Source organism: Pollachius pollachius (genome assembly GCF_949987615.1).
Source record: "Pollachius pollachius genome assembly, chromosome: 6".
NCBI classification, from domain to species: domain Eukaryota; kingdom Metazoa; phylum Chordata; class Actinopteri; order Gadiformes; family Gadidae; genus Pollachius; species Pollachius pollachius.
In genome coordinates this window covers 10,648,909-10,785,093 of record NC_136939.1, presented here as the reverse complement: position 1 = coordinate 10,785,093, position 136,185 = coordinate 10,648,909, and the positions used below count along the sequence as shown (strand labels likewise).

At 43.1% G+C, this 136,185-nt stretch overlaps 3 protein-coding genes across 4 annotated transcripts in view; 1 reads left to right on the top strand and 2 right to left on the bottom strand.

The window, feature by feature from the left end:
* Positions 1–4,109, bottom strand: part of fez1 (fasciculation and elongation protein zeta 1 (zygin I)) — a gene marked incomplete at its 3' end in the record, with an annotated part of 13,639 nt that extends 9,530 nt beyond the window's left edge. Inside the window, exons 1-2 of one of the 2 annotated variants that reach the window (XM_079738752.1) lie at positions 3,861–4,109; positions 22–475 (exon numbers count right to left, since the gene is read on the bottom strand). In XM_079738752.1, coding sequence (XP_079594878.1) covers positions 22–380 — 359 coding nt within the window. In that variant the 5' untranslated portion in view covers positions 381–475; positions 3,861–4,109. Of the gene's footprint in view, positions 1–17; positions 476–3,860 lie in introns of those variants that run through there. The other variant, XM_079738753.1, reaches the window with a different exon arrangement.
* Positions 4,110–14,664: 10,555 nt separating this feature from the next.
* igsf9bb (immunoglobulin superfamily, member 9Bb) lies at positions 14,665–89,691 on the bottom strand (the record flags this gene model as incomplete). The annotated part of the gene is made up of 21 exons (XM_079737539.1): positions 14,665–14,879; positions 15,220–15,347; positions 18,901–20,544; positions 23,481–23,567; positions 26,213–26,258; positions 27,151–27,315; positions 28,989–29,073; positions 30,567–30,793; positions 31,548–31,723; positions 35,366–35,477; positions 36,840–36,990; positions 37,725–37,841; positions 37,982–38,122; positions 38,598–38,740; positions 42,816–42,961; positions 45,222–45,363; positions 51,271–51,388; positions 54,779–54,930; positions 61,892–62,038; positions 69,650–69,844; positions 89,628–89,691. The coding sequence occupies 21 exons, from the start codon at positions 89,689–89,691 to the stop codon at positions 14,665–14,667; spliced, it is 4,401 nt and encodes a 1,466-aa protein (XP_079593665.1).
* Positions 89,692–121,230: 31,539 nt separating this feature from the next.
* The window catches only part of jam3b (junctional adhesion molecule 3b), a 32,009-nt gene continuing 17,054 nt past the window's right edge, over positions 121,231–136,185 (top strand). Inside the window, exon 1 of the mRNA XM_079737569.1 lies at positions 121,231–121,359. Coding sequence (XP_079593695.1) covers positions 121,311–121,359 — 49 coding nt within the window. The 5' untranslated portion in view covers positions 121,231–121,310. The remainder of the gene's footprint in view (positions 121,360–136,185) is intronic.

Below are 136,185 nucleotides of genomic sequence, written 5' to 3'. Positions count from 1 at the left end.
ACCCCCTGAGGCGCGACTCACTCTTCGTCCTGCAGCCGCTCCTCGTCTTCCTGCGTGTGTGCCTGGCTGCGTATGGGCGCCAGGCACTCGGTCTTGGTGTTGTAGTTGTGGAAGCACACGTTGAGCTTCTCGTCAAACTCGTTGACCAGGTCCTCCATGGACTTGAAGCTCATCATCTCCGAGAAGTTCTCCAGCTCCGAGAAGTCCTCGCGGGCGATCGGCACCAGCGGGGGCGCCACGAAGACGCTGCAGGTGGAGGAGTCGTAGGAGGAGTCGTGGTCGTGGTCGTGGTCGTGGTCGTGGTCGTCCCCCGGGTCCTCCCTGCGGCACGGCCGCAGGTCCTCGAACTCCTCGTCCAGGCACACGAGAGGGGCTTCCATGGTGACCCCGGAGGTGGTGGTGCTAGTGGTGGTTGGTTGCTGGTGGGTGGGTAGGTGGTGGCGGTGGTGGTGGGACCGCTTGAAACGGGGACGCCCTGTGAAGAAGACAAAGATAAGAGTGTTGGTGGGGTTTTCATTTACAGGCAACATGATGGATCGATGTTCTTAATCGATCGTTCGATTTCAACGTTCGACGGTCGCTGGTAGAGTTGCACAGAGAGAGAGTGGGTAGAAAGCAGAGCAATATTTTGAATATAAACCACCAAATAAAATGCTTAATTCACGCTGCTGTGGTATATCTATGATAATGAGGTTTGTGCACATGGGATTGGCAGGCAAGTTAGAGTTCCCGAAACAATCAGGGTAGAGATAGCTCACGGATGGCTAGGGCATCACCTATTTACCTACAGCATCTTGACCTGTCAATTAAAAGTAGATAAAATCTTGGGTTGCTGCAGTATTTTTTCCCACTTCTTATTTATATGACACACATTTACATTTCATGTTTAACATATGGATCCTTTTTATTGATTTTACCCTACTGTACTACTGCTGTAACAGCCACATTCTGGGATGACTAAAGCACATGTTGTTTTTTCTTATCATTCTTGTCTTTGCTAGAAGAAGGAAATATGTCTGATTCGATCCAAGGGCATCCATCCATTCATTCCCTCATCTCTCCTCTGTCTATCTCTCCTCATCTCATGGCTTGAACGACATCCCTCCACAACGGGTCTGACCTTTCCTCTCATGCCATGGCTGGATACCTCGTAGTGGGAGGGGGGGGGAGACATGGCACCACCAAGTCTAGACAAAGAGGCGAGGGAGATGATGCTAGGTGCACCAGAAGGGTACCTCTGTCCCCCGGGAGTCACAGAAGTGGAGTTGGGGCTAACTGGTATAAAAAAATAAAAAAAGATAAACCCAGTTAATTACACTGACCTGCTGGGGATTCACTAATGAGCCTACTGGGATTCTAGGAAATGAAAGGTAGCCCTGAACATGAGGCTGAAAACAAAAGAGAGGCAAAAGTGTTGGCTGTCATTCCACTGCAAGCAGCTGGGGACTAAGAATTGAAGGGACGGTGCATTTGAAATAAATTTAATTGGATTGCAATGCACTAGAATGGAGTTGGCTTGCACTGCTTTTGGAATAACATTTAATGGCTCAATCAGGAATTTTATGGCTAAAGCTTGCGAAATACAACATTGAAGGATGTCACAGACAAATGTGGCTGACTCATCTTTGCACTCTATTAAATAAATGTTTATTTGTTATCTCTATCCTTATTTGGTTAGCCTACAAGAAATAAACAACATAATATTGTATGCAATATAGTTTATATTTCATTGCCGAAAATATAGATATGTAAATCATGTAATGTAGTTTATAGATAGTGATAGTTTATTGACTCAGTTGATAATATTGATATCAACATATAAAGGATACATGCAAATTTATATTTATTTTTTATATACAAATACAGGTATGATTGAAAAAAGAACCGTCTACTTTGTCAGGACGATCCTGGTTCCGCCGTTAAAGTTTATTTGGAGGAGGTTTGATGCTGTGTTATGTTCCCCTGACGATGTGTTCTTACAGTAGCAGTCCTGGTTCTCCTGCTTAATGCTTGGCTGGCCAGCAGCCTGATGTAGTGGGCAAACAGGGGCAGTCCATTTGACAGAGAACCCTGCTCCGTCTCACCACTCAGCAAAGCGTAGTCCTTTTTCAACGCCGGATGTTATTATCTAGCATCTCTATCTTCTCTTCCCTCTCTCGCCCCCTTTCTCTGTCTGTTTGCCCACCACCATCCTCATCTCTCTCATCTATGCATTAAACAATCTCCTCTAGATCCTTTCTCTAATCCACTGTTTACTGTTATTGTGACGGCAGAGTCCTGAGATGTGTATCTCTACCATCACATCTCATCCCAACATTTCAAATTGACTTGACTCGTGACTGTTGTCCTGAGAATGACGTCACGGCTCCTATATAATTCCTGAAGGCTAGCCAAGCGATTCCCTGTTCCTTCTGTGACGCTTCTGAATTATGTGACGCTGACTGACGAACGTGGATGTTGGAAGAAAACAAATCGGTGGCCATGTTTTTTCCCCCCCTTGTATCCACTCGAGTGATTTATGATGAGATGTAAATTAGCTGTTTGAGCTCACCTTGCCACGGGGCGCCACCTCACAGACGTGTGAAGCACACACCCTTTTAATTTGAACAAATTATCTTGAAGAATCACCCATCGTCATTTGGAGTATATCTGCTGCGGTTGGTTACACAGTCATGTGGGTGGATTTATGCACGCAGGGTAAAAATAAAAAACCTTTTGTCCAATCTAAAATCATACGGGCATGACTGAGAGGAGATCCCCATGGGTGGCGTGTGTGTGTGTGTGTGTGTGTGTGTGTGTGTGTGTGTGTGTGTAAAGAGGCCTGTCAGCCCTTTTCCATGGCGACCTTCACTGAGCCTAGAGCTTCACAGTGGGGGTCTCAGGGTGTCCCTCTGTTTGCCCACCAGAAGCCAGCCGGCCAGATCATAATATCAGGAACAAACATAGCTCCCCGATCAGAATAAGACTCAGGGACGGAGAGACACAAGTGGAAACAATGACCCCATTTTAACTCCTCCTCGTATTGGAACGATAAACGGTAAACTGATGAAAGCATATGATCATACCGCGGCATTAAACTACGCTAAGCAAGGCCGTGTCAAGTCCTCGCATTTCATTAGGACATAAGAAACAGGAAGATATATAATCTGATTCTTTGTTCCATTATTGTTATCATTATTTGACGCTGATGATGGTCCTGTGCTGGTGTACATGTTGGAGGCAGCGCTGCACTGCCTACTAGATGATCTCAAGCTCCTGTCCTCACCAGAGCAAATCAAAACAAAGCTGCTGACCTCAGCGGCACACAGCCAGTCAGGGATTCAATCGGGCTCTTTGAAACCCCCGATTCCATTTCCGGATCATCCATATTCATATTCCCCCGATCTAGGGCTGGATCTAAAAATGGATTCCCCCCCCCCCCCTCTGCACAGTGCACCACCAGCAGCACCATTATCACCCCACCTGCAAATCAATATGCACACAGCTGTGGCCGTGACGGAAATCAAGCTAATGCATCTCACTAGCTCATCAGCAAGATACAAATACATTAAACAGGAGAGAGAGAGAGAGAGAGAGAGAGAGAGAGAGTGAGAGAGAGAGAGAGAGAGAGAGAGGGGAGTGGGGGAGGGATGGAGAAGATGAGCACAAGGAGAGAAGGTGGAAACCATGGTAACGGAGCAGGGGATGGGACGAAAGGGGGTGGGAGGCAAAACATGGCTGGCCAAGGAGGATGCCAGGATGTGAATATGGACGGACGGACAGACGCACGGACGTACGGATGGAATCACACAGAGTAAGAGACGGATGGAACAGAGCCACAAGGCCATGGCTAGAGCTTGGGATGGGGGGATGGTTTGTACCTGTGGGTCGGGAGCCGTGCAGCCGTGATCCAAACGTGTTGTGTTGCCTTCCTCAGCGCAGTCGGATCTCCCTTGAAGCAGCCTCCACTGCCGAGTCCCTCTGGCGGCGCGCGGGCACACTCATTCCACACACAGCCCCGGCAACAGCGATCAAGGAGGGTCAGATGCGGCCGCCCGGACACAGAGAGAGAGAGCGATGCAGAGTGATGGAGAGAAGAGAGCCAGGAGCAGAGTGCGACGCGCCGTCCCTCTTCCTGCCGTGGTTAGTCCTCAGCCAGCCCTTCTCTATCCCCTCCGCTTGCAGTCCGTTGTGTTCCTGGCTTCAGTCTCCCTCCCCACCGAGCCTGCGCACTGTAGGGGCTGCTGCCGTCATCAACACTCCCCCCCACCATCCCGGTCCCCTCCTTTATCCTCCTCCTCCTCCACTCTTCCTTCCCCCCCCCCCCCCCCCCCACCTTCCCTGCTCACGCTTTCCCTCTGTGTGCGCACACCTCCGCCCTCATCTCTGTGTCGCTCTCGCTCGCTCTCCCTCCTAATCCCCCTCATTATTCATGAGGGGGCAAGATGGAGGGGTGAGGGGGGAAGGGAGAGCACACGAGAGAGAGAGAGAGAGAGAGAGAGAGAGAGAGAGAGAGAGAGAAAACAGCGGTGTCTAAAACAGGCGATTGCCATTGGTAAATGCAGGTTTGTACACCTCCAAATCACCACCAAGGGCATGCTAGTGCACCCATTCCATTCTATTCTGCCCTATTTTTGGTATTCGATCATCCCACATTGCCTTCCTTGCCTTTCCTCCAAAGCTGCTCTGTTTTGTACAGATTGGGATCCTGGGGGAGATCATCATCATAATCAGATATGTGGGAGGGTGTGTGGGAGGAGGGGAGAGTAAAAGAGACAGTGTACGAAAAAGGAAGGTAATTTGCTGCTCAGTGTAGTCTCTGTTAAGCACCCCCCCACACCCCCTTAATGCCCTTGCTCTAATCTGGACCTAGGGATCACCAGACGGCTCATTCAAAAGCCTCAAGCTTCCAGAATAGAAACACATGCTTTGGTGTTACGCTTCACGTTACCGTGGCAATACCCCGTGCCAATAACCCATGTTGTTTTAGGAGCCGTGAGGCAATGCATTGATTTGCGGTAGCAAGAGGCTAAATATAGGTCGATATATGTTAAAGGTATTCATAATGTTAACCAATATGAACCTGAAGGACGAACGTAGGAAGAATTGCTCCAACACTATTTTAACATCAGTAGTCCAATAGAGACTTTTGAACATAATGTCCTAAACATCAAATTTGCCATTTTCTGTTTTTGGGGCTTAGCGAATGCTCAGCTAAGGTCTGTATTGATTTGGATACAACAAAGAGAACTACAGACTTCTTCAAAGACCGAAATATATCAAAGATAAAATGAACAAAGACCTTGTGTCTGTAGGCTGAACAGCGTGTGTTTTACAAAGCTCTTCCTCATGTTGTCAGACTGGTAAAACAGACCTACACCATGGTGACTTTTGTTTCATTACTATTATTATTCAAAACTGCATGAGGAGACCTTTAATCACAATATTATTATACATTGTACTTTAATGTACTCCGAGACTGCTGTTGGGATTATCGTACGCTGAAGGGTACATGTTTACATACAAGACCCAAGTGGGAAATTGGTGCGATTTGAGTGTCTAGATTAGATGTATTATTCATGTGTCCAATCCGGCGTGGCCCTGCAAGGCTACTGACCAACCAGAAGCGGCCACATGCAGGCTGATAGGCTGTTTCTAAAGCAGCTGCCTGCACCCTTAAGACCACCGCCCAGCACACTACAAATAAATGAAGGAAAAAAGTGTTTCCAACAGTTGCCTACCGTTACTGGGGAGACGCCGGTTGCCATGGGATTGAATCCAGGGAAGGAAAATCTGTTGGCTACAAGGTTTAATTTAAATATTTGTATTATGTTTTTCATTACATTATTGATGTATCTAAAATAAATACTAATTGAACAATCTTACATGTTGAACACCTTAAAATACCATCATAGAAAACACCCAAAACGTATTTTAAAGGGAAGGCTTGGACAAGATACAGGTAGATTTAGCAAAGGATCACCTGCATTGTATTTGTTTTGGTGAACTCCATTTGTAGATTTCAGTTTATGGCAGTGGGCCAATGGCTGCTCTTTACTGATATCTAGTGGTGATTATGAATATAAACTTTGAATTTTCATTCAAATTCACACACACACACAGACACACACACACACACACACCACATCCTCCCCCCCACCCACACATGCACCCAAGCACCCAAGCACACACACACACACACACACACACACACACACACACACACACACAGAAGTACACTTCTAGTCTAAATTGTGTGTGTTTGCCTGGTATTTTAAGCAGGGTAGTATCAAATGTGTTAAGAACATCGTCCTGCTGTTTGCTTTATACTTTAATGAGGGCCCTACATCCCCCACCCGCTATTCAGTGCCCTGTTTTAATCGTGCCATAGCTCTGAACCCAGTTAACCTTCATTATACCGACAGCATAATTTTAAAACTAGATAAGAAGAAAAAAACTGCTGATACTTTGGCCAAACCACTTTCAACAAATGAATGCCTGTTTGGGAAGCAATGAGCAATTTGGCTTTGCAAAGAGATTAAAAAGGCAGTTAAAAAGTTCCCCTGATATGTCAGATGTTAACTGCCAATAATGGCCTCTCTGAGCAAATTCCATCGGCAAGGTCCCACTTTTTTTTACGATATGTTTTAATGCTAGAGCTTCAGAGGTGATTTGATGTTCCCAATCCCTGCGTTTTATCAGGAGGACGTTATACTACTAATGTTCAGCATAGACGGTTTGCTGACCAGTGTGGTCTTCTACAGAACAATACAATACCCTATTGCTATAACCCCTACGCAATTTATTGATTATCGTCATTCAAGTGCTCAGTCAATAAAGCAGAGGCATTAACTGTGGTCTCTTCAGGACAAAATCCATCCAAAATGTGTTATTGCCATATAACGAACCCTTTTAGAACAATATCAAATAACCCAGAATATTGAATAAGAAATTGGAGAGAACCTTTTAGAAAATTTAAACATTTTTAATAAATAAAATTTGATGTAATATACACCATTATGAATATACAACTACAACAAGCATACCAAGACATTGGAGATACAAAAGTCGACGGGTCTATTCAGTTGCTTTAAAAGCTTCAACTTTGAGGGGCCGTGATGGTGAATAGGAAATACAGTAGCCATACATTCTTGTTAGTGTTTGTGCCAACAAATATACATACATATAGATATATCAAAGAAAAAAGCTTCAATCAAAAGATGTGACTTCTCTTTAGAGGTGTGGAGTGGGGAAACCGAGGGGTACATAGTGTAGTGTGTGTGGGTGGGGGGGGCTCAGTCATTCTGAGGTAAGTTGTATGTGGCTAGATATCAATAACAAAAGTAAAACAATGTTTCTTGTTATCGTTCTTTTCTTGGAAAGTTTTGATGACACGTTGACTTTTTGAAGGTGTGTGTATGTGTGTGTGCGTGTGTGTTGGAGAGGGACAGGGTAATTCTGGAAGACTTAACATTTTATATTGTACACAAAACAGAAGCTTGCGAATTTATACTTGCACTGCTTCTAGTGTATTGAAAATAACCAAATAAATATACAGGCTTCTGGTATATATATGACGCCAATATGTATTACTGCCCATGGGAAAATGTGAGTTTCTTTTTTAAAAGAAACAAATGTCACTTGGCATGGGAATGCCAAGTGTCTATGGTCTTGACATGGCAAACTCAAGGGTGGAAAAGAGATTTTCGAGTTTGCTGTTAAGCAGATTCCAGTCCATACCCCAGACTCCATTGGTGCTGATTTATAAACATGTAGGAAGCATAGACAGTATGCATGTACCAATTAAAAGTAATCCTGAAATCCTTTAAAAATTTCCAACAGGCATGACAGATTCACTGCATGGGAAGATATGTGTTTTGACCCTGGCTCAGCACCAAACACATATCACCCATACACTGTAACATTTGACATAAAAATCACCTTTAAGGTGTTTTCCTCAAATTGCCCCGACACATGAAAGTTGACACTTTGAGTCTGATCTGTTTTATTCCCTGCAGCATGAACCGAGTGAAAACAGAATCAAGACAAAAAGTCGTCGCAAATGTTACATGGGTTGTATTGAAAAACAATCAAAACAATTGACAACAATTTTGCATCTCTTCAACAGAAACGTTGCCCTCCAAATCGTTTGTATTCAAAAAAAACATTGAGATAATCTGTCCGCCTTGTGTATTCATTCCTATAACTTCCAATCCTGGCTTCAAACAAGCATCCAACTTACAGTACAGGAAAGTGTAGCTACATTATTACTTGAAGCAAATAGCTCACGAGGGAAACCAGCACCACAGATGTAGAGTAAAATAGCACCAGTTGTCAGAATGTACAATGTAGTGGTGTCATAGTGCAGCTCTGGAGAAGAGGCCAGGATTCTCTCAGAGGCTGGTACCAACATCCCAGGTAACTTTGGCAGCTTTTTTTCTGTTCTTGTTGTAGCACATTCCCAAAAATATAATTTAAGCAAAAGGCGTGAGAACAAACATTATTTCATTGGCAACACAACCCCAACCACTGAGTCTTTTGAAATATTACTTCTACTTTCACCGAGTCTGCTGTCTGCCTATTGCTGCTGTGCGCATTACAAAGAAAGCAGCCAAACATTAAGAACAAAATTACATTTCTATAAGTCATGCCTGAAACTGAAGATTGATAGAGTTTGCTTCCCAGGATAAAGATGAAAGGGAAATGAACAAATACTACAGGGATGACAGGTGAAATGGTTCCTGAAAACGGATGATTTATGCAAATCATTCCAAAGAGAACAATGTCACGATCCACAGAATGACATTTTGGGGCAGTCTCTTGACTTGACTTTGACTTTAGTTTTAGACCGAAACGCATCAAACACGCTTTTTGTATATCTACTTGACTCAAGATTCAGAATTTGCTACAGTAGAAAGCAACACATGGATATAAAAATAAAATAAACATAGACTAATACATTCTTCAAAACAATTAATCTCTGCAAATATAGATACTATCAACCATTTTGGTTTTATAACATCATATATAGTTTCTATTTATTTTTTTCTTTCCTGTATCTATAATATTCAATTTTGAAAACTAGTTTTCTAGCATTTAGAAGTATTCCATCACTTACATGTAGACGTCTGTATATATATATTTGTGTATATATATACGAAGTATGTTATAATGAGTCTCTGAAGAAAGTCCTACGCTACTCAAATCTCACTCTTCTTCAGTAGTCTTTGTGTGCATTGTGTTTTCTCATACAAAAAATAATAATAATATACAAGTTCCAAGTTATGCCTATTTAGGATAATATTTACACCAAATGACAAACTTCAGAAATCAGCATCAAATCAGCATTAAAAAGCAATAATAATGTCAGGGTAAAATTTGAAAAACTATAATAATAAAGAATAATCTTGAGAGTATCCACATGCATTAGTATTTCATCTGGCATGAGGGCTAAAGGTAATTTTTTTTCATTTTTCATTTGAAATGCTGGTATCCAGTATTCATAAAAAAGAAAATGGATAATTTACTCATGAGTATCGAAACCAGTTGGAATTTTTTTCTTTTGTTTGTAGTTGCATTACCCTCTATGAAATAAATTCTCTTTTAATTCAGAACAAACTAAATGTTGGGCACACTTGATTCCCAAATAATATGCCAAGATACGCATACATTTACAAAGAAATAACATAATAATAATCATAATAATAAAATAATAATGATAAAAATAATAAAAATACAATGTTAATATATAATTTCAAAATGTATTCTATTCTGGATGTATCTGTTGCTTTGAAAATGTATGTAGTATTGTATAATGTTTCCTTTTATTGTTTTTATTGTTTTGCTGTGGTTGCATTATTGTTTTCGAGGATCAAAAATGTTTGGCAAATTTCTTTGACTTGGCTGAAGTGTGGTGCGTTTAAATTGACAAGCCTGCTGTACAATGTTCAGAGAATCGTTTCCTTATCTGGTGTGTACCACCAAAGACCTTTCGATGTTACTGAAGACAAATCTGTTCAATGTCTTTAAAATAAAATCGACATAATGTTAACAACATGGTGATCATTTTTCCCTAAGTGCAATGGTACAGTATATGAAGCACAACAAGCCACTGAGCAGCTGAAAAACCCATACTCAGCCTCACTTAAGCTCCACAGATGAGAATGATACAGTACCAAGATTTATTTTACAGCTTATACATTTCTGGCAATTAATTGTGGCTGATATTTTGTACACCACGTTGATAACTATTGCTAAGCAAAGTATAGAGTCCTAGCACTGATGGCTGGGTTGAAAAATATGTTCAATGCTGCACAAGTTTTTCAACTCATTCACTATGCAATTCCTAATTTTGTAGCACATCACAGCATGATAACTCATGCTTTATCTAGAATCTTAGAAATGTCATTATGAATCAAGATCCATATGTCTAGCATGAACCGCATATACACAAGCTAAGGTGCACTTTTAGAAAATGTAGCATCAAATGTTCATCAACTATGAAATAGTTCAGAAATAACAAGGACTAATTCTAATTGGACAATAACCTGACTATTTAAAAACAAAATCAACCACCACTGTTGTAACTTTAGAAGACAATGCATCTTGGAGATGGGTTACCATATTTGATGTGCTTTTTCAATCTCTGATTATGCAATTTTGTGTTATGGATATAATAATGGGTGTCTTTTCGGGGGGACATATTCCTTCATGTAATATCAGTACCCAAACTACAGTTACTTTGGTCGCTCAATTTGTAGTTCATTACATGTAAGAATGGATTACAAATGGAATAAAAATCCAACATACAACATTAAAGTGTATATGTTTGATATTGAAAAATAATATATAGATTCCATGTGACCTTCTTGATCTTGTTTATCTTTACATTTGAACATGGTCTATTTTTTCTTGGACTAGATAGCAGCTTTAAAAGATAACGTTTTGCATATTTTGTGCAAATGGTAACCTCTAAAATGACCCTCACAGTTTTGATAAAAATAGGGATATACGATATATATGTTATAAGGATGTATTTAACTGCATGCCTTTATTTAGAATTTTATGTGCATGAAATTCCTTACCAGACTGATGCCAATGTGTGCGTGTATATATATATATATATATATATATATATATATATATTTATAGCACTGAGTGGAGTGGATAAAATATAAACCATCCAGCTGTTCTTTTCGAGCTTACTTTTAGTCTTAACATGGACTAAACCCAATCATATTTTTTAATATTTTGTTTTAATTATTTTGAAATATTTAAAGTATCGATAAAAAAATTATAGTGAAAAAAAAAACATTTTGATGTGAGACAAGCCCAACATCTTAATTTGAAGAATATAGTTTTAACTGTTTTCAAACGCTTTTAAATAACCTTTACCAGACGCTACTAAAATAAAGGTGCAGCAGGTCAATGGTATAAATAATGAGACATGCTTTGCATGTAGTCTCAGCACAGCACCATCTCATATTTAGTTTCTTAGAAACAGCACCTTGGGGAGGGGGCGTTTGCATGGGGGCTTTTTTGGAAAATACAGTGCGCTTTATTCAAATACATTTTTATACTTTTAGGTTCGATTTAATATTAATGATCTAATATTTTTAGTTTCCTTTCGTTGCACAGCTAATAAGATGCACAATTGTAGTAGTCCATAGATGTATGGAGAATATTTACAATGTGATGTGGTAGTCTAAGGGTATGCCATAGGCTGGTGGATAAGCCCTTCTTTCTTGACAACCTCATTTTCCTTACTCGCAAGAATTTTTCGCGTTTAATCTCTGAAACAGCCCATGTTTGGGTAAAAAAAGGGGTGGTGGCTAATGGAAAAACAATATCTTAGGGGAGTTTAAAATCGGATAAATTTGCTATCACACAATGGTCTCATTAGCTTCTTCTTGTTAAGCATCCACATACTCTGACCACTGTCACCCTCATCTGATCTTTACCTTACTATTGTTTCATTGTTAGAAAAAAACCTTATGTTCTTTATGTCTGAATGATACAAGAACAGGCTGCTAACAACAAAAAACTAGAAACTGGGACTTCAAATCAAGTTCAATAACCTCCTATTTCATTCCAATATCTTGCCAAATACACATTTGAAATGTTTCATTTAACAACTAAAACATTAAGACTCGATCATTACAAATAATAAAATATCTCTTTCCTTGCCTTCATTGCCTTAATGCTGAGCAACTGTAATGCACTTTCCATTTGAATCGTAAGCAGTATTAGTAGCACCAAAAAGCTCCAGTATATTCAGAACTGGGCTTTCAGAATCCTGGCCAGTATACAAGAAATAACCATTCAATATTGTCTCTTCCAGGGTTACCAAGAAAGTTACATTACTTTTGGAGTATGTTTATTAACGATTTATTAATTTAGTTTAGGATTCTTTATTTCACTAACCACAATAGACCTCATTGCTCTTTATAAACACAACATTTTCCATCCTGAGCCACTGCCAGAATACCAATGAAGGCCAATAGTAATGTGGAGCTTTTCAAGCCGTTGAAATCCCTCATGTGAAACCCTATCCATTCATTAGCACCAGATGAGGAAATAAACAACTTAGGCTGGTCTGGTGTAAGCTGATTTGAGCAAATGTACAGTATAACGCTAGAGGTATCTAGTTTATAGCATGTATGTACGTTTGAGCAACGTTTGTTTCAGCTGCTTTCAAGTAGTCACATATCAGTTGTAATGAAGCATTTAAGAATAAGAGTCCCTTGAATTTCTGTGTTTTTGAATATGTATAACATTGAAACTAGTAAGTACAATGTAAACAAATTAAATTATAAAAAATATTTGAGGTTCATTTGGTTGGACAAGTGGATAAAAGTAATTCAAGAGATAAATAGATTTACCTCTAATGATCACCATTTAAATAACCTGACTATATGTACAGAAACTAAAAAGGCAGTTAGTCTGATAAACAAAAAAAATAATAATAATAATGATAACAATAAAGAATGGAATTAAAAGCAGCCAACCAACCAGGAAGTCCATTAAGGCCATTTGCAGCCATTGCTGGACAAATGATTTCCATTTATTATTTTTGTAAAAATACTATTTTAATATTTGGCACAAAATCCTATCCTCCAGTATCTGTATTTGCTGTTTGATTGAAAATGTGCATACTGCCCTAGAGTATTTATATAGGATTTGGGGCCCAACAGACCTATGAGACAATCAGAAAACATAAACAAAATGCTCCAGTGCAAAAACTCAAAGGGCAAAAAGAATAGTTACAAATGTGTTTTAATTTGCTCAGGGGTTAAGGTATAATTTAAGTGTATAAAATGTACTGTAATGTACAGTTTCATCAGCAGAAACTATAAATTCACTAACAAGGGAAATTGGAAGGCCAAACCTACTTGCATGCTAAAAGAAGTGGAAGCTGTGTTTTAATGGCTGAGTTATTATTTCTACATGGTCCATGAGGACTCAATGGACCCAGGTTAACGGTCCATGAATCAAGTGTAATAGAAAGAATGCTAGGTGTAGGCGAGGTTTTGTGAACAGTGCTCTGAGGTAACGTTGGTAACGCGCAAGAACACGTGAACACTTCCCCGGCAGATTGAGACTGTTCTGGCAGAATGGAGCAAGTGATACAGTGGTTTATGTCAAGTGTGAGTGTGCGCGCATGTATGTGTATGTAGGTGTGTGTGTGTATGTGCACGCGTGTGTGCATGCGTGCGTGCGATTGGCATGCGTGCGTGCATGTGTGTGTATGTGTGAGAGAGAAAGTGAGGTTTATTGAGAGATTCTGTAAACTGTGGTCCAACACAAGGGACATAAAAAACGAACTTTCAAATAATAAAACAGTTATAATGCAGTGTGATTTCCTTTTTTGAAACAAATACGCATTGTTAGACATAAGTTGATAATATTGAATAGTATCTGTTTTGAATAACAAAACATGTTTGCACTGGAGTAGACAATCAAATCTATGGCAGCTATAACATTTGTTATTACCTTCTTCGAATTTAAATATCTACTTTTGATGGGAATACCATTCGATTAAAGCATAGATATTTTATGCTATTGTGTTTTAAATTTCCCCAATTTTTCTTCAAATTATGTTTTTCTTTAGTTATCAAACCAGGATAAAAAACCTCAGATGTATTTGCAATAGACCACCATTGCTGCTATCAATAGCACAGTGGAAACTAAATAAGAGGTTCAAAGGACTGATTCAATTCAATTACTCATTCTTCTTTTCATATTGTGTTGTTTTATGAATTATAATGTCTCGCTTATACTGATTCCTTTTTTTTTTTTTATCATTTTGTCAACGATTTTTTTTTTTGCTGAGAACGTCACCATGCGTATCTCCATGACATCCCGGATCATGGCTGATACACTTTTCTACGGAACTATTCTTTCGCCCATTTGATGGGAAAAAGTGAACAATTACACAAAACCTTTTTTTTTTTTCCGAAGGCAGCGGAACCACATATCTAAATCCTAAAGTTCCGCCGCATTCCCGTTGTCTGCGGTAATTGCGATTCTATTTCCAAATCCGGGACACAACCTTCTTTTTTGGTTGTTGTCCTTGTAACAATTACTTTTGTGTTTTCGTTTGTTTCCCGCCCGCGTGTGATGTAGCTAGTTGTTGTTTCAGAGGCAGGACTGGCGCGTGTGCGTTGACCTTGACTGGAGGGCCGCTCAGAGGAGGGTGGCGTGGTCCAGGTCGATGCTGTCCATGCTGGCCAGGATGGCCCTCTGGTCCTCCTGCAGTGGGCGGCGGTACAGCAGGGCCGAGAAGCGGATGTACGGGTCGTGGCGGATGGGCCGTTTCTTCTTCTTGCGGAGGTAGAGAGCTTCTTCGGGCGGGGGTTCCTGAGAGGTGTAGGCCTGCTGGGTCTGAGAGGTGGAGACACCTGGTGGGGTTGGAAATGGGAAAACGTAAAGGTTCATTCATTGTGGATCGGCTTTGCTGTCAGAAGGGACACAAGGATGCATGTGTTACCGCCCTTCTTTCAACATCCCAATGCAAACGAATAAAGAAATGTATATATATATATATATTTATACTGTACTTGAGATTTATTTCATTTTTGTGTTATTCATCACTTGCATGCCAGTGCAAATAAATGTAGCCGATAAATGTATTGTTTCTAAAATTCTAAAATAACCGTTCAAACGATTGCAATATTAGGAATGGTCGTGTGATTATCATATATGACGACCTCCAGATCCAGTGGTGAAGGGGTAGCTCACCTGTTTTCCTTCTGGCCTTGGAGTTATTGTTGTTCATCATCATCTTCTTTGCCTTCTTAATACGTTGGTATTTCAGTGCGTCAATCCTCTCAGACCCCGGCTGGGCACTGGGGGCACCTCTGCGTCTTCTGGACCACAGAGAAGGAAGAGAGAGAGAGAGAGAGAGAGAGAGAGAGAGAGAGAGAGAGAGAGAGAGAGAGAGAGAGAGAGGAGAGGAGAGAAAAACACAACAGGTAACTCCATGCCTCATGTGTTCAGCGGCGCACTCGGCTTGCTACACCAGGGACGGACATCACACAAGTCATACTGATAAGAGCCAGACCCCGTCAACACAGCCCCTGCTGGTGCAAAGCTAAATGCATGGGCCCGAGTCCCCCCAGGGTGCAGCACCCCGGAAACGCAGACAGGCGTATATGTGGACAGATGAGGAGGAACAGGGTTACGTTTACTGTTTAAGACTCTGTTGTGGCTGGTCTCTGATAAGATGCCTGGATGCGTCAAGCTCACAAACTATCACCACAACAAACCCACACCTAGAGTTTGTCGAATCCAGACAGCTTGTCAAGCACTTTTAATGGCTGTTTGTTTATGAATGTAAAAACAAAGTCTTGTCTTATTGATCCTGTCGTTATTACTATCCCCCTCAAATCCCTCTGTGTGGATGGCGATCAATCCCAAATAGAACAATAAAATATTTAGGGAAATAACTTTTTACAAAAACTTTTTCGGGCTGTTGAAATAAACACAAAACTAAGAATTTGGTTTGCTGAATGAAAATCCCAAATGTTTTTTTTGTATTGTGCATCATTCAAATAAAGTCATTTTCCCACCATGCAATGCAAAAATTGCATTCCATGTGCATGTTTAACTGACCCTAGGGAAGGACCTCCTTATCCACTTAAATGAGATATGGTAAATAAACAAAATCCGCCCCCAATACACATTCTGAGGGCAGAGACCATAAAATATAAATAAATACTAATAAGAGAGGAGCCATCTTGGACGGACTGCAGGAAGAAAGCTTAGTAGTTAGTAGAGGGAGGGAAAGTCACAGCTGAGCAACAAAGCATTGTCAATATGTATATTCATAGACATGGAAACTGTCTACAATGGGCTTCACCATGCTGACAGGGGGAGAGATGGCGGGAGGAGGGAATGACTACTCGGGAACAGTCACATAATGAAAAATAAGCCAAAAAAAGCGAAGCACCAGGACAACAAATGTAACAAGAGGTTATCCATATAGAATTGATTGTCTTTTCTTTTCTTTTTTTTCTTTTGAAACGGAAGAGCAATATTTAGCAATGGCATGCATGGCAGTTTGCACATGGAACACGACTTTAAAGGGGAATACATCGGAAAAAAGCACTTCAAAGGGCAATTCACTCGCACGGGGGGGGGGGGGGGGGAGTTGTTTTACACCCCCTTGCTTGTCCTACACCTATAGCGTGCCCTTGGCGTGTCTTGCTCACCATGGTTCAAAGGAAGTGCGTCAGCACTTTTTGAAGGACACTTGCTCTGTGTGGCACAGTGAGAACTGTTCTGCAGTCCAAACTTAGAAGTGCAACTGTGCTGTGTTTTCACCGTAGTGCACTACGTTACCGCTGTGTAAAAGGACCGCCATGTGTCTGCCAGGAACCCCTTATGTATCTAGCTAAAATAGAACCCAAAGTATACTACATTGAAGGCTAGGTGACTCAGGTTGGCTGGCCTAATAATTGGATAGATATTTGATTACCAGGATTGTTGTTATGCACTGTTATACACTGTCATTTAGGTTTATCGTGGAATCAGCATGCTTGGTGTGTCTTTTATAGACCTGCCTCCCTATTTTAAGAGCTGTGCAGAGTGTTTCCAAGTCGACACAGAGCCTCTGGTGTATTCATAAAGCCAATGGTATACAAATATTTCACAAATTAAATACAGCAGATCAGTTTAAATATACAATGCTGTACAAAGACAGCCAGACAAACATACCCTGAATATTTAACACTTGTGCTACAGACAACATCCAAATGCAAAAACAGTACATCTGCTGACCTAGAACATGGGGTTAAGTATTATAGATTCATAGGATACTCCTCATTATTTGATTAACATAATGGCAATAGTTAATCATTGAAATTATATAATCAAATGTTGTGTGTCGATAGTTTGTTGATTGTAATGCTGTTGTGCTACAATTATATGTTTAAAGGGGTGAACCACATTGAATCCCTATGATAGGGCCATCTAAATTTCCAGACTGTACATCAGCATAGAAGGCAAACCACTCAACCATGAGATCGTGTCGGTGATTCGAACCTGACCTGTTCACTAAAAGATGGCATATGCATACATCGCTATGCATAGTTGACTGACGACTGCAGAACTCAAAATGCATTGCCACTTTGATAGGATAAATCATAAAATAATAATCAAAAATTTTAACAAACCAAAAAGGTTGACTGAGGAGGAAAAAAGCAACTCTAGAAAGGAAGACCCAGCGTCTTGTATTCCCCTTTAAAGGACGAGGTGATCAAAAAACGTCCCACCTGCTAACCCCCCCCTTTCAGACATGGATCCAACCCTTACCTATTGCGGTGTAGAGGACCTCGTCACAACAACGCTGCCCAGATAGCTGAGATCAATCAAAAACACAGCAGGTAAGACTCCAGGAGCCATCAAGAACCACCACACTGCCCATAATGCATAGTGATGGAGACATTTGCATTACATGAAATGCGGACAGGCCCCCGTGACACACTTTTGCCCAACAAGTCTCCCTTGTGGAAGTCAGACCCGGGATATCCTGAGGGTTACTAAAAGGAGGGGGGGAGGGGGTTGGGGGGGGGGGGGGGGGGGGGGGCAGAAGAGAAGGGTTAAGGGGAAAGGGGAGAAGGGTTGAGATAAGGTAGGGGAACAGGAAAGAGGATTGGCCACAGGGCCTGAAGAGTAGGGCTCCCCTTAAAGCATCCCTCTGAATGAAAGAGGCATCTGCAAAAGCTCAGAGCTAGACATAACACTTGTGTGTTTGTCTTGTTTTGGGCGGAGGGGGAATCAGTTTGAGATTCCTCCTGTTAGGCGAAAGCAGGGTAAAGCATGGCAGAGATGGAGAACAAAGGAGATCTCATGGTGATGTTTTTGCTTATCCCCAGGCATTTAGGGGCTTGTGTCAACCAAACCAGACAGTTCATTGAAGGGGTTTTGCCCTTAAAATACTTGCTTTAGCCCCAAAAGGTCTGTTATGTAATCTGTGAAGCGAATGCAAAGAACTTTGTTCGATCATTTCTTTGTTTTAGTCTTTTTCCTACATGATTGATAATGTTTACTTTGAGGTGATAGATTTGGAGCACTGCTTCACAGATTCAAAGGATACTTTGATACTTCTAACTAAATGTCTGAGATGAAAAGCAGCACAACTTTTTTTAAATTAAACTTAACCATTTATTGTTGCAAAATTATTACTAATTGATGGCTAGAAAAATGCTCGTCCTTCATCCTACAACATCGTTTTAAGAATATTTATATTATATGTACTATACACTCATCTATATAACCAAATTGCCACATTGAAATTTGGAAACAAAGAATCTTAAAAGCCTGTCAAACTTAAGCTTAAAAAACCCAACACGTCAAAGCATTATGGGATGGCACAGATGACTGGCATGGTATCCCTCCCTAGAAGCCTAGTAGACCTACCCTGAAGCTGACAACTGGGGTGGAGAGGGCTCAGATGGAAGTATCCCCTCCTCAGTCCTCCTCTGAGATGGCATCTGCCCAAACATGTTGCTGCTTTCCATGGGGGGTGAAGGGGACTGGGACGGGTAGCTGGTTGCAGAGGTGGCAAAGGCCATGTGGGAACGGAAGCTTGGACTTGCCCTCCTGCTAGCCTGGCCTTTGGCAGGTGAGGAGGAGGGAGAGGATCTCCTTGAGAAGCTGGCTGTGGAAGGAGGAAGGAGTGTGATCTCAGACATCTCCGGAGGTATGGGAGGTTGGACAATGCTGGGACGCGGTCGGGGACGCACTAAGATCTCCGGAGAGCCCTGATGAGAACTAAGAGGGCTCTGGGTCAGGGGAGAGAGTCGGGAGGGTTGGAGGACCACTTGATGTATTCCGGGATCCATTCTACGAACCTGCCTGGGGCTAAAACGAGGGGCGGTTTCAAACCACCGAGTGTCCAGGCTGCTGAATGTGCTGGGGACTATTCGTGCCATTTGTTCATTGTAAGGTAAAACTGGCACACCCATGCCGTGACTTGTATGCCTTAGCTGCCCTAGATGAGCCTCTTGCATAGTTATATGCCTGGCTGGGGAGCCACGAGGCCTGGCCTTACTTGGCGACTTCCCTAGGCGGCCCTTGGAAGCCTCAAGTGGCAGGACAGCGGGGTAGGTGGGCATCGGTAGAGGAGGGGGCTGGAAGGAGCTAAGGGGAAGGACATGAGGAGGAGGAGGCGGGGGTGGGTAGGGAGAGTCGTGGCGGTGGAGGTGGAAAGGGCGTGGTGGGGGGAAGATAAAGTGTGGTCCCTCTAGACTTGCGAACGTGAAGTCCACCCCCTGCCATATCTCCGGTGAACGGGACGAGGAGGCGAGTGTCAAGGGAAGGGGGAAACCGGAGACGGCGTACTGTTGGTAATCGCCGTCCCCCATGTCTTCGGGAATCATCGGGTGACCGAACGGACCTTCGGTGAGGTACGGAGGGGAGGACATGACAGAGCTGAGCGGGCTGGTCTCCGGCATGTAGAAAGGAGGAGGGGGGTCATGGTCTCTATGGCTGCCTAGGTATCCATAGAAAGCTCTGTGGTGGAGGGAGCTCCGGATTTGCCCTGTGGCCTGGAGTCGACTGCTCTCCATGATAGTCATACCTTCCAAGGGCCTCTGAAAGCGAGGGCTGTAGGCAGGAGGCCTCAGATAGGACTCCTGGCTGGAGATGGGGGATATCTGGTGAGGCCTAAGTGTAGCCATGACGGGTGGTAAAGGCCTGGGGTCATCGTTCTCTTCGTCCGACTGTCGGAACTCAGGGTAAAGGTCTGACTCCTCCACGAACGGGAAGCCCTCGATTCGTCTGGGCTTCACAGACATTTCGACATCCGAGGGGTCCATTACAAAGCGTCCATCCGGTCCTCGACTGATCAGTTCAATCGGTGTTGTGGCCTCGGCTTCGTGCTTGGGAATGCCGTACTTCTTGCTTATTATTGCTCTTTTGGTCTTCTTGTATAAAGATAGTTCCTCTTTCCTCCCGGGGCTTGGGGGAATCTTCTTGAGGTGCAAGTCAAGGCCATCGTCAGATGAGTCTGAGGGAGTCTCCTTGGAATGCATGCTCTCTGGACTCACCTTCCCTGATGACCTGTGGGAGAAAAGAGCACATAGAAGAGGCATTGAATCCTCTCATCTGAATCACCACCATCTGAAATTGTTTCCTCGACCATTTGATTTCATTCATTGCCAAATATGAATATGTTGAGAGAGGATTGCCAGAACTATTAACTTTAAAAAAACATGCATTGCATTGCATACACTAAGAATGAAATTTAAAGGCTGCCCAACAATCATCAATAGCTAAATAAATTATCAAACAACAGCAAACTTCGGGGATTCCTCAAAAAGGATGCCAAGCTAGGGGCCCTGATGCATATATCTGAGACAGAAATCTATCTCTGTAACTGATTGATCAGCAGAATGTCAACATACATTACTCAGTGCTGTATTGTAATGAACCTGGGCAATTTGTTTAACTTAATGCATGTATGTTTGTATGAATATAGTAGCTTGTATGAATGCATAGAGGGTTGATGCCAAATTGTTTAATATATTGTGCATTGTGTTGTATTGAAACGTGATTCACTGGGAGCTCTAAACAAATGAGAACACAGGAACAATAAGATGCATAGCTCATTAGTGTTATCCAGGAACTCTATGCTATTCACAGGATATAAATCTATGTTTCTGGATTCCTCCATTTGATTGTCATGCAACAAAGCACTTTCAAGGGAACTGATTTCTCAACACAGAGAATCAACTGTCAATTAGTGGTTTTATAGCTTGTATTTATTTGTTTTCTTCTATTATTTCTTCTTCATACATATTTCATAAGCCATATGTGGTATATTAAATCAGGCCACTGGCTGACTTGTCGTAGCAGAGAAATATGTTTTCAGTTGAGGGATAGATTGTGGAAGTCATTATATCCAAGGAAAAAGCACGAAACATGTCAGTTGGTGTGGAGTGTAGTTCATAGCAGCTGTTAGGGAATTTTGTGTTGGTGCTCGAGTCAAAAGTACATTATGAAGTTTGCTGCTAAAGTTTTAGTTCAAGGTACATTGGGTCCAGTAAGGTGATACTGTGAGGTTACTTGAGTACAATCAAAGGTATTTCTATAACACTACATCATAACTTACGTGTTTCTACTACAGTAAAACCAAAGGTAATTCTACTCTGTTTGGCCAGTGGCAGTGTTTTCATTGTCACCTATCAAATTAACTATTTAAAAAGGCCATTTACTCAAAGGCTAATTAACTTTAGTTCTTAAAATCCAATTAGGATGTCCCACTCAGTAACACTTAGGCTTTCAAAGCCTTGGATAGATTTAGGTAGCTTTACCTGGACAGGTAGCATACATATCAATCACTAGACGTGTGATTGATTCCCAACCATACAAGCATTTCCCCAAGAGACACTAATGAACATGAGCAGGAGAATAATAAGAGACATCCAATATACCGGACAGATGCCATTTCTAATCCTTTCAGTAAGACATTTCGGTTGTGAAGGAGAAAGAAACAAACACTTTGCCAGAAAAGAGGACATCGGAGGAGGATTCGTCACATTCATTTTATTTAGTTACAAAACACAACACTGAGCGTGATTTGCACTTTTAAGCTGAACCAGTAAGGCTACTGTTTTTCGTGCTGTTAAAAGGCAAGTCTGTGTTTCAAAAGTATCGGTGTATCGAATATAATTTCTGACTCTGTAAATGCACTACAGTGTAATGAAATTGCCATGGTGCAATGTTATTTACATAGAGTGTAGCCCATCACAAGAACACATCTCCTTTGCCAAACGGCAAAGGTGCTACACACTACAGAAATATTCAACAAATTCAGTTCAATAAATATAAATACTATTTTCCACATCATTTTTCATATAGTTTTGATATCAAACGAACGTATGGTATCAATACTGTGACAACACATATCATTTGATGTCATGTAATAACAGACATAATAAGTACATAATGATATTTCAAGTAGTCAAAGATTATGTGCTGGCTCTACTAACAATCCCTGAAAGATCAAGACTTTAACACCACAATCTCATGTCTGTACTAATGATTATTATATATATTGAATTCTTATTGTAAATACATATATATGTATATACAGTATATATAATATATAAATAATCTAAATTTCTGTTCTATTGATAATTCTTATGGTAAATACATATATATGTGTGGATATATTTCTATATATTTATAGATATATATCTATATGTAGCACACATAAACTTCACATTATTTCAAAATAATCTAATTAGGTTTAGCTATACAACAGATCTACCAAAACAGTAGCTCAAACAGTAACAATATCATCATTACACACAAACTCTATAAAATGTGTTATTAAAGAGATTTCCTTGTGCTTGCTACTCTATCATTAGCAGCTGTTGGCACTTGCTATATGCACACAAATGCACTTGGAGGCGTAGTATTTCAAGCATTTGACAGGCAAGGGGAAAATAGGATAGACATAGGGAAAAATCATTGAGGGCAAGAGTGAGGGAAGAGCATAGCACTGGTGTCAAATATAAGAGGCTGTTAAGAATCAAGTGGGATTAGGGAAACTCTTGATTTGCACTTAACTTAAAACCTTTCTTCCACTATTTAGCGAGATGTGCATATGAGTGGTGCCATGCTTGAACTACATTATTTAATTAAGCCAAAGAAGAAAATAAGATTTCCTTGAACAGTGTCGGTAATCCTCGTCATAATTCTATTTTCAAACGATATATATAATTAATTTTTGATGCACAACCAAATAAAAGCTTATTCTTAAACCTGGGTGGGGAGGATCCATCAACCATAGAAGTCTTCAGGTCGCACACGGAGCCCCCCAAGTGGTTTGCTTTGCTGACCAGAGGCATGCAACCATCAACAACAGGGATAACTAACTTGAGGATCCACATCCGGGAAAGGTGGACAGGGGTGTGTGTGTGTGTGTGGGGGGGGGGTAGTGTGAGAGAGAGGGAGAGGGAGGGAGATTGTGATATAGTGGGCGGACTCACTGAGGACTAGAAGATGGAGGCTTGTACCTCTGGGTGTCCAGCCCCTCCCAGTAGGGCTCAATGCCAGGAAGGGGGCTAAGAGGACTCCTGTAGGGGTAAGGGGGGAATAAGACAATAAGGGGAGAGAGAGGGAGGCAACAGAGGGAGAGAGAGCAAGAGAGAGAGAAAGAGAGAGAGAAACAGGACTCTAATGAGACATCTGCGTATTTAGAACAAACAAAGAGGAGAAAAAAGATCTTGCAACAATGGTTATGGGAATGAAGGGAGGAAGAAAAAAAGAAAGAAAGAAAGAAAGAAAGAAAGAAAGAAAGAAAGAAAGAAAGAAAGAAAGAAAGAAAGAAAGAAAGAATGTGGGCAGAAAGAGTACAAGACAGAATGCACATAAGATAAGCAACAAAAATTGCTCATGATGCATTCAGTGAGATTAGAGGAGAGAAGACTTCTCGGGATATCAATGAACAACATGTTGAAGGAAACATGTTGGAAGGAAACACACACACACAATCCACAATATGTTTAATGTAAAATGTCCCAATACCAAACTTTCCCAGACAGATGTTACAAAGTGCATATCTCTGTGAGAAAAATTAAAGGAATGGAACAAACAAATATGTAGGAAAAATATGTATTTGATAAAAGTCAACTTAAAATATATTACAACAAAAAAGAATACAAATAAAACCTTGTAACGTAAGGATAACAAGTTATTCCGGATTACGCTGAGAAGATACTTGTTAGTTTGGCAACCCTGTGACATATATATTACTGTGTATCATCTGCGTAACCAACAACTCAAATCGTATTTAACCTTATCAGACTATAAGAAGAGACATTAATTAGGCCTAAAACTGAACCTTGTGGAACGCCAAATAGAATTGTTGTTGGCGTTAGGTGCTGAACAACTTAAGTAAATCTTAGAAACAGTTGAATAATATAAGTCTTCAGTGTCAAATGTAATACTGAGATAAAGAATAATTAACTTGAGCATGGACCTCCAAATAAAGAATTGGCCTGGATTACTAAGAGCAGATTTTTTTATATATAGAGGAATGGAATGTTTATAAACAGCTTGTTTAAAGATAAATGGTAAATGACTCATGAGTAATAAGAATAATAAACTACGCAAGGATTGCCAACATAGTCAAAAACATATCTATTTAGGAAGTTTCTTTCAGCTATTGCAAAGGAATGGGTCCCATGAGAGAGTGTTGAAAAATGTTACAGCCAATGTTGTGACATGATTCCCAGTTACATTGTGTATCAAGACGAGTACCGAAATATGATACACCGCACATTGTAAACACAAACAGCTATGCTGCAAATACAAAGGCCCACAAACTTCAGCTTCAAAGTGCATGATCAGGCCTCATTCCTTTTGAAAATCAAGACACAATCCTGACCTTTCCACACACTTATTTTTGCTGGCGCGGCTAGCATATTGGCATTTCTTTCCGGTGTGGATAGCATTTTCCATCAAAGGCTAAAAAATGCTTAATATCAAACGATGCGTATCGTCCTGTTGCTCCAACTCATTTATGTAATTTTCTTTTTTGGTATCAGACTTGTTGACACTGGTGCTCCCCTCACAGTGAAGGTTGACCGCGTCCTTGTGCTTATCTTCAAAAGAGTGGATATATGTTCACTGAATCATCATAGGGCTTTTCTATTCCAGTCGCAGTCTTCTGGGTACTTTGACTCTGTGGCTGCTCCCACAAGCCCCCTCAGATGTCGGGCCAGGTGCCGAAGGGTTCGAGGGGTCCTCTCCCAAGATTCTGAGTTTTTTAGTTTAAGTAGTTTATTCATCCGTTCATTGGCTGTGTTGGTAGAAGTATTCTTTGCACTGCTGCATGATGTTGTTACCGCCGCTCCATTAAATGTCTTTCCATGCATGAAGTCGTTTCTTGTCTTGCAAACGGGGCCGCATGCGGTAGAGACGCGGGTTGAGTTGGCTGCTGGTAGCCTCAAGCGCTGTTGTTCTTTGTAGGGTGAAATGGAGCTTGATGACATGGAGACCTCGTGCCTACAGCTGGTTGTGAGATGTGCTTACACCTCAGGGACATCGGCATCATGCAAATTATCTTTTTGTCTTCTGACAGCGGTTCAAGCTCTCATGTTCTGATGCTTGTTTCCTTCTTGTTGAGATTCAGCTCTTGTTTTCCATTTAACTGATCCCGTTCTGAGTGAATATGTAGGCCAAAGGGAAACACTATGTTTCATAATAGTAGTGGTGGAATGGGTAGCAATGAGGGAATATCACCATGGCTATTCGGGAGGCTAAGTGGCAAGATAAGTTCCTTCCGTTAAAAAAAGGAAAGCCCAGTCATTGCATTTTAGTCTGTGCATTTAGCCCTTTAACGCACCAACTTTAATGCATGGACAAAAACATGATAAAAGTTGAGAAAACTAAAGCTTAAAGTTCAGTCTTCAGTATCATTCTCCCTATTGAATAGCATGGCACAACTCGTGTACACACCATCGACATGAGAACCGTATATAAGCATGTTCTGTCGGCGATGAGCGGTTATGTGTTTGTTCATACGGTAAAGGTTGCAACACGTGGGCATGGATTCAAAATGTTACAGCTTGGCAATCCACCTTCAGCAGGCCAACATATTCTGTGTCCGTGCGTATGAAAATAACACACAGCGATAATCTCAGTAATAATAATCAGCTTCTTCCTAAGAGGCCAATTTTAAAGCGTTGTAGAAAGAAATGTGTGGTGAGTTACTTACGCTGCCTCCACGCTCTTTCTGCAGTGTGTGATTGATAAAGGTGGGTCTGAAACAAAGAGAAAATATGATTGAAATGACACAAAGTCAACATCTTTTACTTTTACAAATGTTGTCAATGGAAGTAATGACCTCCTAAAAGGAGGTCATTAGGCACACAACATGATATTGTGTGCTTATATTGTTGTGAAACAAAGTGACAAGATACAAAGTGAAACATGTTTGAAGATATGTTTCAGTTAACTATCTGTTAACTGTATATTATATCAGTTGATAATAATTACAATATTGTCTATTTTAAACAGTCATCAGATCTATCAAAACATCCAAGTACTAAAGTGTCCAACATTGAGAAGATCAAAACAAAAAAGAGTCCTTCCCAGATTCCTTTAAAACCTGTGGGACTACATGTAGTGTAGTTATCTGTGGTCACCTTGGTCTTTAAAACTCAGGCATATACAGATAACTAACAAAAAACATAAATTCAAAAGCAGAATAACCTTGCCATACGTTGATGTTCAACGCAGGCAGTGTTGCAAAAATCCTCCAATGAAAATCTCCCGTTGGCCTTTCCTTTCCAAATCTAAACTGCATCTAAACTGCACACATACTCAGGTCTACACACTTATATACTGATGTGTACTTATGTGTACGTAGACCTGAGTATTCGTGCAGTTTAGATTCAGAAAGATTCAGAAAGAAAGGTCCTATATCTGCTCTATCCCTATCAACAGCCACCATTCAGTCATCGAGCAGACACACAGAGTCAGCACGTTCATATCTCACTCATTAAATAGTAGGAGGAGGTGAGCTGTCCTGCTCCAGGACGACGGCCTATAGGTCAGGGGTATGGGCAGGCAATAGGGGGGGGGGAATCGGCATGGGTGGGGGGCCCTCGGGATCAGACCGCGGCGGCGGCGCAACTGCACCGTCCCACTCACCTCGTTTCCTCTTGAGCTTGCGACGGCGCTGCTTGTTGACGAAGCAGGCGGCCAGGGTGCTGAAGAGGACGGCGGCGGCCAGGAAACAGATGGTGGCGACGATGCCCGCCACCACGGGCCGCGCCAGACCGCCCTCCTCCACCATCTCCGGAGGCGGGAAGAAATCTAGAGGCAAAGGGGTGGGGGGTCGGGGAGGGGGGGAGAGGTGGGAGGGATGAATTCCAAGGGCTAGACTGTGGTTGTGTTACAAAGTCTATGACTGTGAATGAATGCGGTGAATGTTTGTTTGAGAAGAAACCAGAAATGGTTTGAGAATCAGGACATCTGGGTGTGTGTCAAAGTCCATAGAGCTCTTGGAGTTGTTGGTTCATTGCTTATGATTGATATTGTTGCTGTTATGTTATGTTTGTGAATCTATTTGCGTGATTTTCAACCTCAATCTGAATGAGGATTTTTGTTTGTTATTTTCTTAACACACACAATAAGACAGGTCCGTGCCCAGTGTGGAGAGGGGATTAGCGGTTGGCTAAGTGTTTGCACAGTGAATGAAAATATTCATTTAATGAGCGTCAATGGCATGAAGATTAACTTGAATAAACACACAACGAGAGCTTATGTGCCCACGACTTACGATTTAGGTTAAGTTTCACTTTAGTTTAGAGTGGCAGATTGCTTCCAAGGCAGGTATTAAATTAGGCTGGTGACATTTAATGGCCGGATGTAGATTTAAAGAGGCTCAACTCATTTAAATTCATAGCAAACCCTTAAATAATCAAATTACTCTATAATCGAAGCCAACGCATTAATGCCCTTTGTTATTAATTTGTGTAACACCGTTATATGTGTGTCACAATATCCACATGACAATCCAGATTCCTGGGCTTAAGTTTTCAAATGCAAAAATTATTTCATTCTGTATATTAGTGTCTGCTCCAGCATACAGTGGTGACTGCTGTTACAGTTCTCCGCTCAAACCAGCAGAGGGTAGCAGAGCCCTCGCTGTGGGAACAAAGTTCTCTGAAACGGTCTGTTCTATAAATGTTACCAACAGCTTCTGTCGCCGCCGAAGAGATTTGTACTCGGTGACCTCTGCACAGCATCCGCATCACATGTTGAGCGGTTTAAAATTCACCCTCGCGGGGGCGTTTCAGCACTGCCATCGACATCTTCACCAACAAATGTCTCTCTCTCTCTCTCTCTGTCTCCCTCGCTCTCCCTCTCTCTCTCATTTTATTCCTTCTTTTTTTTCTTTTTTTTCAAACCTCAAACAAGTTCAACGGAATCCAAGAAAGGGGGGTAGCACAACGATGATGTCATGCTTTTCAGGACGCAGAAAGGAGGATGCGTGTGCTGCAAGGTAAAATCTAATAGTGCTGAAAAGGCAACGCATAAAATTGGACCTGCTGTGTGTGCAATATATTCTACAGCACTCCTCCATGAGTTAAGAAATGTTAAGGTAACCCTGTGGGTTAGAGGGGTAAGCATACCTTATACGTGTGTGTGTGTGTCTGTGTTTGTGCGTGCGCACAAATGTTTCTCTGAATGTCCTCGCATTTCTATCATTATTTATCCAGCAAACCACTGATTTTATCTATGTATATATGTATGAATTGCATGTCTTTTCAACAATTTTGGTATATAGTTTAAAATGTATCTAAAATAAATGTGCTTGTCATGAAAAGTGCTCCAAATTAAAAGTATCCTTATTCTTATTGAGGAGCCATTGCATACCCTAAACAGACACATTTAGCTCCTTTATAACTTGGGACTCGGCATGTAGGTGTATTCCATATGAAGTGCTTGTGGAGAGCTGGAGGAAGTTGACGCCACGCCCTCACCTGTGCTGGACACGCCCACTATGTTGCTGGGCTCGCTGACCAGGTCGTCCATGACGGCCATGATGCGGAACTCATACCAGGCTTCCTTGGATTGGGAGAGAGAGAATATGTTTGATTTCTGCTGTAAGCTAAGGAAACAGCACCAGTTCGCCTGGCTTGCTGATGTAGACAGGCACGTGTATGTTTGAGGTACATTTTAATATGCACTAGGATATACATCTATACATATCTGTATAGGAAACTGAAGAGTTGTGGTGGATTTAGTTAGGCAGAGAAGTAGGGAGAATGATGCTTAGCCAAAGTTTGTTCACAAAAACGTTGGGGCCACATTATCCCTACAGTGGAGAACTACAGGGAGCCACTCCAGTTTGGACCCCTGTACGTCCTGACGTGGAGGAAAGGTAGAAGGGTTCGAGGGCGGAGGGGAAGATAACCAATTATATACATTTAGAAAGGGACTGACAAACAATCAATTCCCTTTATGATCAAAATATCAATCCTGTCACAATATCAATCCATATCCTTGATAGAACCTAAAGTTCTTGATATTAGGATATTTTTCCATAGTAAACTGCTGCAAATTCTGTCAATATAATGACAATCCCTATTAATCCCCCCCCCCACACACACACACACACACACACACACACACACACACACACACACACACACACACACACACACACACACAATTTAGTGGAGACTGACAAATAGAAAGTCCCTCGTGGGCCAATTACCTCCATGGTTGCAGTAAAAAAAAATAATAATAACACCAGCAGCGAGGTGCAGGGTAGGTACAGTACAGAGAGCGAGAGAGAGAGAGAGAGAGAGAGAGAGAGAGAGAGAGAGAGAGAGACACACACACAGAGACAGAAAGAGGGTGAAAGAGATAGACAGAGAGAGAGAGAGAGAGAGAGACAGAGAGAGGGAGAGAGAGTGTGTGTAGGCGTGCAGGTGGAGTTGTGGAGCATGAATAGAGATGAAAGGCTGAACTGGGGGGGGTTGTGGTTTCTGTACTGCCGGAAGCTTTTCAAAGTGAAAAACAGTTGTGTCTTCCAGCCCCTTGGATGTGGTTGTCTGTGGTGCAGTTTGCATTAGCCTTTATAAATATGGATCGGTCACCTCACCACAATAACTACATGGGGTTTCTTTGACCACAAACAACAAATGTATTCAGTTTCCTTGAAGGTAAGGTTTGCTTTTCATTTGAAAAATAGTTAAAAACCAAAACGCAAATAACAATAGAAGTCATGTTTTGATCATAAATACCACGGCTTATTTAACCTTCTTCCACCCATACAAAAAAATATTGTGGTTTACATAAACGTGCAAATGAACACTCAACATCAACACTAGGTATGCTCAAATCCTCACGATGAGCAAACCTAAAGTAACGAAAAGTTTCATGTTCACATTTTCCAACCGTACACCTTTGTTGTTCATACTGGACAATCATTCATGAACCCACCCCCTCCCCTCTTTCCTTTCACTTTGCTCGATGAACGTGATGAAATGAAAAAGTATTCACGCATCAGAGGGTCGGCCTCTCCTACACCTCCCCACCCCGTCTTGTATTACCTGAATCAGGTCCCGAGCCAGCAGCTCCGTCTCGCTGGCGGGGATGCTGTCGTCCAATACGTCCCAGCGCTCGCCCAGCCGGAACTCCATGATGTAATGCTGGATCGGTGCGGTGTGATTGGCCGGCGGGATCCAAGTGAGCAGGACTCCCTGCTGCGTGCGATTGGCTGTGAGGCACCGTGGTTGGGTAAGCAGCACCAATGGCTCTGGGGTACTTATAGGAAATACTGGAAGAAGATTGAGGCTTGGGTTATGTTAGAAGGTTCACATGCATGGTGATTTAGAAAGATATCGGTTTATCCATTTATTTTAATTTATGCATTTTACTTCTGTTTCTTAAGACCTTTGACGAGGCCTTCTCTAATGGATGAGATTTTTTCCTTAAAGTGGCAATCTCCAACAAGTTTAGTCACTTTCTATTGCCAATAGAGGTAACACAATGGTGATTGAGCCTATGGCCCACTGATGAAAGTCCTTTCATTTGCATTGTATAAATGTTGGTGGAGACTTTCACGCAATGCATTCAAATCACAAGCGGCGCATAGAGTGACACGTTTTCCCATCACCCAGCACTAGTTGTTCAACCAGAGAGGGTGTGGCGGACGCCGATACACACTCCCTCCTCAACTCATGTGGTGTGTGCAGCGGCACACTGTTTCTGATCCCCATTGGTGCCACCAAAGAGAATGACACGGGGGATCTTAGAGATTGCCACTTTAAGTTTTCTACCCTGTTTAATTAATCCTTGTTGTAGTTTGTAGTCTCATAGGTTCAACCCAACATCTAGGAGGTTTGTGTGGCGCCGTGTCACATTGTTTTATACTCCTATTCCAGTAGGGCACTGGTGGCGTCCCGTTTCCAGATGCTTGCCCAATAGACAGCCCCTCCTGGTCTAATAATATCCATCAAGGCTGCTATTTCTTTATTTATTCATTTATACATTGGTGCCGTTTTGCCCTTGTCGCCCGGGTGTCTACCCACCTAGTGTGTTCACAGTGACGACCTCGCTGAAGGGGCCCGTCCCCAGCTTGTTCTGGGCCAGCACGCTGAACTGGTAGGCCGTCTCTGGCTCCAAGCCGGCCGCCAGCAGCCACGGCTGGCCCCCCGGCACCGGGACCGACAGCCAGTCGTGGGGTCCCAGCCGCTCCCTCTTCAGCCTGTGGGCAGGCGGGGGGGTTGAGGGGTAGGGGGGGGGAGGGAGGGGGGGCGTGGAAGTGAGCGGGGCCTTACTGAGATCGAGTGAGAGTGGAGCTGCGTGCTGTTGCCTGTCGATGTCTGGTGCTGATATAGGATGTGCCATGGCGGTACATAATATATAGAGTGCTAAAACGCCCCTCGCGCAGCGATACCGGCATAACAACGCTAAATATAACTGTGGTCGTTGTGGAGCTTGCTCATGCAAGTTGGACCCCCCGTCGGGGTATAACTTATCCAACTATCTGAGCATTGTATTGTGACACACAAGCCGGGAACAGACAGTGATGCATTCATTCAGAGCACAACGTCACAAGTACGTCACTCAAACACGCACATGTTAGTAAGCCCATGCTGCTCAGCCATACAACCTGCTGCCCTGCCCTGTAACCATGCCCTGTAACCATGCCCTGTAACCATGCCCTGTAACCATGCCCTGTAACCATGCCCTGTAACCATGTCCTGTAACCATGCCCTGTAACCATGCCCTGTAACCATGCCCTGTAACCATGTCCTGTAACCATGCCCTGTAACCATGTCCTGTAACCATGCCCTGTAACCATGCCCTGTAACCATGCCCTGTAACCATGCCCTGTAACCATGCCCTGTAACCATGTCCTGTAACCATGTCCTGTAACCATCTCCTGTAACCATGCCCTGTAACTATGCCCTGTAACCATCTCCTGTAACCATGCCCTGTAACCATGTCCTGTAACCATGTCCTGTAACCATGCCCTGTAACCATGCCCTGTAACCATCTCCTGTAACCATGCCCTGTAACCATGTTCTGTAACCATCTCCTGTAACCATTTCCTGTAACCATGTTCTGTAACCATCTCCTGTAACCATGTCCTGTAACCATGCCCTGTAACCATGTCCTGTAACCATGTCCTGTAACCATGTCCTGTAACCATGCCCTGTAACCATGCCATGTAACCATGTCCCGTAAACCTGTCCCGTAACCATGTCCTGGTCCCATCCTGTAACCATGCCCTGCCCTGTAAACAAGCCACGCCCTCTTACCAAATACAATGTTCACAGTGCCTATTTGTATAGCGCTCTTATGTGGTTTTCAGGAGGACCTGAACTGCAACAGCACTCCCTATGTGCACCTCATTGACTACATCCCTAAAAGTACCAAAGTACCATTCAGTTGGGCAAGTTGCACTACGAATAATGGAAAGAGAAATGCAAAAGAACATTCTTACAAGACATAGAAGGCCAATTTCTCAAAATAACTGATATAAAGGAAACTCAACTCTTTGCATGCGTGTTATCTGACAGATTCTTTCGACATGTAAGAGTCGTTGCAGTTTGCCGGTGTTGTGTTTCTGTGGATGTTTATGTGTACGTATGTTGTACGGGCATGTATTGTGTGTGCCATATACAGAGGCTTGGGGATTGACCCATATAACATGGCATAATAGCACTACAGGGCCACTCAGTTATCTGATAGCTGATACTCAATAACAGCCCTCTCCCTCTCCTGCAGGGGGTAAGTGTGTTGGTGTGTTGGTCCTGCACACAGGCGATTATCTCATTAAGCTGCCAACACACTGGACATTTCATAGTGTGTGTGTGTGTGTGTGTGTGTGTGTGTGTGTGTGTGTGTGTGTGTGTGTGTGTGTGTGTGTGTGTGTGTGTGCGTGCTACACTGTTGGTGACATAAGCCAAGGACACGAAGCGTTGTTATATTGGAGCGAATGAGCGGCCATATTTCAGTGTCCACAATGCAAGATGGAGTGCTGACTGCTAGAGAGGAGGGGGATGAATGGACACTCATGCCTATTACTCTTGCAGTGGAACGCAGACAACCTAATAGAAAGTTATTGATGTCTGACGGTGATGCCGACGACGGGACCACGAAGACGCGGTTTGAATGTTAAAAAAGGGTGGAAGGAACGGGAATATTTAACGTGCGCGTTTTGTTTAATAGTGCTCGCTAAAACATCGCTAAAACAGAATATGTTGAAACTTTTAAATCCAACCTTACGTGGAAGGCGTGAAAACGTTATTAATGATTGTCAGAGAGCGAAACCACCACCCTTGGGCGGGTGGTGTATCTGTATAATAAAAACGACAGCTGACAGAATCGCGTAAAGTTTTATTTCCTCCTCCGAAGCCGTTTCTCACTTCACACAAAACGTCAACGTTCCACCAGGTTCCCCTGAAATATTGAATGTCTGTATACAGCCTCTGCATCCAGCCCCTACACTATTCCCACCACACCATGTCCTGTTTTCCAACTGTGCGATGAAGTGATAGTCATTGAATGTATATGCATGAAAACAAAGAAATTACAAAGGAGAAGGCGGTGGAGTTGGAATGACTCATGCCGTTCTCAGAGGACGGAGGTTCAACGCCGGGACTCTATCTAGCGCTGTATGATAGCAAACACAGCTGTCAGCACAACCATAAAACACACGCCTGGAGATTTACACAAATGCAATATATATCTACTGTAGGCCAAACATACAGACACAGACCGTTTAAGTGTGGCGGGCAGGAAGACATTTATATTGTATGTTTATTCCTCCCACAATATTACTCTGATGTTCTTCCTCAGAGCCACATTTGGTCCACCCTCAGTGGGACTCTGATTTCAGAGCAATATCAATTTTTTTTGGTAATTATGCTTTAGTTCTAATATTGTTTTTTAAATAATTGAATAATAATCAATTATACAAACATTTGACATAAATTCTGTTTGATTTCAACGAAACTAATTTCACCCCATTTCCCTACCTTGAGGTAACCTTTCATTTTTTGCTGAATTTTGAAGTAAATCTAAGATAGTATGCATTGTGGACTTGCCATCAGCCAACGTACTCACAGATAACGACTAAGATTACAATCTTGACTGCCTCACAGAGCATTAACATTACAATGTGCACATGAAGTGTTGTAAAATATGACAAAAATGTCACGTTGTGATATACATATTAGCGCCCTTGGCACAAGGAGATATCTTGACACTGTTGCCAAAAGCTTACCTGCCATGATGCTATCATGACATGGCATCCTATCTGTTTGGAAAGGAACTTTGAATCTATGACTCTATCATAACCCTGCTTTACCATATCCATCCTCCTATATGGCCTGATTTCCCCCAGGTAATGCAGAGACAGAGCTGAAGCAGCAGCAGCAGCAGCAGCAGCAGCAGCACCAGCAGCACCAGCAGCAGTGGCAGGGCATGGATGCTTCCGGGTGGTGTTTAGAATGCAGGAGCTTCTTATATTTTAAAATGATCAGACTGTAAACAGGGAGATAAAAATACACTTTGCCGGGAGGTAAGTGGAAATATAGCAGGCGGTGTGTAGTTCCATCTCACTGCATTTCCCTCCCCTTCCAACCAACACTCAGAACACCACCCAGGGAAGAGGAATCATAAAACAACAGAGAAGGAGAACAGAAGCTTCTGGAAGGAATTCTGGGCACTATTTCAAAACAAGAAGGAAAGAGCAGCAGCAAAAGAAGAAGAAGAAGAAGAAGAAGAAGAAGAAGAAGAAGAAGAAGAAGAAGAAGAAGAAGAAGAAGAAGAAGAAGAGAGGAAGAAGGAAAGCGGGAAAGCAAAGCAAGCAGGGATGACTCACACATGTCCGTACCAGACTGAGAATGTCTGCGGGAAGCCTCCGTCATAGCCGGCCTCCCAGGACACGTTGGCCCAGGTGGAGGACGCTACCGCGTGGATGCTGACAGGGGCGTGTGGGCTTGTGCCTGCAAGGGATGATGGTAAATTTGGGGGGGGGGGGGGGGCAGGAAACAGGTTATTATCGCAGGGAGCCACCATAGCTGTGGACCCCCTGTGGAGTCATTTGTCGTGCACATGTTTTATTAATTCGTTGGTTGACTTGATGGTGCTTCAGGACACTCATTGGGAGCGAGATGGAGTCCCTTTAGCGCTCGAACATTAAGGGTATTGGTAATCATTCGTAGGTTCGACGTTTGTATTTTGAGATCACTTTTCAATCCGAGTGACAAAGTGACTCACACACAGAAACAGGAAAATAATGGGAAAGAATTAAACAACAACTAATAGCTGAGGGGACTCATAGCTCTCTCTTTAAAAGGGATCGCCTCCCACTGTGAAATTATATCCACAGGACAAACGCATAAACATACACGGAGCCAACCGAACTCACACACACACACACCCACACACCCCAAACACTGCACAGCATCTCGTCCCAAAACCTAAAGGAGACAGATTTCCTAGCTCGGCATGTCTCACTGGTTTTCGGCTCGTTGGCTTTTAAAATTCCCCTCACGCTCCTGTATAATCCACGTCAGTATAGCGAGGTAGACACCAGCACAGTATCCCCATGGGCCCCACCAATCCACTGCCTTCATCAGCCTGACAGTACAGTGTGGGTACGGTAGGGTAGGACTGCTTCGTAATGCTTCCGGTGGGCTTGACGCATGACACGATGCGGTTCTGCCTCGCCGACGCTGCGTCATGCACTAGCCAAACACTTACCAGCGGCCCGCTGGGTAGGAAGGACCAATTCCACCTCATCACAGAGCGCCTGCCAAACGTCAGGCGCGTGAGGACTTATCCCAGGAGGATTGAACGGCGGAGCGTTTTATACTGAGGTTGTCTGACATCGATTCAATCCTGTGTGTTGAGTGTGTAATGGGAAATGTTCCTTTGTAGCTATGATCTTTTCAATACACTCTTCAATGATTCCTCCATCCACGGCAACATTGTGTGTGTGTTTGTGTGTTTGTGTATATATTTGTGCATGTGTATATTTCTACATGTGGATGAGTGTGAATGTGTATGTGTGCATGAGTGTGTTCACATGTATGCTGAATGTATGTATGAATGTGTGTGTGTGTGTGTGTGTGTGTGTGTGTGTGTGTGGGTGTGTGTGTGTGTGTGTGTGTGTGGGTGTGTGTGTGTGTGTGTGTGTCTGAATGTGTGTGAATGTGTGTGTGTGTGTGTGTATGTGCATGAGTGTGTTCATATGTATGCTGAATGTATGTATGAATGTGTGTGTGTGTGTGTGTGTGTGTGTGTGTGTGTGTGTGTGTGCGTGCGTGCGTGCGTGTGCATGTGTTTGTGTGCTTGCGCTGTACCTATGACTAGGAGGTGGGTGCTGGCAGTGATGCTCGTAGCTACGTTGGTGGCAACACACTCCCACTCGCCGTGGTCTTCCTTGGTAAGCGACTTGAACTGGATGCTGCCCCGGGGCAGGACGTTGTGCTTGCTTCTGCTGGGCTTCCCTACCTGGGGAGGGATCACACCAACACAAGGACAATACATACCACAATCATGTGGAGGAAACATGTGGATGCGTCAATGTGAATGCAAATGGTAAATGGTCAATTCTAACCGGCGCGATGCTAACCAGTATAATCAAACTATTCTATCTAACACCGACAGCGATGTCAGCCATGCAAGGCGACAGCCAGCTATCAGGAGCAGTTAGGGTTAGGTGTCTCGCTCAGGGACACCTTGACACTCTAGGAGGAGCCGGGGTTCGAATGAGCGACTTTTCGTTTAGGAGCTCACGTCATGACAAATGTCATAGAGATAATCGTGAAAACATGACAATAAACACCTTCAAAAGTTCATGATCAGTAACAGTTAGAGCAAGAGATTGACAGTTGAGCTGTCATGGTTATATATTTTGGGAACAATGATATATGACACAATTGCTCTACAATTGTAAAAGTGAACCAGGCTCTATTTCTAATTAAAACAGTGTGCGTGTCGTTAACTCTGTGAAGCCGATAAAGCAAAACTAGTCTCATCGTTTGAACTCCAGCTCAATCCTCTGCATCCGAGTATTTAATTTAGCAAGGAAGCATTCACTGAATGATTCCAGTCCTACACATCTTCAACTTAACACGTCAAAGAGACCTCTGACCGATAACGCCAATCGATGCAACCCAAAAAACACCAATCAATCAATGCAGTGAGTGCAGGACAGTCTCTTAGTGGCTACCAGGACGCCTCACCTTCCTCCAGGTGATGTTGGGGAAGGGGTCCCCCTCCGCCTCGCAGGGGATCACCAGCTCTCTGCCCACTTCCTGCCTGTACTCCCCTCCAGGAACCACCGAGAACTTGGGAGGGTCCTGAGGACGAAATCAACCCAACCCCCCGCGCCGAAATGAGACAATAACGAATGTCAAAACGAAAGCTCCACGGAGAAGGCTGACAGGCTACCAACATGCTAACAAAGAGGTAAAGAGGACAACAGAGCACGAGGACGAACCTTTAGCACCAGGGGGGCGGGAGTGGACCATCCCATGGAGCCCAGGGCGTTGTAAGGCATGCAGGTGTAGGTGCCGAGAGAGTCCTCCGTCACTTCCGCCACGCGGATACTCCCGTCATCCGTCTGGCTCCAGCCGGGGTACTGTGATTTGGTTGGGGGGGAGGGTGGGGATGGAAGGGTGATGTTTTTTGTGAGGATTTTTGTTTGAATCACTTTAACAGCTTCAAGCTTCCTCTCAAGCTTGGTACTTTGTCACACCGTCTTGTAGAAAACCCTTTTGAAAAACATCCACACATTACCATGGGATTCAAAAGCTCGGGGGACCTACCTCTTGTGTTTTGTATGTGCAATTGAACAGTAATTATGTCAACGCCTGTTTAATCACATTGAATCAAAATGTAGATTAGCTCCAAACATATCTTTAAGTCTCAGAGTGTTTCCAGGTCCGCACACACAGGATTACTTGTGAATAACCCAATAGCTTCTCAATAGGTACCTCAATCTCAGATGACTCCCTCTGCACATAGGGACACCTTCAAGGAAAGCAACACAACAACCACCCACTTCAACTCTGTGCACCCGAAATCTCTCACTCATCATCAGCGAATTATTTCACCTTTTCTATCCGTAGGGGAAGGCCGTCCTTCTTCCACTTCACCATGGTAACCGGCGGGTTGGCGTCGATGGGACATCGGATGAAGCCGGGTAGACCGATGGCCACGTAAATGACGGGGGGCATGTTCAGAACGCGGGCAGGGTCTGGGGCGGGAGACATTATGGGAAAATAAGGGGATAATGAAAGCGAAAGTGAAACTAGTCTAAAATATGGATCATGTTTGGGTGTGTTTCTGTCTGTTTGATTAGCGCAGCAGTAATCAGAGGCGCTGGTGGAGGAAATGAATCATTTTAATGGGAAATGAGCTCCACATTATATGATGAAGGCAATCAGCAGCTGGAGCTCTGTTTGTGTGTGTGTGTGTGTGTGTGTGTGTGTGTGTGTGTGTGTGTGTGTGTGTGTGTGTGTGTGTGTGTGTGTGTGTGTGTGTGTGTGTAGCCATTACTGTGTACTTGGTTTTTGTGGTTTTTATGTTTTTCTTTGGTGTTGGTGTTTTCCCAATCTTGATAAACAAAGAAATGTTTTGATCTAATCACAAATGTTATTTATATCTGATTCAAAATGAACAACAACTAAAAGCACACATTAGTCACCAGCATCTGACAATTTTCACATAACATTGACATGGATATCATTAACACAGATATGATATGATTAACACAAAGCAAAGCTCAGTTTTTCCTCTATTTTCTTTTCCCTTTTCTTCTGCATGATGTCATTCATCCCTCACAGGGAAAGGAAGGACTTTCTGCTTAGGGTGTGGTGCTGGGACCCTAGCTGTGTTGACCCCACAATGCCCCTAAACCCCCTAGTATAACTATTATTAAAAGGCTGAACGTTTCCTAGACAATGCTATGCTAATGGTAACTGTAATGGATATCAAAGCACAAGCCTATGCTTAGTGATCGCCTTGACCACCATCTTTGTTATCCGTATTGATAAGATGTTATCCGTTCACAGTGCTCCCTGAGAGTGGAGTAGAGGAGAGGAGATGAGGAATGGAAATGAGAAAATCGGTGAGTTAAGAGTTAAATGGGTGGGAGTAGAGAAGAGGAGAGGAGAGGAGAGGAGAGGAGAGGAGAGGAGAGGAGAGGAGGATAAGAGAGGGGAGAAGAGGAGAGGACAGGAGAGGAGAGGACAGGACAGGAGAGGATTGGAAAGGGCAGGGGGGTAGAGGAGAGGAGGGGAGAGGAGAGGAGAGGAGGGGAAAGGAGAGGAGATGAGAGGAGAGGAGAAGAGAGGACAGGAGAGGAGATGGGAGGAAGGGAGAGGAGAGGAGTGGAGAGGAGAGGAGAGGAGAGGAGAGGAGAGGAGAGGAGAAGAGAAGAGGTGACATAATAAAAGTTGGGTGGGGGTTTTCATGGCAGTGCAGCAGGGGGAGGGAGAGAGAGAGAGGGAGAGAGTGCTGCTGATTGGTTTGAGGGTTGGAGGGAGGGGTGCGATGCAGCGTGCGTACTGAACAGGGACAGGTAAGATGATGTAAGGCAGAGCGAGTAGGAGAGAAAGAGAGAGAGAGAGAGAGAGAGATGTGGTGACCTAGCAGGCAGAAAGGGAAGCTTGTGTGTGTGTTCGTATATGTGTGTGTCATAGATGATGTCATGTGAAAGAGAATACAGAATGCCTGCGATAGATAGATAGATAGATAGATAGATAGATAGATAGATAGATAGATAGATAGATAGATAGATAGATAGATAGATAGATAGATAGATAGATAGATAGATAGATAGATAGATCGATTGATAGATAGATAGATGGATGAATGGATGAATGGACACAGCAGCCACTCCGTGCCCAGGGAAGGTGCATTTGGCACTTCCATTGGTGCAGACAGACGAGGGTTTCTGCCAAGTTTCTAAATATAGACACTACACCACTATCTCACACGACACGCTGGGATCCCACCGCACTCACCGTTTTAGGGAGCTGGGCAGGGGGTGCAGATAGCGGAGAGGGAGGAGAGAGAGAGGGAGCGGGAGAGAGGGGGAGCGAGAGAGAGAGACAGGGAGAGAGAGAGAGCGGGAGAGATGGAGAGAGAGAGAGAGAGAGAGAGAGAGAGAGAGAGAGAGAGAGAGAGACAGAGGGAAAGAGAGAACAGGAGAGAGAGCAGGAGATAGGGAGAGAGAGAGCAGGAGATAGGGAGAGAGAGAGAAAGAGAGAGAGAAAGAGAGAGCGAGCGAGAGAGAAAGAGAGAGAGAGTGAGAGAGGGAGAGGGAGAGACATAATGACAGGCTTAATGACAGGGAGATTAGATGGAGACCAGGCTGGGAGAGGAGTGCCCCCCCCCCCCCCCCATCCCCCCATGCTCCTATTCCTCTGAAAAGAACGAGAGAGGGACAGAGAGAAAGGAAAGAGGAGGAGAAGGAAAGGTGTATCTATAAATATGGAAGCAAATGAGAGAGAGACAGCTAGAGCGAGATAAGGGGAGCCTAGTGAGGCAAGGGGGCTGGGGGGTGGGATCAGAGGAGGGGGACGCTACAGAGACCGTCAGAGCGTGGCACCTAGCAGCGCGCCCGCGGTTACGGCGATGATGTAATCCCCACCTCCCCTCCCCCTCCCCCTTCTTATCTCCACAACTCTGCCGTTCTCACGACTGCTGCTGCCTACCTCTTGGCTGTCATATGAACACACACACACACACGCACACATACCCATGCGCACACACACCACACGCACACACACACACACAGACATGCTGTAATGTGAAGCTTGCGTGGAGGGGAGGGGTAATGAGAAATGTCTGTTGCCTTGACGACTGCCAGCACACCCAATCACGGCATTCCTCCATGCTCATCCACTCTCACTTTCTCTCTCTCTCTCTCTCTCTCTCTCACTGTTATCCCCAGCAGGACACAGATGTCCCGTTACTACCCATTGTCTTGATCAATCATTCTCCACCTCGTCAGCTCACAGGTTTTCCTTGATTACAGGTTGGACGTGCACGGTGTGTGTGATTGTGTGTGTGTGTGTGTGTGTGTGTGTGTGTGTGTGTTTGTGTGTGTGTGTGTGTGCGTGTGTGTGTGTGTGTGTGGGAGAAGGAGGCAGGTGAGTGGTGCGTGACAACAGGTGTCTTCAAGGTTCCCAGTGCGCCTCAAGGATTTCAGTACGTGCCGCTGGGTGTGATGTGTCAGTGCACTCCGAGAGTGTGTAGATGGTGGGTGTATATATAGATCATGTATATTTTAATCAACGTAGGACGTGCATTAATACTGCATGGTCCGTTTGTGCATGCATCACAGTACATGATGCAAGTGCATATTTAAGATCCAGCGTGTGAGGGGAGATATAGGTGGGAAGAGCGGGAGAAGGAAGGAGAAGAAAAGGTTCAAGAGAGACCAAACACACACGCACACACAAATGCACATACACACACAAAAAAAAATACACACACACACACACACGCACAGAGAGAAACACACACACACACGCACACACATAAATACAAATACACAGACAAACACACAACACACACATACACTTACACTAACACACACATTTTTTGCAAAGCAAATATACTTGGTGGGATTAGGTGGGATCCAGCCTATTGGAATTCATCCACAAATTAGCAGATCAGAAGTCCGCCCGGAGATGCAATGAATGCCCAAATCAATTCCACAAGGCAAACACACAATATGTGTTTTGTGTGCAGCAAAATAAGTTAAGCCAATGAGAAAAAGAAGGGCTCTGGGCATTATTCAGCAAGGGAATAACCAGTATGTGGGTGTGTGTGTGGGGGTAATCCCTTGCTAAATTATGACACTGTTTGTGATTCTGTACCATGCTCTGGCCTTGTGATGTGTCATACATGGGAGTACTTGACAATAAGGGAAAGATGGGTTGGCTCTCTGGAGTAAAGACAACTGAAATCCAAAAATGTTCAACATGACAACCAATGGGCCCTTACTCAGCCAGCGGCCATCTTAGCTTAACGCTTGGAACTGATGCAAAGTTCAGCATTACGCACTCCCATCCGGCTAGCATTCAGAACCAATATGGCCACCAGGCTGAAACTGTTTATATTTCTCTCTTACCAGTATTTCTCAACACGATTGACTGACCGATTGATCCCACACAAACACCACACAAAGTTTCAACAATGTTTCAACCCCCATAAACTCAACACCAATACACATCTAGATTCAGCAATCAATTGTTGCAACTTATATTGATTGGTTTCTTGGTTTCTCCACAAATGACTTTTTTCACCAGGTTACTTACATTGCACTGTCATGTAGGCCGAGGCAGTTGGGGCCTGACCCAGGCTGTTGCTAGGGCTACAAGTGTATTTCCCAGCATCCTCGGGCTTGACTTGAGCGATGATGAGAGAACCGTCGATAAGAATACTGACTCTGCGCTTCAGGTCACTGTGAGAGGAGAAACAAAGAAAGTAGACAAGTGTCAAAGGAAAGGAGACAGGTTAAGATAACACTAAGTCGTGTCAAATCAAGAGGACATATGCTCATGGCCAGTCCATTTTCATGGCATGAAAAAACAAAAATGATTCAATACTTTTCATTTAACTGTGGTGATATCATCAATAAGTATTCACAGGGAGCCGAAACTCCAGCATTTCAAGCAAATGTGAATGTTAACCTGGTCTCGTCAAAATGCATGCATGTGGGCACACGATTTGAACCTAATTCAGTAGCACAGCCGCAGTGGTGGACTCAACAGAAGGCCAAACAGAGACGGCAGGAGGGATTTGCGGGTGGAGAGAGGGAGGGAGGGAGGGAGGGAGAGAGAGAGAGAGAGACTACGGCACAACAGAAGGTTGTAGTCAACGGCTGCTGGGTCCCACCGGCCCGGGACAGAGCGGCCGGCGGGGTATGGCGGGGGGAGGGGGGACGTAGCAGCAGCCTCCACATGTCTGGGCCTCCGCAGAAACGGGGCGGCCGTTTTTGCAGCCGAGTTAAGAAAAAAATGAATTAAAGAATGGAGAGTTCTCTGGCTCATGGGAGGAGGTGAGAGGAGAGAGGTTGTTCTCCTCACACTGCCGGCTCCTCTTGAGAGTGCTCCCGCAACACTCTAAATATAGCGCCTCTGACAAAGCTGATCATGCGTCCACCAGATGAATTGTTTCTATTAATAAGAGACCAGAAGCTGGTGGCTGTGACACGGGCCTTCCTGTACACACACTGAGAAATAAGTACAACGTGCGGGCAACTTTCGATGGCCTCGGGGATCGTAGTTGTTTTATGTAGAACGGAACTGGTTTTAACCTTCTGCTAGGATTTGCATTGCATTAACTTGGGCTCTGACATGTTGGCAGCCGTGGGATGAATCATTATGGAGCAAAAAAGGACGTGAATTTTCATGGTCAAATTTGATCTTAGTTCGAGTTACTTTTCTGAACGCGTGAGCAGTTCCTCACCGGATGATATAAAACGGCATGAACAAGCATTTATGTGCAAAGAACATTTGAAATGTTATGATCTACACATTGCAGTGCCAAGTGAGCCAAACGTGAGCCTCCAGAACAGCATGACGGTAATGGTCCACTGCATGGCTCCTAGTGAGCAGAAAGGACAAGGTGTTGCACAAATGTCTTGAGAAAACGCAGGAAAAATGTATTTTGCCCGTGGCTTTGTATGGAAGACATAGACGCAATACAGGACACGTCCGTCATCAAACACACACACACACCTGCGTGCGCACAGACACACACCTGCGTGCGCACACACACACACACACACACACACACACACGTGCAAACACATACCTTTTGACCAGACATGGGAGACAGTGTGCAAGATGAAACTGGGATTCATAAAGAAAAAGCCAAAAATAAACCCACGCACGTCTCAACGCTTGGCGTCCGGTTTGATGGATTTAAGGAGCCCAGATTCTCTTTCAGAAGCTTTTACCAGCTCATAAATAGGTATTTTTTTATCTTAAGACCTCAGCAGGTTTTACACAGCCTGCCTTGTCAGGTTGCTGTTTGCGGTGACCTGTGACTGTAATCCACTCCTGGTGATTAACCTTCCATCACTCACCTTGCTGGCACTGTCGGCTGATTCTCTACAGCTCTATTTTTTGGGCTGATGCTATATTTATTAGCTGCTGTTTTCATTTGCCCACTTTGTACACACATTGTGAATAGCATCCGCAAGAATAGCCACACAAGAAAAACCCCTGCTTTTATAACATCTCATAAACTGTGTTGTGCAGTTGTGGTTGGTTTATTTGCACAAATGTCTTTGGTTGTTCAATTGAATCTGATGCTGGTAGGAGCAAATAATAAATATACTCCAGCTCGTGGAATATATGTTCTTACTTTCCTTCTCCTTAAGCTGCTCTGCCCCCTGCTCTGTCTGTGCTTCCCTTAGTCAGTGTGCAGTACTGCACTTTTTGTCGTTAATTTTGATTTATTCCTTTGATTGTTCTCAAATGTACTGTCACTTTAGATAAAAGCGTCTGATTAAACCAAACGACTTCAGTAAAAAAAATGTCACTATTAACAATCCTGCATGATCTAATAAAGAGGACAGCATACACAGCCTCAGCCTGACTGTACACACACACACAAACACACACACACACTGGACATGCAACCACCCAACAGCAGGGGGTCGGCGAGTGACCGGAATGAAAGGCAGGTCGCGGTCGGTACCAGCGGGACCTTACTTCTTGAAGAAGACGTTGTCCTCCTCCCAGAACCAGGTGTAGGTCAGGTTGCCCGGGTAGGCCTCGGCCTGGCAGGTGAAGAAGGCGTCCTGGGAAATGTTTACCGTGATGTTCTCTGGTGGCGAAACGATGAACGGAGGGCCTGAGGGAAAGGTTGACACGGGAAAATATTGATTTCATGATTGTCAGGTGTGATAGTGAAATCTAAAACTATATCCAACTGTGGGAGACGTGTGACTATGATGGACCCATGACGTTTTGATTGTCCTCCCAAATGAAATGCTTCAGCTGCCTATTGTGTATGTGTGTTCCAGGTGTGTGTGTGTGTGTGTGTGTGTGTGTGTGTGTGTGTGTGTGTGTTGCAGGTGTGTGTGTTGCAGGTATGTGTGGGTTTCAGGCTAAACAAACCATAGAATTATTCATTGAAAATAAAGAAAAAGGTCCACCATCTGTTGATTGACTAAACAAAAATGTATCAAACAAAAGAACAGAGTCGTATATCTAAATATACTTGCAGGCTAGACATATTGAGATGCATGTTTATGCAACATTTACTTCTTTGTTTCCTTAGAAATTGATCATCCGTACTGCATAAGGTTGAGGACACGGAGACAGACAAGGTGACACTCTTTAACGATTTGTCATTAAAACCAAAACAAAATGAGTATAACACACATATGCATATACCTACATCTCAAAACATACATTTATTGTTTTTAAATTTGCGAAGATTGCCTAACATTGATCATGCACCCAATGTCGATGTGAAGCGGAGTAAGTCTCTTCCCTGCTGTGCGGATGTTCAACGGTGGACAGCGAGCCAATGTCGCTAGCTAAGTTACAACATTCGCAACGACAACACATGGGAATCGGTGCAGATACGTTTATTTATGGACCCTGAGGCCAATAGACCAGAAGAAGAGTAGAAACCAAGAGCATTTAAACGATCCGCTATTGCAGTCGAAAGCATCCTAGGACTGCTGAATTAAATACTTAAATAGCACCTTGGGCGGCGCTAAAGGTTGAACAATAGTGTTAGCCACAGGCAGCTCAGACAGGAGAGTTGACGCTTAATTGAGACAAAACAAGAAATGTCTAGTTTTGTGCTGGAATATACGCAAGGAACTATTTTTACGTTTTTGTCACAATCTTTGAAATTAACAGAAAATGTTCTTCAACAGACAATGTTCTCTATGTTCAGCACTCAATGCTCTATTTTTCAATCAATACCTAAAACTTACCTTCACCGTCTCACCAAACTCTGTCTACTGATCCTTATGGGATTCCTGTTGGCAATTACAACACATGGGATAGGATACACACTACATACCAGAGGTCAAGGGGACTTAAGTGAAATTAAATGGGATTAACAAACACAACATACAACCAATATCCAGCCGACAGATGTGTGGAATTGTATAGCTCCAACATATTGTGTGCTGTTTGAGTTTGGCGCCATCAAAGGTTGATGGGACATCACGGTTTCACCCCAGCTGTGCCAGATGCTTGTTCCTATTCCACTCTCCTAGCACATATTTCGTGTCAGTGTTTTTTTCCCTTTCCTCTTTTATCGCCCCACCGCAACCCCTGCTTGACCCCTAGCCGGTTAAGCCCCTTAACCTGCTAACACTCAAGCTAACTAGTCTGGTGTGGCAGCAAAAACTACCATGCTTATCTGTGTGAGTATGTGTGTGTATGTATAAAGTCAAATTTTTGTCTAATGAGCTATTCAATGAGCTAATGCGCCTTTCAATAATCCCAAGGCACTTGGAAAACAAAACAAAAAGTAGATGAAAGATGATCAAACTTAACTCAAATAATATATTAATATAACATAATATACCAGAAATATGATAGTCATTAAATTCTCAAAATATTGCTTAGCCATGCTGAAGGTAACATGTCGGATATTTTTCGGGAATGCTTCCATGTTGCCCCTAGGTCATATCGGATCCCCTGTGGATCAGAACATTTTTCCTCTCTATCCTTCCCTTTGCAACGGTTCTGTGTTGAACTATAATCTCCATCACATTTCAAGCAATGTCAGCCTGTGTGTTTATTCAGGCTTTCCCGTTATCTGCAGCTTGTGCTGCAGATAAAGTCATTCCACTTTCCTTCTACGTGAAGCCCTACCATGGTGCCCTTAAGTATAGAAGAAGGGTGCCCTACCCTTCTTCTATACTTTCCGTGCATTTTTGTGCATCTGAGTTTAGACAGGAATACTGTAAGCAATTACGATTATGCTAATTGTAATTATTTTCTAAATATGTGTTTAATGTGATATAAAACAGCATAAGGTCAGCAGGCTCTGACACAAAGATTTTGATAGAATGAACTAAATTAACAATCAGGCGGATTTGGACGGGTTCATCCGTCTTCACTGTTCATCAATAGCCTTGTTTGTATGACCCTCCCGATCTCCCGAGTTCCCATTCTGTTTCTCTCTGCAGATTTGCGTGTCCTCGATTCTGTTGAAAGGAATTTAGAAAGCCTTTCCAAAAACGTAGCGTGCCAATCATTGCTCGGCAGAGGGTGTTCATGTCAAACAAAGAGTGCCACAGTCGGCAGAATTAAAAAACAATTCAGTGCCCAAGGAAAGTGTAGCAATCTACACAACAATCCATGTTTTGCATCCAAAATAAATGGCTTTACTCAGATTGGAATCTGTTTTTGCTTTTCGTCCAACTGCAAGATCCTGCAAGAGTGAAGAGGACAAGCATCGCTCTGGTTGGCTGGAGTTCTTTGAACAACGTATATTTGGCAATCAGCCCGGGCAAGGCCAGACTGATATTCATTGAGAAAAACAACCATGAATATCCGGATGTCACATAATGCTAGTTCCTCAAAACCCTTACATTCAATCATATAGAATAGAATACAATAGAAAATAAAATAATAATAATTCCTTTCAATGCATCAAACCGTGTTAATCGAAATGGTGTAGAAATCGTTACATAGCTTTCACACATATCCCACAGCAATAAAAAAAATTAAAAAAATATGTCGAAGCATAAGCACATATGCATCTACCATTGCTAACCGTTAATACACTCCACCATACCGCCACCATCAAGTTGGTCAAACCCTCAACGTAATCTTGAATCTTTAAATAGAGAGCAAGTGTCTGTGTATACGACTCACATTCACACACACACACACACACACACACACACACACACACAAAGGCAAAGCCACAGCCAAGCAAACACACCCATACACCAACATATGCACTCACACAGGGAAAGACAAGTTGGCGGTGCCACTTTAAAGTGCAAGCCCCATATGTTAGTCGCGATCTGAGCCCAGGGCCTGAGCCTTTAACAGGCAGGCCGCTTCCATCTGCCAACCCCCATTAGCAGCCCAACTACTACCAGCACCAGACGCACAAGTGTCTCTGACTATTTGCCTACATGTGTGTGTTTCTGTGTGTGTGTGTGTGTGTGTGGGGGTGGTGGGGGGGGGGGGTCGGTGTGTGTGTGTGTGTGTGCTTGAGAGAGGGTGCTTTTGTCTTTGTGTCAAACTCAAACTGTGTGGGAGTTTGTCCAGAACATGCATGAATGTGCGTTTGTGGGCATGTTTACTCTGTTGAATGCCAAATGTCTGTGTTTGTTTTTATCTCTATGTCTGTGCATATGTGTGTGTGTGTGTGTGTGTGTGTTTTTGTGTGGGTTTGTGTGTGCGAGTGTGAGTGTGCATGTGCTCATGTATGTAAATGTGTGCATGTGTGTGTGTGTGCGTGTGTGTTTGTGTTTTTGTGTGTGAGTTAAGAGACACAAGTATGCACATTTGTTGCTATTTTAGTTGGTTGTGTGCTCCCTATGCTTGAAGCAGGCCAGCTGGCTTAATGGTGTCGTTGTTGATCGGCTGCCTTTTAGCTTACCAGGATAACCTCTAATAATCGGACACACCTTAGCCCCGCCCCCCCCAAACCCTGATAGTGGGTGACACAGAGCCATGTGGCTTCTGAATAGCCCCAAAGCGTTTCAATTGGTGTAATCAGTTGAAAGCCATGGTTAACCACCAATTAGCCTTTTGTCATTAAATATTAATCGGCCCGCTAACAGAACGCTCTTATTTATTTACGCTGCCCGTGAGGTGTCATGGGAGGAACATCCAACGTTTCGAGATAAATGTGTGTTTGCGTGTGTGTGTGTGTGTATGTCTGCAGTGCGATTTTTGTGTCAAACTCTGTCAAAAAGCGGAAAAATAAATATGCCTGTCACAAAACATTTCTTTTTGACAGAGAGAAGAAATTCAACATTGTTCACAATTATTCTGCTGCCTGAAATAAGACATTGAATCTGTTTGAAATGGAGCAGCACAGTTGTCAACAGCCACACATGTAGCCAGGCAACACAACATCATTGCACACAAACTCTGGTTGGAAAAGCACCCGCATTGTCAGTATGATAGAATAAAAGTAACTTGACTATTAATATCAGGCTAATATCGCCATGAAATATTAAGTGTTTAATGAATTATTCATCACTGAACTGTACTGCCGTTGGGAATTTAGCATGCCAAAGCAACTTAAATAATCAATGACGGGGCAAGATTAGCCCTGATCTTTGTTACTTTGGGGAATGACCCTTTTCTGTCAAAGTCCATCTGTCCTAAAGCTCAGACAAATCTGACTGTCAAGTTTAATCAATCTATTCATTCCCTCTGATTTCCTGTTTACACAGCTCCTCCCAGAATCAAACGAACAACTGAAGTTCGCTAATTATTTCCACATGTCTCTGCTCCTTTACAGTAGGAAAGGCGGGTGCCACGAAACAAGCTCAACATTGGAGACAAGAAAAGCAGCAACCTGAAAACCCTTGTTTCAGTCTTATTATCATTATTTATCTGTGCCTTCTTTAAGTAAGAAACACAACTCAAGTCACTTCCTTGAAGGCAGTTGGTCGGGGATTCAGGCTGATTTGCTTGGGGAAAAACATTAAACTCCACGAAAACACACACATTGACGGTGAAACAGATGTTGGAAATGTGATACTAATAGCTTGCTGATTGTTTGGCTCTCTGCCAAGAAAAGTTAATATATTCCTTATGAATGGAATATAAATCAGAAAATGCTTGAGATACATATTTAGCCCTGAATGTTTCAATAAATGGTCCCAGAGCTCCATTCTTTGTTTATTTCTGTTTGTGTGAATCACGATTATACCATCATAACTGTCCCTCCCGGCTTCAATAGAACATCTGTTGGTAATATGAGTCACCAAAATGACTTGTTGTGTGCAGGTATGGTCCTGGAGTTGTCATACCATAGCTAAAACCCCATGATTGGTCATGCATTCTGAAGGCTGAAGGGGATTGAAAACCACAGGGCTCCTTGTAAGGGGGGGTTTACATGGAAGATAATCTCTGTGTGCAGAGTTGTGTATGGCAAAGGTAATATGCTAACCATAATTGCCAAAAATATCTTTGAATCATATGGCAAAGTGAATATATGCTGATTATAATATACTACAAATGTGCTGTATACAATATATTATAATACGCTGAATAGATTATTGGATCTATATGCCAAAATTATTTGGTGCACATTTTTATCCAAAATTACTAACCGAACCTTACTAAACTAGAAATTGAGCTATTAAATAATCCTTACCAAACACACACTGTAGTCATAGTTTACCAGCCATGAACGACCAATAACCCGACCCTAATGTGGCTGACCTATGACCCTACCCTGGTGAAACCAACCTATGACCCTACCCTGTAAAAGATGACACCTTACTATGAACTAACTCTGGGGGTGAACGACCTATGACCCTAGCCTGATGTGAACCACCTACGACTGTTGACCCATCCAGGTACTATTTAGGAAATGGGTGGTGTGAAAGACTTATGACTCTACCCTGGTGTAAACGACCTATGACCTTACTCTGGGGGTGATGTATGACCCTAAATTGGTGAGAATGACCAATGACCTTTGACCCTACCTGGTACAAACAAGGAGATGGGTCATGTTAAGGGCCTTTGACCCTAACCTGGTGTGGACGACCTGTGGCCCTACCCCGGTGTGAAGGACCTTGAGCCATACCTTGTACGAGCAGACGTGTGGTGTGGATGACCTCTCCTTGGGGGCTGAAAGCTCGGCAGGTGTATGCCCCTCTGTCATCCCTGTGGATGGTCAGCACCGAGAGACTGCCATCAGACACCTAGGAAGACACACACACACACACACACACACACACACACACACACACACACACACACACACACACACACCACACACACACACAGACACATAGACACAGATCGATATTGTGATATGCAATTTTGGATTATCTGGTATTTTTATCATTGCAATATCATAAAACGCTATCTTTTTAAGCATAGAAATGAATATATAATATTGTGATGATACTTCAATGATTAAAGGATTAAAAGTATATAACCCTACGTGTTTGCTTATTAGATGCACAATGAAAAAGGTTAAGCAATTAGCCATTGTAAAAAAAAACGAGTTAGTACATCCTCAAACATTTTAGGATAATCCTGCGGAATTGGCCCACCTGTACTCATAAATAAAGACACTGAAAAGAGGGACACGCTACGAGATCAAAGCTCAGAGTAAGCACAGGCTGAGTGGGCTGCAGTCATCCATTAGAAATAGATGTCACATCCAGCCAAACATGGTAAATCTACTTCAGGCCCAGGCAGCAGGCAGAAACAAAACCTGGCACTGGAGATGACAGAGCAAGTGTTTTGTATCCATCGGGCCCCAGTGACAAGACAGAAAGCCATGCCTGGCTGTGTCTCTTACTGGGACCTACTGTAAAGACTGTCAGCGCACACTATCGCCTCAAAGGACCGACGCGGCGCAGAGCACGCACTCCTTTCATCCGTGTTGCTCTGCCTTGTTGCTTTGTCACCACACCACACACACATTGATAGTTGGAAGGAACGGATGTATGGTTTGAACGAAAACAAGAGGGAAAAGAAGAAGTAAAAAGGACATAAAGGAACGAAAGAAAAAGAGACAAAGAAAAAATACAATTATATTTATTAACTCCAACTAAATGCGTCCAGTCAATTGATTTCCAACTACCTTCCCTAATAAAACTATGAAATCAAGAAACGAAAAGGCACTTCCACAGCCATCGAAGCTCATATCCCTAGAGGTAAGAGTATTGTACAGTAATTATTCTGGGATAAATAAATAAATAAATAGAGAGTCAGCATTTGGTTAGACACTTTCTGACCTTTGCCAACCCGCACAATCCATCTCCTTCTGGGGGAACACAATGTCTTGTCGGTCCAAGAGAAATTATCGGATCAATGCTGGGAAGCGAGATCTAGTAGTTGAACCAGCAGCCCACTCCCCCTCCCCCCTCCGCACAGTGTGTCCCTGAGTTTGTCAGCCCTGGAGACAGGGATTATTTTACCATCACAGCTGGCGGAACAGCAAAGAACATCAAGACAATTCTAAGTCTAATTTTTATTATTATTATTTATATATCTTTTATCGGAATGATTTTAGTATTCCATTCTATTTGATTGCTTTTGTCTTACATTTCTATGATATACAACGATCATGGAGTTCAAGTTTAGCAATAAAAAAAAAGAAGCTGTGCTATCGTGTTTTGTCACAAAAATAATTGTTGAAGCGAGCCAAAGTCTGTCAAATCCTCCCAATACTTGAGGTAAAACTTCTACAAAGTACAAAATAGAGATCACCTCCCGGAAGATTTACATTTGCATACAAGTTTAGCTTTTCATCCGTCTTCATCAAAGACAGGAACATCATGTACCAGGGAGAGAAATATTGGCCGCGATTGTGGCAGATCCCTACCGTTCAACTGGAATGAAAAAGCAATACCATAAGACAGCACCAGTCCAGGGTGTTCTTGTAACTCAGCCACTCTCATGGATCCAAAAAAGAATACATATGGAAGCACCAGGGTTCATAGCACACACATTAGGCAGATTGCAGTGACATCAGCTCAAGCTCATCAGATGTCACTCCATCAGTGGGGAGTGAATGTGTTGATAGCACTGTCCACACACTACTGCTTAATGATATTTATGCATGAGATTGGAGAATATGAGGACGACAGACAATGGGTGGAGATGAGAGGAGGGGGAGAGAGAGAGTGAGAGAGTTAGAGAGAGAGAGAGAGAGAGAGAGAGAGAGAGAGAGAGAGAGAGAGAGAGAGAGAGAGAGAGAGAGAGAGAAAGAGAGAGAGAGAGAGAGAGAGCGCTATCGTCTCAAACAATGGCGAGTCAAATTTAGATGTATAACTCTTTTGGAATAAAGTCATTTGAATAATTGATCCAGGGTCTGAGAATGGCTTATATCTCGGCATGGAGCAGGCAACAGAGACAGTCGATCTAAGCATCTCTACTGTAATTCTTTTTTTTTCTACTGCTGCAATGCGCTCCTCTGTGTTTATTAATTTCCCCTACCCCCTTAATTAAAAATGGGGAAGAGCAAAACTCATAGGAGCTTGCTTTCAGCATGGTCCCTTGTGTTTCAAATGACGGGAAAACTTTAACATGTTAGAACAGTGAAGTGGGAGGGATGGAGAAGAGGGAAAATGTTTGTTCAATTCAGATCTATATTTGAAATGAATATTTAACGATACAGCCGGTACATGTAACGGAAACTCTAGTAGGGGAGCGGTTTGAGATAACGCGAGAAAGACGAACAAATGGTTTGAGAAATATTGAAAAGAGAAAAGGAATGGAAAGTTGACTTGAACGTACTGTGAGGAAAAATTATGAAAGGAAGATGGCAACGTTTTTCTTTTTTAAAAGTTACTTGTAAGGAGTGAAAAGAAGGGTCTAATGTACCCCCCCACTAGAGCTGCAGTAACTTAAGATATAAGTAAAATTCATGGTTAACATTGGAAAGTATCATGATATTTATACTATGGGATTAGGAGATACATTTTTGTTATTAAAAGCCATTTAAAAATAACCCATTTTGTCGCATTTTGTGATGCAGCATAAAACATTTTGAACAATATTTTCCATGTAGAAAAGCTACACTACATAGGGGAAAACAAACACAACAGTAATTTAAGTGACTACATGGGTAATTGATGAGGTCAATAACTAAACTGAATTCTTTAAGATGTCCTGTACTTTAGCCTTATTGGGGAGTAAAACCATGTTTTATCAGAGAAAGCATTTCCTTCCTCCCTTAGATACACACACACACAAACATGCAGCCCCCCCCCCCCCCCCCCCCCCCCCCCCCCCCCACAGACAAACACACACACAATCAAATATTCACCCTCATCCAACAGACCCACAAAAATACACATCGGCACACAATGCATCCGGCTAACAACACTTTAATCCCTGTAAATGCGGCAGCTTTAAAACACACACACATACACACACACACACACACACACACACACGAACACAGACACACACACACAGACACACACAAACACACACACACACAAACACTCAAATCCATACCATCTAAAGTCTTAGGTCACAAAGTACGGTCAAGTTCAGAACACAATAGCCCGTGAAAGGGCAGAGGTCAGCGTAGGATGGCGGTAGTAATTGGAAAGCAGCAGCTGTCCCACCTTGTACTTGGCACTGTTGACCAGCAGGTTGCCCTCGCGCAGCCAGCCCACGGAAGGCTTGGGGTTCCCAAAGGCCGTGCAGGTCAGGGTGATGCTGCCCCCTTCCTTGGCCTCCACATACTGCGGGGGCGTCTCCGTGAAGGTGGGCGGAGCTGAGGGACAGAGAGGACGCAGAAAGACAAAGAAATCAATGTGTCAAATGAATGCTTTGGGGTTTTGTGTCATGAAGCAGGATTGTGGACAAGAAAAAAAGCTACAATCTCCATCTCCGAGAGCCCATGATTAATCTATGTTGTTGATGTTGGACACTTGATATAAAACACGGATAGGAGTCTAATTTATTACCTCTGGGATTCAAATGATCATCTCTATAGCATTAGGAATAATGCTCCAACAAATTATTTCAAATCCATGTGTAAATCAACATTCAGGTATGCAGGTGTACCCCCAACATCTGTATGAGAAAAAGGTGAATATGGTTAAATACGTTAACTTGTACAACTGGATAAAGTGGAAGAATAACTCCAAGCAGCCTGTTGTCAACGATTTCTATTTTGATAATGAAAGTAAAAGCTACATATAAATATATATACTTTTATTTATAAATAGAATACTCAGTGGAAAGGTTTCAGAGGTTTCATTATTGATTTTGTTTAGCTGAAGGTAACTATTTAATTAAGCTAAGGCTAAGCGGAAAAAAACTTGAACGTAGAATATGTAATTAAATGTTCCTTCCAAGAGAGTCAGAGTCGAGAGATAATGATTTTCTATCCTGAATTGATTTGTTGTAAGGCATATTTTCTGTGAATTTGGGTGATGTCTTTATTTATCTAACTGATGCATGTTTGACTAGTCCACTAACATGGGTTTATCTGTGCCAGTAGATAATAAACCGTAAAGAAACGTTACATTATTCCTATAAATTTGTAATTTTTATGTTGCATAAAAAAAAAGGCATATTGGCTTCATTGTTATTGAATTCTGTTATACTGTAATAATTTGAAAGAGAAGAAGTAAAAACAATTTTTTTACAGAAGAATCATTTTGTGCCTTAGAATATATTGAGCCATGATAATACAGAGCTGCTACATATTGCTAACCAAATCGACATTGATGTGTTTGTTTACTTCAATCCGTTTTAGTTTCTGCACAACATCATGCCACGATGCAAACCAACATGTCGACACCACAGCGGACAAGCCCATATGGTTATGATTGTCAGAAGTTCAACAGATTTCCTCCGTGCATAATTCCAGATTTATTTTTTGGGGGGATATATATTCCCTGTATAATCACCTTAGGACCATGGCTGATCTGCTTACATGCCTAATCCCATAGCCTCTCAAATGCTATCGTGTCATTCTATCTACAGTCATAAGCCATAGACCATACTGCTAATTCAACACTCACACTGATTACGGGCCAGGGCACCACGCAGACCACAGAGATGAGGTCGGTAAAGAGATTCAAGTCTGATATGATGCCATTTATACGCTTTGATCGTCTTTTGTGTGAATAGTCCTTCCACTGAATGTGTTACCTGAATGATTTAAGGTTCGAACAGGAAGCAAGACATCACATCTCCCTGAGTTCATTTAGCGTAGTACAAGTAAAAAAATCCACAAACACAGTTTGCTGCGACTTCTCTTTCAGTGGTTGCTAGTAGTGAACAAACAGAAACCCCCAGGCTTTTACTCAGATTTTTCATCCAATGAAAATAATCCCAGTGTGTGCCGAGCGTTCTGGTGCAAACTGGCATCAGGTGGGAGCTACACGTTGATGGAAGATGACCGCCCCCCCCCCCCATCACACACACACACACACACACACACACACACACACACACACACACACACACACACACACACACACACACACACACACACACACACACACACACACACACACACACACACAACTCAATAACAGCACTCTTATAAACCTAGACATTGCCTAGAAAAGCGCTATATGATATCATCATAATCATAATCGTCAACAGTGGACCACATTTGCAGATGCTAAACAGGAAATGGAGGTGAAGCATATTGTGATCCATCCCAATTCATTAAAATCTCCAGGTGCATTGGGCAACGTCGACATACATTGTGTTTACACATCGAATCACAAGCCTTGTGATTATTTTTGAAAGCAATCCCTCGGATTCTCCCCTGACCTAATCTCATTGTGAGTGACTCCCTCTCAAGTTAGAGTCACACACGGCATCATTAAATCAAATTGCAATTGTAAGGCGACTTGAGGATGTATCGTATACAGAAAAACGTTGAAATGAAAACGAATCACCATTATGCAAGCTATAATCTTTAGAGGCAACTCACCCACAAACACATCTTTCTACCCTTTTCATGGAATCGTTATGCATTTTTCTTTCTGGTTTGTCATTTCAGTGTTGTCTTTACAATGTGAACTGTCTAATTAGGTTTGACAGCGAGCACAATCGCAATTGCACAAACATAGTCAAACCCTTCAGCATAGAGCTTTCTGCATGCTGGACGGCAAATCGTTGCTAGTACCGTAATAGGCTTTTTCGGTTTTTATTTGTAATGAGTGTTGTTTGTTTTTTGTTATGATTCAAATTTGACAGCCATGGAACATTCTGATAAATTGGAGGACGTAGAAAATTGCGGCTTGTCCCTGCATCAAATATTCATATCATTTTCAATGTTGTTTTGTTTCTGGTTCATTAAATGTCAGAGTCTTAGTCATTCAAATCGAGAATGGGGCCTTACTTTCTAAGGCCTCAAAATTACACAGAGCCAACCCATGACATCAAATAAACACGCCTCTGTTTTCCGTTTTATTATTCCGACTCATCTCTTTGTCACTCCTTTTAGCTGTCAAATCCATTTGATTCCCACGCACGAGATAGAGATCTGGGAGGATGGAGAGACGAAATTAGGCTTTCGGTTCGTCGTTACATACTCATTTAGATGACGGTAAGAAAGATCTATATACAGCAGATAAGCTTTGTGTTACATTTGCTTTTGTGCTTTTCTTCCGTTTCCTGTTAACGCACCTGAGTGTGAATAAGTATCTAACTATGCTTGTCATGCTGAATCAATTAAAGGAGGCACATCTAAGTTCTATTGAACTTTGATCCTACAAGCAGAGCATAAGACAATGCTCAATATCATTTTGAATGCAGGATGTTGTTTGATTAACCTGTATGATCCGTATTTTAATGGCGATTGTTTTTGTTCTTTACAGTACTCAGGTCATCAATAGGTTAAGTCCTATCTATGGCAACAATAGCTACTTTTACCAATATTGTGCCGCATGTGTATCATTATCCTACATTTTGACGAGTTTGATTACAACTGTTAAATGTTACCTCACTCCTTGAGTGAGTGAATGTGTGAGTGAGAGGACTGTCATGCAGATTGTAAAGCAAGAGCATAGATGGAAATATCTTCTTCTCTTTTATCCTGCATCCTGTTTGATCTTCTGTGGGACAAGGCATCCTTTTCTTTCTTCACTACAGCTAGTACCCCGTACAAGAAGTATGCATCAGCTCACCAAAAGGATGAGTTCTGTTTTTTATCTCAGTGGGGTATACAGTGGCACTAGTGTACATCCGTAATTAAGGCAACGAAAAAGCTTTTAAGTCCCAGAACAAATTATATTAAACAAAATCCATGTCCTACAGATGTATAAGGCGATCAGAATAATTTGAATACTATGAATTATGTCTTTCTAGTGCTTTTAATGAAATCATCAAGAGAATTATGAATGGAAGATGTTAACAGTTAATTGGATTATATTTGTACTCTTCATATTTTGAAACAGGGGTCTCAAAGTCGCGGCCCGGGGGCCAATTGAGGCCCGCGGGATGAAATATTGTGGCCCCCTACTTGACATCAAAGTTTAGTGTTAGTGCGGCCTGCGCGTTGTTGTCGAACGCACATTTTTGCTGAGTCACTTGCCACGCTTCTTTATCACTTGTGACAGGGTGACCAAAATTGGGACCACAGTCCCAATTTTGAGTTACATGTCCTGAGTCCCGACAAAAGCCAAAGGACGCTAAAATGTCCCGGTTTCCACCAACCACTATGAAATGTCCCCTGTTGTCAGCGATTTCATAGCCAACGTGATCTAATTATAGCCCGATCATTAACTTAGATTGGGTCAGTTGTGCTACTTTTTTTTGTGGAATACTTGATGTGGCCCAGCCTGACCCAGACTCGGCCCCCAGGTTTTAAAATAAAACTAGAAGTAGTTTGGGCCTAACAGAGGGCTCTAGTAGACTAGAGCCCCCATGTAACAAGTCGATCTAGCTCTGCCCAAGGCACTGGGGACAGACTAATACTAGATCGGCACAAAGACAACCAAACAATTACTTTCAGCTGGCTCAGTGCAGGAGACAAATAAAAATCAACTTTGAAAATAAGTAAATAATAAAGACATGAAAAAATAGAATCTTGCTCGTCGTATTCAGAGGTGATGATAATGTCCTTCACAGCATAACGGGACATTCGGGGACTCAACTCTGAGCTGTCTAATCCTATGTGGGATAAGCAGTTGCCAGTGGTCATGTATAAATCTGTTTTCTGACCGTGACGCAGAACGAGCCAGAGACCTTTTTTATCCCTTTAGAGACCCCAACCTGCAGCCAAGAGACACACACAGACAGAGACAGACAGACATACAGACAGACAGAGAAATACAGAGAGACAGACATACAGAGAAATAGAGAGAGAAAGAGAATGGGAGAGAGAGAGAGAGAGAGAGAGAGAGCGAGAGAAAGGGATAGAGACAGACAGACAGAACCAGAGAGAGGGAGTGAGAGATCATGAGAGAGAGACAAAGAGAGAGGGAGGAGACAGAGATAGAGAGCAAGAAAGAGAAAAACACAGAAAGACAGAAACACGTACATTTATATATATATATAAAGATAGATAGACAGACATATAGATAGACAGACAGAGTAAAAAGAGAGAACTAAAGAAAGGAATGCACTACAGGGAAAATCACACAGAATGAAAATGGACAACAAATGCAAAATCGAGAGGAGATCAGCAGTTCTTTGGGGTATTTTGTTCACGGCAGGTCTGTGGCTCTGCCGCATCATCCAGCGGCATGGGGATCACGGAGGTGGTTGGGTCTATTTTTAAAGCGCAGGAAAAAAGACTTAGCCCCCTGTGAGTTGTGAACCCTGCTTCCTTCACATCTCCTCTTGTCTAGGCGGGCCCTGCTCTCTGAGGGAGAACTGGGTCGGCACACAAAGTTCTGAAAGCATCTTAAAATATTTGGAAAGGAGAAAAAAGATGGTACCGTTGCGGTGCTCAAGGAGAAGCTGCCGTGTCACACTGCAACCGTGGGAACGTCTAGAATCGTGGATCGTTTGTTCATCATTTTGGGGCGGGTTATGTTACATACTCGGTGGTCGCAAAGAACACGTCGTGTTCCCTGTGAGCGCCAACTACGTGCCACAAAACTTTGTTTCATTTTTATATTTTATATTTTTGATGGCTTTTTTTTTCTAAGTGTTTGCAGCATTTGATAGCGACAGAAGTTAACCCACCCTCATGGAAGTGATGACTCGTTTGGTTCACAGAATAATATAGCATAATGTAGCATGCCCTCCCACAACTTATTCATTACAAGCTGTTTCAACGCCAATATGGGGGGGTTATATGGCTGAAATGCTGATACTCATCAGATGCGTTAAAGGATTACATACAGATTTTTTCAACCTGGACCCTATTTTGCCATGGTTTAAGTGACTAATGCGGACAACAATGTTTTTAATTGGTCCGGCATTGCGTGAGAGCGTTGCAGCCATTGCATTCGTGAAACAGGCTACAATGTTACCCTTTGGTAGCCTGGCTTACGCCAGACCTCATCTCAATTTACATTGAGATGAGGTCTGGGAACCACACATTCATTTTCTCGTATTTGAGGCGTGGTTTACAATCCCCTTTTACAAAAAGAACAGGGGTCACCATCTCTATCTTTGGCTTTTAATACAAAGAGGAGCATGTCAACATTAAACAATGTTGCCAGACACACGATGCTGACAAGTTTTCTTGCCGACAAAGAAGCCTATCCCAGGATAAAACCTTCACAGTGAATAATATTACCTAACATGTTTCCTTTAGACACATCGGGCCACACCACTATATCTAACAAAACAATCCCATCACTATATTGATGCCTCATCATGTACAGACCAAAGTTGGGAGCTGAGAGCAGGCTATCCAGTCAAACACCACTGATGGATATTACCTCATGTGCTGTGGGGCCACAAGGGGGTTGGCGTAGTCTAGTGTGTAGTTTACCATGGCAACCAGTGTACCAACCTGTGTCAGGACAACCAGACTCCCTCGATGTACTTGTCTATGTGTGCAGTGTGCGTGTGTGTTTGAAGTGGTGATATAAACCCTTCAACAGCAGGCTGAGTTGACTGTTCGTGTGAAAGTGCATACCGCCGCATATGTGGCTGGAGGCGTTCCTTGAGATGCTAAGTTCTGTGAGTGTACAGAACATTGCATCCCACTGACTGTTAGCTTATGCACATACCATAAGGGATGATTAATATGGATCTCAGAGCCCCGTTTTTTCTGGGTTATTTCTGACAGAAAATACCACAATGAGTATTTATCCACTACTAGTGGACTTGAATGTCAGTGGCCCTTAGGAAGGTTAGCAAATGGCTTCCAAAGCATATAGAGTATTTACTATGCAGTAAATACTATTAGAAACATAATGTCCTGTGGCTGTTGTGAAATACGCCAGGTAAGCACAGCAAAACATTGAAAAATGTGTGCAATGTTCAAAAACGTACTACTAATTACCCATCGTTGAGTGAACACCGAACATGACTGCACATCAGCAGCTCGGGGTGCAGTTCTAAAATAGAAGCAGTTTCGTTCCACAAAGATTCTGTTCTGAGTGTTGCTGGAAGTTGAATCTTGGAACCATTGGCTGGTGTGAGAACAGGGTGCATTTGGTCTTCATTTTTAAAACACACCACGATTACTTGCACACCTTTTGGTTTTTCATTGACCGTTTATTAGTCACATATGTTTCCAGACACCTCGTATATATTCAGACACTGCATATGACAAGGCGGGGTGCTGGGTGCTGGGTACTTACCGTTGACGGTCAGATGCACCCAGCTGCCATTGTTGAAGGTGTCATAATGCTGCTCGAGCATCAGCACCTTGCACTCGTACCAGCCCTGGTCGTCGGAGCGCACATTCTCTATCCGCAGGGAAGACTTGCCCTGCAGACTGGCTCGGCCTGCCGCGAGAGAGAGAAAGTTGGGGAGGGGGGGAGAGAGAGAGTGGGGGTGAGAGAGTGGGGTTGAGAGAGAGCGAGTTGGGTTGAGAGAAAGAGTTAGAGAGGGAGTGGGGGTGAGAGAGAGAGAGAGAGAGAGAGAGAGTGGGGGTGAGAGAGGAAGGAAGAGAGAGGGAGTGAAGGAGGTTGAATGGATAGATAGAATCAAAGGAAGGAAAGGAAAGGAAAAGGAAGTCGAAAAATCATTTGAAGAAAGAGAGAGAAATTGTGAGAAAAAGAAGAGACAGGGAGAGGAGGGGGATGGAGAGAGAGAGGCACAACAATTAATCAATAAATCTATAATTTTTGGAACACATTCACAAATGTAAAATTACTCTCACCATCTGGACAAGGTATGTAGCGCAAAACCTGTGTGTAACTTGGACGACGACAAAGAGGTTTAGGTTTAACTCCCCCTCAACCCGAACAGAGCTGTGTACTTGAGGATGAAGTTTGTTCAAAACCCTGGGTGACACATTGCTGACAACGCAAGGGAAAAGGATTTGCACCCAAAAGTTCTGCACTAAAATTGGATTTTTTTTTTGTGGGGCATGGAGAATGGGGATTGCATGTTTCTACCAATAGATTGCTGATATGTTTCGCGAACAGCAGCTGTTAGTTAACATGAGATGAAATATTCGCTGACATTAGCATGACATATTAATAAGGCAACACATTTTAATTAGTTCTCGATAAGATTCTTCATCAAAAAGTTAGCATTCGTCAGGCAATAAGGCGATCTCCCTTTAAATCGCTCGGAGAGAATTATTAAGTAATAAGAACGGCTCAGGATATTGCAGAGAAAATAAATGACACCCCTCCACAACAAAACCTGCCACTCAAGCCCTGCCTGCCACATCGTGCTGTCCCCTACCATGAGTGATGTCTTCCATTTAGACCTGTGCCAAGGAAGGTCATTATTTCCTGTGAGGTGGTACAACAGTGACCAGCACAACAACATCACAGAGCCCATCGGGGTCACCTTCCATCGAGAGGGATCAATATTTTGAAATTGACTAGGACTACAGGAATTAAGGAGTAGCATTTTCCAAAGCATAAGGTGCTGTTGCCCCCGGGGCAATCTGCCACCTGGATTGTAGCAGATGGTTTCTGGCAATATGGACGAGACAAAAGGCTTTCTGGCAGCAAACACCCGCTCAACGATAAAACGTTGGCATTATCAAAGCCTGAATATCCCTTATTAATCCTTCTATCCTCTCCACTTAGGGAATAGTCCTGATTTATCTAAACCCCTTGCATACTACTTTAGGTAAATAAAACTGTTATGTGTAAACATGGGTGCAATAAAATGTCACTCCAGAACCCATGAGAACAATATAACTGTTTATAACACACAAATCTTGATTGGCTGTCAGGTGGTTAATTGGTTAATGGGTTCCTCCTGAACTCCTGGGGTTTCCGGTTCGAACCCTACAGGGTCGGACTATAACAATAGTTATTATAAGGGGTGCCGTGGAAGGTGCCAGTTGAAGGTGAGTGCACTATAGGTAAATGCAGTGGCGGGTGGATTGTAGTAGAATCGCAATGTAAAATACGCCTGGACTGATGTAGTGGAAAACCCTACTCTCAAAGAAATGAAGGGCTTCCGTCGTATCATTCTGTCATAACATTGTGCGGCCGAGGTACAGCGAGCAGTGGAGGACCAAGTGTGCAGTGGAAATGAGGTCTCAAGGCTTCAAAATCTTTCGACATTGTGATTCAACTTGCTGAGTAACGTCACGTTCAAGCTATTATTTATTTGTCTGTTTGTGCACGTTGCATAACAACAAATAGATTGTAGCTGTGATAAAAAGAAAAAGATAAAAATATAATTATGCTCTTTAATTATCTACATTGGGAGCCTCTATTGATGTTTGAGCATTGATTCCCACCCAAAACTTCCATTGTCTTCATTCTACTTATATTACTTATTATCATTATACTTATATATTATGCTGTTGTTTAGGAATTCATTCTGCAATGTGTATAAAGCACCACAATGTGATGTATACATTGGACCTGCAGAAAGGGAAACCACAACCATTATATGCGCTCTAAGTAGTCAGTACAAGTCAGTACTAGTCAGTACAAAACTAATGCCTGGTATAGAATAGCAAAGCCACGAAAAGTTTTCTCAGTTAAAAAAGAACGCTCAGGAACAGACAATTTCAGACACCGGGGAAGGTTGTCAGCAAGCATCCCCGGTAAATGAGAACAGGGTGAAATAGTGTGGCAAAGTATTCAGTCGTACAGTTCAACGAGAAAAATGAACACATGGAGATGCCATTTCATCAGGTATTTGAAAGGACCAATTTGATCCTTTATTTTGTGTACCATCCCACTCTGTGGATCAGAGACGACATCCCACACTGCTATTAAGCCCGGAAGAGCAATTTCTCATTTCAACTTTTAAATACACATAATGGAGCAGCAACGTTGACTTTCAGACACATTTTAATGCTCCAGGGATTCCCTCCCCCCTACACACACTCCCACACACACTTTCTTTCGGGGGGGACTAGATGATAAACTGTCTACTGTCAAACCGCAAGGCCCATAGACACTAACAAGAATGTATTCACTGGCCCAAGAGGAAAGTCTTGGATTAGACCATGTAGGGACCTGCATAGGCCACACTTGAGGTCTGAACGCAGGTTGTGAGTCTGGATGCACATAATAAAGCTCTCACAGGGGATCTCCTGCACAAGGACAGTGTCATCTGCCGGTACTGGCCGCTATATTCTAACCCATATCCAAGGGGACAGGAATGTTGTCAAATAGGAAATACTGGGAATTTTTACTACTGAGAAATGACTAAAATAAAATGATGGTAATGATGATACAATATGCAACACAACCCTGCATGGACAAAGTTAATGAACAGCATATTTCATATTCAGATGCAAGGTTGCTAAATTAAGCTTGGGCAGATTTATGTTTTTTTTATTTCTTATTCGCGAACCAATGTTTGACGCAGCTCTTTCTAGATGGCAAATGCCCATTCAGTTGAAATATTTATTTTCTCTCCGCTCACGCATGGCCTTTTCTTTCTGTGGTTCACTGTCTTTTCCGAGGAGCCGGATATAACTACCCCCTAGCTTCATCTGATAGTGTTTAACTTTGCTCTGTTTGTTTCAACAGTTTCAAAGGAAGTAGCAACTCAATCCTACGTGGAGGGTAGCGACAGCCCAGGGAGGTAGATAACCCACAGCCAGCAGGACGTTCTTCACTCAGCTAATTAAGGAACAAGTCCAGCTGTTTGTCCACTAAAAAAAATCGATTCAGTCAGCTTTCACGTCTGCGCATCTCTTCCATCAACTCCCCGTTGTCCCCCAATTACAGCACTTTGACAGACGCCCACTCTTCATGATTGACACAAACGAAGATGTCATGGCAAGAGTGGCCCAGGATGCAGGAGGATTGAAAGGGGTGTCAAGGTGCTTTAAGTGCTTTGAGTGCTGACACTGTATCTATTTATTAGTGATGATGTTTCACTAAAGCATTGCTAAGTACAATTCTTCTTTGTGTCATTTGTGTGCAACAGTATTTACAAGCAAATAGAATGCACTGCAACGTCTATGGTTGAAATGTATTAAGACATGTGAGACAATATACAACTCCATAGACCACAAGCGCACGTTAAAAACCTAGTGAGAAATGCAGTACAAGGGCCCACTGAATGGTTAAAACATTTCTAAAATAACTGACTACAGCAGTCTGACGGGGTGGCCGGACAAAACTCGATATGGCACACTTTTTGAGAGGGAGTGACCGATATGCGAGTCCTGAGGGGAGGTGTCTGTAATAGTGGTGCAGGGTGTGTTGTGTCTGAGGCTAATGTGTGACCCTTTAACCCCTTTCCATCTAATGTGAACGCCGCTGAGTGATTCTTGCTCCAGTCCAATGAGTTTCTACTCATGCGGATGATCTTGTTGTGAGGGGGGTTGAGGTGGATGTTGCTCATGGAACCAAACCAGGCGGTTGTGCTCAATGTGACGGCGGACGGATAAAAGATCTGTTGAATGCAGTGTGTTCTCAATCATGTTTCGCTTCAGATAAAGAACCGTCTTTTTGGGGCAGGTTAGGTTCGGCTCTATGCCTGGAACCAATTTTATAATGAAATGATAATCCTTGAAGGTTAGACAGAAAAGGGACGTTGCCAATTTTTAAGCTGTACTAGATGTCTGAGATGTTGCTCCTTTTAAATGTCACCATTCTTTAGTTCTGGGAAGGAGTTTCCACAGGAGGACCGGACCAAACCGGGGCAGTCACTACTTCAATATATGGCTTAGTAATAGTTCCACGTTGACGCAACGCAATGACCATACAGTCGATTCGACACAGTCGTGACCTGTTTTGCTTCTGCGTCGGGTTTTAGTGAGCGGACCAATCACAGCCCTTGCTGCTGCGTCGCCTCGACGCAAGGTTACAATTTTTGGGGGGCGCACGTCAGGCCCTTGTGGATGATGAAAGTAGGTTCCACAAGGACGTAATTGGTCCGGAAACCGCCTTGCGTTGCTTCCTTGAAGGGCCAAGCTAACCCCTTGAACCCACCACAGACCTGCCCCTTCCACATTGACCCTGCATAATTCTCTTTCCAGTATCTCTGAGCCCCTCTGTTTTTGTTAAGTTGCGATCTCACAAAAGGGACAATGACTTACAGAGACCAAGGGCAAACGGGTATCAGAGTCTGACAGTTTGCTTTGTGAACGCCAACTGCCGAAATGGTCATCCCCGGAAATCACTTGTTCCAGATATCCTCCTAATCTAAAGGGATCACAATGCAAGTCTTTATGAGAGTTCATCCAAGCTGCCCTGGATCTCGACCTCTGTGTATGCTACAATGATGATGACGTAGAACTGTTGCGTAGAAGCTGGATGCAGGATTCCAATCTGCAGTACAGCTTTAAAAAGGTCATGTGACACAATACCTTCTTTCTAGTGTGCACAGTAATGTTGAGGTTAGCTGTACTTTGTAGCATTGAAAATTAAGTGGCTTTTAATGGTGTCCAAAAACACTGCATATGCATGTGTGGGGGGGAAATTTAATGGCTTTCATAGCTATAATAAAGTGAGGAAATGGCTCATATGGTTGCTAGTTCATATAGATTTGAGGAAGAGAACTGTATTTATCGTTTCTCTTATAACATAAACATCATTCTTGTCACCTTCCTGTGTATTACCAGCTGAAAACACTGGATTGGATTTTATTGTAGAAGAAAATTAATATCTTAATTTCAAGGTTTTAACTGAATTACACTTAAATGCGACAATGAGCTCAATTCCAATGAACGTCAGAGATCCATGATATATATATAAGACAAACAACCAGCTAATGCAATTGGGCAGTCATATTATTAATTTAGTGGTTAGACAAGCTATACCCAACATGTCTTCTACTCTAAATATAAAATGGATGATAATACATGTGCAAATATAGCTCTTAGGAAATCTGTAATTAACATAACCTGTTCTTTGCTTTTCTTGTCGCTGCCATTCCCTGTCCTCTTGCCCTCAACAGTTTGCTCAGGAAAAGTGAACATCTTCGATAAACCATTACAAGAGCAAATATGTGTTTTGCTTGACAAAATGGTGAATTATAGGAGGCATAAAAGGTGTAAAGAGCACTTTAATTGAATACGTACTCCTTTATCTGATGCAGACTCTGGCTCTAAGGCATATATTGATTGATGTCAATGTTTAAATGGGATGCTAATTGTATAATGCAAAATAATGTGATTGATTGGAAATGGAATTCCGTGGATAAAAAGGCATATTTCCCTTTAGTAAAAGCTAGGGAGGGAAGGCACTGTGGCTTTTAATTATATTAAAGCTGTATTGTGCTTTTAGCTAGGTTAAAGGTGTCATGCACAAAACCCTTGAAATAAGCGACAAACCAATCTTCTGTTTTTACCTATCGCTACATCGCTACATAGATACATAGAAAAAATATATATAAAGTGTAAAGGTATTTTAGCCTCAATAATGAGTATTACTAACAACCACTGACACAATAACTCTAACACTAACTAAAAAATTGACAAAGATACCAAGGGTAGATAACTATTGTCAGGTTCTAACAGGAGGAGAAACCGTACTTCTTGCTTATAAATTGTCAGAGGAAGTTATCTGAAACATCATCCGTCAATTCCATTACCTGAAAGACAACATCGGGCCCCTAATTGTATGCATTGTTCTTGGTCCCATCAGAGCAAGAATTGGTTCAAGAAAGGGAACAATTTGAAAACAAGTCAAAGTAATGGGTTCCGGATGACCCATAAACAATTATAGGTAAAGAGAGTGACACTGGGGTATTGATGTTACCACAGGGTAAGTGTGGTGGTGGTGTTGGAAGTTATCGGCCCTGAAGAAAGCACTGGCTTGTTTAAACGTCCTGTAGGTACGATTTGTGCATTTTGAGGTTAATTTGTTCGAAAGCAATCCTTTGGCTATTAGTGAGTGCAATGCTCACAGCAATGCTGTAAGAATATCTACTCTATCTGATTCCGTCTACCTCTGCATGCGAACATTACAATGGAATGCCGCTCCCGGGTAACTTCTGACCAATCAGGGCATCTCTTCCCTGATTATTACGGGGAATCCATCTTGCCTGTCAATCACATGCGTGCACACAGTGTTATCATTATCCATCACGCAGGTGCATGAGGGAGGGCCAAGTTTTTTGGGGATTATTTAGAAAATCTTGCTCTCTTGAGTCTTATCTGCTTCCAAATCATACAGACGACTCCTTTAACGGGTTGACTAAAACCTAAACTGAACAAACCACTGGTCAAAGAAATCTATGAATCTATTATTCAAAGACTAATCCTTGAACTGTGGAGATACCACTTCAAACTTCCAACTACAGCATTTAAGGCTAAAAGATTAAGATAAGTGGAGTCGGAGTACGTTCCAATGACGGCAAGCTGAAAATGAATGAGGTGTTTATGGTTCGACGATGCATTAAGATCCTACAACAATAACCTTGTTGGGTTTTTATTCAGAGATGAACGTATCCGTGGTGCCAGTTTAAAGTGAACCACAATGTCCGTCCCTGACCACCATGTCCATGCACTGGAAAACACCACATGCCCCTTCAAAAGCGAATGACCCTGCACACCTCACTGACATTTCCCTGGGGTGTTAATGGCAAGGGCGTAGGAACCGGGGGGGACGGAGGGGACGTGTCCCCTCCAATATTGGAGACACGCATTTGTCCCACCCAAAAATTATACTGCGAGGAGAAAAATATTTTATTTTGTTTTGAAAGCGCAACACAACATCTTGCCACGGCTTCTTATTCTAAAAAACTGGATGATTGGGCCGGCAATTAAAGAATTGATTTGATATTTATCAGTTCATTACTGCCATTCAAAATGTGTTTTCCTTTACATGAACAAATGTATCTTTTTAGTAGAATAAAATATATTTGTGATTTTTTTCAGTGTAGTTAATTTATAACATATTTCTGTTCAAACCATTAACGGACCTGTCAGGTTTCCAATATGTGTCCCCCCCCCAATGTTATACTCATTCCTACGCAACCGGTTAAAGGAATAAGAGGACGGAGCTTACCAGCGTACTCGGGGTCCACGTGCGGGGGGTAGAAGCGGAAGTTGATAAAGAAGGGGATGGGCATTCCATACTTGAACCACTCCACCACGTAGGGCTGACCGTTGAGGGGGTGGGGCACGTCGCATCCCAGGATGACGATGTCGCCCGCGCGCGCAGTCACAAACTGGGGCTCGTCCTGCACTCCGCGGGGGGCACCTGGGGTGAAGGCATTGGGGTTTCTTGGTCAAAATCGCTAGGGTTTGTTGCTCATACTCACAGCTGAAAGGGTTCTGGGTTCCTTCACCTCCAATGCAAGCTTACCTACAGGTATCTGTGAGCCAGCTGCCCCACCCCTACCTGCTCCATTTGAAGACCATCGTCTGCCATCCTTACATATATAATTGGCGTTATCATTATATTTTATGATTATTTTTATTTTAAGAATTGCAAGTATATGGATTTATTTGAATCTTACTGTTATAACGAATGAGACAAGTGCTTTTTTCGAGGAGTGCCAAACATTTCACAGTATCTCAAGTGTCGCCCTCCGAGTTTTTTATGGTCTGTGGTGTATTGGTTAAAGTTGTCGATCCGAGAAGCTTTTTGCACAGATTCATCCTGTCTATGAGGAGAATGAACACATCTTGTGTTATCTTGGAGAATAATGCTATTTCTTCAATGCTTCGTATTGTTTGTGTGAGTGTTGGCCAACAAAATCCTAGAATATAATACCTATGCCATTTGGATGAGTCAACATGGGACCGAAACAACAGACAAACGTGTGTGCTCTCATGGGTGCATTTGGGGTTCATGAAGGCATCAGCATCTGCTTTGATGGTACACTTTGTCGGCTCATTCACCTGAAGCAGTCAACTTAAGTTAACAGTGATGAATTATATTTTTTACCATTGCTTGTACACCTTTAGCTTTTTCAGAATCTAGTCAATTAAACGATCAGCAAACCCCATTGAAAAACACGGCCTTGGGGGGGAGAAAAGAATCGATCTCAGGCTAATTACTGTGTAGCTCGTCTTTATGACCGGAAATGTGGTGTAGTAGCATTTACAAGTCAATATGGCTCATATGCACTCACGTGTCCCAGCATTCTAAAGCCATCCATAAAGGCTTAGCTAATAAACTCCGGGTTTATTTGATATGCCTGCTGTGTGAGGCCCTACAGTTTCTAGTAACTGATCAAGAAGCCATGGCGAACTAGAAAATCTTCTTGACTCGAGGTTAAGTCCGGAAGGGTAATGGTATACTTTGGCAGTATGTGCTCACTTCCCTATATCAATTTGAATTACTACTGCGTTTTTTATTACACATCCTGCACATCAGAGTGGTTCAGCCACCTGATGTGCCATGTACCAATGACCTCGTCTTGGCAAAAAAACGTTGGTGGACAGGGGTGGGTGAATAAACATGGCCTACTCCAGACTATCTCCCAAATATACTTGTCAGAGGAAGTGGATACTACAAACTATTCACCTTAACACAAACATTTGAAGGGGATTTTGTAATGAAATGCGTTACGTTATTTATTTTCCCGGTGAAGTCAGAATTTTCATGTAAACACAGGGCAGCCATGCATGGATGAGAGTACATAAAAAGACCTTCAGCCACAGCCATCCTGTGACGGGAACATTGAGAAGGGTGTGGATCAACTGTTGGTTGACGGTGATCAGGCTTGCCTGGATGCATACTTATTTGGTGAAACATTGATGTGTCCAAAAATATAATAATAAAATGTTATAATCCCAGTGATTAGTTGATTGATTGATCCAATCAACTTTAAAGTAGTGACTTTAGGGCGCTCCTTATTTAGCCTCCATGGGATCGGCTCTGGATGAATCCACATGAATGGGGCCCTGCCTCTCCTTCCTACTGGCTTTCTCAAGTCCGTTTGGTATAAAAGGGGATGATGAAAGCGTTGCATGTCAACGCCTGCGAGAGGCTTGGCTGAGTGAGGAGCAGGGTGAAGATCAAGGGGGCCAGAATCTTTAAACGCTACATCAGGAACTTATATTATTGCATTCCGCACACTAGGATAAAAGCCAATATTAATATTGATGACATTCATTTACATGGATATCCATTAAGGGATCTAGAAATGTTACTAAGTAAAGAACAAAATATGCAGGCCCACATATGTGTAACTTCAAACGATATCGTAAACTATATGGGTCATGTGAATGCTAATCACAAGCCTAAATACTACCTTGGTTTTTGCTAATCTGTAATGTATTTGAGGTGTGGAGATCTTGAAAAACAGTTGATTTACACATTTCCAACTCCTTTATTCAGTAACACTTGACTACCCAACAGTATCTGTATCTCATCAACACCTCCAACAAAAGGTTTTCGCTGGAGGAGCAAGAAAAGGTGAACTCAAGGTTTAAATATCTTATACTAAAGTATGGTACATTGAGATTCATTCTGCAAAATTGGTTCCTGCAATCCAATAAAAGATGGAGAGACCTTATCAAACGGTGATTTGTAACTTCAATGATTTATGCCCTATCATTGTGCATAAATCCTGCAAGCTATTAATAAAAACTATAAGTGAGATTAAGAGGCACATTTCTATTTAGATCTACAGTCACCTTGCAAAAAGGATGCACGTAGGCTATGGTGGCTCACTGCTGTGGCACGTCTAAATCCATGTCTAGAGCGAGGAGATAATATTCAGACCATAATTGCTTCATACATGGCGAGTATGTTTCTCTCTTTCTATCAAAAGCGGCATATTGATGATGTAATGTGCTTGTGCGCTCTCATGCTTTCTGGGAGAGCAGTATAATAATGGGGTCTGAGCATGAACACAAGTGCTTTTCCCTGGTTCCCGCTCTACCTCGCTCTCTTTGGCTCTCCATCTCTCTTTCTCTCCCTCACACTGATACCAACACAGAAGAGCAATAGAGACACACACACACACACACACACACACAAACATACACACACTCCCTCAAGCGGCACCATGTGTTGATTGGCTGCTGGTGACATCACCGCAGAAGGCGCAAAAACAGCCCCCTTGGAAGGTATGACTTCACTGTTTATACGGGAGCGACAGAGAGAGAGAGAGAGAGAGAGAGAGAGAGAGAGAGAGAGAGAGAGAGAGAGAGAGAGAGAGAGAGAGAGAGAGAGAGAGAGAGAGAGAGAGAGAGAGACATTGGGGATGGAAGGATAGGTTATATGCTTATCCTCTTCCCCTTAAGGATTGGGCTCATTTACAAAGAAAGGCCCTTGAGAATGGGATGGAGGGGGGAGGGTTGTCACATGGTGTAACTACAGAGGTGCACCGACTAAAGCACCAACCCAGTGGTGTTCAAGACCTTGCTGTCAGGGTTTGCATGGACAAAATCTCGTGTTCATTTCAGTACCATCTGAGTTGCCTTTATATGGCTGGATCTCTGTACCCAATGGTAATAGATATAACCTTTACCAGGTTCATAAATATATAACAAAAATAATAATACAAATGACTTCATGACTACAAATCTCAATGGTGTAGCATACATAAAGGAAATTGGAATTTCCTCCCAAAAAACAAAAGAAAAAACAAAATTTTTGCCTTGCTCTTTAGCAGCTCTTATGAGTTATTGTCACTGAATTGTCTACGTGTGTTAATGCGTTCATATTTCTGACTGGTATAAATGGTTCGTACAGTGTGCGCCTAGCAGCCAAAGTCAATGCCGGCTGTGAACCTGAAGATATCCTGGAGCAAGAAGTCCAACCTCTATCTGCTCCTTAATGGCATGTATCCAAATACAACTTCTCTAGATAAAAAAACTTTGAAGAAGTCTTCCCACGCATACTAGCACAGAGACTCAGAGCGTAGCAGAGTAAAACCAACAGTATTTTACTGCATTGTTGGTCTTGGTTTTGGAAGTTCTTAAAAACTGTAAGCTATAGTGTGTCAGCTAGCTAGTATGCATGCTCAGAGCTTGATATCAACATCGCTAGCCACAATTTAAGCAAAGAATAACTTGGAAAATAATCAACCATGTTTCAAAGGCATTGTTGCCCAATGAAATTATGTTTTTGATGTCAATGGATGCAATGATCGAATATATGAATAAGAAATAAATTGTGTTGAGCCCGAATAATCAGATAGCATGTATTGCAAGCTATATCAAAATATTAATTCTGAAAACATAAAAAGTATTTGAAGCTTGAAATTATGGAATCGGGCCAGCCCTAAAAATACAGCAATTAAATAAAAATACACCAAATATCACTAATGAGCAAAATAAATAATTTGTTGATCACAGAAAGGCCAAGTGATAGTGTTTGGTTATTCTTTTTTTCCTGTAGAGCCAGGAAAACCAATTATGTCGAACCATGTGTGTCCAGGTACCGAGGGCAGATACCTTAAAACATGACTTGAGAAAGTCTTAACTAGAAGAAACCCAACCAAAATTATCCCTGCATTCACAGGTTACCCCAAGGGGAAAATAAAGATAGCTTTAAAATAGCCTCAGAATACAGAAAGGATTGCTTAAGCGAATCAGCTTAGCACTCAAATTCTCTTAACTAGACATAAAAAGCCAGTACAATTTGAGATCAATAGAGCAAAGAGTGCGAAAAATAAAGTATTCACTGTGCAATCACCCCTTAGAGACAGTGGGAATCCAAGCAGAAGGAGCTGTATGAGGGGATTGTAAGAACTAGTGTTTAAGAATATTTTTTTCCTAAAATGAATCGCAATGCCAGAGCAAAGCCTGACACGTCTCTCCTTCGACAACTGTCCGGCTGGAGAGTCGATACCGCCGGAAATAGATCACAGTGGGTTGAGAAACTCAAACAGGGTAGGATGGACTTGACCTAGTTCTGCTCACAGAGCCCCAAACGAACATCCTTCATCATTTGAAATTCAAAGCAGACCATTCCTATGAGAATGCTGCATCTGACTCCTGAATTGCCTAAAATATAACTCCACAACTCTGCAGGATACTGTTACACTGACAGGCTTGGTTCAAGGATTAGTCACATCTTGATTAACCCAGAAGAACCCACAACATCTTGATAACCCACACAGAGAAATGCTGTGTTCCTAATGAATTAGGTTTGGACATGGCAATCGTTGCATGTTTGCTTCTTTAATCACATTTATGTTTTGTAATTTTGTTTTCACTGGATGTGCGTTTACATGCCCAAGCTATGTCCCCTCGTTGTGAAACCTGCCCTATTCTTCTGTTAGGGTTGAGGATGCTGATAAATATCATGGAAAATAATTCTGTACTATAATGACCTTACTATCAATTAATATACTAAACTGTAATTATTTTTTTATCATCTTCCCAGATTCTTCAACCTGATAGTAGACCCTATGCTTAGGTGAATGGTCGCTATCATCATAGAGATAACAGCCCATGCAATGAGCAAGTGCTCAATACTTAACGACTCTGAGTATCTGAACAAAGTTGCAACACCAAACTGGAATCAGCTGAATTATTTGAAGAGACCAGGGTTCCTTTGCCACATGGTTGACCTCTCTGGGAATGTCTGCTGACTGCTACTGAAAGTCTGTCCAGCGGTATGCCAGCGGCCCCTGGCCCCCCAGCGAGGCCGGCAGGGACTGCAGTGATCTTCTGAGGCTCACTGTGGGTTGAACCTCAAGGTGTTGGTCATTCTTATCAGTCCAAATAAAACAGGACTAAAGCGACAGGTTTCAGGCGTTGAAGTGCCATCATTTAGCTAGCAGTCCAGCTACCACGAGATGCATACTGATTGGGGGAATTATGAGAATATTTGCATTGAGGTCTCACTTTATATAATTATTCAGTTACCTATCACCTCTGGCTGCTCTTGTCACTCAATACCCAGGTTCTATATAGGGGAGGGGTATGAATCAACCAATCAGGGAAGGAGGAGCCGTGAGATGAAGGGTAGGACTTAGATTTCTTTAGCATGGAGGGACTAGAAGCAGGACTACAATCCAATAAAATCAGTTGACCACGAGTGGCTCATGTTACACTGCAGGCTTTTATTTGGATCTAATAAAAGCCACACAGCATGGTAAAGCATGAAGTGACACATTTGGCCAAATTAGATCAGTTGATCGAAAGGTTCAAACAAATCGCAGTTGTCTCCCTCCAGGCCTCAACAGGGAAGCAGAATATGATTAACACAAGTGGAAAGAGCATGGTGCCCCTTTAGGCAGAATCAAATAAAACACATAAATCATGTTCCGCTATTTGATCTATGGGGTATAAAAAATCATGAAACAAAAACTAAACCCATTAATTTAACCTGTTGCAGAGTTATTCAGAAGTCTTTGCTGGACTTCTCTTTGCTGAAGAGGACAGAGAACTGGATGTTTAGCTCCTGGTGACTGTGTGGAGCTATGGTGAGATGGTTTCTCGGGATCATGGGATGTGATCAGGCTCCTCAGGCGGCCCAGTGGACCTACTGCCCTTCTGAAGGTCCACACCATTCAGCCTGTCACCCCTTCAGATGTAATAGGACAAACCTCACTGGGTATCTTACCAGAAGAGCTTCAGCCATAAGTATCATCACATTGTAATAATTAAAAGATTCATGAAAATATTAATAATAGAAATGTGATGACGATGATGATGATGATGATGATGGATGGATGGATGGCTGGATGGATATTGTCTGTTATATAATTGGGTTTTTTGGGGGGGTTTCCAGGCTGTGTAGACCTACAAGCCCACCCTTACTGGGCAATTAAAGCCTTTCAGCTTGATCTTTACAATTACAAGGAGTGAGGGGCTGATGGAATGTGCTGAACGATGGGGCCGACGTAGCCAGTGGTTCAGAAAATGGGATGTTTATCCATCTGGCTAGGATTTAAGGGTTCTACCACTTAAATTAAAGTATAACGGTAATTATATAAGAAAATATAGCCCTAAAACCATCTCATCGTGTTAGTAGCTTAGTTGTTTTTTGAAGTTCTGTATCACCCAGTATTAATTAGCTAATTAGCTTCCTGGAGCTCAATTATAAGATGTTACAATACAAAGGTTTATAACTGTGCCAGACTACATTGAATAATACATTTATGAAATGTTTGGCCTGAACATAAATGGATACTTATGGATGTCAACGGTAGCACCAGCGCCACAATTATGGCAAACTTACTCAACAAACACTCACATTTCTTTTTTAAATTAACAACCAATATAACAGATTTACGACTATACCTCAAAAACAACATAATGATAAGCAACACATTGGGCTGCGTATGGAAGCTGAGGCCTGTTAACACATTCCAATGAATATCTAGTTTATGACTAAATAATACATAAGTACAATATAATAAATAATAAATCACATAATGAATCTCTCACAAGGAACAAACACTGCAACAGTTGCAGTGTTTATTCCTCTTCATTGAATACCAATGTGGCTGACTGGAGGCCCGCGGTGCGGTGTGTGCCCCCTATCCATCAGGCGGCTGCTGACACAGTGGAAACAAGCAAACAGCCAAGTGTTAATGTAAGGCCCCGCCATGTCGCTGGGAATCCAGAACACAGCCCGGTCGGAGAACGAGCCTCCGATGGAGTGAAATACAGAGATACCGGGAGGCAGGTTGAGCAAGTGCACACAACGTATCTGATTGCTTCTATTGACGGTGTGATCTGATGATACCATTATCGTCCTAAGCGTTGTACAGCTCTAGCGCCCTCTCGTTGCTTTTAAACAAGAAATGATTTCATAATCGATTTGGTTACAGCTACACTTACCACTATCGCTTATTGTAAAATTAACACCGAACCCCAAACCAAAGATGCCAATGTCATGTTTGTAAAGATTACTTGCATGGCCTTCCTTAACAGCAAATCCCTACGCGATTTGCTGGGGAATATAACCAGAAACCCAATCCGAACTCCATACTTCCACGAGGCAGACTTTGGCTTTCCAACCTCCAGCCCCAGCCCTGCGATGCACGATAGCTCAGTATGCAATTGCTGTCGTCCTTGTTTGCCCCTTGTGTCTCTCTCTCTCGACTCGACTCTCCCCTCTCTCTCCCTCCCTCCTCTACTCTGCCCTCTCTCTCTCTCTCGCCAGTAATACAGGACATGTCCTTGGCTGTTGGTGACCATTGCTGATTATGGCCCCGTATTCCGCCAGCCTGAATCCATCTGCGATTGCCAAGCCCTGGTCTGATCCTAGCCGGACTTACTGGTGGCCAAAGCATAGGCTGTGGGAGAAAGCGTCCCAGAGACTTTCTGCATTGCTTCCATAATTGGACTGAGTGCTCTGGCTAAGCATTACACACACACATTCACACACACAAGACACATCCACGCACAGAAACCCATACACACACAAACACACGCATGCATACACGCACAAAGACACGAAATGAACAGATGAACCCAGACAGAAAAAGCAGGCATATGCATATACATACATTATGTTAATCTGTCCTTTCCAATTGGGAGACTCTTCCGTCTTTTCTTAAATAGCGGGCAGAGGCCTTCCCAAAATTACATATACAATATACAATATGCAAAAGCCATTCCATTAATATATCTGTGTGGACATTATGAACTATGTCCTGCTGAAACTAGGCACCACAGGCGAGAAGGATTCAATCTAGGTTTAAAACCGGATTTGAAAAAATCGAAAGCCTCTCTTTTGGATATACAATAAAATATGCATGCTTTTTTTTTTTGCTTTTTTTTCATACTACACTGTTTTCAACTGCTGTCAATTTGAGTCTATTAAAAGGTAAACTTATGTGAGAACTGAGCGACTCTTCTTTAAATACATGTTCTACCAAGCTAATGTTCTATGACGCTGCTGCTTAGGTTTGAATTGGAGCCCTGCCAGTGTACCTTCCTAGGCTTTTGAGGAGTGTTTGTGTTACTAATCACTGCACAGAGATGGGATGTCCTAGAAAATGTAATTCGTGTATGAGCCCATGCCCCTGGGTGCCCTAAACAGCGGTCGCATTGTTACCGCTCCGTCTCAAAGCTTGAGAATGAGTCAGCTGCATTCAACGTCCATAATTCAACACACCCGAGAAAGATAATGACTTATTATCCATTAGTATGTGATATTGATAACTAATTATACATCACAGGATGTTCCAGATGTTAAAGGCAGGTATATTACTGCTGCTGTCAAAACCTAACCACCGGTATATATTTCTGTAACACACACAAACACACGCGATACACACAGGGCTTTGAGAGAGAGAAAACACACAACAAATTCTACTGGACAAGGGCATTAGAAGAAGGGACGTAGAGGAACGTAGAAGAATACCATTGGCCTTTTTTTTTCTTTTTACTATCACTGCAAATCTAAATTGGGAAAATGCTAGAGTTGTGTTTGTGTTACAGAAGGCAGGGACAGATGTGTTTCTTAGAGTCAGCTGGACTCTCACTTGACAGCGAGGGTAACAGATGCCCTTCCACCCACAACAGTTATTCTTTTGTCATAGCTGGTAGTCCTGCTTCTGCTCTTGATCGAATGATAGAGCAGCATTCTTCTGTACATTTCACAGTTTATGCAGAAGAAGAATTTGGGAGAACTACACACACATTAGTGTCTACAATGGTCTTTAAACTCAACAGTGCTTGGATGTCTAACCTCACTCAACAACCAAAACACTTGTCAACAAAGACACAAGACACTGGCAACTGCTGTTGCCATGCCAATGATTCTTGCATATAACCTACCATTTAACAGCAATTGACTTTGAAACATTTGTGCAATTCATGGCGGCATGCCTTCACTATGAGCATCTGACATCTTGTTTCAATAGCGCTCTTGATAGCTGGGTGGTCCTACTTGCCACGCTTGTCTGTCAATCTGTCACGTAACAATTGACGTGTGTGTGTGTGTGTGTGTGTGTGTGTGTGTGTGTGTGTGTGTGTGTGTGTGTGTGTGTGTGTGTGTGTGTGTGTGTGTGTGTGTGTGTGTGTGTGCGCATGCTAATCTGCCAGATCATTAACTAAATGAAAGAAATAGTGAGAAGTCATCGGAATTCTACTGTACCACTTTTGTTTGAGCATAGGAAGCACAAGCTTTATAACTGGTTCAATCTCTACGGGAAATTCATGTTCTGGGAACCTTAGATTTTTCACAAGTGCTTATTAAACATGTTGGCCTAGTGCTGCTCTTTTATGCTAAGCTATCACATCCAACCAGCTTGGATCCCCCACATTTTCCTTTACCTCCATCTTTAGGCTGCAAACTAAAGATGGAGTGTGTGGTTTTTGGCGAGCTCCATTTGTCCTCGGTTTTTGCAAGTCAGATCAGAGTACTGGGTACTGGGTGGATAGCTCATTACCAGCCAATCTGTGGTACACTACAGACATTTGTTGGAACAGAGGCAAGCAGAAAAACCTCATAACTAGGGTTCAGAAACTAGAGAGTCAAAGGCAATTTGTTTGGAAGCTGGTCTTGGAGTGTATTGTGTTGTGCGTTGGCAGGATAATTATCAGGATAAACAAGGTTTCCAGTCAACAATAGATGACAGGGGGAGGTCAAATGGAAATGTTATGAAATGATACACAGGTATCAGGCGGGGGGTTTAATTAATGCATTTTTAAAACCTAGAGAAAAGAACAGCCAGAAACCAGCAATTTTGTGTTTAAGAGAGTTTGACTCCTAGCCAAGATGTCTACAGTCTAGCAGCATGCTTGAGCAATATGTTAAACCCCTAACTCTTCCTTTGAATACATATATCTGGCAAATAATTCAGTGTAAGTCGCTTTTAATCAGCAAACACTAAATAGTAAATATCAAGTTTAAGTACGGGGATTATATGAGTAGTGTTTGAATCTCCGTTCTTTACATGAAGCAGGAAGTTGCGTTATCCGAAGACTTGAAAGCTCGGATTTCCTATCCTTTTAATGAAAGTCATCAAAGTCACTTTGCAAAGATCACAACAAAAGCCCTTGCAGGCCTAATGGAAGTCGATGAATACTTTAATTTACTCTAATTTGGATTCAATTATCTAGACCACAACATGTCCGATATATCTGTAGCTAGCAATCCCTGCAGTGCATCAGTTTCCGTACCTCAACCGCCCCCACCACCACCATCACCACCCCCACCACCACCACCGCCACTACCTCAACCACCTCCACCCCACCACCATTCCCACCCCCACCACCTCCACCACCAACCCCACCACCACCTCCACCTCCAAAACCACCTCCCCACCGCCGCCATGTGGTGAACATCATATCAAGTGTCCTGCCCCGTCCTGAACAGTCTGCCAGTGTACAGCCAGACATCCGCCCGCCATCAATCCCATCTACTGTACTATGTCGCCATGACGCAGAGGAGAAGAAACCTCCCCGTCTCTTCCTGCTTCTCCTCCTCCTCTGCTGTTAGGAGGAGGATGTGGGCTGAATTTTGAGTAGCAAACGCCGGGGCTACAGTGAGATATCTCATAGCCTTTAGCCGATGAATGTTTAATGGCTCTGGAGGAGCTGACTACGCTGCATTGGACGGCTCTCTGTAAGATGAGACGGAGCTGGAGGAAGCTGAGGCTGGCACGAGTGGAGGGTGTGTGTGTGTGTGTGTGTGTGTGTGTGTGTGTGTGTGTGTGTGTGTGTGTGTGTGTGTGTGTGTGTGTGTGTTTGGGGAACAGTTTGACATATTGACACATTTACAAAAAGAAAAAGGTCATAAAGACAAAGTATACATTTTTTGTGACAGGGTATAAACAGCACACTGTTCTGAATATACACTATTAATTCAAAGGTTAGCGGAGGATGTTTCTACATAGAAATTATAATAATCTAGCTTGGCTATCATAAGCAAGAATCGACATTTTCATTCTGGGCAATCTCAAATGGAGTAATCATAAGCTGAAAGCCATGTAAAAACAAGTAAAGAGCGGGCTTTGGGCACTCGGTATAAGGGCGGGTATCTACTCGAGGCTCAATAGGACTGCCATGCCTCGATGTCTTAGAGCGTATTACAAACAGGCACAAGGGCAACAGAAATGACAAGCCCAAGAAACACTACAATCCTGCTTGTTGGCCATTTGTTACAACTTTTGGTCATAAGAGACGGTTGCATACTTTTAAACCGCTAGTTAATGTGCTCTGTGGGTCAAATAGGGAAACATTTTATAAAGCATGTTTAATTGCGTCACAACATAATGCTAGCTGTCAACCCCTTTGATTTCAGTAATTGGTTTTCAGGCTTTGCTACAAACTATAGAAAGCGGCCGTGGTCAATAAGGATCCAACGTCAGGCTGTATGAAGCAAACATTACTCATGAAGTGAAAGTGGCTTGAACTACACATCCAAAGCCTGCCCTTGCAATTAGCTATTATGCCTAAGGGGATGAGAGATACTACTGCGTGGCTATATGCAGGCCTTCCTTGGGGGCACGTATAGCAGGATGTTGAGCTCTCGGATGTCTTTGTGAACCACCAGATAGATCTGCAGTGATTATACATCACATACACACCCACACACACACACACACACACACAGAGTCATTGTGCGGAACAAATTCCAATCGAATGGGTGAATCACCGCTATGACAACAACGCTTGGCAGAGAACAACTTGTGTGCGACTGTCAGGTGTACACAGGGGTCTTAAAAGAGCCATTCAAGTCAAAGGCCAGAGGTTGACCTATCACACGAATGAGCTGTTGCTCTTGGTACCCAGCATAAAACGGATCTTTCAAACAAAGATTCATTATATAAGTTCAAAAGATATTTGAAAAGCTACTCAAAGCTGCATTGCAATTGTATTCCGAATATCGGTTGGGACTGACAGTTGAACGAATCTCCCGACCGCGATCCAACTCTTCAAGTGAAATATATCTCCCCTCGAAAAGTACATTAACAATAATGACTTTTGATTCATTGGCAGGTTGTTGTAGAACCGTACATGATCAAATCATACAAAAAATCGTATTAGCATTACAATTAAAGCGTGTCATGGAACACAATAGTCTGTACGTGGCCAGGAAGACTTAGAAAGCAAGTCTTCATCCATACTAAATATTACTAGAACCTATTACCCCTCCATGGGCATACACAACATTGTTCCCTAGCTGCTCCTTGCAGGGTTGATACATAATTTATCATATACAGGAAGACAATACCAGATAAGGGAGGCTTCACCCCCCCCCCCCCCCCCCCCCACACACACACACACACACACACATCCCTCCTCCCACCGGCGCTGCTGATAGGCTCAGCACATAATGACAACGCAATTGGAATAAAGAGAGTGACGGCGGGCAACTGCCCACAATACACACTGTGTACATGTTTTATGGCGCCATAGTGCAGAGCGTTCCAACTGTTTACTATTTAGCAGATCCTTTCACAGTCACTTTTACCCACTGTGACATCCAGTGATTGTGGTCGTTGAGAACAGGTAGGGCTTAGGCATCTTGCTCAAGGATACCGAGCACACAGAGATTGAGAATTGAAGATGGTATAATTTGGCTGGGAGTCAAGTATCCGAGCCAATACACTATCCTGCTTTGACTGATTGAAAAATATAAATGAACTCCTCAGGAATTTTGCGCAAGTACACAATATTAGATAACACCAAAACTACATTTTTTGACCAGAACATGCCTACGCTCCAAGTGCTATGTCAATACTCTTGAAGAGGTCAAAGACACAATGTTCCTATTAGGCAGTAAAGCACCCACTCAAGAGCATCTTATTGATGACTTATACATACTGCACAGAATGCAATCTAACTTCTTCAGGACAAGCAAAGTGCATTAAGCAAAAGCAGTGCATGTATGGTCTTGCTGTGTTAATTAAACCAGTTGTTCTCAACTGGTCTTAACTCAGGACCCACAATTACCCTCAGTCATTAAGTCATGACTAAAATGCAACTGATGTAATGTAAAAATAGTTCAATGATCAACGATGCGTGTGAACAAAAATCTGCAACTATTAGGGCTAAACTCATTGAAATGGTAGGCCATTGAAATAACATTAGTATATTCATGGGCTTCTTTTAAGATTAGGGTTTGGCATATGCTCCGCGACCCATTAAAAAGGTTCTCGCGACCCACTTGAAAACCACTGAATTAAATATTGCCTACTTCCGTGCCAATGGTAAAAGCCCTGCTCTTGTGATTGTTTGCCCTTCATTCACAGGTCGAAACTAGTAACACACTGACCTTAGTATCACCCAAGTTCTGTGGACCATCCTCATTCATAATTCAGGGGGAAGGTTCAGCAAAGACCTACAACCCAGCACATCTCTTGCTGACGATCACACACTAGCCAATGCAGACCCACACATCACCCCGCCCCAGGCCCTCCCTCACCTTAACGGACTGGTTCACTGATATAAAATGGAGGATGCTGTGGCCTTGGGGGAATGACAGCAGCCCTCAGTCAATGCTTAGTCAATTGATTGACAGCTGAAGGTTGGTGACTTTTATGGAGCGTGCCATTCGCCCATGGCAACGGGGGTGCTGCTTTTCATCAAGCTCAATCAAATTGAAGAGACCCCCCCCCCCCCCCCCCCCACCCCCCACCCCGCCTTTTAATGAATCATACACAGTCCAAGGCTAATAAACATACTGTCACAAAACAGCCACCCGTAAACTTAAACAACTGATTAAATATTAACTGATTGCTATTTGATTTTGAAGGATTTTGTGTATAATGATCTGGAGCATTAATTAACATTGATAGTTGAACACAGGTGTTTTTCTTCTTCTCGAAATAGCAACTGAAACCTCTGCTGGTAAGCTGTCACTCTTGTTAGATGTCATTTCGGATGAAATAAACCTATTGGCATTGAGCTGTGTCAGTAGTGTTTCCACACTCAAACATCCTTTAGGCCTCCCCTTACGATATAGTTTAGGCAATCTTACAGAGATACAATCAATGTTATCCTTGATCTCACTCAAGGTGCGTCAATGCAACCGAAACGTGAAAAAAAAATATCTACAACCTCTGGTTTTGTTGGGCGTACAATAGAGTGCAGATAACAGTTGGATAATTACATTTCTAAAAATAACAGCCAGCGCCTGCCAACTGTGAAATGTTGCGGATGCTGGGAGAATGTTGAACCGGTGTTTGCGATAGGATTTGAAGCCTCTAGACTGTAACAGGGTTAGCAGGGTTTGCGAATGTGATCCAGGAATTTGGAAGATAATTTTACAGTATAGGGAGGACTGGCGCTGATCGAGCTTTGAGGATCACAGGGGGAAACGCACATCTCAAACGGACACTCGTGTGGGTGTGGGTGTGTGCGTGTGTGTATGTGTGTGTGCAACTATTCCACGGAGCCAGACAGGAAGGAGCATACACACACACACACACACATACAAACACACACACAAAGGCACAATGCAGACAGGAAGAGAGCTTTTATCAGTCTAAGAGCGTTGAAATTGACTCATATTGCAGAGAGGGATAGAGATATGGTGTATATGCTGTCCAAAGCACCTCTATAGATCATTACTGGAAAGGTAGCCGTGAAAAGGGGCAGAATAAATAGCTAAGCGACTCAAAACTCAAAACTTATATCACTGTACTAGGCCTGTGTCATTTCAGCACAATCAGTCAGTCACAACTGGTTGATCTTGAATTCCTGATATAGTGTGTTGCACCTGTTACTATGACTACATCTATAAGATGGAACAGAACTAGGCACTTGAGTACTGAGATTGAAGCTGCACTACGGTAACTCTTACACTGCAGGCAACTGGTTTGTACAAGCTTATTTGAATGTATGTATATTAATATTATTACCATCTACTGCTTCAAACCATGGCATACCGTTACCTTACGTTATGACTTAGATGATTGAGCTTGGGGTGGATTTGTTCATCATCAAACGTTTAAAAGGCATATACTTTTTTTTGATCATTACATTTTTGGGGCATTTTTATAACTATTATATTCAAAAGTTGATATTCTCTTTCTCCCACTATGTGTAATAATTTGCAGCATGTTTGAGCCAGCATTTATCAGGACAAGGACAAATTAGTCTTTGTAAATTATGTACTACCAAATGATGGCTTGACTGCATTAACAAACACATTGCTACAGAGCTCTTGAGACTGGTGCTCCATTCCTGCCTTGTGTGCGTGACCCCGCAATGGATTAGGGTCATCGCCAGCATTGTCCTCTGCCGGGCTTCGATAGAGAGCCAGTCGCCCACAATCCTAGCTGCAAAATAGATAGGTAAAACAATGGGTGTTGTTGAGGACATCTATGAAAGAATAAGCACCAAGTTGCAAAGAAACCGCAAGCAGATAGTAACTACTGCCGCACAACTCTATTCTCTCACAATCACAAACGTCTGAGTTACCAACAATTGACTTTCTGACTAGAAAATGTTTTGAAGAACTTCAAATACAACAGTATTTCCTTTCAAAACCAATATGTTTCAATCTCACTGCACACACACACAGACACACACACACACACAGACACACTTAAGTGAAACTTGGCCGGCTGGTGGCCATGCCTCATGGTGCCAGAAGACATGTGTATTAAGTTGTGCATCGAGTGGCATTTACCTCACAGCTTAGTCATAATTACTTCAACTTAGTCAGAGGCAGACAGCCGGTTAGCGGGCATATGTTCACGTCCGGTTAAAGACTCGCTGGTCCCCTGAGGGGAGTCTGTCTGTTACTGTGTGTGTGTATGTGTGTGCACGCTTTTTTTGGGCAGATTTGTGGGATTTCTGTCTGTGTGTGTGCATGTGTGTGTGTAATTGTGTGTTTTCTGCGTGTGTATGTGTGTGTGTGTGTGTGTGTGCTATGGTGGCAGACGGTGCACATCGGGCGCACGCCGCGCACCCTGAGCCTCGATTAACAACGCCCCCCATGTTACCCAGCACTGCTGAGAGACACACATCCCCAGAGAGCTGGAGGGAGACAGACAGACAGACAGACAAAGAGACAGACAGACAGACAGACAGACAGACAGACAGACAGACAGACAGAAAGAAAGAAAGAAAGAAAGAAAGAAAGAAAGAAAGAAAGAAAGAAAGCTGGCGTGATTTGAAAGATGAGCTGAGGCAAGAATGATAGGATGAAATTGTGCAAGAGAAAGGGGAAAGGGAAAGGAATGGAGCAAGAAAGAGAGAGGGGGGGGAACGGCACCCTGGCACATATCCACAGCTATCACTGGTAAGGCAGGGTATTTCCAGCTGCCAGTTTCAGAAAGCAGCACTACCAAATCTAGCAGTGTGTGGATGTGAGTGTGTGTTTGTGTGTGCTGATGTGTGAGTAAGTGAGTCAGTGAGCAAGTATTTGTGTGTGTTTGTGTGTGTGTGTTATTGTGTGTATGTTAGTGTGTTAGTGTGTGTGTGTGTTAGTGTGTGCATGCGTGTGTGTGTGTGTGTGTGTGTGTGTGTGTGTGTGTGTGTGTGTGTGTGTGTGTGTGTGTGTGTGTGTGTGTGTGTGTGTGTGTGTGTGTGTGTGTGTGTGTGTGTGTGTGTGAGTGGTGTAGGGTAAGGGGTCAAGTTTAAAAGGGATTTTAAGAATACAGCCTCCCAAATCCCAAATCCCAAAAACTAAACAGACCACTCCTCTACTCTTCACCTTTCTGAGTGATTTGGAAGCTGGGGCTCAAACCGCCAGGGAAGGCCTCCCTTCTTCTGGTAGCAGACGAGATATGGAAAAGCCACTCAAAAGTCTTATTTGGCAGGAAAATCCCAACGCGTGCTCTCCTTCCAAGATGAAGCATTACATAATTGTTAGACACGTGTTTGGCAAAGTGTAAGTCGGCATGCCAGCCTGCGGTAGTGTTACAGACACAGTGATGGCACTCTGAGGCCAAATTTGTTATCGTAACATCCGGGTTTCCAAGTAAAACAGTATGTTGGTGAGGGCCGAAGCACAGGAGGCTCCTTCTTATTGGTGGAGGCCCATATAGTGCTACGATTGGTTGGAATCTGACTGTTCAGTGACGCTTTGATGGAATCAACAAGGGTTTTTCTGTTGCTTTTTAAAAATACAGAACTGAATAATATGGGAACAAGGCTTGGTGGATTCACTTGAACTAAAGATGAAAGAAATGAATAAATGACTTAATAAACTGTTGAGATTCTCCATGTATTTTGCTGTATCTAGTCGTTAAAAAGCTCTACTGCTACCCAGCGTGAAGTCAACATCAATCGGCATCTTATCGCTGTCGCTGCAGCACAGATGCTGTCCCACTTTCCACCCTCCCCTCCCCTCCTCCTGTCCTCTCTCCTTCTATCATCCCCACATCTCCCGGTCCTCCCCTCTTCCATCACCTCGTCTACCTGTCCCCTGTTCCTCTTTTATCTCCATTGAATCTCCTGAATGAAGGTGAGGGATGTGTCATCTTCAACTATTTTCTCTTCTCTCCTCCCTCTATCATCCCTTCTTCTCATCCCACCTCTCCCCACCACTCTGCTGTCCTCTTCTCTACTCCCCTCTCTATTCTTCCTCGTGGACTACTCCCTTCTCTCCTCTGTCCTCTACTCTTAACTCTCTCGTTTCCTACTCCCTACCCTCCTCTGTTCTCTTCTCTCTACTTTTCAACATTTCCTAATCCCTTCTTTCCTTTGTCCCCTTCTCTACCATTCTCTCATTTCCTACTCTCTCCTCCTCTCCCTCCATGCCTTCAGCTCCCCTCCCTGCCCTATCCTCTCTCCTGTCCTCTTCTCTTTGCCCTCCCTTACATCACCCCCCGACACGCACACACCCCACCCAACTCCACCATACCACACCACCCACCCCATCCTCCTAGAGGTGGATGAGAGGAGGATGAGGGAAGGGACGGAAAAGTTTGTGGAATGTGCTATTGGTATGACTGCATAGCAAAGGAGAGAGCATGGGGGGCTGGGGGGCACACTATGGGGGGCACACTGTGGTGTCAATCACTCGCTCAAGTATTCAATTAGTTGCCGCTCAATCCATCTCTCTAGCCATTGCTCTCTCTATCTCTCTTTCTCTCTCGTTCGGTCTCTCTATCTCGCTCCCTCTCTCTCTCTTTCTCACTGACCACTTCCCTGCATTCAGCCATGCAATTTATATCACGTGCTTGGAAAAAAATAGCAAAGGTGTAGACACACATTTGAATGTGCACGCATCCACGAACACACACATACAACGATAAAGGTGCCAAGGTCTATATTGATCTGCCTTCTCGAGAAGAAGAACCACTGATTAAAATTCACTGACTAGAATAAGAATAATGTGAAAGGTGAAACCGAAAACCCATCTGAGATGTAAGCCAAAGGAGAGGATACCCATCGATTGCTACATCAATTAAAAATACATAATTGTTTTTAAATGTTTTCACATTATTAGTGAAATAACTGAAGCATGAATACAAATATATTATTTTGGAAGGTTTGGCTTTGACTAACAAAGTCATGCTCTATAAGCAATGTGTCGAGATACCTAATTATCAGTTCCAGTGCGTTTTTGTTTTTTTTTGCAATTTACCATAATGCAGTACTCGTACAGAAAGCACGCCTCCCTGTGGACAAAGAAGGTAGTGCAGCGCAGCCTTGGGAACAGGTCCCAAGGAACAGGTTAAAACACTCAGCGTTTTGATGACATTAGCACTATTCGCATTTTTACCATTCGTTACGAAAATATATTGTAGTCAGTATACATCCATCGAACAACAGAGCGGAATAGTTCAAAGCTATAAGAGACAAAAAACTTGTACAGGCCTACTTTACGGCCATATCAATTCCAACACCTCTGATATTGATGAATTATTAGAAACCATAACCGTAATTCAAACGTAGCGGTACTGCACTATCTTGCTTGGAATACCTGTGATTGTATCTTTCTAGGTATAGCAACATACATGCTATTCAGGTAAGCAATGTTTTACTTGAATTACTTTTATCCCATGTATCTGTTAGCCTATCAGCGCATATTCAAACAGCCCATTTCCTCTTCGCATGACAGGCGTGGTATTTCGCATAAACTTATTCATGAAAGTGTACATCTTACATCACAACCGTCTTAAGAACATGGTGAACACGCACAGCAAAGTGGAAACATTTAAAACTTGAGCAAAAGCGTTGTTGCAAACAAATATTGCACTTCAACTCACCTTGAGCTGCCGTTGCTCGGGTGCTGAAAACACTTGCTATCAAAGTGGCCACATACCAAATCATAGTACTATTGCCAACCAAAAATAAACCTCATCATATCTCAAAGTGCCCCTTTCAATCAATCTGTCTTTAGCCCGAGTGCCGCGGACGATTCAAACTGCCGGTATCCTTTTATTAATCGTGCCCTGAACACTTTTCAACGGCGCGGTCCCCTCTCTCTTCCCCTCTCCTCCTCTCTCCTTTCGCATTCTCTCTCGTGGAGACAGATCACCTGCACCAATGGGACGGCGGCGGACGACGGCAGCTCGTGAAGTCGCCGTGAAACCAACCCTGACAATTTAGACACGGGCTCCGCCTCCGCGTGCATTTCATTGGTGCGCGTGGGAGGGAAGGGGAAGCGGATTGGTGGCGCCTCCCCGTCGCTCCTCATCCCAAACTCCTCGTCGAGCCGCTTCTTCAAGGTGAGTTGGAGCGTGAAGCCGTATCGAAGCTGCAGTATCATCATGCGCAATAAATAAAACGGAGCACCACGATGACATGCCGAGCGTGGTAAACTTTGGAAATGTCATTCGCCCCCTTTCCCCCACCACCATCGTTTGAAAACGTCCGAAATGGCCTCGGTGTTTCATGCCACAGCCGTCCGAGGTGCATTCGATGATAGCCTAGCGACGCACTTATAGCGGGCGATCCCCTGGATTAGAGCAATATAGTATTTTACTTCTTCGTTTTGTGCTGCCTGAATGACGGATAAGAAATTACGTCTTCTTTCCATCAGTTTACTATTTTGTCAATCGGAGTTCCATGTAACAGGTCTTTTGGGTTGGGCGAACTGCGCATTTATCTTAAAGCCTATTTTACAAAACGTAGCCTATTTTAATTCGTTTATTAATTAATTTATTTTAAACGATGTACTAAATGGCGTTTTATAAAACGTCCATGTGCTGAGCCAAGCCAATCCTTTACACATATCTGGTAATAACCGGGACAGCAGCACCACCCGATACAGCTGTGATTCAACTGATTCACCACCTTGCTCATAGGGCACCCTAGCTTGCGTCAATACGTCATCCACCTCCACACCTCCTCTCATTTACTGGAGAGGACATTGCGCCCTGCTCTTATTCTTTTATACTATTATCAAATAGGCCTTTCTACTACAATACGATACGTTTTACGATTGATGTATTTGCCAAAGCCTCTGCGGGGTTATAGAATTAGGTCCGATAGGTTGAAGCAGACAATGAAGCTATAAAACATCATATAGGCCTATATTTGCAGACAAACCATGAAACGAGTTAAACTAATATCATGAAACTTGGAATAGTTTGCCAATTCGTAATGATTTAGTATTAAAAATCCCTCTTCAGTTTAGAGGGCTTCTGCCATATTCATGTTGAAGTAAGTTGGATTTCCTGTAGACAGGGCTTATTAATATTGATTCTGGCATGGCATGGCTTTTAACGATTGGTTTCTGATGAGTGTGGCCGTAGCCCTATGAGTGCTCTAATCTCCAATACTCTTAGAATTTATTCTGAATATGTGATGGACATGACATAATTTTTGTTTGCACCTCCACCAACATAAACCAAGCCCACCGGACTAACCACAGTTATTCACCGGCACCACCTTCCACGAACCACAAAGGCAATTACAGAGAAGAGTGAGAAGTAATTCTCCATTTGGCTTTACTTTGAGTTGGCAAGGCCCTTTGATCTATGAGGCTCTATGACCCTCCTGGGTCCTAGATAGGAGAGAGAGGGGTTTATAAGGCTGGACTTTTCCTTGGTGAGCCCATAGTTCGGACCAGATGGCTATGGAGTACTAATGGCTGCTGTCTGATCCAAAGACACAACCTCACTTCGCTGTCATCGAGTGTGCAAACACAGTCCCTGCTGGAAGGTGCAATGTCACTCACTTTCTATCTCTTGTTTCCCTCTTCCTCTCGCTCTCCCTGTCTCTCTCTCTCCCTTCTTCCCCCCCCCCTCCCCTCTATCCCTACTACTCTCAAAAATGTACGTTCTCTCTCTCTAACCCTTCCTCTCTCTTACACACAAGTATTATCTTGCTCTCTCTCTGTTAATCGCTCTCTCCACTGCTCTACAGCTATGACCTCTGCTGTGTCTTCCCCTGCCCCATCTCTATTGGCCTGAAAGGCATCCGGTATTTTTTTTCTGGCAGTTTCCCCTCCCTAAGCGAGACGCATGTCAGCATCTCTGACAGAGACATGGTTGCTATACAGAGGCAGCTGAGTATCCTCTTCCTGTCCTCTGTGTTTGCCAGCCATTAGCACGACTGTGTGTTTTTACTCCAGCTCCAGACATTGATTCAATGCCTAACTGCCAGTCAGGCGATCAAGCGTTGCATTCCAGCAGATTCAGTTAATGCACGTTTGGGTTCTGATGTGGTCTTAGTTAAGGGGCTTGTCATGTATATGGAGTGTTTGATTAGAGTTTGGAGTAACGTGTGCCCACTTTTAGAGGCAAACGAACATTTATCACTGTGATGAACAGACATTTGCAGTCATAGGCCGAACCTATGATTAATATCGCATCGGATTTTGACACAAACTAAGCGTCTAATCGTGTTTGACGTGAATTTCTTACAATAGATGGCCCCAGTAGGAATATATGGGATCAACATTTGTAAATTATTACTATCTGTATATCATTTATAAAGATAGTTATAATTATTTGTAAAATGACCTGATCCCAAACGAACCCTAACCCTTTAAATAGGTTTGTTGATCATTTTCGAACATTCTTTAATGCTTACAATTTTCAATTAAAATGTAGCACGATGGGATGCTGCAGAATGTTTATGATAACCCTGTTCTCAAAAAAAATAACCCCATCAAAATATTCTATCAAAATGCAACAATCAGTTCCTACTTGATTTAGAGGAGACAGAAATTAGTCCTGATGAATCCTGATGATTGGTGTGAATTAATTTCCACTTACTCCTCTAGAACTTGCATATGCAGCACTGCAACATTTTAACATCATGTCTCTGACTGTGACTGTGAAAATAGCAACAAAATCAAAACTCAACAAATCAATACCAATCCTGCAAACACCTCAAGTACTTGTCAGCACTAACAGTGATAACAAGCTGGCAGAAGAACCCAGGGAAACGGCCAATTTAAATGCAACCAGTACTTAATAGAGTAAAAAAACACGGTATACACTATATGAAAAGTTGGAGGTTTCAGATGCGTTGAGATACAAAGAAATCCTCCAAGTCCACACTTTCATGGCAATATCAATCTTCTGGGAGATTTAGCCGATTTTTGCTATTTTCTCTGAATTGAAGCCATTTTCTACAGTCTTGACCTATGAATGAAGCTCAATACTAATACAATATTTTACACAGAGGATAATTCATCCAAATCATCTCCCAAACTCAGGAGATTCTGCACCAACCGTCTAAAAACTAAGTTCAAATCCAATTTCCAACAACAGAAAGACGCACACAAAACCACACACATGCACACACACAACAGCAGAACACCAACACAGACATTCGGACCAGCTCTCGGCCGTGGTTTGAGGGGTTCGAGGTACCGTGCTCAGAGCACGGCCTCTGATGTAGAAACAGCTTCATCATGCGCTTGTACGAACCCCAGTCTGGAACAGGGAAAGGATCAGTGCCCTCCCCAAACCTTCCCCCACCCACCAACAGACCCTCCGTCCCCGTCCCCCCCGCAGCATCACCTCCTCCAGCGCACCCCATGGCAGTTTGTCAATATGCTTCCCAAGGGGGGGGCACAATGCAGTGCCACCTCATAACCAGCCCCCCCCCCACTCCCTCCTCTTCTGTCTCCAAGTTTTCTCAAATTTGGTTCATGCTGATTGCATTTGGGAAACAAATCTAAATCGGGAAAGATTTAAGCATGGACCAGGTTACGGTTGGTCGTATTAGCCTTGCTTATCTAATTCAGGTCTGCTCCACATTTTGAGCGACCTTTTGGGTTGCGATGGCCGCACCTCTTTGGTCCCAAGTGAGGGGAATTGTATTCTCCATTCATATGTCCTGTGATGTCCCCTTCAGGCAAAAAATATCTGTATGCTGCCACCACTCTCTTAAATGTCCCTCTCTCTCTCTCTCTCTCTCTCTCTCTCTCTCTTTCCCCCAACCTTTACCCCAACCCCAGGAGGGATGTAGGTCCAGCTGGCATGGAGCCCAGTCCAGGCCTGCCCTGTCCGTCCCGTCTAGACACAGTAGGCATGCTTCCCCAACCCCAAACACACACACACACACAAACACACAAGCATACATGCACATACACACACAAACACACACACGCACACACACACACATACAAACACACAAGCATACATGCACATACACACACACACACACACACACACACACACACACACACACACACACTCACACACATACAGAATAGAGACTACAATCACATAGATATCCAGGTCAACACACACACATACCTAGCAACACAGTGCATGGGAGATATGAAAGGGATCCATTGATGCAGTCTGTCTGCTTAAACTCTCATTTACTAAACTAAACCCAGCTTCTTGTTGCACTCTCGTATGTGTTCATGCAGATGAATTGATTGTGGATCTATGGTGTCTCCCCCAACACTTAGGTAACATTAACATACTCATCTATGATGAAAATATTATTTCAGGCCCTCCAGGAATAAAGGAAGAGCAAAATTAAAGAAAAGAATACCCCTAGTTATTTGTAGTTTGACACCTTCCATTTCCATCAGCAATCCACTCAACAGTTCACAACTATGGCCCCCTAATTGCAGAGCACTCAAAATGTAGATTAAGAACGTGGAAGGAAGTGCAGCAGCAGTAATACAGCTCTTTTCGTTACAGTTACCCTGTCTTTTCAGCGCCTCTCAGACTAACGCAATAATTACATATAGTAATATGCTCTGTGGATTGGGAAACAGTTCTTTCATCTGTTGCCTGTGTATATTACCGTGACAACGCTGCTCGCGGGCTGTGGTCCAGGGGGCCCCTTGTGGAAGCTAATGTAGCGTGTGTGTGTGTGTGTGTGTGTGTGTGTGTGTACGCGGAGCAGGGGATTGGGGGGCAGGGGAGACCAGCACCTCATTCAGCAGCCGTTGTGTGTGATTGTACCAGACAGAGAAACAACTCCTTCAGTTATTTATTTGAAAAAACGTTAAAGTCGCAATGTGTGACATTTCATCCAGCTCCTGGCTTAAAATGACATGGACTTACCCGCAGTCAATGCTGATGGATAGTGATTTAAATAATGTTATGATGTGATCTATATGACATATATTATGGCTGTTAAAATGAACGTGCCTGTTTACAATTCCCAAATCTGTGGTGTTCCGTAAGTTTCATAATCAACCCCACACTGAGCGAGTCAATAAAACTCCCTCAAGATCACTTACGTACATTTGGTATGAATGGTAATGTGTCATTCCATTTGATAGTCTCATTTAACTTCAATTGGAATGGAATTAAAATAGAATTAGAAAAATGTGATTCATCAGCGTTAACCCACTAATACTATGCAATGAATCGCGATAAAAAAATGTCATAGTTTGACAGACCTTATATATAGGCCTATATGTTCTACAAAAAAATACTGGCCAGCCCAGCCTGTACCTTTTGTTTAGAAGAATCGTACTATCAACCCTCCCTGAACCCCTCACACTCATGCCACCCAGCCGGTCGAGCTACCCTAGTTTGCGTAACACAGCCAGTTAGAGTTGACCGAAACCTGTTTGTTTAATGAGTTCTGAATGACTCCTCCTGCCTACTAACTGGGAGGGGATCAATCTTACACATAGCGACTTTAAACATAATGTTTATATATTCACCATACGGGGGCAATAATAAGTGTGAATTAATTGGAAGTTTGACATTTTTTATCCATGTAGATTTCCTTAACACAATATTCATGACGATGAAGACTACCACTCTGTGTTGATTAATATGGCAGAACTAGACAGTGTGGGCTTCGTGATGAAAAAAGGGTGATTTGATAGCCCACTATTAACAGCATTTCACACAGGGTCATGTTTTTTGAACCATCTAAATCAGGGAGAAAACATATCAACCAAGACGTTTGTGTGAGTCACGCTATGTATATTATGAACATACGAGCATGATTCAATGCTCACAAAGAGTAATGACATGTGATTATGGATGGTTTTCTATTTATTCACTAATGACACACAAATAGCTACAAATAGCAAGGGTATTTACCTCACACAAATCTGGCTAATAGATCTGAATCACTCAACAGGGCCCACACACAGTCAGAATTTAGCCATCCATTTGTGTGTGTGTATGTGTGTGTTGTGTGCGTGTGTGTGTGTGTGTGTGTGTGTGTGTGTGTGTGTGTGTGTGTGTGTGTGTGTGTGTGTGTGTGTGTGTGTGTGTGTGTGTGTGTGTGTGTGTGTGCCAGCACTAGTGCGTGCGTGTGTGTGTGTGCTTTGAACGTGCTGCTGTACCGTTCTGCATCATCCCTTTCCTTTCCCTCTTCGGGAAGCACAACTGTGCATATCAACAAGACTGAGGAAGTGCAGAGTCACTGTCCAGGAAACAAGGCGCTGCTGGCAGAGACAGGGAGAGAAAGCGAGAGAGAGAGAGAGAGAGAGAGAGAGAGAGACAGAGAAGGGAATGAGCTGTGCCAGGGCGCCAGAAGCGAATCTCATTAGACTGAGGGAAGATGACATAAGCAGTTAATGTCGTTGGTAGTGATGAATTGCAACAATATCTATTAATTCGCAATCACGTCATTATAATGGAAATATTAAAGAAATATCTCATTACTGGTTGATTGGGGCCGTGTAATTGGCATTCATTATGTGGTCACTGTTTGTTTTTAGTACGCAAGTTAACTTACAAGATAAACTTCACAAAATGTATACTTTGTTTTTGGCCATTCATTAGCTAGCCTAGAATGCAAATATTAATATACCTAATTAAGTACGACAGATAAGCGCTGTCTATGTTAATATTTGCTAACAAGTATTCACTATTCAACACATTGCTCCAAGTGAGTCCCCCATTGTATGTCTTGTGACACATTTCCACTCAAGTAGTCGCCCACACACAAACAAACACAGACTCACTCAGACACGCACTCTCTCACACACACACACTCTCTCACACACACACACACACACACACACACAAAGGGTTCTGCACTAGACGAGATCCCGAAGCCCGTCGATGAGCAAACGGACGGGTGGGAGAGCCACGTGCATGGGTCTGACACACCGGCCGTTAACGGGGGCTGTCGCTGTGAGTCATCTCTATGAGAGCAACCCCTCCCATCATGGTCCATTCAGCCCGGGCTACCCTTCCGTCTGTGCTCTGAGCGAAGGGGGCTGTCCCTGCCCACGCTTGTCACTACCTGACCACACACACACGGGTCATGCAAGGTGGGCGAGGTGGGAGGAAGCCAGGCCCGGGCTTTGACATTTGCTGGCTGAGTAAGACCAATCACTCCCTTTCATTTGGAGTGATATTTTTTTATTTATTTATCTATAAAAAAGGGGAGGAAATGTGGGGAAACTTGAACGTAAATTTAGTGTTCATTTAAGAATAAATTACGCCTAACACGTTTCAAATTAACTTTGTAATTCACAGAGCAAAAGGTTAAGTAAATAAATCAAGCACAAAGTGTTTCTTTATTTACGTTCGGAGCAGGATGGCCGAAGAACCTGCCCATGTACAGCATCGACCCTCTCCGTGCGAGAGCTGCCAGTGCAAGCAATAGATACTGTAAAAACTTCAAGCCGCCATGACTCAATATGATGATGTTTCCATGTGTGGGCTTTGACATTGAATAAACATGATGAACACCCATAACCTTTCTGGTCCGGCCAATGATGCGCGCTCGGCTGACCACATGCTGTTGCTGTTGTTGTTGTTGTCGGGGACGATTCCCTTCTGACTTAATCATCTGTCAGCCACTCACGCCCACGACACCTGACGTGAAACACAAACTCCGCAATCACCACCCACTCGGCCCAACTTTCAAGGTTGCGAAACACACCGCAGAATGCTTGGCGACGTCCTGAAAAATTACATTTACAGAAGTTGCATACAAATCGACCTAGAAGTGCATCATCAATCACACCGCTCATATCTCTCCATAGCTACAGATGTTGTTCTTCTTAAATTGATTACGTTCGGGGAGGGTGTGAGGGGTTCTTTGGGGGGATGGGAAGACAACATGCTGACTCAACCAAATTACTTTTGAATAATCCATTTAGGGATCTCTGAAAAACTGTGCCAAGTGACTGAACACAATTGTAGCAGTTTATATAACTGCGATTTTTGACTTGGTTGATATAATTGTTACTTTTTCAATTGAAGCATTTGAATGAAAATTCATATTCCTGCTCGGTTATTGTGGCGTCACCTGCATCTGTATTCATGTCATAATTCCCTCGCTTTATAAGCTCTCTGGTTGGAGATGTGAAGGAACTTTCTGCTCTGGGCGGTGAAACTTCAAAATGTTACCAACCTGCAAGCTGGAGTGACATAAAGGCTACACACACACACGCACGCACACGCACACACACACACACACACACACACACATACACACACACACACACACACACACACACACACACACACACACACACACACACACAAGCATTACCCACATGCACATACAAGGCTGTGCGCGCATAAACACATACATTGCTGCAGTAGCGCCCGGCCCCAGAGCTATATGTCTGTGAGGAGCTGTGAGGCTTGGATCTCAACAGATGGTCTTCAGGTTAACAAAGGCATCGGCTCCTTGCTTTGACACATTCGTGATGCTCATCCCTTGTTAATCCAATGCTCTGGACCGATAAAACTCACTCTGTGTTGACAAAACGATGCACGCAAGACTCACTTTGTCACTAACCTCAGGGCAGTCACTTACTGTCACGTCCTTTAAATATGTGTGTGAGTTGTTTTTATTTACCCCTTTTTTGATGCCCTTAGGAATAGACATCCATCACTTTTGTCTGACGTAAATCTTATGTGTGACATGATGCTATGTCGACGGTATTTATCATTGAAGTGAATATTCAAAACAAAGTTTGAGTGGATATGGTAGTCTATGCCGTTTTTGTGTTCATAGGAGTTTACAGGCCTATGAAATGTAATCTAAATCCATTACACAGGCTATGTGAAAGGATCCTTGGTGTTAAAGGCTTCAAAGGTATGATTAAGAGGGAACTGGAATGAAATAGAAACACACACTGTTCAATCAATAAGGTCAGTTGTCGAGCCTTGATCCTACATGACCTTGAGATGGATGCCTTCCATTCCACGTTCTTCGAAATACTGCATTTTCACGTCCACTTCCACTATAATAAGTGGATTTTAAGCCAAATACGATAAATGTGTGAGTTATTGTGCAAATGTAGAAAATATAATAGTTGATTTTTGTTAGTTGTAAAAAAGGTTAGTGAAAAGTTAGTGCCTGTGTCATACGTGCAATCACCACTAAAGGGTGTTAATTAAGACACAAGCTACCATAGTGATAAGTTACAGCATTGCACCTGATTTAACAGCACCCATATTCACACATCAGTTAAAGTGTATGTAACCAAGGGATGTTTATGCATATAAAGATTATTACCATATTATGTGTTTAAAATCGTAGGTCACCACCACCATGCCGTTAACTATCTGAACTTAGTTTGACTGTTTTATAAATGTGGCTGTAGTACCGCATACACCCTCAAGAAGGCACTCATGGCTAGTATTTTAACACAGGTTGAAAGAATGCACACACTTGACCCTTACCATGGGACAAGTGTGTATGATTGGACCACAGAGTAAACACACGTGTATCTCATAACGCTATTTCTGGGGAAGTAATATTTGACATGCCCATGAACCTGCGGAGGCCTGCCAGGCATTGTCAATGCTGATGCCGTTTCAAAGCCTAGGAGTATTCTTAAGAATCCCCTGTATTCATGAATTCTCTTTCTGACCCACTTTGTTTATATATTACTATTCTTATTCCATAATAATTGATCTACTCATCCATGGTATGGCTGGAACGCTATATTTTGTTCCCGCATTACAATGGATCAGAAGAACAATTATGTTATCATTAGTTCATTTCAATAATTTCAATGCTTAGTATGTATTTTTTCTATTTTTACTATTAAAATAGCCATTTTGATTTTAACAATGAGCCATACAATTGCTGTTTTCTCACTTTAAAAAGTACAGCCTACACAGCTCTATTTCTGGTTAGAGTTTAATGATATTGCTATGATTATATATCTAAAATGTCTTATGACACACAGTAGCTATAAGTACATCATCATAATACCTGGTGTTAAAGGGGGAACATTCATTTTTAAAAGAAAGTATGTTTAAAATAACAAATGGAACAAAATTCCGGAAAAGATGCAGGAGGAAAAAGACACCCATCATTCATCGGCCACAAGAGGGCAGTATTTTAATAAAAAACGGTGTAATACAAAGGTAATGGGTTTAACAATAATCCCAGAGCCAAAGGCATAGAAGACAAACTAAAGCTTGGGAAAATCCCCAAAATCCATTCAAAAATGTGTATAATGAATAAAACCATTGACAATATATCTTGGTTACTGACTGACGACCACAGCAGTTGAATGAAAACAAAATTGAATGTCATCACAAAATGTTCTGTGGCGTTGGCGTCTTCAGAAAATGTTAGTCAAGTTACCACCTTTCCCATCTGGTGAATGTAAAATTAGGGGTGTAACCCCAGCTAAAATCCAGACTGCACTTATGACATAATATGCAGCAAAATTAATTTGATCCAAAAGGGCATCTAAGACAAGGCGTGGATGAATGGGCAGCAGCTTGGGCCACTGTTACCCTCTCCCTCCCCCTTCTCTCCTCTGTGCTTCTGTCTCTATGAGCTTGGAGTGCAGAGTTGTGTACAACATTGGGTATACATTACATCACAAAGCATAGGCTATGTTCCAACTATCATAAATACTGGCCACAAATATTTTCTGCTGCATCACAGCTCTAAAGGATGACCAGGGGAAAAACATCAGCAACCCATAAAAGGAGAGGATGAGTACAGCTCTAAATCTAAGTAACAATCCAAAGTGGCAGTGTCAGTAGATTGCACCCCAAGCACGGTTGGTCGAGTATTCCTTCTCGCTGTCAAGGCTAATTTACACAAAATATTCTCAAATGCCCTGTATCATCGCCTCGCACGCACAGATCTCATCAGGCCTCCCATATCACCACTTCAGGTTTTGTTGTGCACATACAGGTACGTGAGGCGTAAGGATTTACCGACCCGACACTGCATTTAAATAATTTCCTACAGGCCGGGGGTAAAACATCTGTGGGCTTGGTCTGTCATCCGAGTGTTTAACAAAGTGGAGGTGTGCTGCTTCTAGTTTCTGCTGTGGGCTGAAGGGAGAGAGAGAGAGGGGGAGGGATGATTTTCTGGCCGGCAAGCGGTCAGAAGCGATGAATTATGTAAAAGGTCGCGACCTTGCCGATGGGGTGATTCTCGACATTTTGGTTGTGGACCAGAAGGGGGGGTTGTTTTTACTTAATACTGTTTTTTTAATGAATGCTGGTTCACACATTATGAACGTACAACAGGGAAGAATAAATTATTTCCACACGTTACTACCTATTATATGTATATTAAGATGACAATACAGTGCTAGCACTCTGCGGATGAATCTAAGGATATTTAAGAATCACACGTCACAGTGACTGCCATAATCCTGATTTAACATCATGACTTTATATATAATATTAACATCCAAAGGTAACAACACTGCATCACACTGCTAACAACATATGAAGCCATCTAATATGCATTTTGGACATTTTTATAAATTATTTCAGTCAAGGTCAAACATTAACATCACATACATAATAAATAAAACGTTCTCACTCCCCCAAAAATTAGGCTTTGTGTCTTCGATAAAAACAGAGTTGGTATGACCTTGTTAAAAAATATATCTGAATATGAATATGCCCTCCAATTTAGCACCGTTGAGGAACATACAAATCTGCTTCAAAGTTTCTACCTGTTTAGTTGTATTCTTCAAACATGATCCTTCTGGTAATAAGTGCATTTAGGGAACCAGGCATGTGACTGGCCACTGAGTTTATTATTGTACATGTCATTGGAAGCTAAAACAAACAACTCTATTTAAAGATGCCCTATCTATGTCCTGAGGTTCCGAAGCACAAGCTGAAAAATACCTCAGATATATGGGTGAACCGTGATTAGAAACTAAAGTCTTGTATTGTACATTTGTGATTACTGAAAATAATCTGATTTCATAACGGTGGATGGAGTTGTGCTATTTTTGCATACAATAAATGAAGGATTGTTATTTTGTACTCAAAGGATCTCTATTTAATCCCTTGCACACAAACAGGATTAAGTTCAAAGTAGGACTTGCCGTTCTGAACAAAGTTTATTTAACCGACGGTTGAAAATGTGCACAGAAATTTCATATAAAGTGATCAATGGTGTGCTTTTGACTGGTCAATCAATCCAAGTCTGTGTGTGTGTATGATTGTGTGTGTGTTAGTGTGAACATGTGCATATGTGCAATAATGTGTGTGCGTGTGTATTAGTGTGTGTGTGTGTGTGTGTGTGCGTGTGTGTGTGCGTGTGTGTGTGCGCATGTGTTTGTGTGTGTTTGTGTGTGTATTTGTGTGTGCATTGTGTTCACCTGAAATGTATTTATTTCTATTTTTAGACGGATATGCTCCATGGCCAAAGAGCTTATTATTTTTTCATCTGTAACCTCAATGTCATATAGATGATTTGCCTGATGGAGATCAATTTCAAGGCAGATTGATTATGCATATTTTCTTATGGGTAAATGGCCACTCTAGTAAAAAATAATATGAGTAGCGATAAATCTAATTACGGTAGCTATATTCAATATTCGGGCAGGAGAGAGAGAGAGAGAGAGAGAGAGAGAGAGAGAGAGAGAGAGAGAGAGAGAGAGAGACAGAGAGAGACAGAGAGTTACAGATAAAATACACTGAATATTCTGTTAAAAATGCAATAAAGTAATGAAAAAGCCGTATCTTGAGTGAAAGCCATATCTTGAGTACATACAGTGTGTTCACTGTATACTGGTCTTGGTTCTCTGAGCTGTTGCTTGTATAAGGACCAGGGTTACTTTAGTTACCAAGAGCAACAGAAAATCCACGGTCCACAGAAGGCTTTTCTATGTCATGTGTATACCTGCAAGTGCAGCAAATAGCATTGTCAAGTCTTGAGGGTAGCTAGTGAGGGATCATGCAAACTCCAGCAAAATCCGTCATCCATTTTGACGGAGAAGCTAACTTTGCGTGATTAAATCAAGTGCGAAGATTGTGCGACAGATGCAGGCAAATCCCAGTTCGTGTTAATTAACCCAGAGCTGAGTGAGGCACTCGCCTAGTCACGTGTAAACACAGAGACACAGAGAGAGAGAGAGAGTGAGAATGAGAGTGAGAGAGAGAGAGAGCGAGAGAGAGAGAGAGAGAGTGAGTGTGAGAGAGAGGGAGAGAGAGAGAGAGAGAGAGAGAGAGAGAGAGAGAGAGAGAGAGACAGTCGTAGCAGTAAAAGTATGCTAGCAGGCTCAAAAGATGAAGAGGCTAGCATAGTTTATCAGAGCATCTGGGTGTCTGGCACCCAGCCATCCTGGCCCACCACCACACCACACCTCCCCTCCTTCTCGGTTTCTATCTTGGGTCTCAGACACTGACTTGTGTTTTTGTGAAGATTCTGCGATGCACAATGCATGCATGTCAAGTAAGTGAGGTCAAGTGAATTGTGCGAGTCACAGATGCATATCAACGGCTCATGGCACTGCTGCCTCTGCTGCTGCTAAAGGGATGCAGAGAGAGAGAAAGAGCGAGTGAGAGAGAGAGAGAGAGAGAGAGAGAGAGAGAGAGAGAGAAAAAGGAGAGGGGGAGGGGGAGGGTGAAGGGGAGAATGAGAGATAATAATAATTGTTAATAAAATTATAGCCCAAATTGGGGTTTAAGTCCACTGTGATGACTGAACCTCGATCCACTGCAATGAAAATGAGCCCTGTAATTTGGCAAAATGATAGGTCGTTGTTGGGGTGGTTCTGGTGGCGATGGTGGTGGTGTTGATGGTGGGGATGGAGGTGGTGGTGGCAGAGGCTTTGACTGTGGAGGGATGGAGAGGAGTGCATTTTGCTGAGCCCTGCATGTGTACCAAGCAGCATGGGGGTTAAGGCCTGACTAATTTAGTCGGGGTGGGGCTGAGGGAGCAGTACCTTTTGCCGAGCAGTGTGGTGAATGTCTGAATGAACAACAAATACTGAGTATTGTTTGTTGGCCAAGATACTGCAAGTCCCTTATTCAAACTGTCGAATCCTATCAACTCTCAGTGTTGGTCAGTTCCCCGCCCCTCTCCCCCCCCCTGAACACACCAATGGGTAATGGTTTGTCGTCGTAGCTGGACATCACCAGCTCGGAGCAGAATTTACTTAAGATTACTAAAGACTAAAGAGGAAGAAAGGCAAAATAAGTGATCAAATCTGGTTACTTTTCAAACAACAGATTTCGATGGGTGTTTTTGATGGAATAATTTGTTCTTTAATGAGAAATTTGGCAATTGTCCCGGCTGTACCATGTTCTGAGAAGAGACACTACCAAGAGAAATCAAAGCGGCAGGTGTGTTAAAATGTGCACTGAAATAAGATACAGTAAATTGGGTTACCTTCTGAATTTCTCTTTGGGAATTGTTCAATGTCACCAAAAGCAATTACAGTAATTCAGAGTCCCTCCAATCACTGTGCTTGTTTGAAGGCAATTAGACCCTGACAGTTTCAAAATAAATATCACTTACCCGCAATCAAAAAACACATGCTGTTCTTCCCGCAACAGGCGAAGCATGGGAAAATATATTTGTATTCAGTCCTACACTGTATAACTCTGACCTTGGGCCAGTGCTTCACAAGTATTTAATTAACCCATTTCCAGCCCACTACCCCTTGGGATGTCAGCTATTATCATTAGAAGGTTTTTTTGAAACAATTACGTCTGTAATGTTTCTCGCATCCCCTCTAATGAACCATTTGCCATCCACTCAACAACATAAAGACATTGAACCACGGTTCACCGAAAAGCTATGGTATTGGGAACGGCATAGGGAATCAATGTTTACATTGTCTAACTTATGACGGTCAGGTGTGTTATCGTAGTCCCAATGTGTCGGAAATATCTTCTAAAAGGGTGGACATTTTTGGAATATTTTTTAAATCCTAGGATATAATATACAGTATTTAAGGCGAGGAAAAGATGAACGACGGAGGAATTATGTAACACTCCACCACGGGCTGCTCCAACAAAGTAGTGTTACAATCTTTTTAGTATCATTTAATGGATCATCTTACTACTATAATAGCAGGCCTGTCGCACCAGTTACTCAAGTTACTCATGTGCGCATGTGCCAAGCAGCCTGCAGCTCACACACACACACAGCCCGCGCAAATGCATACATACACCGCAAGCACGCACATACACACCGCATACAAACACCGCACACACACGCACATACACACACACAGACACCCACACACATACACACACACACACATACACACGCACGCACCCGCACGCACGAGCACACATCGCACGTCAAGACAAAAGCAGCGACACATGCACGAAAGCGCACACACACATATGCATGGCACACACCGTACGTCAAGACAAAGGCAGCGACACACTTGCCGAGCTCAGACGTTATGTTTTTAAACATAACGGCTCCGCCATCGACACACGAGCAGGTAAGAACACAGACCCACGCGGACACACCGCAGCGACACTCGCCCAGGTAAGACGTTATGTTTTTAAACATAACGGCTCCGCCATCGACACACATGCAGGTAAGAACAAACACGCACACGCAAACACCACAGCGACACTCGCCCTTAAAAATAACGGCTCCGCCATCAACACACACGCAGATTAGAACACACACGCACGCGCACACACCGCAGCGACACTCGCCCAGGTAAGACATTATGTTTATAAACATAACGGCTCCGCCGTCGACAAACTCTCCCAGGTAACACGTTCTGTTTATAGACTGTAGAAATTGCGTTAAAAAAGGGAAGAGACAATTTCTCAACTCGACAAGCAACGGCGGGTTGTTCATTTTTTCATATAAAAACCGTTAAATTCAAACATCGCACCGACCGGCATATCAACACATAAGTCACGGAATCTTACAGAGACATTGTCCCTAAAACACTGAACGAAAACATGTCAATAACACAGTATGGTGAATTATGTCTCTAGAGTCCACCACAAGACTAAACTTTGTTGCTCAAATGTAATATTACTCTCCTCCTTGAGCCTCCTGAAATGTCTTTTCACTTTGTTGCTCAAACGTAATATCACTCGGCTCCTTGAGCCTCCTCAAATGTCTTGCGATATTGATATCCCCCCCTCCCCCCTACGGACTGTTTTAGTTGTTTTATTTTTCTTATTTTTTGTGTGTATGCTATGCGTGACTGTAGGCTACTGCTGCCTGTCTTGGCCAGGACACTGGAAGAGATGTTTAATCTCAATGATGATTATTATTTTAAACCAACCAATAGTAGTTGCCTTGAATTTTAAAATGTCAATACACTTTTCAGCCCTTAATAACAGTAAAAGCTGTTTAATAATTGATATGCATGCATAGTATACTACACTTTCCATTGAACAATTATCCCTCTTACCATGAATTGACTAATTTTATAATGTTATCAAATGCTCACACACTGCATAGCTGCTTTCAGACACACGTGTAAGTCCTGATTTCCTCCTGATGGGCCGTATGTGTGAACAGCATATCCTGACATTTGTACCCTGAAAATCTCCTGAATAATACTACCCCTGAGGTAGTATTTTCACTGTAGGAAATGTAAATTAACTTATATGTGAATGAGGAGTATAAAGTCAGTATTCCTCACGCCACTTCAGTGGGCGTGTTGATGACGCTTCTGCATGTCATTGAGTGGCCCCTAAATGATAATCAGCCTGTTGCCTTTTTTTCGCTGAATGGTTAAAAAAAATTTAAATGTGGGCACTGCTTTTAAGAGTAATTTGTGGTGAAACAATGTTATACGTTGTAAAATTATAGGAAAAATGTTATTATATTATGCGCTCAGAAATTGGTTACATTATCAACTGGGGTTTCCACATCATTGCTATGGGTTTAATTACAAGTAGTCTACTTCTTAGCGTGGGGGCCGATGCATCAGCGGGAATCGAACCCCACACCCTGGCGGTGTTAATACCATGCTCAAGGACGTATAGAAGTAGCTCGACGAATGAATGAATTGAATTCATTGTAACCCAATCATCGACAGAACCACCCATTTGGTATAAGGGTTCATGACAGCGGTATAGAAAGTCCTTACACTAGCCCTAATTTAATTAAGTTGGAGAAAGAGCCCATCTCTGAAGCGTGCAGATCAGAGGATCTTTCCGCCAGAAGCGGGTCTCCGAGTTAAGACGCTAACGCGCTTTGTGTAGACTTATCTCGGCCGTTGCAGAATCTTGAGATAATTCCAGAATGACCCAAAGCACCAGTTTCCTTAACCAAATCTGTGTCCATCTAATCCCCTCCTGTGGGAAGTATGATACTTGCGAAGGTGATGATGATGATTCAAGCAAAATGGGACACAGGGAGGGGGGCAAATATCTGAAAGGAGGAGGGAGAAGAATCGAGAAATCAGGACCATCTCAGCCTCTCGTATCCTCCATATTGAAATAGTTAATATATTTTATACTGATGTATTACATACGTAATGATGCAGAATCTTGAGATAATTCAAGAATGACCCAAAGCACCGCTTTGGGTTATATGTACAGTATATATATGTATATATATATATCTATATACATACACAGGTAATCCTCGCTGTTAGATATGTGTAGAAACAGTTGGGCTTAAATGTAAAGTGAGGTTTTGCGTGACAGATGTTCTAAATATGAGTAGATACTTTTCCTGAATAGCTCATATTAGTGTCCATGTGCAGATTAACAGGGTTTAGCCCTACTGTCAATCCCAGCTTGTTTGTGTATGTGCTTGCATTCTGAGTGTGTGTGTGTGTATGTGCATGTGGGTGTGGGTCCATGCATGCGTGCGTGCGTGTGTACCCGTTTTTTACGGCATACTTGGGCATGTAAACTAAGGGTTGCCTTGCATCCGATTTATGGGAAAAAGCTGCTCACTGTTACATGGTTTTACATCATACTCATTAAGCTACCATTGGTCAACAACGTCTCCACACAAATGTGATATGACTCGATTCTTCAGTGGTTTGGATTGGTAGAAAAGCAGAATTGTAGATTGTGTATTTCATTGTAGACTTCCACTCTATCTCTTTGGCGGACACATAGAAGAAATGATGATGGCGATAATGATGTTTTTTCAACATTGCCTATCCATTCTCAGCAAGCTCCCAAACGCAAACCCCCTCTCGAAGTATCTTTGCTGTCCCATCTTATTGTCGAGGTGTCATTGTCCTTCCACCTCCACCCCCTCCTGGGTATAAACTATTGACACTCTAGCTAACCAGTATTTACATTTCTACTGTCCTCTACGCTAGCCTTATCCCTGTGAAGGGGGGAGGGAGGGGGGGAGGGGGTTCTTTGAAATAGCCATCCATCTGTCCATGCATCCATCCATCCATCCGCTCTTCTCCCTCTCTCTCCTCTTATTTTCTGGATCAGTCTCTCCGTGGGTGTGTGGCGTTTCTCATGCCCGCTGTCAGCTCCCATTACCTAATTGGAATGGAGATGCAGCTGGCTCCGAGCTCTGACTTTCTGCTTGCACTGCACTCCTCGTGGAGGTTCCGGACCCCCCCTCTCCACCCAGCCAGCCACACACACACACACACACACACACACACACACACACACACACACACACACACACACACACACACACATACACGCGAGCATGCATATATATATATATACATACACTTTTACCCCCCCCCCTGACCCTTACATCAAACCCCACTTTAGACTTTAGTTTTATTCAACACTCTAAATTGAGCTCCCTCTCGCTATCTCCCCTCTTTCTCCCCTCTCTCTCTGTCCTCCCTCTCTCTCTCTCTCTCTCTCTCTTTTCTCTCCCTCTCTCTTTTTCTCTCTCTCTCTCTCTCCCTCGCCCCTCTCTGCCTCCCCTCTCTCCCGCCTCTCTCTCTCTCTCTCTCTCTCTCTCTCTCTCTATCCCCCTATTCTCCCTGTTGTGGCCTGTCGCGGTTCAGGTCACTGGGATGGGGAGGATAGACTGAGGGTGGCTGGGTGTCGAAGCTTGGTTCAGTTAATACATGCACTGTTTAATTCATCAGCTGTGGCGTTGGCACGGTAGCTTTCACCCTCGCTCACCATGTGTCTGCTGTAGGTTTTTCATGAGCTCCTCATACCTACATACGCAACCTTTTCTATGGTTACATTTTTCTTTTATGTTTATTGAGAAATATTTTTGCTAAGTAAAAAAAAATGGTGATATGTTGCACATGTGACTGCAACATGAAAGCAGGTGGTGGAACAGCAGTAAGTACGTAAACCTGTTGGAATATTGTCAATATTTTTGGAGGCCTTTATTTTTTCAGGCGATTCAGGGGACAGACAGATACAGATTGAGATTTAGCTGGAGGACTTATGGCTCGTCAATGCTCATTAACTTGAACAATACTATAAAGTGAAAAAATGAAAGCTCTGGATGTGACCTCAATATCAAAGTGTTTTTGAGGACAGCCTTTGTGAGGAAAACGAGGCCTCTGGCACCAAAGACAAGGACTTTTAATTGGAAAGGATGACACAAAAAAACGTCACTCCTGAGACTGCCTCGCACATTCAGTTCTACGACAAAAATCTAACAATGGTGTATCTGAAAGAGAGTCATTAACGATACAGAAGTCATTAACAAAGCAGCGCACAAAAATACACATTCCGGCAAAGCTTATTTTGTGCTCAAACGTACAAGCAGCTTTAGAAAAGAATGGAGGACCTTTCGATGATAGATTACGGGGACTGCATTGGCCATTTCTCATCATTAACACACTGACTCCGCTAAGCAGGAGGATCTGGTCATTCCAGACACAGAGGGAAAGCGCTACAGTCACACAGTATTAGCGGAACGTAGCTATGTGGTCCGAAAGTTTTTAATCAGAGGATTAGAGGATTTCATCTAAGACAAAGAAGCCCGGAATAGCTATTCACATGAACGTTGGATAACGTAGGACGTTTAGGGAGGAGTTGAACCGGCTCTTCTTGAATTGTTCTGCTTCAAGGTGATCCGCCAGTGAAACAGAGGGACGGATGGACGTCTGCGTAACACAGAGAAAGTTGATGTCCCCTCAAAGAACAGAGTCCTCCATTATCCGCGAAACCATCCATCCATCCTTCGACCCATGCTTCTCCAATAAGCTTGCAGCCTTATTAACCAGGGACTCAGCCGATGAGCGAATTGGATAAGTACATGTAGTTAGGAGCAGGCTTTAGTTTCCTGACCCCAGCCAAGCTACAGCTGGGAATCACAGACAGCCCAGCGCCCTGAGCAGGGCAATAAAAACATCCGATGGTAGGCTCCAGCTGATTATGCAAGCGGGTGGCTCCCAGCCACAGCAGAAATAATTGAATGCCTTTCGTAATGATTAGCCAATCTATAAATTATTATCCCTATCAACGATTTGTCCTCAGTCTCCCGGTAGCCTGACACGTGTCTGTTGGGGAGGAACAGAGATGTGTTTCGTTGGGAAAGGAATGCTATTAAAGATTCTCCTACATAATTCCACATATAATTAAACATTATAAATAACAGGTGTCAATGACTAAAAACTATGGTCAAACAAAATCACTGGATTTAGCAATTCAAACTACAATCCGACCGCACTGCGTGTTTGTGTGTGTGTGTGTGTGTGTGTGTGTATGTGTGTGTGTGTGTGTGTGTGTGTGTGTGTGTGTGTGTCGGTTGCGGTGTGTATTGGTGTGTGTGCCCTGTTTGTCTGTGCATGCATGCGTGTGAACATAATATTTGAAGTGTTGAAGAGGACAGTGTGAACTATGTTAAAGGCTTTGTCAAAGTGCTTCTGTCCCAGCTAAGATTACCTCATAAATCGGTCTGGTGGCAGGCTATGTCCCACATCAGTACAACTAACTGACTTGCTGATAAGCTGAATAATTCAATATGTGGAGCCGCATATAGTCCCTGACAGGGGGAAGATGCCATACTTTAAAGATCTCAGTCTTCTCGATAGAAAACATGTTTTTTTTTCCTAGTTCTGGCCCGGATTCTGCTGTCTGGGAGGATTCAGATGTGAAAACACCTAATTTAAACAGCTTGGGGGTTTGCCAACACGAAACATCGTCAGCGGTTAAATGATCCATTCGGTAAACATTGGCATTTGTGATGTCACAACTTTTACAAAAAGAAAAATGCAAGTCTGCAATGTAAACCAGCCAATCACCAGTGACCCCTAGTATAAATAAAATGTCCAAAAAAATAAACTTGTTAAAACAATTGGTGAAGGATGTGCTCTGAGAAATCCATAAACATTTCCAGGAGATGTTTGAAATGCAGTTGAAAAACAAGCCCCTTAAAGAGCCATCCTTAACCTGCTCCTCTGCAGTGGGTCAACATTGGCTGCTAATGACTTTCTTGTGTGCGAGGGAAAATGTTTGCACAGATGATCTCACCTTAGCTCAGGGAAGGGGCTTTGGACCTTTTATCCTCTCCTGGGCCGGCCTGGCCAGCAACCTCCCACCATCTGGCTTCCATTTCTCATGGTAGATGCACAGACCATGCAACCGTCTTTCTGCTTTTAAAAATGTATGCCTGCCTGTTTTACCCTCTATCTGACAAAATATGAAACTCTCTATCTGCCTGTATCACTGTCTGTATATTTGTCTGTCTATACGCCTGTCTCTGTCTCTGTCTGCCTGTCTTACTGACTATGTGTCTATCTATCACTCAATATGCCTCTCTATTTCGCTGTATACATATCTATCTGCCTGTCTGATTCTCTATATGTCTGTACAACTCTCTACACACCTGTCTGACTCTCGCTCCCCTTGTCTTTCAATATAGATGTCTCACTCATTATCGGTCTGTCTCCCTGTCTATATGCCTGTCCCTCTTTCAGCGGCCTCAATGTCTACCTGCCTTTCTAATGGTCTCTCTGTCTGCTTGAGTGTGTTCAAAGTGCTTGGCTCAGGCTGCGTGCACAGCAAGCCAAGTTGATAATGTACACTATTATTAAATTTGTGAATGTCTATGCAACTTTTTTTATTGCTATCACTATTAAACCCAAATTGTTTCTGTCTTGGCATGGATATCCTTATGCATAAAATATTTTTTAGGGTTAACGTATCAAAAACGCTGGGTTCACTTCGAAGTAATTTAATTAAAAACGTTGCGATAAAGGGGCTGGTTTAGGTGGGTGAGGATGTTGTTGATGTTTTTGAATGGAACTGTTGTTCCTTCCCACGCTCTTTACCAGTCTTATCTCGGGCCTTGGTGTCATAGTGCCTTGCCCAAGGGCGCTGCGCTTGCTATCGGGATTACGCCTGTGCTGGGTGGACTAGTTTGCACCACTGAGTTAAACTGGTACTGATAACAGCGCTCCCGCCTCGCGTCGCTTCATCTGCCGAGACGCAAGAGCCTGATTACTAGAGACACCCTGTGTCCCCTTTGGGGAGGGAAGGGAAAAAAACCTCTTTATTTGATCCGAATTTACTTTCTCCGATACTTATGCTATTTACGGATCCGTCTGAAAGCCCTGGAGTCGCTTTAAGCTTGACATGGATCGGACGGGGAGCTGAGAGTTGAGAAGGAGCACATGACAAGGGTGAGGGTGGTTGAGGCCAGGGCGCGGGGGGCATCGGTAGTGCTAACAAAATTATATTTTCTTCGTTCCTTGACGAGGAGGGAAGCGGGGTTTTGTTGTTGAGAGGGGGTGGGGGAGGCCGCAGGGACGCAGGCGGGAGGGGGGGTGAGACACACTGCCATAAGCTTTCCGTCGGCCTGTCTGTCACCTCGTTGAGACGTCAGACATGGGGGGGATAAAAATACACAGCCTCAATACCCTTGTATCCATCCTTCAACCAATCATCTTTCACGCCCGTCCTCTCACTGCCCCCCCCACCCCTCACTCCCTCCCCCTGACCAGCTCTCTAATGGCGACCTGAGAGCAGCCTACGAGTGAGTGCTCTGTCCTTCTGCACTCTGGGTAAGATGGGTCCCCCCCCACACACACACACACACACACTCTGAAAGACAACCGTTTAACCCTTCTGAAATCGGTGGAAAGCCGCATAATTTAATGACCCATCGAAGAGGCCGGTATTACCTTCGATGGATCAAATACCATGCAGTACTTTGTATCCAATTAGTGATGGCATTCCTCACTTTATCTTCATATCTGTTGGGGACCTCTACACCCCCAGCCTCAACCTGACTCTGCTCACCCACTAATTACTCAAACAGGGGGAAGGGTGCAGTACCCTAATACATTGATGGATTCATCAAGTCATATTTATAAGGAGTTCCCAGGGGAGATGAAATTTTGATTTGCGTGACACGCTTGGATGTACAATGCTTGGGCTTTAGTGGTTGCTAAGCTGAGCTGCTGACTATATGCAGTGGTTACATACATGATGAGTGTTTCATATCCACAGGTCCACAGCTGTGAACTTTCCTTAACAGAAGAATAAAATCATCTTGAATCCATCTTCTTCACGGTGTCTTAAGGGTTACTTTCTGGGAGCTCTGATATAGATAGAAAATAATTCAATACAAATATTTTATGATTATTAATTGTTAATAATAGTTTACCTTTATCCTAGTTCCAGCACATATCATCAGTGCAGTACCTGTTTTATTTTAGTTTCACTTTCTGTGGTTGTCAGGAATTTTATTTTTGTGTATTTCCTAATTAAAACGTCCAAGGTTCTGTTTTACCAAACCAAACCAAACACTATTGATAAAAATCTGCTAGTTTAAAATTCAGGACACAGTGACACAGGAGATCGAAAACACCACACCTCTTCCATCCCCAAAGGCATTCAAACATATTCCTAAAAAACAATTTCATGTTCTGGGGGGAATAAAAATTTTAAAAGTGCAAAAGTGCAGACATTTTATAAATAGATCGTTTTTGTGTTTCATGTCATTGCAGTATGAGAAATATTTTGAAACGCGAAGATGACAATGTTCACACTAACCATATGACACTCCCTGGGTGAGCCTGTTGGCTCCGGGCCCAGCGGGGCATTGAGATAAGGAGACCCTCAAGAGAAACCGTGGGAGAGACCTGGCAGAGCCAGACGTTTACCAAATCCCAAAGCAAGATAAGAACCCTTCACATCTCGATCATTTGTTCCCATCTAATCCAACATTGTATGTGTAACCAATAGTGGGTAGGCTGGCCATGGTGCTGGCCAAGTTCTTCCCAGGTTCACCATCACAGGACTCAAAACCCGGGCATTGGAACTAGAGATGTAGCCCATGCAACACGCCTTGACTATAGGCGGACAACTCCTATAGCCAAGTGGTTGTGATTTATGTTTTTCTATGACGCAAGCTATGCTCATTTGAAGCACGCTACATAAGTAAGGAGGCATTGATCATATTCAAGTGTATGGTTATTAGGTGTCTGGTCTAGTTTGGTTCTATCAGGAAGCGGGGGGAGGGGGGGGGGGGTCTTGAGGTGTCCCCCCTCCGAAATCTGGGACCCGTGCCTAGGAAGAGAAGGCGTCTTCCCCCCCTCCCAGCCAGGGGGTATTTACAGACCTGACTGAGTCACACAGCTGCAGGCACTGTGGGCCACAACCTGGGTGTCCGTGGGGGGGGGGGGTCATTAGGTCCAGGGCGTACCGATGACGTCTCAGTCTGCTGCTTTAGAGGAACGACGTGAACAGTGGCCCGAAGTCCTGACCCCCCCCCCCCCCCCCCCCCCGCCCCTGGCACGTGCGAAGCATCACATCTTGCCAGCCCCAGAATAAAATACTGATGCTAAGTAGGAACACCACCGCAGCCTCTTGGCACCCAGGGCTGACTGACTGCTGCTGTCGTTTGATTCCCCCAGAACACCACACTGCTCCTGGCCCGCAGAACCTCTCACCTCTCGCGGTCATCCCATGACAGCTAGGTGTGTATATGTGTGTTAGTGTGCCAGTATGTGTGTCAATGTATGGGGGTTTGGGTCTCTGTCTATCGATGTGTATATGTGTGTGTCTCTGTACCTTCTACAGTGTTTATCTGTGTGTTTATATGTGTGTTAGTGTGTCAGTAAATGTGTGTGTGTGTCTGTGTGTGTGTGCGTGTGTGTGTGTGTGTGTGTGTGTGTGCATGTGCACGTGTGTGTGTGTGTGTTAGTATCTCTGCAACCATGCGCAAGTGCAAAGTGCATTTGAGCATCAATGTGTGTGTTCATCTCTGCACACATCAATGTGTGGTTTTCTGTGTGCGTGCTTATCAATCTGTGTGTGTGTGTGTGTGTGTGTGTGTCTGTGGCTCCGTCTGTCTATGTGTTTCGTATCTACATCTGGCGGTCTCTATGTGGGCATCTGTGTGGTGGGGGTGGCAGACAGGCAGGCATCTCTATGGAGCGACTTATCTGCCTTTGACCAGCTGCACTGCTGACCCAGATGAGGATCATGAAAACCTGGTGTTTTCCATGCACGTGCACGTGTCTGTGCAGTGTGGGGCGTACCAGTCCAGAGGTAGAGATTCCAGCTTCATAGAGTTCCATATTGGACACAGTGTTTCATGTTTGGTCTCCAGCAAGCCATCTGGAGCCATGCTGATGAACCCACGTGTGAGGTTCATCTAATGAGTAAAATCAGTCGGCGCAGTGTGTGTGGGTGGAGCACACAAAGAAAGAAAGAAAAACGTGATAGAAAGATTTTCAGAAGCCTGACATGCTCTTCTGTTTGATGTCTGGTGCATGGATGCTGGCTTTGCAGGTTTTAATTTTTGTAATCTATCCGCGTGTCTCTGGGTTAGCTGCTTGTAGCTCTCGTGTACGAGATGGTTCTTGGTCTCAAATACACATTCAAATACAATGGGATGTCCGCATTTTTTAAGAAAGGCTGAGCTGAGAGGAGTCATGTACAGTTCAGTAATTCCTAAATAAAAATGTTCCTGTGATACCGGGAACGCTGCCCGGCCTAGAAGGGTGTGTTGCCCCAATGACTGCACTCTGACTTCACCGTTTCACTCACACGTGGTCAAAGTTAGTTTTTTTAAGATTAAAGGATGAAAGTAATTTGCATAAGAGAAGCAAAGTATGCTGATCCTGAAGATTTGTGAATAGAGATACAGAACTTCAAATGAACACAGATTTTGTTTTGTGAAAAGATTAGTAACAAAACGCTGTTGGCTCCAGCCCAACACAAGGAAGCCAATAGGGAATTATTAAGCCGCCTAAACTTCCATCTGTCATTTTCAAAGCAGAGCTGTGCATCCAATATGCACACACAGATCCAATCCAAAAAAAGCTCAATCACTATGTCTTCCATTACCTACTTCGGGGACATTTCCCAGCAGTGAATGTAGGCTAATGTGTGAAGGGAAACAAAGGACCTTGCCTTTTCGCTGGAAGTCACCCCAGAAGGCCTAGTTGCCTGGTGCCACAGCCTGGCATAACATGTGTGTGAGACACCGGAGAGTGTGGTGGTTTGGATACAGCTCAAGGTTACAAGTGTTCCAGCGACGGGGTGCTAGGGAGATGTAAAGGTGTAACCTTAGAGGAGGGTACATGCTAGTCAGTGTATCACAGTGTCAGAGGGGGAAGGGGAGTGTTTGGGTGACAATGCATTGATGGGTTACAGAAAAATGTAGCAAGAAAGTCTGCAATCACTGTGTTTAAATGGTTTCTGATTAGATGCGATTGATTTGTTGATAACGGGTAACGCTACGATCATTGCCGTGGGCTACATCAAATAAAACTTTCAACTGTGAAACAAAGTGACAATAATGGTTGAATTATTAAGGTCACAGAGATTCATATTGTATAGGAAGAATGTACTGCCACATATCCACAACATAAAGCAGTAATGTCCATATTGTCAACGGTTAATATTAAGCAATTGCTATTCAGCCTAACAATAATAATCATCTTCAACAGAAAAATCAAAGGCTTTATTAATTAGATATTAACAGTTTATCAGACTGTATTATACTGTTGTAATTACAGCATTACTATGTACAAAACTATATCAAATACATCCTATAAAATGTCAAGTTTGAGTTTGTTGGCAAGGTTATGGTAGTAGAGAAGCTATTGTAAGTTGTATTATTAAAATAAGTCCATAATATACAATTTAATATAATATGAAATTGTATAATTGTTGAGAATAATATAATCCTACACTATTACATAACAAATGAATGAGTCATGATGTCCTGAATTCGACATTTGTTTCAAAGAACAAATGACTGTAGAGCACGTATTTAGACCCAGAGATGCAGGACTAAACAAAACAATATCCGCGTTCAATTCTTGCTCCATGAAGTTGTGTATACAAAACCATAGGTTTGAGAGCAGAAGATAGAGTTTGGGACTATATGGAGAAAGGGAAGGCTGTTGTAAGTGCTGGATGTGAACCTGAGTATTCAACAACTCCAGACACTTCTATTATTCAATAGGAACATGGTGAAAAACAAAAGAGTATATGTTCATACAGGAGGATTATGTATGTGAATACATAAATGTGTGAGTGTGTGTGTGTGCGTGTGTGTGAGGGCGCATGTGGGTGCGTGTACATGTGTGCATGTGTGTGTGTGTGTGTGTGTGTGTGTGTGTGTGTGTGCGTGTGTGTGTGTGTGTGTGTGTGTGTGTGTGTGTGCATATGTGCCCGCATGTATATATGCATGTGTGTGTGTGTGTGTGTGTGTGTGCATGTGTGTGTCATCTGTCGGTTCAGGTCTAGGATTTTTATAATCGTCAAATATCATTGTAGAATACATAATGTGTCCCTTACATAATTCAGCTGTGGTGTATCTCACTAGAACATGACCCAAGAGACTTATTCTATAGAAAGGGAGGAGTAGAAAGAACTAAGGAGAAAATAGCAGCGCTGTTCCCTCACTGGAAAGCCACAGTAGCTTTCAGTTCATGAGGCTTAACTTTACTCAATAATCTTACAAAAGTGTTTGTTTGAAAAGACTATGACTCTTGTGCTACTATGACTTGAGAAATGAAGCAAGTAATGTTTAGACTGTTTTCTATTCTAGGCAGTATTCTGCTGTCCTGAGTAAGCATGAAAGTGATTATTTCATTCCGCTTCATCTAATGTATGCTTCACCTCAACTTCTTGAAAAAGTTTGACTGTTGCCATGCATTACTAGTCTGGCTATTACCAGACCAAGCTCAATCGTAGATTGTACGTTGGTCTGGGGAAGCTGCTTTCATTTTCTTCAGCACAAGAGGCGTGATCGACGGGCCTAGTTCAACTGACTCTGTACGCGATTGGCTGCTTGCCGTCGCTTCCCTGTCGTCATTGTGTTAAACCAGCCAATAGCGCGCCAAGGGGAAAAGCCAACTCTGTGATTTGCTCCCCCATAAACGTTTCGGAAGCAGAAAGAAATGTATTGCTCTTCTCCAGACCCTTGTACAAGGCGAACTCAAATCACCGGCAGAATGGGCGAGGCTACCCAGTCTAATGTATGACTATAAGGGCCGGACGTTATCATTATTATAATGTACCATGGTATCCTGTCTGAACTCTATTGGCCAATCTGTTTTCCTTTCAGACAAATCCAAAAAAGACAGAAATCCGCATTAAGGTTTTTATTTTATTGGTGTTAAAACTGAAGTTGACAAAGCAGAGCAAAATTTATGAAAACAGGATTTTAAGATGAGTAGGGCTTTCAAAACATCAAAAACACATAAAAAATGAATGATAACAGAAATAAAGGGGGTCACCAAAAGGCTTTTGTTTCATCCATAACAAGGCTGTGGGAAATCTAGCGAAGAAGAGGAAACATCAAACAATGTGTATTTTTCTGGCATCCTGACCACAGGAATGGTCTGTAGGCGTGATCACACCTACAGACAAACTGAGGTTTAATTGGACTGAATGTGCTCAAGCAAAGCAATGTCCTCTCTACGTAATAACAACCTCAGCTCAGTCAGCCTATTTGACAAGGTCGGCCCAATAATATATATATCTGAGACTTCAATAAAGAAAAGCTTTATCGTTTTACTTACATAACATTACCATTATAGACAGCTTCTGTCAATTTTTGAAATTTGTGCGAAGAAATGTTCTCCCTTCAATGCCTAAAGTGCTGTGGCAATCTGGTAGCAATGATAGCAACCGTTGTGTCTAGTAGTTTCTCTAGCGTCTCATTTGCACAGTAATTGGAGGGAGGAGGGGTTGATACTTACAATAAGCGTGTGGTTTACAAGTCATTATGATGTGGGTCGCATCTATGTGCATAGACACAACATGCTTATTACCTTATCTATTTTATTTCATTTTAATTATTTTGTTGTTGTAATTACCCTTCTTCAGTCATTTTGCAAAGAGCATTCTTATTTTGCAGGCTTGAATAAATCCTAATATACATTGTTTTTTCTTCCCATAAAAAGTAAATCACAGAATTGAGTAAACCGCTGTTCTACTCAAAGCTGACTAGAAGCTGAATTTGAACAGGACTACCATCCTCAGCAAACACGAGGCTTCACAAGTAACCAGCATTGGTCATTAAGGGATGACCTTTCCATAGGCAAACAAGTAGGACGAGACGCCTTATTTACCAAACTCTTGCCGACTGAAATGTTATACCACGTAAAGATAGAGTAAAGATGGAGCTGAATGAATTGGTAATCTTTAATCTTCAAATATGACTGTTCTCTATCCGTTTAGAAACAAATTTATTCTTACATTAATAAATTAATTATTGCATTTATTTGTTTTGGGGGTGCGTGCCCAATGCATCTTCATCCTGCCAAACAAACTGGGGTCTTATCAACCTTAAGAGTAATTCATGGGTTAAAAATGCTGCCTCTAAAGATGCAACTACACTATAGCTATGCTGTGTTTATCATGGCTTATGATCAGTGGCAACCCAGTTAAGCCTCTGACTAATACACACAATCCAGAAACAATAGTGCCCTTCTTGGTAGATTATCGTGTATGTTGAACCAGAAATCCTGTTTCTGTGGTTTGTAATATATATTTGTTGTTCTTGAGTGAATGATTTCTTCTGAATGTTTGAAGGCTGTTCTAGATCAAGTTCATGTTTGTAAGACATTATCCTACCTAGTAAGTAAGATGTAAGGAAATTCTCGAATTAAGAAAACTAAATTGTTTGTATAATAAGTGACAGTTAGGTTACTTTTACATGTATTTTTGCTCTGGTTGTTGTGTTCATTTGTTTTATCACATGGCATCTTTCAACCGCAGTTCATATGATGGGCCCTCAGGCCTCCAGCCAATAAAACAGCAATTGGTTTGACAGCAGGGATTATAGATTGCAGCTCAATAGTAGCAAAGGTTGATGCCACTAAACACTGTTTACGTATTGTTTCGTGCATGGTTTTCAATACATTGCAGGGACGTAAAGCAATACATTATTATTAGGTAGATATAATTAATACTACAACTTTAACTTTGCCTGATAAAGCTATTGCAGATTGTTTGTTTGAATTACTGATCTGTTATGCAATACAAGGCATGCTCACATAATCATTGTTCTATATTTAGAGGGGCTAATAACTTCAGAAATTGCATGGAAGTGTATGACTCATAAATATTTTTCTCATGCCTGTGTGTGTTTGAATGTAGGACCTGTGTTCATTTTGCGTTGCTGAAGCTCAAAAAGACATAACGGTTTAACGCAACGATTCAACGCAACAATGATTTGTTGAATTTGTAGTGCCATTGACATGTTGTTTTGCCCTTTGGTGTCCAAATGGTTACCCCATGCGTTCCACACAATGTTATTTGAGTCTATTTAATTAAATATTTGATCAAGATCAATTGATGATGTTACTGAAAGGATTTGCAGAAGTAGCATTCCTAATTCGGGACATATTAATATATTAATTAAAAAAATGGGATCAACATCAAAAGAAACAGAACAAGCATGCATGTAAATTAGTATGAAACATGGAATATTTAAATCTATTTATGTGACTGTAATTCAATTTCATTGTTCATAAGCTTTATTCTTATCATTATGCATTAGATTGACAACTGCAAAATATATTTTACAGGATTCCATTTTGGTTTTAACTATAACCATAATTCCAGTGAAATATAGCTTTAGGGGATTTTCAAATATGAACAGTGCCGACTACTTGTGGACTTTTCCTCTACACATCGGGTGACTTTGTTGATTTATTTAATAAGGTGCAAATACAACTGTGCTTTTGGTTTCCTATCTGAGCTTTGCAGCTCTTCCACCTAAGGCTACCGTTGTAAAACCTCCCACATCTTGTCAACTATAAATTCTTGCCTCCGTGAGTGATGCTTTCGGTAGCTATGGAAACCTAATATAATAGACCCACCCCCCTCCTCCTCCTCCCTCCCTCCATCCCCCAACCCCTCTTCCCCTCCCCTCTCTCGCTCTATCCCTCCCTCTGCCTCTATCCGACCAGCCCTCGCTGCATCCACTCCAAAGCTCTTTAGGCTACTTTGCGCATGTACAGCTAAACAGAACACATCGACACGAAGATGGCGATAACAGGTCTGGTTTGCGTCCTGGTTCTGCTCTCAACTCACTGTAAGTAACATTTTTCGTAAAGTAAAGGTGTACGTCCTCCTCTCATTTTGGCGGTCCTACGAATACTCGTTCTGTCAATACCGAACTCACAAAACTAGATTCCGCGACAGAAGCTAACGGTCTCATTCAACTAGTAACTATTGGGCATCACTCAGTCATTTGGACTGGAACTAAATCTACTTTATAATCTATTTCACAATCAGTTCATTTATCTGACTGATACTAGTGTGGGGTTCTTGGGGGGCTGCCTCTATATTGTAAAGTGCGCGCATCCAGACATTGGTTTGGTAACCCCGTTGTTCCGTGAATCCCTTCCAGTCCGTCAGCTCGTCCCCACTAGTTCGGTGACTTTGGTGTGTTTGACGGTCTGTTTGAAATGCTTCGTGCGTTCTTACGGTTTGCTCGCTCGCTGTTTCCCTGTTTCGTGTTCGTTCTTTTCGGGTTCGTTTGGAGTCTGGACGACTTCCACGCTTTTGATGTGCGCTGTAAAGAAAAGTTTCCTTCAGGCTTGTAAAGTTTGGACGAGTGAGCGAGCTTACGGTTAGAATTCAGCTATAAATATTCGCAGTGATGTTTACATCAAGTGTGGTAGATTGCGATGAAGGTGAGGACGAGGATGATGATGATGATGTGTTGTAATAAGTGACGCGAGATAACAGTTTTTCCTAGCGGGGAATAACGAGCGTCTGCGGGAGGAGCCAATGTGGCCACAGCATGCAGTCTAACTAACTAACTAACCCTAACCCCCTCTACCCGGCCTCAACCCTTTCAGAACAAACAATAAATCCTGGTATTCTGGGTCTGAAGCGTCTGGTTTTATCGACTGCGAAGGGAAGGCCTGGCTGTGCTTTTATTCAGTCTCTCAAAAATAATGAGTGGACTCAGTATTCCGAATTGAACAAGGTTTTATGATAAAGGTTAATTTTTATACATTTGCTCATCTCTTTTAATTATCATATTATTATATTCTAAGTTTATCATACATTTCCAATTTTAAGAGACGTTTTGCTGTTGGAAGAGAGCTTACATTGTCACTTATATAAGCCTTATTTCTGAAAACACCAGTACAAAACTGCATATTAGTTTCTGTTCATCCAATGTTACCACGTATTTTTGACTGTGTGGTTACTGCATTAATAATGACCATTAGGGGATAGCACCACATGTGGTGGTGGCGTCTCTCTTTTGACTGGTCTATAATAAGAACGGTTTGAAAGACAGACAAAAAGAAAAGCAGTTAAGCATTGACTTCAGAACATACATAGTGTGTGTGTGGACAGGCTTAAGTATCTGATTTTAATGAAGGCTGGCGGTGGAAGACATTTAAAACCTGTTGCTGGTGTCTCCCTAGACATAGTATACCACATTCCTTTTCAAATTATACATTTTGGTAGCCCGTTAACGTACCGTTACCCGTGGTAAATCTGTAAAAAAAAAGAGAGAAAAAAAGTCACGGTGACAGCACAATTGACATTTTCAGGGGGATGAATCGGGTCGACTAAGATTTAGGAATTTCTTTTGTCTCTTCTGGCCGGGGCTTAGTCATGTCGTCGGCTGGCCCATGGCCAGTACCACTGTCTTTAGAGCCAGGCTTAATCTGGCCACAGTGCTGCTGAGCTAGACATGCTTTACAACCTGCTCTGAAACTGGCCAAAGCTGGCCACAAACCAAGCAGTGAATTACTAATTGGTTCTCATAGTTACTTCTATGTACTGATTTTCATGTGGCATTCCACATATCTCCTCTAGCAAAGCTTTGATCCTAATTTTTTTACTTGCATGTTTCACAAATGTGGTAATGATGTGTAAAAATAAAACCGCTAATTCGCTGTGGGTTATTTTTTGACACTTCACTCAAGTGACGTGCACATTCTCGACTTATGTCTATGTATGTATATATATGTGTGTGTGTGTCTGTGTGTGAGAGTGCTTCTAATTTTTCTTTCCCATGTTTAGCTAGCTGCTGCGTCATTAGTAAGCATGCAGCCCTTCCCCATCATGGCATGGCTAAACATAGCCTGACATAGCTCCTCACTAGTTGCTCAAATCAATATTCATGCACAACAGACACACACACAAACAACCACACACACACACACACACACACACACACACACACACACACACACACACACACACAGAAACACACACATACACACACACACACACACTGCAAACTTTCCATTCTGATGTAATGGATCGCTTGATCATTTTCCATTGTTTTTGGGGCTCACCTGGATCTTTACAATTTGAAAAAACATTCCAAGAAAAGTGTTACGCTCTCTCTGCAGTATGTCTGCCAGGAATCTCCTGCCAAAATATGTGTGCTTTTGGAAGATGCTCAAAAGGGATTAGCTTATGTGCTAATATAAACCTTTGCGAGCACTGCTTAGAGTCTTTTAAGGAAGACTTGTAGGCAGATATTTAGGGGGCTCTACAGCAATCTTCTTCCATCTTCTTGTTGGCCGCCTTTTAAATAAGTTTCGTAAACCAAATAACTTCAAACATATATATTTGATTCTGGATATTGATCGTTCCCATCGACATATTTAAGACTTGTATTTCTCTTTACTTTCGCTAAATTGGCACTTAGGATAATTCTGTTTGGGCTCATTAGGGCCCCGGAATGAAGTTTGCTTATCTTATCCTAACAGATTAGATAAGGGATATCTCTGTAAACGCCACGAAGAGCACTTCCTCAAAACACACGACATTGCACAGTGTTGGAGAGGGACTGAAGGTAGACAGCGTGAGAGATAGAGACAGGAGGAGATAGAGAGAGTGGGACATAGAGCGCGATAGAGTTTCTAATCCTCTGCTCCTCCAGAGATACCCACGGCGCTTCTTGGGTAACATTTCTCAACTGCTAAGTGGATCTGAAAAATGTGGTGCTTCAAAACGTTTATCTGCTCCAAAGGGAAGCCAGGCAGCGAGGGGCAACTCCTCTCTCTCGCTGTCTATCTCCCGCTCGCTCTCACGGTTTAGCACATAGCCGTATGGTGCGGTGTAGTTGGCATGGCAGGAGGTTGGTGTTCCTCCAGGGGGGATAGGCACTGATATCGCCTCCCTCCCTCCCTCTGTGCCGAGGCTGCCAGTTGTCGGATGATTCCCTACCCAACCCCAGAATCGGTGAGCAAATGTTCTGTGGATGCTCTCCGGAAGGTATGCTTGGCCCCCAGTGGGCGAGTCCCACACATTCGGGTGCGGGACTGTGATGTGTTCGCTAAAGAGACAAGTCAACACAGGGTTGAAACCAAGAAGACACCTTCAGGAGTCCCTTCGACGCGCGACATTTCTTCCACCATGACATAAACCATTGTTGGCTTCTGCGAGAGCCAAAGCGTTGGGAAGGTTTTTCTCACTTTCTGTATACATCACAAAGGCCTGTTACAGAATGGCCTGGTAGTTGGGCTGGTTATCAACAAGGCCTGGGAGGCCAAATTTTCCTCAGCGGTTCATTATTGTGGTTAGTTATCAGGATTGCTGCCCTTTTGCAAGCCTCTTAACTGATATCATGACCTGACATGACATGATCGTCTTAGGAAAGCAACTTTTGGGGGTGGGGGTTGTCATTTTAGTGAGCAGCACGCTTCTATCTATTTGAGTCTCAGTGCCATGACAGTCTTGCTGATACAAAGCAGAAGCAGCACATGGCCCAGGCTGTGGTATGACCTGAAACAGCTGAGAAGCTGTGGGTGGAGGTGTTTGGGGGGGCTGCGTTGGTCGACTTGACCAGAAATATCCGACGCTGGCTGAGCTGTCCCTCCCAAAAAACCTGCGCAGGCATTTACAGCAAATGCAGCATTCCTGAATGGAAAACACATGGAGTTAGAGGTGGCCATGTTGAGTAGGGTGTGTGTATGCTGAATAACAAAGAGTACCCACCTGTTTCTTACGCTCTTAAAAGAGACCTCTGTCTGTCTGTGTTGCGTGCGGTTAAAGAGCAGGAAGCAGGGGACTTGTAAAGACAAGAGGTCAACAAAGTCTCACTTGTTGAGGTTGGTTTTAGAAAGCTTGCTGGTGCATTGGTTGACACCCCTCTAGAGAGGGACATCCATTAACATGGTAACATTCACTCGAGAGATTACAGACCCCTTTTGCTTTTATCAGTTTTCCCCTCTCACAGCAATAAGCTGCCCCAGATGGGCAGGGTGAAAGACATCATTCTCACGTTCCAGAAATGGCAAGCATGTGCATGTTTCAAATGTCAATAGCACCACCATGTTGGAGAATCATTGGTCATGAGCCCTAACCAGGGCATCGGGCGTTTGAAGCCGTCCATCGACTCGATATGAAAATATTAACACTTGCTCCAAAAAAAATTGAATATATATGGTCATTATGGAACCGGGCGGGTATTGGGTAGCCTGGCTCCGCCCCCGCCTAAGTACTTCCGCTCAATTTTGATTTCCCTTCAGTACTAGGTCTGGGTCTGCGGTATGTTAGTGGGTTTTCTCCGTCCAAACTTTCTGCTTCCAATCAGCGAACAGAGGGAGTGGCTGGAATCAATGACGATAAAGTCAGCTCTCGTTGACGGACACCTTCACGCAGGGTGTTTGGTTTGTTTACAGCCTGCGCGCAACGTGAGTCCCAGCCAAACGTTAGCGATTGGTTACAGCAGATCCAGAGTGGCACTGGGCAGATCCAATAGTTTCAGACACCCGCCTTCAAGTGAGTTAACGTTTGTCAATTGAGTAGGTTCAGGCTCTCTGTGCAAATGAAATGAAGTACGAGAGTCTGGTAGGACTAGGTATTGGGCATACACCCTTAAAAAATAAGTATTTGAAGCAAACTGCTTGGCAGCCAAAAGCACCAGGGAGATTTACGTGAAGGAATACCATTTGTTATCATGTCCTGTGTAATGTCGCGGCCCGGAAACACGTCCCTTCCTCAATGGCCCAACCAAATTGCCATGTTTGTTTTGCCACGATATCATTATTGCTTGTTTAGTCTACTCTAGCTTAGTAGATAATCTCTGAGATGGCCTGGCTGTGGCCACCCGAGTTAAGGGTAGTTTCAGGGTGCCTTTACTGTTTCATGATCTCCATCAGTCATCACATGGTCCCTGGGGGGGGGGGGGGGGGGGTCTGGTCTGGGCTTCAGGGAGGAGCAACATTAAAACCAGAATGTTTTTTTTTTTCTTCCTTCCTCTGTTCCTGTGATCGCTGGGGTCCAACCCGTGCCGATCAATTGGCAAAAAAACAAGTCGGCCATCGATCAGACGTCGGGCTGGCCGTCGGCTTAGGGAGATGATTAGAGGGCCTGGTTGATGACACGGTGGAGCCAGTGAGAGCTGCTCTATCTCGAGGGGCGGGGGGGTGGGTGGGGGGTTGGAGCCGCCGACACCCGGGGGCCAGAGCTCCACGGCGCTGAGAGTCATAACCAGATAATCGCTCTGGTTTCATCCACTGTTTACCGGGAGGCCTGTAACAAGCGGCAGTGGGCGTCTAAAAATAGCCCTGAAAGATAACCTCAGGTGTTTGGTCACAGTTCATTCCACGGCGTTGATGTTAGATATACAGCGCAACAATTCAGAGGTAGCAGCAGTCGTCAGAGCATCATGCATCATGATGCCTTGTTTATTTCTCGTTTATTTCTCCTTCTCATCAACCTCATAAAACCTCATTAAATCACTGCGCTGTACTCATTTCAAGACGCCTAGAAAATACTTTTGCTTAGTTGTTCAGTTTGAAAACATTAAATCTCTTTTTAATCTGGAGTTTGGAATAGCTAACATAACCTCATCAATTGCAGGAGGGTACGCCATAACAGAAAGACTCAGCAGGAGAACATGTAGTGATACCTGGATAAGGCCGCATAATGAATAAATCAAATACTAAACCCACAGGTATTTAGTGTGTTGAGGCTTGAACAGGCTGGATGTGACACTGCTCGATCCGTGGCTATTTTGGACCGCGTGTGCATGTGAGAGAAAGCAGGGTGCACAGTTTTCCGTAGAGTTAGAACAGTCTTCATCTAAACACCGGAAAGAAAGCATGCTGATATTTACCAGGTTGCCGTGGGATGAAAAGGGATTTGCTCTTAGGAGAGATTTCTTGGCATGTTTATAAATAAACAGCCGTGTTTCATCTAAAATAGGATCTGGATTTCCTTTTTCCAATTTTATTCCCAATCATCCCCCCCAGTTCATCTAAATGACAATTTTAAATTTGCATTTTAAATTTAAAAACCATCATGTAATGGAATTGTAGTGCGTTGATAAGCAGCCAATGATTAAAAGGCAGAATAATGAGGCAGAGCGTTAGAATGCTCTTTCTGCGGTAAAGCAGCAAACACAGCGTTGACTGTGTGGTGTTACCTGGGAAACAACCCACATTCTATAACCTCTCGCTCCTGGGGGCAGGCCAATTACTCTGCCTTGCCAGTAAGCCATTTCACACAGAACTGTGTTGGCAAAATAATACTTCATTCATTTATCAATTGCCACCCCCTGAACTATTTTATTTTCACCGTGTAATATTACAGAACCATCTTGGCTAGATAAAGTATATTATTTCACCATAGATATCGTTTTGTTTTTTTGTGACATTTGTAATTGGACAACAATTTCACAGTGACTGGAGTCGACGTCTCTGTCATTAGGAAGAAGACCAACATTCTTTTAATTAAGACTTACCGTGCCCAGAGCCACAGATGCCTTCAAAACGGCTTGCATTTGATACAGTCGCTACTGAGAAAGAAAGAGAGCTTGCATATTCCACAATCATCCGCCCAAGCTTGCTTTCATGTTTGGTCATATCTGTGATGTTGTGCTTCAGAAAAATAGGTTCATCAGAGAGATGTCAGTTCCAATTTTATGTTAAGGAGCTTCCAGAAATGCGACTTCAAACGTCAAATTTGTATCATGTTTTGTCAAAGCTTTGGGAACTCTGTTTATTCAGGGTGTATTCCAATGTTAGAAGCCGCAAATTAGAATAAACAGCGCAGTGTGTATGAAGAAGGTCAAACGTCATGGACCCACCCTAAAGACAGAGCACTATAACTGACATGCTCTTTGAATGGGGGTCTAATGTTCCCTCAGTGCTGAGAACATTTTCAGAAGCATGGTGCTCAGAGAGCAAGCAACAGTTAATCTTCTCAAATCTTTTTCATAAAGAAAAGTAAAATGAGCATAATTAAAAAGTATAATTTATTATATCTTGAGACTCTATTTGCCATAGGAGATGGGGACTGTGAGATGAACACTGGTAGTGTGATCGAGAGGTAAAAACCAGGGGTAAAGGCCTGGGCTGGTTGCAGTGTGTCTTGAAAGAGGAACTCTGCAGCGCTCTACTCCAGGGGTTTTAGAGTGCTTGCGGTTAGCAGTGACACAGAAATCCTGGTGGTCATCCAAAGAGACTTACCAGAATGACTAACTGTGCTCTGTTGGGGAGTGAGTTTGGAATAGGGCCAATGTTTCAGGCTACCACTGGGATCTTTTCCTTTTATTGTTAGTTGCTGTTTTGATGTTGATTCTGATTTTGTAGAAAGTATTTCAAAGTTTGAAGTTGAAAATCATTGATGAGCATCGAGATCTGCGTCCAATCAGGCTCCATCGTTCTTCAACACCTTCAAGTTTAGCTCAGAAAATATACGTCACTGCTGACTGCCGTCCTATCACAAATTAGTTCCCGGCCTTTGGCCTTATCGAGTCAGATTTAAGGTTCATTCAAATATTACATTATTATTTACTATAACGTCTTCTCCTTTAGTTCAATATTCCATTACTCTATTTGTACACAATTCATTTCTATGTGTAAGTATTTCACAGGACCCCTATATAGTGCACGTGTGACCAGCAAGAAGTGCTGAAGCAGCATAACTTTCTTTCTTTCTTTATTTATTGTACTAAAGATGTGCACTGCAACGCTAGCCAGGCCAGTGTACCAGAATTGTTTGTTGTGTAAATCACCCTACAGATTGAAAGCTGGGATCGATAGCATACCCCCTCACTGCTACTATTAGAATTGCAATGTGCATTCAGCTGACTAGCCAGATAGTGTTTGCGGATTGTAACCAAACCATCTGGCCATATGGCCTTAGTGGGCTCCTCCTGTGCTACTTAGTGCTTAAGACCCCTTGGGTTGAAAAGGTCATCGTTTGTGCTTGATGCGTGTTTTCAACAAACTTCCAAGAAAAACATATTCCAATTAATACGCTGTAATGAATGACCATCAAGCTAATGCCTTGGTGTGAGGCCAATCGATGAAATACGCAAGGTGACCACTGAGGCATTAGCTTGGAGGGCTCTTGGCACACCGCTATGAAAACCTAACATCAACAAAGAAGAAGGAAAAACGCCCCGTCGTGTCCACAGAGTTATTGGATGGAACACAAGTCAATTCTTAACGAGTGCTGACATGGGTGATCCGCGGGTCGTAATGGGTTCCCTAGGATCTGTCAAGAGAGATCATGGCTGCGCACGCGATCGGGGGGTTTTAAAGGAGTTTGTAATGACCATGTTGAAGAATAGTATTGAGAGAGAACGAGAGAGAGAGAGGGAGAGAGAGAGAGCGGTGCGGCCAATCGCCACAAGTGTGCAAGGGCATGGTTTGGACGAGTGGATGCCTGACATAGTTGTCCGGATGCCAGGGATAGGTGACGAGTTTGTAACATGGTGGGCTGCATCCCGGCCCCAGAAACGCCGGCTGTAGCATGAGCTTCTGCTAGCTCGCAGCATCACGGAAGGCGACGGATGGAGGGGGGGGGGGAGAGAGAATGGGAGAGAGATAATGGGATGGGGGGGGGAGTTGAAAGTAATTTGGAGGGGGGTCGGATGGATTTTGTTTTATGACTCAAAAATAATGCTGGGCATTTCTCAACCTTTTACTCGATCATTTTATATTAGCTGCCTTTAAATCAGAGCAAGAGGGACTGGACTGTAAATTCAGCTGCAGAGGCCACGGGCCTGTACACGGAACATGTTTGGATGGGTTCTCAGGGTTCAGGGTTCTCTTAAACACATCAGCAGTTTAAAAACCACTGTTTAATACTGTAATCTAAGCAAGCATTCTCAAAGCTGTTTCCACATCCTTGGTTGGAAGAAGAGGGATTTCTCAATCTCACAATTAAACATAATTGTCGCGCCTCTCGAAATGAAGCCTGACATTCCGCATTTTTTTTTAAGAGTCCAGCCCTAAATGACCTGACTTATCTCCCTTCGTCGCCATTTCCTTTGGCCTGGTGCTCCTCCTTTTCCTGTTTGAGTCCAGGCGTATTTATGCAGTGGTCATTAGCAGAGTTCATCCTAGCTTCCTGAACGGCCCCACTAAGCCATCCGAGCATGGGCCATCCGACCATGGGCTATCCGGACATGGGCCATCCGAGCATGGGCCATCCGAGCATGGGCCATCCGGACATGGGCCATCCGAGCATGGGCTATCCGGACATGGGCCATCCGAGCATGGGCCATCCGACCATGGGCTATCCGGACATGGGCCATCCGACCATGGGCCATCCGACCATGGGCTATCCGGACATGGGCCATCCGAGCATGGATCATCCGAGCATGGGCCCTCCTCACGCGGCCGCACCACGTGCTCCCATCACATGGTTCATTGTTGAATATTGAGTAGTGAGAAACAAGGTGAACACATGTTGGTGGTGATGGTGGAGGTGGTAGTTGTAGAAGCCTTATATAAGGAGGCAAACGCTCAATTAAATGATGTGAAAGTTGGAGAGGAAAGTATATTCGCAATTATTATAAATTAGTTCAATGTTACCTTATTCACGCTCATGAACACCATTTAAAATTGTCACTTTTAAAGTACTGTATTTAAAAGGGTGTTAACCAAGAAGCATGTGTTTTTTATCAGTTGTCACTTTCTCCCATAATCCACTGTCTTGTGATCATTCAGAGCATTTCCTTCCATTCACTGCCATTGAACGGAACTGGTTGGACTCACTGATGGACCAATAATTGTAGTAATCATGTTTGACACATTAACTACTTCCATTGGCAATCTTGCAGTGAAAAAGGCTTCATGGTTAGATAACACCCTGTGGAATTGAATTAGACTTGTATGGAGTTTTAAATGCTAATTGCCGCCTGAATCACAAGCAAAGGCATCTGTAAAATGTCAACATCTGGCCACAGTAAGGTTCTGCAGCAGTCCCTGCAGTCTGTATCGTTCCCACCTTAAAGGGGAACCGTCACACCCGGCTATTTTTTAATATAGGAGAGTACTGCTCCCTTGGCGTGTTGTGGACAAATTCTGGTCTGAAATATCGACTGCGGTTCTGCAGGAAAATCAAGGAAAAGTTGGACCATTGGTCCTTGAAAAAATTACGTTAATGCCCAAAGTTGGCCTTGTTTGTTCAGGTAGTGAAAACACGTGCATGAGGCAGTGCTCCTCCATATCAGAAAATAACCAAACACTGTCCCCTCTAAACCGAACCATGTTTCATTGTTATTCTCAAGAAGGAATAATGGGGGGGGGGGGGGGCACAGATTTGTTGCTCCTAAAATATTCAGCGAATGAAAGCAAAGAGGCAACAAATAATTCATTGAGAAAATAAAGAAGAACAGTAGAAAACACCGGAACAAAAGGCTTTCAGTCAGCAGGGGTAAAGTTTATGGGAGCTCAGTTTGTGTGAATGTGTATGTGTGTGTGTGTGTGTGTGTGTGTGTGTGTGTGTGTGTGCTTGTGTGTGTGTGTGTGTGTGCTTGTGTGTGTGTGTGTGTGTGTGTGTGTGTGTGTGCCTTTTGTGGATTGGGAAGTGCAAACCAGTGGAATGTACCCCTCCCTAACTCGCACATACACACCCTGACACACACAAACACTTCACCCCACTCCACCCTCAAAGTTTGTCCCAGAACTCCCCTCAGTATCTGTCATCCATTCTGGTTTGATCCGGTTCGGGCTAGAACAATGATCTTATGGTTTCATAAACCCCATTCCAGCACACATTGCAACGAGAAGCTCCATCTCTTGGCGTAACAAGTGCCTCTTAATGGCCCCCCTAGTCTTACACGCCTAATGAACCCACCCACTACATCCGTCCATCCATTCAACCCTCCCCACGTCCCTCCCCCACCAGGGTCATTCATGTGGAATTGACCAAACAACATTTTTCTCCTTCTCCATCTCTCCACTCGTCTCCTTACTCCAGATTGTCTGTGTATATTGTATTGTCTGTGGGGGCCCTCCAGCAGTGCCTAGGGGCCAACTGTTTATGGGCCACAAAATACCACCAGTGGACAAAGCGCTGGTATTCCGCTCTTTAGACGCAAGTAGAAAAGACACGGTACGGTAATATGTGCAAAACATATGCTTGTTGTGACGTCTGAGTGGGCTTCTGGTGGAGCCAGTGTGTTATGCTGGGAGGCCCACCCTGTGCCCTGCCCTTCTCCCCCATTGGGCCATGACACGGGAGGGGCTCACTGGTGACCCCGTTCCCTTGAACTGCTGGAATAATCATGGCAGGCAGGGATAATATTAATCGACTCTAATCTACACAGAAAAAAAATAGCATCCGCCATTATACTGTTCAAATTCTTTATTATATGTAACAAGATACCAACAATGTAGTAATATTAACCCTGTCTCGGATTGTGGATTTGTTTGGCCACCTCTGGGTTTATTATTTCTCATAGACCTTACACACAGAGCAGGCTCTTTGATCTCCACAGCATTCACTGTTTATTTTCTTTACAGTGGTGGATTAAGCGAGGGCTGAAAAGTGTGTACAAAGGGCCTCTAACAAACATGTACTAGCTGAACCCTACACGTGTGAGTTAGGGGATTTTTTGAGAGCAGGTACAGACGAAAAAGATTGTCCGACAGGCTTAAAGACGAAAGAGCACTCACTTTAGGACCATCAGCAGCTGTCCCCCTCAACCCAAAACAAGCGCTCCCCTTCGTTTTTCTTCTCTACTACAACAGAGTCCCCGCTGTAACATCGGCCCAGCCTCCGGCCCTGTGTCACTTTCTTTATGAACCCGGTGGGTCGCCATAACCCACGCTGCGGCATCACAACACAGGGACAGGCTTCTGGGGGGCTTGGCATGGGGTGGCTCTGGTAGGCCGGTGGGCTGTAATGCATGCGTCTGGTATTTCCCACGGAAACCCATTGGAGCATTCTTGCCCCCCCCCCCTTCCAGAGCAGGTGACGGTCCGGGCTGGGAGGTCATGGGAGGCATGAGGCATCAGATGGTTATTCCTTTTCCTTTTTTCTGTCTTGCTTTTTCTCTACCCCATCCCCACCCAGCTGTTGCTGTTTGGCGCGAGCATTCCCCGCGCGACCACTCAGGCTGCCTATGCAAACTATTTGCGGCGAAGGTATGCACATTGGGCACATTTGCTGTCTAACGGGGGGCGTGGGGTGATTGTTGGGGTGGGTTGGGATGCATGGGCAGCGGGTATCTACCCTCCGCTTGTAAATTTCGCGTCATTGATGTCTCAATGTTGGATTCTTCAATGTTTCATGTGTTGACACACAGCGGCTAGCGCAGGTGGGCAGGAACGGTTTCTAGTGAGATTCAGGGAAAAAAAAGCCATGAATTATATTTTGGTTGTCTGTGTTCCAGAAAGTTTCAAAGTGTCATGAATTTGGTATGCAGGTTTAGCAGAACCAGAGCCTCCACCCTTTGATGAGTCAAAGGGTTGGGAGTTATTTTACCGAAAGGAGTAAACAACTGCTCTAAAACACACACGTAAAATATTTGATGTTTCAATGTGAGCTGTGATTTTCTGATATGCATTTTGAGGATAGCATAGCAGGCACATTTTTTATAAAGGTTTTTAGCAATTCCTTCACGAATAACTTCAGGAGGAAAGCTATTAATACACAACCCGATGTGAAAGTGATTAGATACACAGGCTGTTGGCTTTCTCCATCTCCATCCACTAAGTCCTGGGCTTTCAAAACAAGGGGCGTTGGGAAAGTGACCCTTGACCCCCCCCCCCAACCCACGCCTGTGCAGGCTTTCCTTCACCTGTGACGGTTTCTCCCCACATGGTCACAAGTGAGGCGACCTTACATTCTATCCTCCCATGTTTGTACTCCCAGCAAGCGCTTACTCAGGAACAATGCCCACGCGGGAATTGCCTCCCACAGCATTGCACACAAAAAGGCCCAGGCCAGTTGCCAGAGATGGCAAGATTAGGGACCTTACTGGCTGGTGTTTGGTGCTGAGAGGAAATCATTTGTCAATGTGTAAATATTGAGTGACTCTCGCATTTGACCCATGCCAGGTGAAAAATCGCTCTTTGGGGGTGTTCATGTTTATGGGAAGTAGACAGTGAATGGTTCTTGGGTGTATTTGATTTACGGACTATTAAAGTCAATTGAATGAAGGTATGTGCCTCCAAAACATAAACAGGATGCTTTTGCCAGATAGCCCTTACTGGAATTTGTAATGCAATGTAAATCACATAATTGAATGTGCATCATATCTAGTGATTTCCTGTTTGCATGTTACAATTGATTACACTATATTGCATTACATTTCAGATGAAATGATTAACATAATACTTTGATGTGCTTATTAGTTCATTTATTCTTTTTGTTTCACTAGTAATTGTGTCCAACAGACTGGATTTTAAGGTTTCATGGTCCAATTGCCAGACATCAGTGCTCCCTGGTCATCGTGGTGGAAGGGGAATGTAGCCATGTGTTTGTAATGCGCGAACGCACAACAACAGCTCCAATGTTACGGCATGTGGATAATTTCTTGAGTAGTAAAACAGTTGTTCTAACATTCATGGATGCTAAAGCCCAGCAGTATTGAAAGAAAACCTCTCAAAGTAAAACACACTCAGAAAATGGTTAAAAATGTTTGTCTCCGATGTCTCAATTTGTAAAGTCCACCCATCCACCTTGCAACGACATAATACACATAATATACACATATATAATGTACCTTCTAGGCACAGCGGGGCCCATCCCGGGGCCCACAGCTTGGCTATTGTTTTACGGGCGTGAGCCAGCAGACAGAGCTCCCACGGTGAGGAGGGTGGCACAGGGCAGCCACCACTGCAGGAGCAGACAGGCAGCTTTGTCTCCGGGTTATGAAGTGTTCATGAGCTTTCTGGGGGGGCCATCTCATCGCTCACATATGGCTCCGGAAGAGCCAGAGCTCCGGGGCCATTGTGTGACGGACAGACAGAGGCCTCACAGATGAGAGTCTGTCTTCTCAGGCTCCGTTTAAGGTTGTCACATTTGTCTGTGTGCCCACGGGTGTGCTAAGGTTGGTTGTGTGGATCTGTCAGAGGTGATCCTGAGTGCAGGCACCATAACATCTTAAGTCTTGTAGCCTTATGGGAATGGTAAACTAAAATAGTAGTAGTGCGTCTCATATGGATGGCAGCATCTGCTAAATGATTACGATGATGTGTGTTTGCTTATATGTGTGTGTGTGTGTGTGCGTGTATGCTGTGTGCACCCTGCATCCCTTGTGACCATTACTGAAAGTGCAGCTTTTGTGTGGGGCGTGTTTTTGCGCCGCCATTGTGAATATAAAGTGGTCATCCTTGGGCCAGGCAGGAAGTAGAAAGGCAGATAAAAAAAGGCCAGTCGGCTTGGTTAGATCAACATGTCCCTGCTCTTCAGTGCTGCCGTATTGTGGTGCTGTCAGACGAGCCTTACCCGGCCATAGTAGACTACACTTTGAGGCTAAACACCAAACAATGTCCGCTTATCTCTTTCCTCGTCCGCAGAGCTTCTGTCTCGTTGCCCATTGTCAGTGTTGTCGCCGTGTAGGGCATCAGGAGGTAAAGAGACTGCTGGCGGGTCAAATAAACCTCTATAGAATATACAGGCGTCCACAAAAAGCCTTGAACAGAGACTATTATCTGCTGGATTGGAGAGGAATTACTGGGGAATG